Here is a 144179-nt window from a genome sequence, read left to right as displayed (position 1 = left end):
TCCCACGAAAAATAACGTCAACGCTTTGTTCAAGTATATGAGAAAACTACAGACAATCATAGAGCATCACAGAGCAAGCACGTTTTGCGTCTTCTTTGAATAGTGTATTTCTTTGATCGACAAAAGAAAATTTATCGCGAGATTTCGAATGAAATATCACGCGTTACCGGTAGTTGACTGTCTCATGCTCATGATTCATTATTTTAGTATTTCCTTCATAGCTATATCGCTTCACAGTTTCCCGAGAGAGATGTACACATAACTATTTAACCAGTGATTTTGACAGTATTAAAAATGTGTTCCCTCTTAAATGCAAAACTAACTGATGATTTTAAAGACCATCCGTACATTTGAAATGTGAAGTCATTAAAGATTAGCATAACATGGGAAATGTTAAAGAGTCACTGTTAATTGAGAAACGAATGACAAAAATGTATTTTAGGCGAGTAACTTTTATACAAACATTTAAACAAAACGAAGTAACTGGTCGAGCGTAAGTGAGAAAAATATAAACTAGTGATCAAAATGGCGGCAAAAATCTTACGTTTCGAAGTTTTCGTCCGAACATTTGAAAGGTTAGTACATTTACCATAGTATTCGAGATTATTTTAATGCGAAGGATGATTTACTAATATCCACGTAACCTCTGTATAAATCCTGTACATGTATTATCATTTATTAAATAGTTATTGTAGACTTTATACCCAAGTGCCCAGTTGTTTACGATTGACACGGCTCATTGTATGTGCATGTTAGGGCTTGTGTCAATTTTTCTTAGCAATTTCCATGGCAATGTGGACGCATGAACCATCAAAGTTTACCTTGCATGAACACCAGGATGCTTCCAATAGGCAATCGCAATATATGCATCAAAATTAAAAAATAGCCCCCTTTTTAATTACTGATGAGCATGTAGTAACACACTTTCTGTAGCTAGTAAGTTAGTAAAAAAGCACACTTAGAATTTTCATTTTACACATTTTTTTTAATTTTCTGGACAGAGATTAATACATACATGTTTTGTTTCAGATTCCTTCAAGCATGCATAATTGTCAACGCAGATAAGCAGGATGATGATGGTCCTGTTCGCCAAGACTGTGTGTGTGCATAAAAGTAATTATTATCCCAGGTAAGTGTGTACTACAATTACATCCAGCAATTATTCTGAACACATTATTATAAGATTATAAAACATATGCTCCAGTCTGTACTGATAAGGAATATATAATTAATTGTGTATTGTACAAACTAGTTCATTTTAAAATGAACAAAAACATTAAATAAACCAATATATTGAAGCTTTATCTACTGTCATTTCAACAAACATATGTTATGCTAAAATCTACTATTATCTTTCTATTTACTAATTGTATTTTTGTTATTAGTATTATTCATTATTCACATGTTTGCCTTTTTACATGTACACAACAGTTGTATAAAAACAATCAAAGAAAGTCAAAGCACGTAAGTTAAAATATTTTTTCTGCGAGATGCGAAGCAATGTACAAATTACTTGAACACCATCGCAGGACACGGACGGTGTTGTTATGCAGCAAGTTAAATATTACAACCGTAGTGACAGACAGGGACGCAGCATATATCGCGATTTCCTGTTGGAGGCACCCTGGTGTTCATGTTAGGTAAACAATAATGGTTCTTGAGTCCATCTTTCAATGAAAATTGCTCAGAAAACATTATATATGACCTTAAATGCGTATACAATGAGCCGTGTCAATCGTAAACCATCAGACATTTGCGTATTAAGACTTCAATAACTTTTTTAATATAAATAATGCATCAGCACTTGCTGAAATAATTCGGCTGTGGATCATGCTACTCAGAGCTCTTACCGGGACTACGACAGAAGACCACTGCCCTCCCAGCCCAACCCCCACCCCTACAAGGGCCGACTACAAGGCAAGGTCAAAGAAGCATTGCGTCCTATGCGTCATATGCAACCGCTACGAGCACGCACCAGTCAGTCTAAGGTCAGCAACCATCTACCCCATTGACGTCGCATGCACGAAATACCACGATCATTGACCAGCAGAGTAACGAAGGAAACGGAAGTAACAACGGTAATGATAACCTTTTTGAATATCTTCGTTCTATGAAGCAGGGCTTATTAATGCAAAACAACAATGTTTCCGCTGAAATAAACTCAATGAACTCTAAATTTGACTCACTCCTGTCCAGTATTAACGATATTAAAACTGACTGTGACATTCTTAGGCAAGAAAATACATCACTTCGTGAACATGTTGCGAAATTGGAAATTAAACTAGACCAGTAGGAAAACAACTCTCGTCGAAATAATCTTCGTTTTAATGGAATTCATGGCAGTGTAAATGAAGATTGGTCTTTGACAGAGAACAAACTAAGGTCATTTCTCAAATCTGAATTGCAATTGGGCGATCAAGCGGAACAAATTGAAATCGACAGAGCACACCGAATTAAATCCAGGGACGATCAAAAATCTACTATAATTGCGCGGTTTGTTCGCTATAAAGATTGTCAAATGAACCTCTTAAAAGCAAACGATGTATTAAAATCAAGAAGAGACTTTTCTGTGCAACAAGACTATTCGGAACGTATCCGTAGGCACCGGAAAATACTAGGTGATCGCATGATTCAAGAACGCAGAAAAGGAAATTATTTCTCGATACGCTACGATAAACAATCATAAACAATTGCATGTACAAATCTGATGAGTTTACACAGCTGATAGTAAACATTGGTCAACGCCGTCCTACAACTCAGTATAGCGATCGTGGGAATACACATGACAGAAGTAGACGATTGGATAACGACATGCGCGGGAACAACGACGTAGACCCCCACTAATCAGCGCCTCTCAAGAACACGTGGAAAGTGACAGCTACATTGACACATAGGGATTAGGCCGAGGCTATTTACAGTATAGCACGCCCTTTGAAGATATAAATATCATCTCGTGGAACGTAAACGGTTAACACAAGTTTGTTGACAATTGTGAAGTGAAAGCATTTCTCTACAATTATAATATAATTGCACTAAATGAAACATGGAGTAAATTAACGGAGAATTTAACGAATTTTTAGAGTCTTACATCCACTTTGATTCTGTAAGAAATAAGAAAAATACATCTATAAGGAATAGTGGAGGTATTAGCGTGTACATTAAAAGCTTTCTTGCTAAACGGATCAATTTTCGTCGTATATTTGATACATTTGATAATTGCATTGTTTTATACTTTGAATTTTCAGCCTTTTTTAAGTGTGAAGATATTATTATGTATTTTACCTATATTTCACCAGAAGGATCATGATATGGAACAAAAGGATGGTATTATAAATATGCTCTCACACTTAGAATGTATTAGAACATAATATTTTGACACTACACTTTTTATTGCAGGAGATATGAACAGCAGATGTAAAGATTACTTAGATTTGATACCTGATGATAAATTGTTTCATATTTTTGGTAATGTTGAATACGAAGGTAGCTATTTTGATTTACCTCGTTCTAACAGAGATAATCTTCGTGCAAATAATTTTGGCAAGTCTTTAGTCAATCTATATTGTATTTTTGATGTTCACTTTCTAAATGGGCGATTTTCTAGTGATATTGATGGTCATTTTACCTGTATCTCAAATGATGGCGCCAGTGTGGTGGATTACATGTTAGCGTCTTCCGGTTTATTTTATTACATAAAGGATTTTGGTGTGATCGATCGAGATGAATCTGACCATTTCCCAATCTCATGTTTGCTTAAGCTCAACCAACTACCTAACCCAACACCTGTTAATATTATGACAGGGAATCTTTTACCTATTAAAAGATTTAAATGGAAACAGGATAAACTTACACAATTTAAGGATGATTTTAAACACTTACTGCCAACCATATATGACTTACTGCGAGAATGCATTTCTCACGATGTTAGTTCAGCAGTTGAAACCATAACCTCTTTGTACTATAACGCAGCTCAGTGTATGCTGGTCAAACATTTTAGTAAATACACCTTTTCCAAGCCGCCGTGGTGGAATTCGATATGTGATACCCTCAAGCAGACAAAATATAAAGCATTAAGAAAATTTCGAGAAACAAATTCTCCTCTTGACCTACGGACATATAAAGATCAGCGAAATGATTTCAAAAATTATTGCCGATCCTCGGTTAATAAATTTAAGGAATCCAACAGAAATTTATTATTTGACACCAGAAACGATCCCTGCTCCTGCTGGAAAGTTCTTAAAAAGGTAAAACAATTGCGACTTTAGATGATAGTATTTCACCGTCTGAATGGTATCAGTACTTTTCCAGACTTTTGCATGATGGAAATGCTACTAATGTAGACCCATGTACTGATAATTCACATAACCTCGCTGATCTTACAGCCATTGTCTTAAATGAACCAATCACAATTGAGGAGATTCAAAGGTCTATTTCTACCTTATCTTTTGGGAAAAGTAGCGGTATTGATGGAATACCAGCAGAATTTTTCAAATATACCACGAATGACATATCTCCTATCTTGATACTTCTATTTAATCAGATATTAGAAAACGGTGGTATCCCTTTATCTTGGGGTTCAAGTGTCATAACTCTTATTCACAAATCACGGTCCGACAAACATTCCTGGCAATTACAGAGGTATATCTATTTCTACCACATTATACAAAATATTGTCTGGCATTATAAATAATCGATTGTCAAATTGGGCTGAAGATAACAACACGATGGATGAATCACAATCTGGTTTTCGAAAGGGCTATTCAGCTGTCGATAATATTTTCTGTTTACATGCAATGGTACAAAAATACCTATCTAAGAGAGGTGGTCGTTTAAACTGCATCTACGTAGATTTTCGTACGGCATTTGATACAATCAATCATAGCAAGTTATTTATCTCCTTAGAGAAGAAAGGTGTGCATGGTAACTTTCATCGAATCCTTAATGCTCTCTATGCAAATCTCAAGTCATGTATCAAAATTCAGAACCATATCGCTGTTTTTTCCCCGTGTAACATCGGAACCAGAGCTCCAGATAAGAGGCGTATCTGCGTATTTACGCATTGAAAAAATAAAAAAACGCATTAAAAATCGGCCCAGTACGTAACGAAACGCAATACAAATATTGGTACGTATTTTAAATCGCGTAACCGGTTTAACCAATAATCCAGTTGAGTTTTTATTGTAAGTTAACCTTTGAATCAAAAGTAAGTCAATCAAAATACGCTTGCAATAAAATTGCGGCCCATCATGTTTGTGGATCAAAAAAGGGACGTTTTAAGCGACCATTTACTTTGTCAGTTTTCCACGGAAATGGAACATACCCCCTCAATATTCCTAAATACCCTTTATGGCTGAAACAAAGGAGTAAAATACGCTTTAACAATAATATCAGGGGGTGAAATACCCTTTAGACTAAATCCTTATCTGGAGCTCTGATCGGAACGCGTCAAGGTGACAAATCAAGTTCGACCATTTTTAATCTATTCATTGATGAATTATCTGCCCTTTTACGCAACAGGTGAAGTACTGGTATATTTATTACTGACGATATCCGAGACATTCTTTGTTTGATGTTTGCAGACGATGTGGCCGAATGTGCTGACACTCTATAACGTCTCTATAACGCTCAAAATCAACGAAAATTTCGTTAAGTATTTCGTAAAATACAGTTAACACCTTAACAATCAGTGTTCCTTAAAGCAATAGCCAAAATTTCAACGCTAGATGTGGTATGATTACATAGATTTTTGTAGATACAAAATGCTCGTTTTTATTTATTTGTGGCCACAATTAATTCCCGCGAATATATCTATTCATACGACACACCAACACCATTTTAGTGTTCATGTGTCGTATGAATAGATATGCAAAACACTAATAAAAACGAGCATTTTGTATCTACAAACATCTATTTTACCAGACCACATCTGACGTTGAAATTTCGGCAATTGCCACAAGGAACACTGATTTTTAATTGGTTAAGTTTATTTTGCGAACAATTGTACGAAATTTTCGTGGATTTTGAATAGTAATGTTACTTTAAAGGGATCTTTTCACGCTTTGGTAAATTGACAAAATTGAAAAAAGTTGTTTCAGATTCGCACATTTTCGTTTTAGTTATGATATTTGTGAGGAAACAGTAATACTGAACATTTACCATGGTCTAATATAGCCATTATATGCATCTTTTGACGATTTTAAAACCTAAAATTATAAAGCGTTGCAACGCGAAACGATTGAATAATTTGGAGAGTTCTGTTTTTGTCGTTAAATTTTGTGAAACTACGAAGATTGCTTATATAAGGTATAAAATACGTCAAGTATGTGTACTCGGCGGAATAGCTCAGTAGGCTAAAGCGCTTTTACTTCAGGACTCTGGCAGGACTCCAGGGGTCACTGGTTCGAAACCTGCTCCGGGCAATGTTCTTTTCCTTTTTTAAATTTTATTCTTGATTTTTTACTGGAGCTTTTACGATCCAATGTTTACATTTATCAATATAAAGCATTTAATGAATAAGTTAAAAAATGCCAAAATCTGTGAAAAGGCCCCTTATTATTGTCCAATTGTGTTATGAATCTGGAATGGAAATTTATTTGGACAAAACTGAGATAACCGTTTTTCGCTCTGCGCAAATACGAACACTGGTTTTATCGTGGAAATAAAATCAAAGTATCTTCTGTTTATAAATATTTAGGTTTTTTGCTAACATCAGGTCTCTCATGGTCGTCTGCCCACTCAAAACTAGTATCACAAGCTCAAAGAGCTCTATTTTCGATCAAAACATTTCAAAAACCTTTTGGCTATTTTTCAACTCCAGACTCATTTAAGAAAAATTGATTCTATGGTGAAGCCAATTCTTTGTTATGCGTCCCAAATTTGGGGCTATGAATACGTTGATTCTATTGAAACTGTTCAAAACAAATATTGCAAAAATATGCTACATGTTGCAAAAACCACAAACACGTGTATGGTTCTAGGGGACTGTGGTAGATTACCTTTATGGACGACATACTTTATCAATTGTATTCGATACTGATGTACTTTATTAACCATGCCATCACACAGATATCCAAAACAATGTTACAATATGTTAAAATCGCTTGACGATGAAGGCAGAAAATGTTGGGTAACCAATGTTAAAACTCTCTTATACAAATACGGCTTTGGGTTCATATGGATAAGTCAAGATGTCGGAAACATTAACAGCTTTATTAGAATATTAAGACAGCGTGTTATCGACTGCTGTACGCAAGACTGGCACGCTTCTGTTGAAAATTCGAGTAGATGTTATCAATATAGGCACTTTAAAAGTCTTTTAAATGTTGAGAAATACTTGTCATTAAATATTTATTTCAAATACCGTGCAGCCATTTCCAGATTTAAATTATCAAATCAAAAATTAAATATTGAACTCGGTAGACGTAGTGGTATATTGAAAGAAAACCGTATATGTAGTTATTGCCTACAAAATTTAAACACGTTAGTTATTGATTGTGAATTTCATGCCTTTTTTAAATGTCATAAATATGATGATGTTAGAAATTCATATTTGTTTAACTGGTATACACATGGTACTGATCCTCAAGATTTCTATGTACTGATGTCTTCTCAGGATGCTGATATTGTTAGGAAAATCTCTCTTTATGTGTACCACTTGATGTTATTGATATCTCATGAACATTGAAGTTTGACACAACTTAAACTCTTACAACTGTATTAATGACATGTTTTTTGGGCCGGAGGCCTTTATGTACAAATAAAGAATTCTCTCTCTCACTTGCGAGTAAAGACTTTAATAGCTTTTTAAATACTTATAATGCATCAGCATTTGCGCATAAAGACTTCAATAACTTTTATAAATATTGATAATGCATATACACGATATATACTGAGGTTAAATGGATATCAGAAGGTCAGCATGTGCGTATGGATAATGTCGAATAATTATGGTAAATGTACTTACCTTTCAAAAGTTCCGACAAAAACATCGAAAAATCAGCCGTTGGCCGCCATTTTGAACACCGATTTGTATTTTGCTCACTAACGTTCCACAAGTTACTTGCGTGCGATCCATCCCCTGTATAAACAAGCATCACTATTAACCCATTTATGCCTAGCGTCTAGTAAAAAGGCATTGGCAAACAGCGTAGACCCAGATGAGACGACGCATGATGCGGCGTCTCATCAGGGTCTGCGCTTTTTGCTTACAGGAATTTCTGTAAGAAATATTCTAAATATAGAAATAAATATACTAGACATCCCTAATTTTGGAAATAAATTTATCCAATTTAAAAGAATGGGAGAGTACACTATGCATAAATGGGTTAATATGATGAAGGGGTATATATATATATATATATATATATATATATATATATATATATATATATATATATATATATATATATATATATATATATATATATATATATATATATATAAAGCCATAATATCACGTTTGGAGATCGTATTAAAGTCCTTCGAGTATACCCAGGTAACACCAGTTTCGCACGTTGGGCGATGAAAATTGTGCGAGCATTCCGACTGAGCAAAGAGAGCAGACTCACGACCTCCCTCCTACCTTGATCAAGTTCATACCGTGACATATTGAGTTTCAAACGAACATTTCCGCCAATATTTAAATACAATATCATACTATTATTACAAAAAATCACGAGCATAATTGATTAGGATATTGTTTGTTACAAATAGCTTTCTTTTAAGAGCTTCCTTTGGCCTTCATAGAAACATTTTTATAATAAAAAAATTAATCACGACTTGTGCGAACATTAAACACAAAACGTGCATCGATATACTTGTTAATGTTTAACTTGAAATAACGCGGACATTGATAACAATAGTAATTAAAAAGCCTGTGCTTAAATTAAGTATGTCTGGTTTGTGTAAGTATAAAAAAACATTTCAATACCATGTACGTATTTTCTACGCTTTATGTGCTTTTGTAAATACAATTATTGCATCTTTCATAACTTTAGGCCAACATTTTTTATTGTTTGTTTTACGGGAGCGACCGAGCCCATTTTTCGACAAATACAAATAAAAATAAAAGTCACTTTCGTTTTTTTTTATTTACATTTCACCCGCCGACCTGGTATTTTATCCAAAACAAAAAAAATTGCGCAGTTTGCCGAGTTTCATTGGCTATTGCAGCCAATTTCACACGCTATTAGCCAATCGGTGAGTACTTAATAAATGATTTTTATATTGCATTTCGGAAATGGCGGATATAAACATCATTCAGACAAACGGAGCGTATTTCAAATTCAAATTAATTAAAACGGAACTGAAACTATCTCAATAAGAAAAGGAAATCTTCTGAACACCATTGTAGACATCATTCCCATATTAATATGTGATACAAATTTAAAAATAACTAGCATTTTTGCAGACGATGCAGAGGTGTCACCATCGATAACATTCGATGTGTTGAAAAGTTTTGGGTAGGTTAATAAACATGCATATTTATTAAAATTAAGATCCTGTAATATTTGTATTGATAAACATAAACATCCCGAAAATGTCCAAGAAGTACTATGTTTCTTTATGATGAACATGAGTACTGGACCACATGTACTTGCATCAATTCGAAGAAGAGAGTGTATATTGTTTTGCACATGTCGCGGTCGGTCCGTCGGTCGGTCCGTCCGTCCACCAAATGGTTTCAGGATGATATCTCAAGAATGCTTAGGCCTAGGATCATGAAACTTCATAGGTACATTGATCATGACTGGCAGATGACCCCTATCCTATTGATTTTAAGGTCACTAGGTCAAGGTCACGGTCAAGGCCACGATATGGGGCATATGTCTCCCACCGCGGAACACTTGTTATATTTGTATTTCAAATTTTGTAATTTAGATGTTACGAATTCAGAGATGTTTCTACAAGTCCCTCTTAGTCTCCATTATATTGTCCGGCGGCGAAACCTGCACGCTTCACGCTTCACGCTTCACGCTGACGCAGAGCTCAGGATACAAGCTTTTGGACATAAGTTTCTACGAAGACTCCTCTATTTTCAAACATAGAGCATATATATATATATATATATATATATATATATATCCGTCCGTACAAAACAAAGCTTTTCACAATTTCGACAACACAAGTAAATGTATTGCAATAAGTATTTTACAATTAATATGAATTTTAATTGACAATTTTAATTTATATTGTGAGCACCCGAGTGCATTCTTTTAGACGGTACACTGATGTTTACTTACACTTTTGAACAATGTCATGTATTAAATATAAGGGAAACAAGATAAGTCAAGTTTAATACCCAATGTAATGATTTCAACGAACTTGGTACAGGACCACCATACGATGTGTCATTTATTGCACCTCTCGATCTTGTTGTACAAAAAAACTGCTTTAGCCGTGTTGCTATATTACCAGTAGTCAATATGAATCACGTGACCTCTAGGGCGTAGACATTTCGTTTAACTGTCAATAATAAACACCAAAATATTGACGTACTGGCACTGGTGGATTAAGATATATTTTAATACTTTTATTTGTATTGCCATTTTTGCTCAGGAACCTAAAAACGCAATCAATTGCATTAATTCGAAAAACCTTAAAATACAGGCACTTAATAAAGTTGTAAGAAGCAGGCTTTTACGTTACAATGCTACCCATGAGCAATATGAGCTAGAGTGAGATAAAACACTCTGTGTTTTCCAGTGATGCAAATATCTCAATCTTAATTCATTATATTGTAATTTCTCATGTCAAAGAGATTCAGGTCTATCCCAATAAAATGTGAGGTATTACAAAAATAATAACACTAACGTAACCCGACCTATTTCATATCGTTGATATATTGAACGAATAAGATACTTTACAACATTTGTTTCAAAGCAAGTCTGATAATTCCCTTGAAACGTTTGAAAATATTTTCCTTGGTTTTTAATCAACGGAATTGAATTTAATAATTATATATAACGTCCCACTGCGGCAAATGCTTTTCATGCTCCATCCATATTTATTGATTACATAACCGACTTTTATAAACCAGCAAACATTGGCTGGAATAGGATTTTGTTATCTCTAAATAAGCCGCTAGAACACAACATGTTTGTGATAACAAAAATATTAACTATCGTTGAGTGACCCGAATCGACGCTGCCCTAATTCGACGCATTTTTTGTTTTGCCTCTGTTTGATACATAAGCGACATCCGTTGACGTCATACAATAGCACATGATACTCTACGCACAATTTACTATAGTTATTGTTTGTTATGTGGAAAATAGCTGATTAAAAGGTAAGATATGGTTGATCGTTTTGCAATTGATGGATTTTTATTTAATTTACTTAATTCAAAACTTTTGAACACTTTACACCCAATTGTCTTTGTTAATAAGACCGTGGGTTAATGCGTCAGTTTCGTCTGCAAAAGTTCACTATTTTATTCATAAGTCGCGTGACTGCCATTTGACAAAACATCGTATAAATAGATTTATTTTCACTATGAAAAAGGTGTACGCGTAAACTTTGATTTGAAGTCCGGATATGTTTTTGGTTATGCTGTAATACACTTTTAACAATATGTAGCAAGTGTTTATGTTGGTAATTGCATATAATGTTGATTACTAATTTTCATTTAATTGATTATAAGTGCAGGTTCCACAAAAGAAGTACAGGTTATATTCACATATCTTCCATAAACACAGGTTATGACAGGGTTGCTGACACATGCCCCTATTAAAACCACTGCCAGACAGTATGGCATCACACAATTAAAAATCTTATTTGATTTAATTAATTTCAGTTTCATATTACTTTTACAGCAATTACAAATTTAAGCACAACAACCATGAGTTAATATTTTATTCATTCAGTCTCCACAGGAGTGATATTTACATTGAAATCATGTAACCAATCAGATGCGTCGTTTTAGGGCATTCTCAACAGATATGGCCGCCGTTACATAGACTTGGGTCATTTCGTTTTTCAACGAATTTTTGTTGATAACACAATCAATTGAATTTAAAATGTGTAAATAAAAGGTACATGTGTAATGAAATAACAAAATTAATTACATAAATCCCTATATTGAGCAACAAAACCTCAACATACTGCTTGTATGCGTCGAAATTGGGCACTCGAGGATACATCCACATGTGAAAAACACGCATGTCTTAGATGTAGGACCCTTATATCCCCCACCTGTACGCAGACTATTGTGTTATTTCATTAGCCAATACATTCCTGTCGAATCAAAATGTATTATATTTTTATAAAAATATAAATCAACCAAGACTTCATGTCTTATGATTTGATTAACATTGGCGACTCTTCCTAAACCAGCATTATCGCGCTCTTAACAAAAGTATCAAGATCGCTTCGATATCGATGTGCTTTAAATAGTTCCTTCAAGCAACCAGTCTTTGCAAATTGAACGTGACAACATTTAGTGTTTTAGAACTACGAATTCTAACGCATGTAATGATGAAATAGTGACTCAGCCAGCAAAACCAAATCTTGAATATTATCAGCGAAAACATATAAATGAATATTTTATGGCGCCTTCATATAACCCAAGTTTTGGCTTATATTTTTTTATCTAATGAGATGTTCAAAAGCATTCTCATCAGCATTCCGTTTTGAAACGATACTTACCGACTTACCGACTTATATCATATCCTTACAATTAGCGATAGAACATTTATTGAAACTTTTTTAACAACTTATGTAATTCAATACTGATCATATGTCATGCCTTTATATATATGTTACAATGTTTGATCATGTATACTCATGGACTGTATGTCTATTGTACATATGGAATAAACTATTAAAAATATATATATATCAATTTTTTTACGGTGGTTAAGAGAATCACATTTATAGAAGCACATCAATTAAAAATATGTTCTCCCTTAAATAATTAAGAAATGTTTATGTTCAACATTGATGTTTGCAATTAGCATATTCGCCTATTATCTTTTCAAAGATATCGCTTGTAGTGTGTATCCCTGTTACAAAACTTTATCAGAGGATCTACATTACCTCAGTGCAACTTATTTATCTTAGTATGTTTTTAAAACAGTTCATATGTGTAGTTTCTTAAAACGTGGAATACAAACTACAAAACTTACAGAAACAACTTCGAACAACAATTAAACATATATTAAATATCTTGAATTAACCAACATATCATCGTAGAAACACGAATGTAAAATCAAACCGAACCCACAATCGCACAAGATGTACGCCGGTCTGTTCGAGTTAGTTTTGTTTTGTTGAGTCATTGTTTTTTTTTTTTTTTTTTTAATAATTCGTTCAATTATTGCTCAAAATAAAAGCTGTCAATGGACTGAAAATTTCTGTCTTTAGCTATGTTTTTTATTATATTAGGCTCATACAAATCGAAGTTAACATATGGTTCTTTTGGTGTATAGAACAGTGGCAAATTAACATAAATCTACATAGAAAAAGCTGTTAACACGCTATATTTTACAAGAAATATACATCATATGTTTAAACAAATATATGGCGCAAACATTTAGACATAAGCTAAGTCTCTTGATATTTATAAACAAAAGCGCTTACATTACTGTTGGGTCAAACATAACTAAAATCAACGAATATATGCTAATATTATGCCACGGCCGTTAATCACGCGCGCCATCTCTTTTTTGAAATGCATTAATAAATGAGCTAATGCAATTTCCGATATGGCGCTCAGGCCCGGATATTTTGAAATGTCGTGGATAATTTTACTGGGTGATGAGATTTTATGGGGGTTTATTCAACATATTTCGCATAATTTTTAAAATCAGAAACATAGAAACCACAACCCATTTGGAAACGTGAGAACCTTATAAGTTGTGACATGGAACAATTCGTAAAAGCAAATCGTAAACCACAATTTGTAAACACGAACATGTCCTAACAAACGCTAAATCTTAGATTAATAAGCAATCAAACGTAATAATGAAGCAAACAATTAAACTTTTGAAACGAAATAAGGGAAGATATGTTGTTTTTTTCTATACTTAACATAACTATGAAACGATTTAACCTAGGATCAGCGCAAAGCAATGATGGTTTACACCGGATAAAAGCGAGCTTAATCTCACGCTTACTACAGAACTAAACTAAAAATGATACCTGCATTTTAAACGAACTTAAAGGAACACAGAAAATGAAAGCATGATGACGTTTAGCGCGAGTAAAATATTACCCATTTTAGTGCCCTAGTGCCATGCGTATTACGTATTGAACATATATTGAAGCTATGGGATATGGTAGTAGATCTAATTAGTATACAAAGAACCGTGATCCCTCGATACAATATATTAAATTTTCAAGTAAGGGAAGTATCGGGTGTAAGAAAGATCGTACATATTATTGACACAGTATTTCTATATTACTTACAGCCTTAAATATTGATTTATAACAACATTCAATACCTTAAACTTAAGGCATCCCCAATCCATTTCTTATATATCAAACAGCGATGGACAGTTAGTTTCGATGCATATTGCAACGGCAAGCACGGTTAGAATGTTTTTTCATACGTTTTATTGATTTATGGTATCGAGGTCCGTGAGCTTTGCAGGAAAATGCCCGTTACTCCGTGAAGATTTCAGTGTTAGATCCGGCCTGATCGATGTCAAGTGGGTCACGCGAGTTGTGTATCGTGTTATTTCTTGAAATTTGACCCAGTATTTGTAAAAATTGCAATACATATACATTTCCAGAAAGGAAATTCATTAATGCGTTGAATAAGACCAAAATCGTGAAAATCGCTGCAAAATTGATGAAGTAATGGCTGTTCAAAGCGATGTACCCTGTTTTCGTGTGATTTCACTTATTAATATCATAGACACACGCTAACCACATGTGTTTTGTATCTCGCCTTTTCTTTTCTGTCTTGTTGTTAGTCGTGCTTGCGCGTTTTTACGAAATGGTGCCTATTTTCATGTTCAGTTTTTGATTTGTTCAAATTGTTTCTCGCACGTTTGAACGTTTTCTTTGTTAAATAATTAGTAATGTCAAACCATTTGGTATTTTCTGTAAGGAAGGTTTGGTATTGCTTAACAAGACACGAATTGAAAACAATTTGAGTCTTTTTTCGTGCATTCTGGTTAATTGTTTTGTTGCTTTTGATACATTTAGAAAGAGAAATGAATGACCGCATGATCGGACAAATGTCCAGGCGAGAATTTCAATGTCACTTATATCAGCATCGTTACCGTTTATGATTAAGTCATCTGTTATGAAAAACTCAAGCAACGTGTTTATGAAAATGTTAACTGGTTTTCTTGTGCATTGTTTAGACGACCATTTATGTGGTTTGTAGATTTACATAAGTTGTTGTTTTTTGCCATTCCGTTCAATGACTTTCTGTGGGTTATTTCGTGTTATCGATATAACATAGTTTGTATTTTCTGTGTTTGTAAGTTTTAGAGAGTCACTGTATTTTTTGAATTCTATGATATCTGTTAAATTACCTGGTCTAGCATTAAGATCACCAGTGATAAATAATTATTCCTTTGTCTGTTTCATAAATGTATTAAACAAATTATACATTTAAGCTTCTGTATTAACATGTGGAGTATGTGTATGACATAAATGTCAGATTCTATGGCACTAAAATACTGTTTAGCTTAACTCAGACTATTCCATTTGATTTCTTTCTACTATTGATATATTGTCTGATAATTCGTTTTGGAAGTATATTGCCAGCTTGCCGCTGTGGTGACCTTTTATGACTCAGAAACGCTTATTGCCAGGTAAATGTAAACAGTTGTATCCATCAATTTCAATGTTTATCTGTTGTTTGCTGTTGGTTCAGACTCTATGTCCTATCATCATTATATCATTGTAAAAGCAAGACAATAGTTTAAAACATGGTTTCACATGCATTCGAAGCCGAGACATCTAGAAGCAACACCTAACTTGCTTCACCATTAAGGCTCTTGATAATATCTGCTTTTATTATAGAATTCGAGTAATACGTTTCGTTTCCAAACTATCTTCATAAATAAGCCGATTACAATTGTTGACTATCGGTAAACAATGATACATTTGTGACATTGGTCTATGTCAAGAAGGTAATTTTGCGTGTTTGAATGTAATGCCAACATTCATTTTGAACCCATGACATTTGTTTTTAATTTTCGATTTCGCAAAATGGCGACAACCCCCTCTAATCAGAATGCGTAAAAACTAAACAAAATATTAACATACTATGAAACTTGGAACAGTCGAATGACACTATCTGCCTATCTGCAGAAATGACAATAAAGTTTATATCAATAATACGAAATGTAACACGATAGAAACTGACAGTATGACAATTACTTTTTTAATGGATCTGAAATTTATTACAAATCAAAACTTGTTAAATCTTAAGTGTTTGCGCAGTATGTGTGTATTTGTCTGAAAAAAAGATGTATTCTAAAGCTGTGTTATCCGTGTTTTATTTTTTGTATTCATGTGGAGAAGTTGTTAATGTGCTTGTATGCCTTTATTAACTAATTTCTATTGATAACCATATAATTGTAATCGTATCATTTGTTTCACGTTATTACTCATTAAATTAAAGAATAGATTGATGTAATGCTGATTGTCTTCGTTTGCATCCATTGTTTTTAAATGTCGAGTTCTTATTAGAATTCGTAATTCGTAAAATTCGCACCATCAGTGCCGAATTCTTCTGAAGCCCAGAAAGTATCTGACATCTTTGTTGATGCTAATGGAAACGTGTCTGTTAATAGTGGTAATTTGGATAGTGTCTCCATTACAATATATATAATTTGCTATGTAAGATTGGAAATACCTTCACTTGAAGTGAAGTGCAGCTGTATGCATGGGTTGCCTTTGGACTTCGATGACCTTAATATTGTATTATTTATGTTTTATAATATCAATATGAAGCCAAATTTGATCATACATCAGAGTGTATAACTGTCGATTTGAATAGGAAACTTAAACAAGTCAAAATAGACGTAATATGCAAATTTATATCGAAATCCATTGCGTGATTATGAATGAGGGTAGGTATAAGCAAAGTGTAATTTCTTGAGATAAGAACGGTAAAACGTCCTAAAAATTCATTTATTATAAAATATATTGTGGTAAATAAATATGTATAATATATACATTTCATCCCACTACAAGTGACAAAAAACGTAATTTAAATTTCTTTTCACTTAACGATTTGTTGTTGCTTTTGCCAATTTGTCCAGATGAGTGCACATATTATTGGAGATCAAAGGCATTATTCGCTTTTAGTGACATTTTTTTCATGCTGTGCCTACTCGCACAATCCACTTTAAAGTGCTTATTAAGCTTATTGTCAAAATATATGTATATTCCATTTACAAAAACTAAGCATTTTGGATATAGTGTCATAGTATAGAAAACACCCAACCAAGTCAAGGGTTAGGTGTATCCAACCAAGTGTAAAAAGTCAACTGGATGGTAGAAAGTATTTTTTTAAATTTGCAATACGTTGTGATATACAATTTACAATTTGGAAATAATAACGAACTTTATTTCTGGAAAAGTACCCATTAGGCACCCACTACCTTAACAATGTTACACATTGCGTGTCATAAGCCTAATTTTTAATTCATTCAGATAAATAAACAAGGAAGCCATTGATGCCAGGAAACAAATGGGCGTCATGTATAAGTTAAGGGGGCCTTTTCACAGATTGTGTCATGTATGGAAGTTTGTCGTTAAATGCTTTATATTGATAAATGTAAACATTGGATCTAAAAAGTAACAGTAAAAAATAACAAGAATAAAGTTAAAGAAAGAAAACAAACTCGCCCTAAACTGGGCTGGAACCACTGACCCCTAAAGTAAAAGTCTATCGCTTACATGTGTATACCATTCGGCCATCCATGCTCATACGATGAGTGGTGTATTTTATACTTTATATAAGTAATCCTCGTAGTAACATATAACGACAAAAACAGAACTCTCCAAATTATTCAATCGTTTCGCGTTGCAAGGCTTTATAATTTTCAGGTTCTGAAATCGTCAGAAGATGCGTATAATGGATATTTTAGAGCATGGTTAATGTTCAGTATTACTGTTTTCTCACAAATATCATAACTCTAACGAAAATTTGCCAATCTGAAACCATTTTTTGTAATTTTGTCAATTTACCAAAACGTGAAAATGCCCTTTAATATTACCAGACCGGTACAACTTTGTTAGGCGTGATAATGGCTTCTTCTCGACATTACACGTATGTCATTAGTCATTTACTAAACATAATGGAATTCGTAACAAGTTTAAAGATATGCAAATGTAAATGTGACAGTTATAGTGAAAGTGACTGATCGATCGTTGTTTTGTTAATACGGTCATTTTATTGAAGAAATCATCTTCTGCTGAAACAAAATACTGTTTGTGATTTATGATCAAGGTTATTTTAGGGAATAATTTTCAAAAAGCGCAATGTTTTGAATGTGTTGGTAAAGAAGTTTGACATCCCTCACGCGACTGAAGAGTAAAGAAGTTTGACATCCCTCACGCGACTGGAGAGAAGTTTGACATCCCTCACGCGACTGAAGAGTTTTCGGAATGAACATTCCAATTGAATTTGGAATTTCTGACACATAAGAACGTGGTAGACATGTGACACATAAGAACGTGGTAGACATTTCTGACACATAAAAACGTGGTAGACATTTCTGACACATAAGAACGTGGTAGACATTTCTGACACATAAGAACGTGGTAGACATGTGACACATGAAACGTGGTAGACATTTCTGACAAATAAGAACGTGGTAGACATTTCTGACACATAAGAACGTGGTAGACATTTCTGACACATAAGAACGTGGTAGACATTTCTGACAAATAAGAACGTGGTAGACATTTCTGACACATAAGAACGTGGTAGACATTTCTGACACATAAGAACGTGGTAGACATTTCTGGCACATAAGAACGGGGTAGACTTTTCTGACACATAAGAACGTGGTGGACATGTGACACATAAGAACGTGGTAGACATGTCTGACACATAAGAACGTGGTAGACATGTCTTACACATAAGAACGTGGTAGACATTTCTGACACATAAGAACGTGGTAGATATTTCTGACACATATAAACGTGGTAAACATGTGACACATAAGAACGTGGTAGACATTTCTGACAAATAAGAACGTGGTAGACATTTCTGACACATAAGAACGTGGTAGACATTTCTGACACATAAGAACGTGGTAGACATGTGACACATAAGAACGTGATTGACATTTCTGACACATAAGAACGTGGTAGACATGTCTGACACATGAGAACGTGGTAGACATTTCTGACACATAAGAACGTGGTAAACATTTTGACAAATAAGAACGTGGTAGACATTTCTGACACATAAGAACGTGGTAGAGATATGACACATAAGAACTTGGTAGACATGTGACATAAGAACGTGGTAGACATGTGACACATAAGAACGTGGTAGACATGTCTGACACATAAGAACGTGGTAGACATGTGACACTAAAGAACGTGGTAGACATGTGACATAAGAACGTGGTAGACATGTGACACATAAGAACGTGGTAGACATGTGACGCATACGAACGTGGTAGATATGTGACACGTAAGAACGTGGTAGACATGTGACACATAAGAACGTGGTAAACATGTGACACATAAGAACGTGGTAGACATGTGACACATAAAAACGTGGTAGACATTCGACACATAAGAACGTGGTAGACATGTGACACATAAGAACATGGTAGACATGTGATATGTAAGAACGTGGTAGATATATCTGACACATAAGAACGTGGTAAACATGTGACACATAAGAACGTAGTAGACATGTGACACATAAGAACGTGGTAGACATGTGACACATAAGAACGTGGTAGACATGTGACACATAAGAACGTGGTAGACATGTGACATAAGAACGTGGTAAAAATGTGACACATAAGAACGTGGTAGACATGTGACACATAAGAACGTGGTAGACATGTGACACATAAGAACGTGGTAGACATGTGACACATAAGAACGTGGAAGACATGTGAAACATAAGAACGTGGTAGACATGTCTGACACATAAGAACGTGGTAGACATGTGACACATAAGAACGTGGTAGACATGTGACACATAAGAACGTGGTAGACATGTGACACATAAGAACGTGGTAGACATGTGACACATAAGAACGTGGTAGACATGTGACACATAAGAACATGGTAGACATGTGACACATAAGAACATGGTAGACATGTGACACATAAGAACGTGGTAGATATGTCTGACACATAAGAACGTGGTAAACATGTGACACATAAGAACGTAGTAAACATGTGACACATAAGAACGTGGTAGACATGTGACACATAAGAACGTGGTAGACATGTGACACATAAGAACGTGGTAGACATGTGACACATAAGAACGTGGTAGACATGTGACACATAAGAACGTGGTAGACATGTGAAACATAAGAACGTGGTAGACATGTCTGACACATAAGAACGTGGTAGACATGTGACACATAAGAACGTGGTAGATATGTCTGACACATAAGAACGTGGTAAACATGTGACACATAAGAACGTAGTAAACATGTGACACATAAGAACGTGGTAGACATGTGACACATAAGAACGTGGTAGACATGTGACACATAAGAACGTGGTAAACATGTGACACATAAGAACGTAGTAAACATGTGACACATAAGAACGTGGTAGACATGTGACACATAAGAACGTGGTAGACATGTGACACATAAGAACGTGGTAGACATGTGACACATAAGAACGTGGTAGACATGTGACACATAAGAACGTGGTAGACATGTTTTCAATCCATGAATTTGATAGACATAGTTTTGGATATGTGAAAACAGTAGTACAAACCTAGTAGATGTAGGTGTACAAGCAACGGACAATGATATTAATCGCTATTGTCGTACGTTCATTTCAGTGGCATATACAATAAAACAAACCAATTCGATGATCTTTCGAAAATTATTTTACAAAATGATCCCTATAGTGAGATATACGACTGTATTAATTACTTAATATAAGTAATTAACAAAAAATATCATTTAATTAAGTTCTTATGTCGTTTTTATCACCAGACGGGCTTATGACCCGGTGGCGGTCCTGAAAAGGCCGACCTTGCGCTGCACTTATAAAACAAACGCAAACTAGTATTAAATGAGTTCATAAATTACTGTATACATTTAGAGCTCCTGAACAATGAAGAAATACATATCACTTAATAATTGAAACATTGCATTTCTTAACGGTACCGTCAACCACGGTGACGAAGAAAAGAAAAGTAAAAAAAACGTATATTTTACAATAATTAGTTTATGTTGATTAAAATATCACGACTGGTATATTACATTACTTGAAAAATTTTGTTTAGTTTTCATATTTTCAGTATATTCGTTAATAAATTTTACTGGTTATAGTATACCAGGTAACTACCAGTTAACTATAAATAACGCTAGTAGATTGATCATCATCGTCACGTGGTAAACCCAGGAATGGAAATTGTGCATGCGTAGTGAATTTTATATATTTTATATATGAAATGATCAATCTACTTGCGTCATTTCGTGTGTGTATATCGTTATGTCACCTATTTTCGCGATGTACTTTCGATTTCATATCGCGAAATTGTATTACCGAATATACTGAAAATATTTATTTTTTACAGGTAATGTAATATACCAGTCGTGATATTTTAATCTATATAAACTTATAATTGTAAAAAAAAAATATTTTTATATATTTTTCGTCATTCGTGGTTGACGGTCCCTTTAAAGCTTTTGAAAACTATAAAACGCTTCTTGAAACATACAATGAGTTCAACATGCAGACCGCATGACTTGCTTCCTTTTCCCTACATAAATGTTGCGATTGGAGAAAAAAAAAATCGCATTAACAATAACTATTTAAAAATGTAAAGAAAGATTGCTATTTGACAAAAATATACTTCTTAAAAATACACACAATTTCAACACCTACCACTTGTGACTAAACAAAATAAACATAATCATTCCATAAACAAAGCCGCACTCGAATGCGCGGTCCAAAACCTTTTTTATTCAGTCTATATAAGCGCTCTGTTAATAGCAATTCTGAGATCCAAATCAATGAGCCTTCGTTGATCAAAACGTACACAAGCCAGTAGGACTCGCGCCCTTGCTTCCTGTCGTAGTTTAAACCTATTTATTTTAGCTCGATTGCATAGAAAGTAATTCCTACTTATTTGAAATGCTCTCGAGTCCGTTTCCTGGGCCTAGAACCAGTACTTGGTGTCTATATGGGAGATCGAAAGAACGCTTCCACAGCGGGGATCGAACCCGTGACCTCCCGGTCGCTAGGCGGACACCATATCCATTACACCACGGCGACCTTCACGGCTTCCTGTCGATGGTTTACACTTACTATTGAATTTGGGGCTATTAACTTATTTTGCATGTCAATCTTTATTTGAAATGCGGTGTCATTTTATTTATTTTTATATCATTTAGACTTGCATCAACTTTAGTTAATACTGTCTAATCTTTATTTATAAATCTTATGGGTCACATGTCTACCACGTTCTTATGTGTCAGACATGTCTACCACGTTCTTATGTGTCACATGTCTATCACGTTCTTATCTCCATACTATTGCTTAAACTTAAAACAAAGTATCGTAACAAAAGCAAGTTGTCATTCATATTACCATAATGCCATCTGTATGGCAAGAGTCACTATTTGCATGTCTAACTATAAGAAAAGTATATTGTTTTCAATATTCCTGACTAATAAATGAACACGTTTGCACGTGAATTATAAAAGGTAATACTATTAAGGTTTCATGTGGGAAAAATATATATGTCTTAGATTAAAATTAATTTGTTTGGTAACCGGTGCGTTTTCTTGAAGAATCTACATGTGTTTTTCGAAGGAGCTATCTATAAGATTTGTTCTCATATTTTCATAACTATTTGGTCATCATGCATTAATTAAAGGCAAAACTGACGTATAAATTATTTTAAAGCCTTTTTAAAGACATGTATTTATTTGTTAAGACATTTCTTGTTGTAAGGAACTAGAGACACAGAGCGCTACACGTTCAAATTAGTTCATTGTCGTGCAATAAAGAAATAAAACGTAATGTTGGTTGAAAACGCCAGATAAAAACTTTGGTCAGTAACGCATCGCGAACATGTCTGAACATTTGCATATTACTAGGTAAGAAATAAGTTGTTTTCACGTTATGCATGCACTGCTTCTCGCTCCGTATGATATTGTCCTCCAAGCATTTCTTCATATCCTCACGCTGAACAGAGTACTATCAATTTACACACAATACGCATTCAGCGAGATTGATCTTGCATCATTAAGTCAATCGGCGATAAATTCGAACGAATCTAATATGAATGCGATGGTGTGCTAATGATCATTATTGTATATGCATACGGTCGTTTCTCCTTCTATCAGACGATCAAAAGCCTGACCCGAGACGGCCGACAACATATCAAATATATTCCAACAAGAAGATTAATATAAATGTATAAGATAGCGCTCAGACCTCGTGAATCAAGAAGGACCATTGATTGCTAGAGCGCTAGCATAGTTCGTGTATGTGACATTTCATATTTATTCAATCGAGAAAAAGTAATTGTTATAGATTATGTCCTGCTGCAGATAAGTTATATTTTGAATGTACTTTATTGAGATGAATATTGAAAATAAAGATAAAAGGTCAGTATCGTCATTTGTCATAGGCAAAGTTTTCTAGAAAACGCTTCCTTGTACAAATCGCCAAAGACCAGATAGTGTAAGAAGTAAACACAATTACTGTAATATATGTGTTTTATACTTAAATTTATCGGTTTCTGGTTTTTGTTCTTTTAATAAGGCGCCGTCTTAAGTTAATCATGAAAAGTACCCCGGGACACAATGTATCCTCGTAGGGGAACATGAAAATACGATCAACGTAAGCAAAAACACAGTCATCTACCCTCATAGAAAACCGAACGATCGGTTCAACGCCACACACACTACATGTTTAACACCTATATTACATATATGAAGCCACGAAACTTTAGCGGACAGCACAGCTACAGATCAGACTGTTCAATTGCTTGAGCTACGCTAGACGAAGCGCAATAAGTTCCTTTTTGGCATGACGCGGCTCTGAAAGTATGTTTTGAATGTGTCAAAAGAAAAATGCGTGTTTATGAAATATTAAAAATAATATATTTCTTTGGTGTAAAATAACTCATCATAAGCCATGTGAGGACATATATTATGTTATCTCCCGTAGTATAACTTGTATTTACGAACATTTACGTGTGAAATATATGTGCACTTAATTACACACATTTCATGCGATTACCAAGTGAAAAAAATCAACAACAATTTAAAACTTTTTTAATGCCATTATTTCAAAACTTATTTATTCTAACTTGTATTGAAGTCGGGATATTATATGTTAGCGTTTCACCAATGGCGATTAAATCTATCAGCTGGCGATTAAAGTCGAAAATGTAAAAGAAAGGGCGATTGGTTGAAAATCGAGGTCTCTCTATAAATGTATCAGTATTCCCTCGTAACCTTCTTCTACGCGAAATCGCATTAAACTCCCCATGGGGTATTATATAACCCACCGAAATGAGAGATAGCATGTCGACGCGCTTATTTAATAGTCAAGCCACATTACACAATAATGTGTGCTGGCAGATGCGTCACGAGAAATGCTCGGTAAACTTTCTAGTCGCCACTGTGATGTTCACCGTCTAAATCGGTATGAAGAATGCTTATGATGGCGGGGTTATTTTTGGCGGCTATTATTTTAACTTCGGTCAATGACGTTAGCGTTTACCGCAGATCGATTAAGTAATTACAGTTAAACGAATACGTAATATAAAGCGGTAATTTATACAGTACATTAAAGACAATGTCGGACTTCATAACCACACCTTTTTACTGTAAACAACAGTTACTAATGAAAGTTAAAAGCAAATGGTTTGCAATTTAAGTATTTTGTGAAAATAATAAACTTTCAAAAAGTTACACGGTAGCAATTGAAATCCAGTACATTTTTTTTCGTCATGTCCATTTATAAAACTGAGAAACACAGTTTTTCTATAGCCACATGATATTATTTGCTGTTTCAAGTCATTTCGTACCCAGCTACAGAGCACACCATTCAATATACATGTACGCTATGTAAAACACGTGTTTTAATAAGAGCGCGAAATTGTTGTTTACGTCTGTCAAATTCCACGCATTAAAAGCGTTCGCGTTGCAACAGACCAAGTGATGTAACTTTATATAGACGTGCAACTCAGTACATGTAGTACTTTTTATGAAAAATTTAAAACGGAGAATTAATGCAAAAAGAATTACATTGCAGTGTAAGAATAAGTGTAGTTTGTGTGATTCCTGTATACAATGACATACTAGTGTTGTAAAACAATGTAAGTTTCCGCGGTAGAAAATTGAAAGGAAATAAACTTAGTGTTTGCATTTTTTGTGGTCGTTCGATTGGCCTTCGTTAAAAAGTCGAACGTCATGTTCTGTGACTGTAATATTACATACATTCAAAGAGCCAACAACTGCAATGCCTTTAGCGCTTTGATTTATTTAAGCGAGCAAAACTTGTAGGAGACAACGTGTCGTTCCTAGATTGCATGCATATATGGAACACACTTGCACTGCATCGGGTTTTATACTTAGAATATCTTTATTTGTTGAGTGGAAAAACAACCTTTCCCTTGCGAGTTTGATAGAAGTATAACGGATTAATGGGTCGTTTTTATACATAACTCTCAGTAGTAAAAACCTGAATTCTTGCTGGAATGATTCACATATGATTGCGCTATTTAGACGCTATATTGATTTATACTGCCTGCTCTTTTCATAGCAATAAATATTAAAATTTGTATTAAGAGACCCTGTCACTTACCTGGAACTCTTTTATTTATCGTAAATAAAATGCGTGTACTGAAATGTAATGTAGAGGGTTATTCAACTTATCGAGCCATTTTCCGCTAGGTAATGGTCAGTTATACTCAACAAAATGTACTAGGTTATATAGTTGTGTTGTTCTATTTTTATCAGAAATACTGAAATGATAGCTTTCCAAAACATGTGTGATAATCAGTGCAACCGTTCTGTTTGCTATGATCTTAGTGCCGAGGGCGAAGACAAGGATTCTATCATCCATAAATGTAATTATTACATTGGCACAATAAAAAAGTATGCAGGCTTTAAGATGATCTTAGCAAATAATTGAAATGTATTCCTCAAACAAACGGAATGTTTCGATGAAAACAAAACGGTAACCCTCAGGGCTGTCGAAGGACATGATATTAATAACGCTTTTGTAGTTCTACATAATCAATACAAATAATTTCTCACCAAAATGAATAAACTATATGAGAAATGTATGTTTCGCCGTATGCGCATGATGCAAAAGCAGTGGGAATCTATGGTCCTGTTTGATCCGGGAGAAATACACTCTGTATTACCGGTATGTTTATGTTTTCCTTGAAATATATTTGTCAACCGTCGGTGTCTAAGGTAAGTTTTTTGATCGTCTGATGGAAGGAGTAACGCCCGCATGCAAATACAAAAAATGATCATTAGAACTCTTAATTAATTCATTCGTATTGATCGAAAAAAAAACACGGAGAAAATACTTATTGTGTATAAATTGATAGCCATTATTTTGAGCATTCTCATACAAAGAAAATGTCAGAGAACAATCGTACGTAGAAAAACAACAACACCCTTGCAGAACAGCACTGATCTTTCTCCTTTTTCATGGGATAGATGAGCTTATTACCTTTGTCAGAATTGTTTTAACCGCTTATAGGAGTAATATTTGTCCTTTGTGTCGAATTTGGGCGAATATAAAACTACAAATATGATTTTAATTTAGTTCTTATTTTTCAAGTAATCGTTTTAATTGCATCCGCATCAAACTGTCATAACCATGTTGTATGTATTGATGCAAACTAATACGCCGTATATGAAACACTTTGGTTATCTCACTTTGGTGAAGAAGAAATTGCCGATAGCAGCGCTTATCAAAGCCCTGCGTCAATAATGTCATATATAATCCGCGTAACGCAAAAAGAACACTTATGCCCGATTCGACCAGCGTAGCTCCAAACTGGCCTACGTTTCCGCGCAGTCTGGTCGAGACTACATTATCCGCTTTTAAAGGGAACTTTTCACGGTTTGGTAAATTGACAAAATTGAAAAAAGTTGTTTCAGATTCGCAAATTTTCGTTTTAGTAATGATATTTGTGAGGAAACAGTATTACTGAACATTTACCATAGTCCAATATAACCATTATATGTATCTTTTGACGATTTGAAAACCTAAAAATTATAAAGCGTTGCAACGCGAAACGATTGAATAATTTGGAGAGTTCTGTTGTTGTCGTTTAAATTTACGAAACTACGAAGATTGCTTATATAATGTGTAAAATACTTGAACAGTGTATACCCGGCGGAATAGCCGAGAGGGCTAATACGTTTTACTTCAGACTTACTCCAGGACTCCGGGGGTCACTGGTACCGACTACTTTTTTTTCCTTTTTTTAATTTCATCTTTTTTTTACTGGAGCTTTTAAGATCAAATGTTTACATTTATCAATATAAAGCATTTAATGACAAACTTCAAAATATGCCAAAATCTGTGAAAAGGCCCCTTTAAATAACGCAATGAATCGTGGTCTCATAATCGACCAATAAAGCTACTTACCAGGCTGAGGGATTGTGCGGGCTGGTCTGGAGCTATGCTAGCCGCATATGTCATTATGTCCATTTTCGTATGACACGGCCAGGATGGAATTTTCTGTATACTCAATTAAAGATCGTTCGAGTATATTTGATTTATTTGATTGCACCCAACATGATCTATATGTTTTGCTATCTGTTGTATAGATGTGCGATATTTAGACACCTCTGCGCAAACATATATCAAAAGCGGCATCCCAGTGGGAACATCGGCGTCATTCCGATAACACGGTGATGCGATTTGAAAATAAATTGCTTTCCCGCTGATCGCAGTCGGTTTTATAATATAACTATATCAATATCAATGATATGTTCGTGTGTTACAATGGTAATCCCCAATTGTTGTAATATAACAATGTGCGACAGAGGTAATGTGGGTATCCGTCGTCATAACTTACAGTATCTGATGTGACTGAATACGGTGTAACGTTAGAACACTACCATACATTAGATTGCCCTGTAAAGTTTGAATTGTTATATTAGGTATAATGCATTATAACTACTACAAAAATTTGTAAATGCCTTATCACGCGGCTTTGGAGAGGAATGACTCATGGATTTAATGGATGATGCGACCATATTAAGCACGTTATTCTTTTTCATATGAAGAAATTAATCGTAAACCAGCATCTAAGTTCAATAGACATTAACATTCTTGCCTTGGATGTGTTTGTTGTCAGTTGCAGTCAATGTTCTATGTCACAACAAATAATTCGACACGTGCTTTATACCTTTAAATATATTATAATGTTTTTAAAACACATGGACAAAAAGTGTACTGCATACATCCTTCTATTGATTATCAGAATAAATTCGTTTGGACTTGTGTAACATTCATGATAAAAAAATATTCCAAAATGATCATTGTTAAATTTCATATCGTTAGTTACTTCACACTTTGTTGTTGCTTTTACTGGTACATGTGTTACCTATTTATGAAACAGTATTTACTAAACGCAGCTAAAATGAATCATTTTGTATAATTTAAACTATCACTGATTATATTAAATATGCTTAAGCAGTCAAAGAGTCAAGTACGTGGTTGAATATTGTTGGACTATGGAAGAACACGATTTCCAAAATCGTATAGTAAGACATTCATCAAAATCGACAAATTAAAGTTTAGAGATGCGTAGTTCAAACATGCAAAAGAGACATCGGGTCTCCTTACAATTCCATGCAGCGTTGACGGGCGATACCATTTCAGACATGTTATAAATCACGTTTTGAATGTAGAAGGGCTGGATTAATCGAATACGAAAAGAGCGTTTCCCTGGAGAGTTTGAATGAAATACTGCAGATTATTAGGTCATTTAACGAACATCACTCATTCAGAATGTGTTTGTGATAAAAAGGCTTGTTTTTCTTCAAAGGTTCCTCTAAGATTGTATTTGGGCGTTTTATTATGTTTACTGATATTTTTTACTACACTTGCGTCACTTATGATATATACATATTTATCGGATCATAAACATTAAAATTACACGCTAAGATATGCAGAGGAAAATGCACCAGTAAACAGTTCGCATGTTCCTCGAAATAGACTGAAATAGACTAAAATGGTAAATTGAAAAAATTATTTAAAAAATGTTTCAGATTCGCAAATTATCATTGTAGTTATGATATGTGTGAGGAAACAATAATGCTGAACATTTATCATGCTCTAAAACACGCTGGGTATGCGGATACTTTGATAGCACGTCGATACCAGATAACAACAAAAGCCACGCACGAGAGGTAGGTTCATCAGGGTTTTTCAAGTTATATCATAAAGATTAGTTTTTTAGACAAGGCGTATGGTCGAGTTTATAAATGGTGTATCCTTTTCTATTGCAAAGAAAAAAATCACGGAAGAAAGGTAGATTTTTTCCACAAAAAATAGAAAATTCGGTCGGAAGACAGCATTTACTGGAGAAACAGTAAACATTTCAACAAAATAAAACTACTTAGAAAAATTGCAAGAAATTGTTTGATATCCCAGCATGTAGAGTAATCACTGTGCTTCAAATACTGAAATTTTGATAGTATTCAATGAAATATAAACGAAGATAGAGCATGTTTTAATAGGTGGTATTCATGAAGATGCGGATACTTTGATTCCCGATATACGGCACTTCGGATAACAGAGACTTTCAACAAATTGGGCACTCTGATAACCGAGTTTCACATATTCTTACCAAACATTTTTAAGTGCGAATCAATTTGCATTGTCAAGCCCGACACATTGGGAATCTATGCATAACGTAATTACATACACATGTAAATTACAACCAATGGCGTTATTCGTTGTCAAAAATCATATTACTTTTAATTTATATAATTAATATTATAAGTGCAAATTTTAAATAAGATTCAAAGGCTTATTTCTGAAGTAATATATTTCAAGTGACCACCGAGAATAATTGTCTAAGTAATCAAATAGTTTTTAGTGGTACGTTGAGATTGAGAGAATTGAAAATACAACGGATCATGTGGATCAACACGACTGTGTTCAATTGAACTTATAGCAGGACTCTAGATAAGAGGAGCAAGGGCCTAAAAGCGGCCAATACTATGGAACGCCATTACTGACTTCATATGACTGTTGTTGTTGTTTGCAGTACATTAATCATTATTTTCAGTGGAATATACATTATGCTTTGTGCAATTTTCTTTACGTTCGGTACATTCGTCAGTGTATGCAGAAGTTAAAGCATTTCGCGAAGTAGTAACAATATTTTGTTATGTCCAAACTTCTTGACGTTCTATACATTCAACATTATGTGTAGTAGTTCTATCATTATGCGCTGCACAAACGTCTTTACGTTCGGTACATTCGTCATTACGTGCAGCAGTTACATAATTGTGTGCAGTAGTAACAACATTACGTGCTGTGCAAACTTCTTTCCGTTCGGTACATTTGTCATGACTCATTATGTGTAGTAGTATTATCATTATGGGCTGTGCAAACGTCTTTACGTTCGGTACATTCGTCATTACGTGCAGCAGTTACATCATTAAGTGCAGTAGTAACAACATTTCGTACTGTGCAAACTTCTTTCCGTTCGGTACATTCGTCATTATGTGTAGTAGTTTTATCATTATGCGCTGTGCAAACGTCTTAACGTTCGGTACATTCGTCATTACGTGCAGCAGTTACATCATTATGTGCAGTAGTAACAACATTACGTGCTGTGCAAACTTCTTTACGTTCGGTACATTCAACATTATGTGTAGTAGTTTTATCATTATGCCCTGTGCAAACGTCTTTCCGTTCGGTACATTCGTCATTACGTGCAGCAGTTACATCATTATGTGCAGTTGTTCTGTTGTTGTTGCTATATTTTGTGATACTAAGAGGATTGCTTATATAAAGTATAAAATACACCACTAATTGTTTGAGCACGGATGGCCGAGTTGTCGAAGCGATAAGCGTTTACTGCAGATGTCAGTGGTTCGAGCCCAGCTGATGTTTATTTTGATCATTTTTTCTAGTTTTTTTTGTGATCTACTAGTGTACATTTATCAATTCAAATAATTTAATGACATGATTCAATACATGCCAAAATCTGCGAAAATGCTCCCTAAAGGCAAACTCATCGATTATGTCATCTAAAATGTGTAATCATTGCATTCGCACAAGAAAATAAATATTCAAACGATGATTTTCCCAAAACCTGAAAGGAAGAGAGGGATTGAGGGATTGAGGGAGGGTGGGAGGGAGGGAGGGAGGGAGGGAGGGAGGGAGGGAGGGAGGGAGGGAGGGAGGGAGGGAGGGAGGGAGGGAGGGAGGGAGGACAGACAGACAGACAGACAGACAGACAGACAGACAGACAGACAGACAGACAGCAGACAGACAGACAGACAGAAAGACAGATGAATCAATGAATTATAGATGTACAAAGTTGAGTCCGACAACGAACGAATACCGTAATATATCTAAGTATTCGGACACATTGAAATTAGTAATTGTGTTCGTGTCCGAAAATTTAGATGCGAGCAATATTCACACATGTATGGTTTTCTACCGATATACATGGTTATTTACCCTATTGCGCGAATGTAATGGTCCATTGCCCTCAGGCATGCATCTGCCAAGTTGTAGGACCTTGATCCGGTTTTAAAAATGTATGCTAAAAGTGCCACAAGATAATCGAAAACAGGGCCGAAGTCTGTAGAATAGCGCTGTAAAATATACTGTCCGAAAATTTTGAGACATTAATTATGTATGCAAATCCGTATGTCCGAAAATTAAGAGGCATTAACAATAATTATTTTTGCGAAAAAGGTGTCCGAAAACTTGGAGTGCCTGAAATGTTTTTACGGTAGTTCGTTTTGCAGATCTTTCAGACCATCTGACACAGAAAGGCAGATAATATCCAAGCGTAAATAGACTTAATACGCCCATGTATGTTCTTTAGCGGTTCCTATCTAGGTCGTAGAGCAATCATCGTTCTTCTTGAGATAAGAAGATAAATACTAAGGCAGACGAGCACCAATGGGAAGTTCTGTCGACATCTGAATAGGTAATTAAACCACGACTGGGCCTCCTAATAATGTGCCTAATAAAGGGTCGGTTGACACTGGTGTTTTCTTCCAGATCCAAAAACCTATATTGCCGAGAACTATCGCAAACGGTACATCGACGTAGTTATTGTGATGCCCAAGACTATACGGGCTAACTGTTCGACTCGGGGAGATAATGGATCCCCCAAAAAAGTTATATAGGGGTTACTTACTAGCTGTTTTTCAAGATAGAGAGGCGAACCTGTCGATACAGTGTGGTCCCCGTTTAAACTGAAAAAGTTTTGAGTTAAAACCCACTGATATGCGTGATTGACTCTTGAAAAAAGTCTGTCTTCCCCCTCCCCTTTGTCGCATAGTCGTTAGATTTACAACGCCTTGTGCTATTTGCTGCAAAGGCGTGACTCGTATCGCTTTCAGTGGAAGCAATTCAATACGTGGCGAATATGGCAAGTCGGTATCATTCTAATATTGCCAATTGATCCGTATAATAACGTGTGATGAAATATACAACAGCAAAGTGTAATAACGTGTGATGAAATATACAACAGCAAAGTGATACGTTAATTAAGTCCTATTTTATATCCGTTCCAATGTCATTATCCCCACGCTTTTAAAGGCGCGGGGATATTGTATTGATCTTGGCTTTCTGTCCGTCTGTCCTGGATACTATCTCCTCCTACACACATGGTAGCTATGAGCATGTGTGCAACGGTGAGCCAATTGGAATTTTGATCTGATCCCTTTGTCAAAAATTATGTGTAAATAAATGGGTAAAATGGGTAAAAAAAATCATTTTACTAACAACATGCGACGCAAGTGATAATAACTTTTGACCGAGGGGTCAGATCAAAATTCCAAATAGGCAGCTTGATTCCCGTCCTCTTTCAAATTTATCGAGAGGTCCACGGGTATTACTTCCCCGTAAACCCATTTTTTATCGTACCCAAAATTGTGTGTATCCAATTTTTTTGGTACCCATTTTTATTCGTACGCAATTTTTTTCGCACCCAATTATTTTTTTTGAACCCCAGTTTCTTTGTAACCCCAAATTTGTGTTCGTACCCAAAAATTTTCGTACCCAATTTGTTTCGGACCGAAATTTTTATTCGAACCCAATTTTGTTTGGTACCGAAATTTTGTTTCGTACCCATATTTTGTTCGTACCCAAATTTTTTTCGTATCCAATTTTGTGTTCGTACTAAAAAAATTCGATCCCAAATTTGTTTCGTACCCAACTTTTTTCCGTACCAAATTTTTGTTCGTACCCATTTTTTTCGTACCAAACTTTTTTCGTCATCAAATTATTTTTTTTTTTTTTTTTTTTTTATTCAATATCATACATACAATGTAAACATGTATATGAGCATACAACACAGTGATTGTACAAAGCAATAAAGTTCAGACATGTTATACAAGATATGCTAATATATATATATTTTTTAGAGAGAAAAGAAAAGAACAACAGAGACATAGTTATGAACAATGATGAGTTGTATAAAGTCGGAGGAAAGCATACTGGACTTGTGTGTTTTGTTGTATATTCACAATGATCTTGTCTGATTGAGAAAAAAAAAATAAACAAAACTATTTTAGAGGGGTAAACTAACATTAGAGTGAAATGTATATTAGTGGACAAAACATTATGAGAATTTAATCCGATTCCATTTTTGTTCAAAGATTTGTAATGTGTCATTACTGAGGGCTATTTCTTTCTCAATCTGGATTTTTAGTTTAAGACTATGGACAAAACAATTAAAATTTGGTACTTGTTTTTTGTACTTCATGTTTAAGATAAAATATTTCATCAATATTACCATAAAATTCACAATATTATTACAGTCTATTGATTTCAATGAGTTAATTCCGAAACTTACATCTAAGAAAGATAGTTTAATGTTTAGTTGATGTTGTTCAAGAAAAGATATTAATTGATTCCAAATAGGCTGGATGTGTTTGCACTCCCAAAAAGATGTTCTATAGTTTCAATGTTTTCACTGCAGAAGTCACACAGATTTGAGTTAGATAATTTGCATTTATAGAGATATTTATTTGTAGCTATAATTCTATGGATGTATTTATATTGAAAATTTCTCAGTGTGCTTTCAATTGTTGCTTTATATGGCATGGTAAATATGTGTTTCCAATTTAGTTCATTTTCTCCAAAAAGGACTTGCCATTTATTTTTGATTTTGGAGTTTTCTGTAGGGTTTTTAATTTGTAGTGTGTAAAATATTTTATTTGTTTTGTTTTTTCTTCCAAGTATGTTTTCTACAAATGTTGTTTGAGTACATGGTGTATTATTTGTATTGATTTCAGATTTAATAAGTATGGGTATGCTTTTGATTAGTGTGTAGTACTTCAGAAAATTATTTGAAGGTATTCCGTATATGTAGCATATATTATCAAAAGAGTAGAAATCCTTAATTCTGTAGTCATATAATTGGTCGACATATTTAATGCTTCGTTCAAACCAGTCTTTATAGAAAAACGTCTTATTGTTTGACGTTATGTCTTTATTATTCCATATTATTGTTTTACTGCTGGTTTGGGTTTCTAAATTATGAGTGACATCACTCCACGCTGATAGAACATCAGACAGAAATATGTTTTCGTTCGCAATTTCATGTAAGATAGTATTGCTGATGTTACATTCAAAGAGTAAGGAGTCACCATATTTTTTTAGGATTTTCTGGTAGAATAATTTCCATTTACTCGTATTGGTACTATCTAGGTATCTTTTAACCCAGCTGCATTTGATTGCATTCAAGAATGAGTCAATGTTCGTTAATTGGATACCTCCATTTTCTACAGATTGAATTAGCTGAGTTCTTTTTATTTTATCAGGCTTACCGTCCCATATGAAATTAAATATTGCTGATTTTATATCGTTAATAACATCAATTGGTGGATTTGGGAGAACTGTAAATACATATATTAACTTAGGAAGTGCAAACGTTTTCAATACTGTGTTTTTTCCAATAAGTGTAAGTTTACGATGATGCCATGATTTTAAGCAGTTTTTAAAATTCTGTAATTTAGGTAGTATGTTTTTTAGAACTGTATCCTTTTCATTATTTGTGAAAGTAATTCCTAACGTTGTGGCTTCATCGGATGTCCAATTAAATTTCATTTCTTTATTATATTGAACATTACTTTGTTTTAATTTACCTACTCGTAGCACAGTACATTTACTTTTGTTTAGTTTAAGACCCGATGTCATTCCGTAAAGGGTTAGCGTCTCTATAAGGTTATGGAAAGAATCGTAATTGTCATTTAAAAAATAAGTTGCATCGTCAGCAAATAGGGATTGTTTGATTTCTTCGTCAGGTTCTAGTGATATGCCTTTTATGTGTTTATTTGATTGGATGTGATGTGATAGATACTCGATGCAAATAATAAATAGGGATGATGAGAGTGGACATCCTTGTCGAACCCCTCGTTCGATATTAAAACTGTTTGAAAAGAAGCCATTGTTAATGATTATACTGTTAATATCGGTATAGAATAGTTTGACCCATTGTATGAGACTTTCACCAAAGTTCATATTTTCTAAGCAAGAGAACATAAATGAATGATCAAGCGAATCGAATGCCTTTTCAAAGTCTGCAAAGAATATTAGACCAGGATTATTTGAATTGTTGAAATAGTTTATGCATTCTTGGATAAGACGAACGTTTTCACCAATGTAACGTCCTTTTATGAAACCAGATTGAGATTTTGAAATGATTGATGGTAATATTTTTTTTATTCTGTTTGCTATACTTTTAGTTGCAATTTTATAATCATTGTTAAGTAAACTTATCGGGCGCCAGTTTGATAATGATTCTAAGTTTTTTCCAGGTTTTGGAATAAGTGATATAATACCTTGTTTTTGTAGCGTAGTTAAGTTTTCGTTGTTAAATGAATAGTTTAGTGAATTAATTAGATGTGTTTTTATATCATTCCAGAATATTTTATAAAATTCGATTGTGATGCCATCAGATCCTGGGCTTTTGTTATTCTGCATTTCTTTTAGGGCTAATCCACATTCATATTCATTAAGCAATCCGTCGCACAGTTGTTTTTCCTCCTGGTTTAAAGCGTGATGTGTATTTTTAAAAAGGGTGTTATTTTCAACATTTTTTCTTTTATAGAGGGTTTCGAAAAATAAACGTTGTTCTTCTAGTATTTGAGTTCTGTTTGTTATATCTTTGCCATTGACTACTAATTTGTGTACAGTTTTTTGTTCACTTCTACGTTTTTCAATGTTTGCGAAATATTTTGTATTTTTTTCATTGTGTTCAACATGCTGTGCACGCGCTCTTAGTATTATTCCATTGAGATGTGTATGATAGATTCCATCTAATATTTGTTTTTTTAATGTTATTTCATTTTCAATGTCGGTGGTATCATTTGTGTTTGTTTGATGCAATTGTTTTTCAAGTGTTTCAATGGTTTTGATGGTGTCAGTTTCAAGTTTGTGTGTTTCTTTTTGTTTAAATGATGTGTATCTAATTGTTGTGTTACGTATATTTCCTTTAATTACTTCCCATAAGGTGTTTGGGTTTGCATCTTTATTATTTTGAACTGTATTTAATATTTCCTGTTTTATTTGTGTTTGATAGTGTGCATCTAATAAAATGCTGTTGTTAATTTTAAAGTATCCTGGGCCTCTTTCAGGTTGTATATTGTGGAGTTTAAGTTCAACTAGAGAGTGGTCAGTCATAAATCCTGGTTTTATGTTACATGTGTCAATAATGTTGCAAAGAGATTCAGATATTAAAAAATAGTCTAATCTACAAAATATTGTTGGTTTTGTGTTTGAGTGCCAGGTGAATTTGCTTTCGTTTGGGTATACTGTACGCCAGATATCTATCATATTGTAGGTTATAATTATGTTATTTAAAATGTTTCTATTTTTAGTATGAGTATAAAGGTTTCCATTCTTTTTATCCAATAATGGGTTCAGGACAGTATTAAAATCACCACCGATTATAATATTTTTATCTTGGTTATTAATTATAAAGGATTGTAATGTTTCGTAAAATGTGGAATCGTCTATGTTAGGGCCGTAGACGTTGATTAGTGTTATTTGTGTTTCGTGTATTTTGATATCTATACTTGCTTGTCTACCAATTATTATTTCCTTAAAGTTATCGACTGTGACCCCTATATTATTTTTTATCAGAAAGGCAATGCCTTGTTTATTAGTATGTTCTCCACTGAGATAGATTTCTCCGTCCCATTCATCTTTTAAGGTTTGTGCTAAAGTAGGTGTCAAATGACATTCTTGTAAAAGGCATATACTATATTTTTTTTCGTCTAACCATTTGAAGATTTTTATTCGTTTGTCTTTATTGTTTAATCCTTTAACATTTAAAGTACATAATTTAATCATTTAAGTGGGTGGAGGGTGATGTGAATGGTAATTTGTATGTGCTTGTCCAGTAAGTTTCTATTTTAAAATATGTCCAGTTGCTCTCTATAATAAGACATAAGATGTTCATACAAACAAATAAAAATAGGAAACAAAAATAAGGGATACAAAGGAATGAATATTCCATATAAATGAATAAGAAAAAAGAAATAATCACAAAAAGAGAGAAAAAATCAAATAAACGACTTGTCAGCAATAAAGACAAAAAAGCGCACTTCCGTACACTGGAAATACGCAAGTTAATTAAGATTGTGATCTGAGAGACAAAAACGTATATGTATAAAACCGAAGATTGGTGTTTTAATTTAATACTAATAAAACAATAAAAACTATTACATTGTGTATGAGGGGTCTTTCGGTGCGTATGTTTTCGTGTTTGTGCTTGCGGGTGTGTGCGCGCGTTATGACACGCGTGAAATGCGCGTGTGATGTGCATGTACATGTAAAAGGGTGTGCGCTCGGGTTCGTGCGCGTGTGTGTGTACGTGTATGTGCGTGTGTGTGTATGAACGTGTTTGCTTTTAGTTTGTGTGTGTGCGTGTGTGTGTGTGTGTGCAAGTCATACATAAATGAACAACGCAAAAGCTTAACAGTTACAAATTATACACATTTAAACAACAAAAAGGGAACACATATAGACACGTAAAGAAAACGTTCTAAGTACTCATGCATATTTTTTTGTAAAGCATATACCCATCAAAAATACACCTTCAAGTTTCATAAGGAAAAAACTACAATTCTTGAAAAATACGGAAGATGTAATAACAGGCAAAGCCATCGATAGCATTTTAAGCATTATTGAGCATTTAAACATAAAAATGAAAGCGAAATTAGTTTAAGCGCTCTATGCTTTTATATGGAAAAAAAAACCTCTCCAAATAAAGAAGGGAAAAATAGAGCAAAAAGTTAGTTTCCAAGCATAATGGTATGCAGTTACACTATTTTTTTAATCAAGTTGAAAATATCCCATTTAGAAAGAGTATTTGTTAAAAAAATGTGTTTGATGCAATGTTAGTAGAGTTGAATATCTATAAATGTGTATGCGTGTGTATGCTTGTGTGTATGCGTATGTGTATTCGTGCGTATGCTTGTATGTATGCGTGTGTGTGTGTGTGTGTGTGCGTGTGCTTGTGTGTGTGATTGCGCGCTTATGTATGCGTGCGTATGTATGTGTGCGCGCGTGTGTGTGCGTGCGTGCGTGCGTGTATGCGTACGTGAGTGCTTGTTTGTGTTCGGTTTGTGTGTGTGCAAGCCATATATAATTGAAAAAAAGCAAAACAACAAACAGTTACAAAATATACACATTTAAACAGCAAAAAGGGAACAAAAAGGGACGCGCAAAAGGTATCCGCACGTGTGTGTGCGCGTGCGTGCATGTGTGTGTGCATGTTTGAGTGTGTGCGTGTGCTGGTTTTACTCTGCGTGCGCGCGAGCGTGTGAGTTATGGGCATGCGTACGTGTATATGTTTGTGCGTTTTTGCGTGTTGGTTTTTGCGTGTGTGTATGTTGTTATAATTATTAAGCGTTGATTACAATAATAACTAAATAAATATGGCTATTGTAATTACAAAATATTGTTAATATCAAGAGACACATGCTCTATAAGAAAAACAAATGATTTGTATGGTAAAGCTGTAAAATAACAGATGTACACAGGTACTTTTTCACATCCGTCTCTTTGTCGATCCAAATATACGAAAACGAAATGTGCTTAGATCGACTGACGGATACTCACGCGTTTATTAAATAAAGGGAGACTTGTTAGAAGTTATCTACGTTTGGAATGTAAATCTCATATTTTAATCAGTCTGTATCCGGCCGTCAGTTAATCTAGTTCCGAAAAAAAGATGAACTAGACTAACCACCGGATGTGTTAATACCCTGTTTACATATATAAAGTATACTCCCTCTTAAGTGGGTTTGCTTTTTCTCTGCGATACGTTCATTGCGGGAATGTGTACATTTTTAAATTTTATGGCAATGTTTTGAATGAGGTAACAACATACGAATATATACACAATTCCCATTTCAAATAGATAAATTAAGTTATACAGTAAATTGCACGCAGTTTTTGGGGATATGAATAAATCTTAACAAGTTTAATAGGTACGTGTTTTATGATATCCGATGGTTGTTAAGAATGTGATTATTAGTTTGTGACAAAAATTTATAGCTGTCTATAGGTAATGGTTCGTGCGCCAAGTAAATGTGTGTTTGTGTAAGTGTACGGATGCATGCGCGCGTGTGTGTGCCTGCGTACTTACATGCGTGCGTCTATATGGTAGCATGCGTCTGTGTGGTGTGTGTGTATTTGTGTGTGTTACAAATTACATTTAACTTACAAAAACACAGCTACATGTGATATCACAAAAACATACTTTCTAAAGGGAAAATACACATTGGGTTCTACAGGGTATCTATAGAAAGAGAGTGTTTAATGTCCGGGTCCAGAGTTATCGCCCCTATTTTATTGATTGTGTTCTGTTGGTCGATCTTGAGCTGCTGCCATTTGACACTTTTCGGGCGTAAGTTGTATTGTTTGTCGCATGCTTTTTGTTTGGCCATGCCTTTGCCAGCCAGAGTTTGTATTTATCAAATGTCACTAGCTCGTTACGGTCTTGTCCCCGATAGCGTACGAAAAGTTTCCCGTCGCGGGACCAGGCCTTCTCCACCAACTCAGGTTCTTTGAGACGTAATGAAGCCAGAACTTCTGCATTCATCTTTGTCAGGTCTTCATTAATGAAGATGCCAGTATTCTTTAGACGATTGGCACGCTTCATTATTTCGATTTTCGTTTGGCGTCTGACGAGTTTTACAATGACTGGCCTGCATTTATTTTCTACATATTTTCCGAGGCGATGGGCAATATCGATATCTTTGGTCTCGAGTTGCATGCCTAGCTTGTCATTTAACATTAAGACCGTTTCGTCGGCCACGGCCATTGACGACTGTTGGTCCGAATCATTGGAGAGGCCAGTAATACGAATGCTGTTTCTCCGGCCATATTGTTCAAGATCATTTTGACCGGATGTTTGGCTGCACTCTGTATCGTATTATTTTTTGGCATAATTATTTCGTACCTAAAATTTTCGTACCCAAAATTTTCGTTCCCACATACACAATGGTGGTGATGTAGATAAACTTTAATTGATGCTTTTATATCCATCCTCTTCAAAAGCATCGTCACACAAGTACTGTCAGTACTTTGATTTTTATTTGACATTGATTATCCCCAAATTGGAGCGGGGGGATTATGTGGTTATCTCCGCCGTCTGTCCGTCCGACCTGGCCACTATCTCCTCCAACACTAGTAGCACTAGAACCTTGAAACTTAAACACATGTCAGCTATGAGCATATGTGTGACAGTGCACTATTTGGAATTTTGATCTGACCCCTTGGTCAAAAGTTATGGGGGTTGGGATGGGGCCGGGTCAGACATTTTCACTCATTAAAAAAAATACATTGTACATTAACTTCTTCATTTCTACACCGATTCACTTCTTATTGATACTAAACTTCTCTTATGACAATACGGTCAATCTCAACTATGCATGGCCCCACTACAAACCCTGGGGCGTCCCGCCCACATATACCACATATACCACGCCCACCCAACATTTTGTTTTAACATAACTTCTTCATTTATTCACCAATTGAATTCAAATAAATACTGAACATCTCTTATGAAAACACGGTCTATCTCAACCATCCATGTCCACATTACCCAATCCGGGGCCCAACCAACAGAGGTCTTGCCCACTCAAAATTGCCTTTTAATATAACATCTATGCGGCGTGGGGATACGCGTCGGCCTCTGCCACGCCATTTCTAGTTATGTATTGTAAATATATCCAAATATAAAACAATTCTTTATTCACAAATTCATCCGTGTTTACGTGCAAAAAGAAACAATCGTATTCCGTAAATGACTATTTTACTGGACGCTTTCTCTGTCCGTTCACGTCCCGCTCCTCTAAATAACCAGTCTAGAGTGTCCATCTAAATCCATGCGCAGGGTTTTCTAACAAAACATGCACATATATACTAAGAGCTACCTGATCATCAACACATATATTCGTATTCAAATAATGGTTGGTCAATATACCTTCGCCCTCGCACTTGCTTACTGTTGATGGCTTATTCGCTATTTTGCTGACTAAATCTGCACTCTGATACTTAATCATTTTGGCGTCTTTTATTTGGACTTATTATTTTGGCATCTGTTGTGTTTAACAGCCTTAGGAGAATGTTTGTTTTACCTAAGAGGTATTTTAGTCGTATAAGGTATGCTTATTTGCACTCGTGTTACAAATCACTTTGGTATCTGTTACAATTAACATTGTTGGTCTGAAACGTAATAATATATGCAAACGTTATAACATGCGCTCATGAATATTTGCGTTTTCTCTGGTATACATATTTTCAACATGCTTCTATAGGCTTTACGTGACACCTTGAAATGCTATATGCTAAGTGTTTGAATGCATTGTTTAGCATTGCCTTTCTGATAAAAAATAATATAGGGGTCACAGTCGATAACTTTAAGGAAATAATAATTGGCAGACAAGCAAGTATAGATATCAAAATACACGAAACACAAATAACATTAATCAACGTCTACGGCCCTAACATAGACGATTCCACATTTTACGAAACATTACAATCCTTTATAATTAATAACCAAGATAAAAATATTATAATCGGTGGTGATTTCAATACTGTCCTGAACCCATTAATAGATAAAAAGAATGGAAACCTTTATACTCATACTAAAAATAGAAACATCTTAAATAACATAATTGAAAACTACAATATGATAGATATCTGGCGTACAGTATACCCAAACGAAAGCAAATTCACCTGGCACTCAAACACAAAACCAACAATATTTTGTAGATTAGACTATTTTTTAATATCTGAATCTCTCTGCAACATTATTGACACATGTAAAATAAAACCAGGATTTATGACTGACCACTCTCTAGTTGAACTTAAACTGCACAATATACAACCTGAAAGAGGCCCAGGATACTTTAAAATTAACAACAGCATCTTATTAGATACACAATATCAAACGTAAATAAAACAGGAAATATTAAATACAGTTCATAATCATAAAGATGCAAACCCAAATACCTTATGGGAAGTAATTAAAGGAAATATACGTAACACAACAATTAGATACACATCATTTAAACAAAAAGAAACACACAAACTTGATACTGAAACCATAAAAAACATTGAAACACTTGAAAAACAATTGCATCAAACAAACACAAATGATACCACCGACATTGAAAATGAAATAACATTAAAAAAACAAATATTAGATGGAATCTATCATACACATCTCAATGGAATAATACTAAGAGCGCGTGCACAGCATGTTGAACATAATGAAAAAAATACAAAATATTTCGCAAACATTGAAAAACGTAGAAGTGAACAAAAAACTGTACACAAATTAGTAGTCAATGGCAAAGATATAACAAACAGAACTCAAATACTAGAAGAACAACGTTCATTTTTCGAAACCCTCTATAAACGAAAAAAAGTTGAAAATAACACCCTTTTTAAAAATACACACCACGCTTTAAACCAGGAGGAAAAACAACTGTGCGACGGATTGCTTAATGAATATGAATGTGGATAAGCCCTAAAAGAAATGCAAAATAACAAAAGCCCAGGATCTGATGGCATCACAATCGAATTTTATAAAATATTCTGGAATGATATAAAAACACATCTTATTAATTCACTTAACTATTCATTTAACAACGAAAACTTAACTACGCTACAAAAACAAGGTATTATATCACTTATTCCAAAACCAGGAAAAAACTTAGAATCCTTATCAAACTGGCGCCCGATTAGTTTACTAAACAATGATTATAAAATTGCAACTAAAAGTATAGCAAACAGAATAAAAAAAATATTACCATCAATCATTTCAAAATCTCAATCTGGTGTCATAAAAGGACGTTACATTGGTGAAAACGTTCGTCTTATCCAAGAATGCATAAACTATTTCAACAATTCAAATAGTCCTGGTCTAATATTCTTTGCATACTTTGAAAAGGCATTCGATTCGCTTGATCATTCATTTATGTTCTCTTGCTTAAAAAATATGAACTTTGGTGAAAGTCTCATTCAATGGGTCAAACTATTCTATACCGATATTAACAGTATAATCATCAACAATGGCTTCTTTTCAAACAGTTTTAACATCGAACGAGGGGTTCGACAAGGATGTCCACTCTCATCATCGCTATTTATTATTTGCATCGAGTATCTATCACATCACATCCAATCAAATAAACACATAAAAGGCATATCACTAGAACTTGACGAAGAAATCAAACAATCCCTATTTGCTGACGATGCAACTTATTTTTTAAATAACAATTACGATTCTTTCCATAACTTATAGAGTCGCTAACCCTTTACGGACTGACATCGGGTCTTAAACTAAACCAAAGTAAATGTACTGTGCTACGAGTAGGTAAATTAAAACAAAGTAATGTTCAATATAAAAAAGGAATGAAATTTAATTGGACATCCGATGAAGCCACAACGTTTAGGAATTACATTCACAAATAATGAAAAGGATACAGTTCTTAAAAACATACTACCTAAATTACAGAATTTTAAAAACTGCTTAAAATCATGGCATCATCGTAAACTTACACTAATCGGAAAAAACACAGTATTGAAAACGTTTCAATCCTAAATTAATATATGTATTAACAGCTCTCCCAAATCCACCAAATGATGTTATTAACGATATAAAATCAGCAATATTTAATTTCATATGGGACGGTAAGCCTGATAAAATAAAAAGAACTCAGTTAATTCAATCTATAGAAAATGGAGGTATCCAATTAACGAACATTGACTCATTCTTGAATGCAGTCAAATGCAGCTGGGTTAAACGATACCTAGATAATACCAATACGAGTAAATGGAAATTATTCTACCAGAAAATCCTAAAAAAATATGGTGACTCCGTACTCTTTGAATGTAACATCAGCAATACTATCTTACACGAAATTGCAAATGAAAACATATTTCTGTCTGATGTTCTATCAGCGTGGAGTGATGTCACTCATAACTTAGAAACCCAAACCAGCAGTAAAACAATTTTATGGAATAATAAAGACATAACTTCAAACAATAAGACGTTTTTCTATAAAGATTGGTTTGAACGAAGCATTAAATATGTCGACCAATTATATGACTACAGAATTAAGGATTTCTACTCTTTTGATAATATATGCTACATATACGGAATGCCTTCAAATAATTTTCTGAAGTACTACACACTAATCAAATGCATACCCATACATATTAAATCTGAAATCAATACAAATAATACACCATGTACTCAAACAACATTTGTAGAAAACATACTTGGAAGAAAAAACAAAACAAATAAAATATTTTACACACTACAAATTCAAAACCCTACAGAAAACTCCAAAATCCAAAATAAATGGCAAGTCCTTTTTGGAGAAAATGAACTTAATTGGAAACACATATTTACCATGCCATATAAAGCAACTATTGAAAGCACACTGAGAAATTTTCAATATAAATACATACATAGAATTATAGCTACAAATAAATATCTCTTTAAATGCAAATTATCTAACTCAAATCTGTGTGACTTCTGCAGTGAAAACATTGAAACTATAGAACATCTTTTTTGGGAGTGCAAACACATCCAGCCTATTTGCAATCAATTAATATCCTTTCTTGAACAACATCAACTAAACGTTAAACTATCTTTCTTAAATGTAAGTTTCGGAATTAACTCATTGAAATCAATAGACTGTAATAATATTGTGAATTTTATGGTTATATTGATGAAATATTTTATCTTAAACATGAAGTACAAAAAACAAGTACCAACTTTTAATTGTTTTGTCCATAGTCTTAAACTAAAAATCCAGATTGAGAAAGAAATAGCCCTCAGTAATGACACATTACATATCTTTGAACAAAAATGGAATCGGATTAAATTCTCATAATGTTTTGTCCACTTATATACTTTTCACTCTAATGTTAGTTTATCTATCTAAAATAGTTATGTTTATTTATTTTTTTATTTTTTTAAATCTGACAAGATCATTGTGAATATACAACAAAACACACAAGTCCAGTATGCTTTCTTCCGACTTTATACAACTCATCATTTTTCATAACTATCCCTCTGTTGTTCTTTTCTTTTCTCTCTTATAAAAAAATATCTATATTAGCATATCTTGTATAACATGTCTGAACTCTATTGCTTTGTACAATCACTATGTTGTATGATCATGTACATGTTTACATTATATGTATGATATTGAATAAAAAAAATAGCATTGAATGCTTCTACGAATAGTGCCTTCACAATCGAGTCTTGATCCACAACATATACACAAATACCATTCATCATGTCAACAGCGTTAATGTGTCTGACGATATTCACATATTTATTCCTTGATGAAAATTCTTTAAAGATAAAAGACCAACCTATACCGATAACGATTCGCGGAAGTTTTAAATTCTCTGCGACTCATCATGGTTTCAAATTCTTTTTGCGAAAACAATATCCCAAACCAGTATGGGAAGCTTATGCTGCAAGCTGAACGTCAGCTTGACTGTTAACTACTAAAACATTACATTGTACAATGTAAAATACATTGTATATTGTTTGGATTTTAAAGGTAAGTAAACCCTTTCACGTATCCTATTTAACCAATGTTCAGAAGTACGTAAATGTTCCCAGCCATCAAAAAGCTAAGCTTACAACGTTTTGATAGCTTATCTCTATATGCAGGCAAATGAAACTTTGGCCCCTTTACATTGAAATCGTCCCTTGAACCATTAATCAAATGAGAAAACAGAGTGTGGCATTTTTTATCTGATTGATCAAATAAAAATTACATATGCGAACAAATATAATCAATATTCGAACATATGTGAAGGGACACGAGAGGCGTAGCCTAGGTTGGAGCCGCAATGCGTCCATGAAAAACCTCTACTCTTGTGGTTAACTTATATTATTCGGTGAGACGGGGACCGGCGCGAAAGCGCCTAGATTAAAAGAGGCTGCAAACAAGGAGATCACCTCCCATGTTATATTTGTATCTTCTGCGCTGAAGCTTTGTCACTTGTGTTGAAATATTACAAAAATATAAATGGTATAACAATACGTGGAATTGCACATTAATTGTCTCAGTCTGCGGACGATAGGACTATTTAATTACGTGTTACCGAACAATCGTTAAATGAAACAGTAACTGCTATACACGATTTTTCAAATATTTCAGGTCTTTATTTTAATTTCCAGTCTTGTAATTAAATGTGTTGGAAAAAAATCGAACATATCTTTTTACACTTGTACCACGATGCAGCCACACCCGAAGGTGTTCCGAAAGAATCGGAGCGTCGTTGATTAATGATTTCAATGCAAACATGTCAATGAAGTCAAACAAAACCACACGGAAGTTTAAGTTGAAATCTTAGTAACGTTTTAGACCTTAAAAGGAAACACGTGTTATGAAACAAATGCGATTGAGTTTTAAGAATACAATTAAGATAAACCTGTTTATGTTCGTTATAGTTTTATATAATCAAGAATATGTTTAATGATATGATTTTTATAACAACGTGATTAATGATGAAGAAATCATTTGATTGCGAACCATATCTTCAATTATTAAGATTGTTTTTCCGTAATTCACGTGCCTTGTCGTTACAATAATTCAACACAAAATATTTGTGTAGCCTAAGGGATGTTGTATGAATGTGCAATTTAGGCTATATTGGTCAATCTAGGCTCGGATACTACTTACATGTACCCCGGGTACGGTAAATATACTAAAACGTACCCGAATTTCAATCCCGCCCAAAATCCGATGTCATAAAACGATTACCGTAATAACAAAACAAACTTCTATTAAAAAAAACCTGCATCAACATGCTTTTTGAGTATGAGTTTCGATAATATAGAGGCCTTTAAACAGAAAAATGGACATACATATGAACATAAATAATAATAATAAACGACCGATTTAGCTTTAAAATTCCCGGGCTCGTTTTAGTTTATTTACCGGGGTACATGTAAGTGTACTTACAAAAGTATACCCGGGTACATGAAATAAGTACACGAGCCGTCAATGACCTATCGAGCACAATTTAGAGAACCATAACTCGTCTTATAATTTTTTCTTCGCTTCAATTTACATATTATATTTATTTTGTTATATGTTTCGTTTTTTATTGGAATATCCGAACAAGCATACATAAACATTGCGAAAACGTTGTTACAGTAGACTATACTGTAAACTAATTTAAATGAAACTAAACTGCCTTCACTTCGATTATATTTTTTTAAATACACACAATGATTAACTGCTAGCAACTCATGTATACCATTTATTAGCTTTATACATAATAATAGGTAAAGTTAGAAATGTTAACGTTGTATTTCCAAATAAAACTGTATTATCAATAACTAATAACATTGCGCGGTCTATTGAACGTTTCATATCATTACTGTATTTATTTCTCTTAGTGGTACTATATGCGCACCTGCCAATTACCTCCCTTTATCAATCTTCTATTCGTTGCTAGGACGCTTCGTTGCAGTGTTTATTTAATCATATTGATTTAAGACTTTGTATTTAAGTTTGTCAAGTCAGAACACGTGGTATACCGGTTTGTAAACACGAATACGAAAGTGGTAAGCCTCGCAGGTACTCGTCTTTTGCTTTGTTCTTTTATTCGACTATGCCTTTGTTTATTGACTTTTAAATACTGATTTTCTTAATTTAAAGTTTGAACATTAAATTTTAAAACAGATCATAACATATGATTCGACTTCAGCGCATCTATTTCTCTGTTGAAAACGACACATTTTTGTACTGTTATTCAACAAGAATGTTCCAGAGAATTATGCCATTACATATGTTGCTGATGACGTCTTTATTTAAGAAATTAGATCTATAAGATACAATATAGAATACATCTTTTAAAGGTAAACCTCTATTTAATCTGTTAATGTGGTCCCAGGCAGTAACTATTCTGTTTTAGCATGTAAAATCTGTTTTCTTTTTTCCTTTTTGTATTTATATATTGATACAGAGCTCCAGATAAGGTTTTGTGAAATTCTTAAATTACTACCAGATTTTCAAAAAGAATTCTTAACTCTGAAATTTTATTCTTAACGTTACTACAAAGTTTTGAAAAATAATTCTTTCTTTTTTTAATTGACCTAAAAATAAATAATAATGGTTATTTTCATGCAAAAAAATCAAAATACCAAACTAGCAACTTTATTTATACGAGTTCAACAGTGTCTTTTCAGTATTATACAATTTTATTTTTCAAATACCTTCATATGCCCAAACTGTGCTTAGATTGTATGCCTAAGATGATTTTTTTTACATATTTCACAATTAAAACGGGTCTTTCCTTCAATCTTTTCAACGATTAGCCACGGGACTTGTCCCTTCCACTCGTTCAATGTTTTTTTTTGTGTTTAAGTTTGGACCCGTCGTGTCGCGTTTTTGTTTAGCTTTTCCGACTGTATCGGCAACTGAACATACAACATCGTTTAAGATCTTTTCTATAATGTCTTTCTAAACATTTAACTTCGGCTCACTTTGCGCACAATATGTTAAAAGTGTGTTTTTGGACGCTTTGCAGTTTTTTTAGGACGCTCTCTGGGCGCCGCCATTGTGTTTTGACAGATAGACTGTATACGGAAAAAATGCGCTTTGTAAAACAAACCCGATAACCATTCTATATAAGCACCGCAAAGATCTTTAATACGCGAAAAGAACTCAATAAAAATCGATAGGAACCGATGTAAAAATAATATTTGTAACTTGATTTTGTAATTCTAAATGGTACGACAAGATTTTAAAATAAATACGTAACGGACTTGAAAATAATTCGTAATTACGAAAATACGACCCTTATCTGGAGCTCTGATTGATAGGTAGAATTATGAAATAAGATTTCTTTCCTTCGTTATTTAAAATGTACCTTTTATATTTTCTGATTACATGACATAAAGAATTAGAGGAAAGTAACCTTGTTTAAACTAAACACTCCCAACAGTTTTTTTTAATGCAGAACAGACCAAAATGGGTTGAATTATTGGATGAATGGATAGTTTTTGCATATTTCTTACAAAATACAGTCGAAAAACACCTGTTTTAACAGTTTTGTTTTACACATTGTAGATCTAGCAGTTATTGTCCAAACTGAATACCCTAAAAAATATTTGAATAAAACTCTTGTCTTATGATAAACAAATACCATAATTACTCAAGTTTTTGGATACTCCAAGTTTTCAGACAACCCCATTTTTGGCCAAAATAGTTTTTTTTCGTGACTTTATTTTCAGACATGCACGTTTCCATCTATCATTAATGACTCTAAATATTCAGACAGTATATTTTACAGCTCTAATTTACCAGATTTAGGCACTGTTTATTTGCTTACCTTGTGACTCATGGGGTTTTACAAACGGATTAAGGTCATAAAACCTTGGAGACGCATGCCTGAGGGCAATGGACCATTACATTTGCGTAATTGGGTAAATAACCATGTATACCAGTAAAAACATTTGCTTTCCCGAACAGCATTTTAAATAATATCTTCCTGTTAAAGTTTTTACTTTTTTGTTCTGTATTATTTCAGGCAATAGTAAGCAAAGCTGTGAAGTTGTTTTTATTTTAAAGTAGAAACACTATTACGCAATGATTTATTGCTTTTATTTTAATATAATTATACTTTTTGACATTTAATATTTGTCTCTAAATTTTCGGACACCAGAAATTTTTAAATATTTTCCATATCTAAATTTTTGGATAGGAATTTTTAAAAATTATTTTTAAGTGTCTGAAAACTTAGAGTAATTAAGGTAATATCTTTTAAAAAGATATTCTGCTTATATCCTCAATCTGAAATAAAATTAAAAAAAAAATGTTTTTAATTATTCAATTCATAAAAAAAAGTTTACTTGTTTTGTTTTTTCTTACTTGTATGTGGCATATCCACTGCATGAAATGAGTGTTATTACGTGCTTGTAAATTCAAACCACACAATAGTGTTCTTAGATACAAATATATACTACGGGAGATCACATCATGTGTCCTCACATGACTAATTATGAGTATATTTCATCACCATCAAACTATTTTATATGTAAATAATTGATTAACATGCAGTTTTCTTTCAATGCATTCAAATCACACTTTTAGAGTCACTTCAAGCAACAATGGGTCTTATGGCATTTTGGTCAACGTAATTCAATCCGAGGTATCTTACAAGCTTGAAAAAGCTTGCATCCAAAAAAGCTTGCGCAAGCTTGCAGAATTTTGTATAAAATTACTTGCAAGCTAAATTTGCCACAAGCTTGTACAAATTAAAATTAACCTTTGCGAGCTTGCAGCAAGCATTCATTTTGGTTTGGGACACACTCTAGATCCTTACATGATGCAGTCTCAGGCCCCAAAGGACCATAAAAGCTTTGTAAAACAAGCGTGCTGGGACACGGTCCTCCCGATACTCATATACTGAAGCTTCGGGTGTGGACATTATAAAGTGAACGTGTGCAATGGTTTTCTTTGAAATTATCCGTCAAAACCCAATGAAGCACATTATTAAAAAACAAGAAGTTTTTAAGATGATGAAATCTGTAATTGATTATTTGATGAAAACCATTATGTTTTTTTCCATTCAAAGTATATCTTCTGTTGCCTCACGATGCCTTTAATAGAAGAAATCTTTGAGGTGCAAAAGCCAGTTGTTGAAGTGGTTGATGAAAAGGACACCTATGATGAAAAGAATGGTAAATTATGATGAGCAATCTAAACGGACATCAGATAATATATACTGATTCAAATTTTAATTAACTGCAAATTAAACTTATGTTACTTTTAATCTTTTTTGTGTGTTTGTTACACAAAAGCATTATGGTAAAAAAATGCAAAAATTGCAACAATAAAATTTTTAAAAAAGCGCATAATATTGTTGTTATCATGTCATGTAATAGAACACAATTTAATATTCTCTTAAACTCTCAAAATTCTCTTCACAAAATTTGTCTTAACTTTTTGAACTGAAAGGAACCAACATAAACTAATGTTTATTACTATTTTAGAAAGTGGTTTTGAAGACATGCCTGCTCTAGAAGAACTTGAGATACAAACAGAGGATGTTACAAGTGGAGAAAGGGACATAGTTTTAGTGAAAACAGATCCTAACAAAAATGAAACAAATTTTGTTGACAAAAATAACAAAATTGATGAGGCTTTAAATGAAAAAGAAAAGGAAGATGATAAATACTTTAGGTAAGATTATAGGAAATGAATCCCTGCCATGAAATATGTATCCAGTGTATTTAAATGTATTGATTTTAACAAGAGCAACAGTATGGTGCATGTTGCCTGATTGAAACATCGTCCTTGTTAAAAAGAGATTACATTACATGAAAACTAGTCTGGTGTCATAACGATAATTTTGTTTAATTGCAGATTGTCAAAGAAGTTTCTCCGCCAGCATTGCAAGGATATGAAACTCTACACAACCCCATATTTAAACGATGTATTATATTTACATTACAAAGGTAAATATATCAAATCCAATTATTTTCATTAAGAAATCTCTGTCAAATTGTCCGCTATTCAAAAATACCTTTTAAACCCCATATAGTTGTTTACAAAAGTATTTTTACAGGAGAGATATCATTGTGAAATTAATTTGTGCAACAGAATTAAGAAGGTTCTTATCATCACTTCCTGAGATGCAATTGATCTTCTTAATTTCCATTTTATTTAAGGTATACACAGAATAGAGAGCCTGGAAGAGTACACTGGTCTTAAATGCATTTGGCTGGAATGCAATGGCATTCAGAGAATTGAGAATCTGGAGAATCAGACGGAGCTGCGCTGCTTGTACCTGCAGCAAAACTTGATTCCTAAAATTGAAAACCTTCAAGCACTTGTACATCTAGATACCCTCAATGTGAGCAACAATCTCATCTCCAGGATTGAAAATATATGTAAGTGGCTTTTAAAATTAGGACTTGTGTTCTTTTATGTATACCTTTCATACCTATTTTGAATTATTTCAGGTTAGGGATACTGGTAACTGAGTGAGCTTATATTGTATCATATTACCTTACAGCTGTGCTGATAATATACTTAATATTTTGATAACACAATATATTCATTATTGAGTAATTACTCTAAAGTGGCTAACAGTTCTTATAATGTATGGAGATATTTGTTAAGGTTCTTGCTCTGAAAAATATATTCATCAGTTAATTTAAGTGAAATGAAGAAAAACTAAAATATGAAATTTTATATTGATATAATTTGTTTGTTTTTAACTAATTTAATCTGTGAAACAGCACTGCTGTTGACTAAACCTCTAAAAAGTCTTTACTTCTTCCGCATTTGATTGCAGCGTGCATTCCCCACCTGCACAACCTGCAGATTTCCCACTGTAGACTGTCCACAGTGGACGACCTGGCTCACCTGGCCGACTGCAGGGAGCTCAGCTGTGTCGATCTCTCACATAACAAAATCACTGACCCAGCCATTGTGGATGTTTTTGAAAAAATGGAGAATTTGGTATGAATGTTTTACCTGTTACTAAAAAGGTGTTTTAAACTTCAAGATACAGTGTAAACTTGTTCAAATAAAAAAAAAATCAAATACACTTTCTGCTGTAAAGGACTAGATGCAAGGTTTTGTGGTCTCAATTTGTCAAAGGTTTTAGAGTAGCTTCTTTGTGCAGGCTGGGCTGAAGCTATGCAAGCAACATATAGCCCATTTGCCTGAAAATTAAAATACTGGAGGCATTTTTCTTATGATTTATTTTTGTGTGATTTGTTATATATGACATTCCTTGTTCTTTTTGCTGATGTTATGAATATGTATTGACCTGAGATCTATCTCCATTCAGAGGGTACTCAATCTGATGGGCAATGAGGTGATACGCAACATCACCAACTACAGGAAGACATTGATTTTGAGACTGGTGTGTAGCCATGCAGCATCTTTGGAAGAACTTTGATAAACTGTATATTTGAAATTCTTAAAGTTGGTAATATACAGAGTAGGGTGACCCATCCATAATGAAAAAAAAATGTTAAGGTATTTATCTTCCACCAACACGCCATTTAATGATGTGCCACTCACAAACTCAGTTGCCAAAATATTTCAAATAAATTAATATTTAGATTCTGCTCAACACATTTTAGAGTTCAGTAAACCATTTTTTTACAATTTGTATAAATTTTCTTACCAAATACGTATTTTACAACTGTTGTCATAGTGTCATGTGACCTAAACAAACGCATTACACAAGCAGACATTTTGTTTGTGAACATTGCTATTTTTTTATTTTAGTCAATTTGTTTTCTTTTAGCATCATATGAGTCTTGTTCTGTGAAAATTGTGCAAAAATGCATGTGCGAAAAGTGTTGTCCCAGATTAGCTTGTGCAGTCCGCACAGGCTTATCAGGTACGACACTTTCCGCTTAAATTAGATTTTCGGTAAAATGGGACTTCCTTTAAACGAAAAATATCATTAAAGCGGAAAGTGTCGTCCCTGATTTGCCTGTACTGACTGCACAGGCGAATCTGGGACGACAGACACATATTATAAACTATGTTCAATTAAGCACCTGACATCTGTCTAAACAATTACCGGGTATTTAGAAAAACCTCCAGTACCTGGATGATCGGCCAGTGTTTCCTAAGGACAGGGCCTGTGCAGAAGCCTGGTATGTGGCATGTTTATTTCATTAGGAACATTATTTTTGTCATTGTATCATATTTATAATATCTTGATGATCAATTGTTTCATTTTTAATATCTATAATAATCATTTTGTAATTTTATTTATATTTTTATATCCTAGCATCCAAAGATTATGGAGGTTTACTGTATTCAATATGTTGTTTGGTTGGTCTGTCAGGCTGCACATGCTGTTACGCTCTGTCTCAAACTAGCATATTGGTTTTCTGTTTAGTAACAGCAGGGCTATCAATCTATCAAATCTGCCCCCGAATTTCGGCAGTCCCCCACTTTTTAAATAGAAATATGTGTCTCATGATTATTATATCTCAATTCTATTTCAATTTAATCTTTTCAAACATGCTAAATTATGAAAAATGCAATTAATATAGTGCAAACATGTACAAATGAAATAATGAGAGAGTAAGTAAAAAATTCCCCCAAAAAAGAGAAACGCTTTGAACAGGAAACTTGATTGTTTATACTATGTAGAATAGCAAAATGTTGTTTTCGTTTATTTGCAATATTTTTTGTAGGGTTAAGATCTCTGGACCCTAGGCAAATTTTGCATCATTATACATTTTTGTCCCCTACCAGTGAAACCGGAGGGGACTTAAAGTTTGCACTCCGTCTGTCAGTCAGTCTGTCACACTTTTCTGGATCCTGTGATAACTTTAAAAGTTCTTCATATTTTTTCATGAAACTTGAACCATGGATAGATGGTAATATGGAGATTATGCACATCATTTCATTTTGTTCCTACGTCAAAAATTCTGGTTGCTATGGCAACAAATATATATAAAAAAATACTGACAATTGTGGAGTTTCACCGGTAGGGGACCATTTTGCTTGGCAATCTCTTGTTACAATCTTTTGAGTCCCTCTGAGTGTTCTGTGTATAAACAAACAACTTTACATATATGTTTGTATATACTATGTTTAAGTGAAATACCTTATTTTAGCATGTTTTGTAATATTAATATGAGTTAAGTTTACTTTAACTAAGGCAAATTTTTTAGACCTATCATCATTTTTTAAGTACAATTTTTATCATCAAGTAGTCTCTCAGTTTTCGATGTATCAACATAAACCTTAATAGATAATATTATGTTTTTACCATGTTGAAGCGCAGGAAGTTATTATGGCTTATGTCACAATATTATTTGCAAAGTTAAGTGCCATTGAGCAACAGCAAATTAACTTGACGCAAGATTTTCATCTGCTTGAAATGAGCCATTGCTGGGGTTAATTTCCTCTTAAACGTCTCTACTAGTTATTGCAGAAAAGTTATTATGTTTTGATTGCAATGGTAATATTCCATTTAGATTGAAAATGATTGTCAAGTGGAATAAGGTCTCAAATGTTCGCAATTAAGTATGCAAAAGACATCGTTATACATAAATGCTAATCATTTTTATTATCTAATGATTTGACACATTGGTATCCTTTAGTATGCTGGAGTTACTAATTAAGATCTTGTGTTTATTAGGGCGAAGGGAGGCCTTGAGGAGGAGCGTGCAGAAAGACAGCGCTGGGTGGACGCAGAGAGGAAAAAGATAATGGACAGCGTGCATGGTGAGTTGGTACCCAGCTTGGAGCATGAGAATCATAGTTGGTACCCAGCCTGGAGCAGAAATATCTGGTTACATGTGTAGTACACAGTCTGGTACTCACAGACGGTACCGAGTAGGAAGATGTGGAATCATAGTTTGTACCCACTCTGGAGCATGCAAAGCACAAGATGGAGCTGTAGAATCATACTTTTTAGCATTTATTTATTGTAACGTTTTCCATTATTTGCATGTATTCAAGAAGACAGTTAAAGATGGAAGAACTTTCTATCAAGGAGGCTTCATGCCTAACCTTTTTCATTTGCTGTCACCCTTAGCTCAGATTTCCACAAATTCTGCGAATTCTGCAACTTTTCCACACATCTTTTTCTGCAATCTGTGCGGAAAAGATGCGGAGTATTGGACATGGAGATCCACATCAAGTATTTTTTTGTTTGGCGTTTAATGGGAAAAGTTATTCTTCTGCAGATGCAGAACTTCTGCTGAAAATCAGCGCATTTGCTAAATTCCACAAGTTGAATAAACCTTTAAGATAAGCTTTTAAACACATACAACAAAAATGTTTATACTATACATTAAAAAATTTCATTTCATAGACATGCACTTTTTTTTAACACACTGTCGTTACACACAACAAAAAAAAAATTCACTCTTTCACAAGGGCGTTTTTATGCCCCCAAAGGAGGGCATATAGTGATCGGTCCGTCTGTCCGTCCTTCCGTCACACTTTGCGTTTAGGTTTCTAAAAATGCTCATAATCTTCTATGTTGCTTCAGATGTTATCTTCATATTTGGTATGCACGTGTATATGGACAAGGCCTTTCCATACGCACAAAAATTTGGACCCCTTTGACCTTGACTTTAAATTTAGGGTCTGCGTTTAGGTTTTGAAATCTGCGTTAAAGTTTCGAAAAATTCTCATCACTTCTATGTCGCTTCAGATGTAACCTTCATATTTGGTATGCATGTGTATATGGACAAGGCCTTTCAATACCCACACAAATTTTGACCCCTTTGACCTTGACTTTGAACTTAGGGTCCGCGTTTAGGTTTCAAAATCTGCATTTAGGTTTTGAAAAATGCTCATAACTTTTATGTCGCTTTAGATGTAACCATCATATTTGGTATGCATGTGTATATGAACAAGACCTATCCATAGGCACACACATTTTAACCCCTTTGACCTTGACTTTGAACTAAGGGTCCCCGTTTAGGTTTCGAAATCTGCGTTTAGATTTAGAAATTGCTCATAACTTCTATGTCGCTTCAGATGTATCCTTCATTTTTGGTATGCATGTGTATATGGACAAGGCCTTTTAATACGCACACAAATTTTGACCCCTTTTACCGTGACCTTGAACATAGGGTTTGCGTTTAGGTTTCAAAATCTGCGTTTATGTTTCGAAAAATGCTCATAACTTCTATCAAAGCGTTTTTCAAGGGCATATGTCATCCTATGGTTACAGCTCTTGTTTCAACTACTTTCTTGCATAGGGATTCCTCAGTATTACATCATTTTTGAGGTCAGCCATTCCCCCCATTGGTTCTTGCCTTGATATTAAATTGTTATGCAGCTTCATAGAAAGTTGCTAATTCCAATATTACGCTCTGTTAAAGGGATCTTTTCACGCTTTGGTAAATTGACAAAATTGAAAAAATTTGTTTCAGATTCGCAAATTTTCGTTTTAGTTGTGATATTTGTGAGGAAACAGTAATACTGAACATTTACCATGGTCTAATATAGCCATTATATGCATCTTTTGACGATTTTAAAACCTAAAAATTATAAAGCGTTGCAACGCGAAACGATTGAATAATTTGGAGAGTTCTGTTTTTGTCGTTAAATTTTGTGAAACTACGAAGATTGCTTATATAAGGTATAAAATACTTCAAGTATATGTACTCGGCGGAATAGCGTAGTAGGCTAAAGCGTTTTTACTTCAGGACTCTGGCAGGACTCCAGGGGTCACTGGTTCGAAACCTGGTCCGGGCAATGTTCTTTTCCTTTTTTAAATTTTATTCTTGATTTTTTACTGGAGCTTTTACGATCCAATGTTTACATTTATCGATATAAAGCATTTAATGAATAAGTTAAAAAATGCCAAAATCTGTGAAAAGGCCCCTTTAAACCATTAAGTTAAAAGTTCTTTCTCATGGTGTAACAAACATTTGATATGTGTAAAATTTTACCCCACAAAAGCAACAAAGTGCAATATTCCATCTGCAAATCTAAAAAAATAGGTTCAGAAAAAGTTTTAGTCAAATATCGGCTTTTAATTTTTCTAAGTATAAATCTCGGAACAATGAAAAAGTCAAGTGTCCAAATATCCGTAACTGAAAAAATGGAAGTGTCATTAGTCAGTACGTTCTCGGCATTTAAGATATTTATCTGAAAGTCGCAAACTCTTTTTGGTTAAAAATTGAGCTTTCCGCAACTTTTCCGCAATTTTTTCCACATTTTCTCAATTTTTGGAAATGCAATCCTTAAATTTGAACGGGGGGTCACTGTTTAAGTTCATTTTTGGAATCCTGCTCAAAATGTACTGATAGTGAAGTGTTATATTATTAAAGTAGTTAAGAAAGTTTAGAAAACACCTGAAAATGTCTGGAAATAACAAAAAACAGTAACCTCAAAATAATTTTATTGTGAAAACTGTTAGATGGTTGCAAACTTTGAAAACCAAGTAAGTTTTGTAATGTTGCATTTTACTGTTGACCTTCTGAATTTTGGTCAGCTTTGTCAGACTGACCAACAATCTTTTGCCATTCCTGTCTGGAACAGTAGGTCATGGTTGGAAATCATTAGGGTTCTGTGACATACCAATATTAAGATGTTTTCGGACCCGAGGTATTGTTATAGCCAGCTTGTCATCCACCGTCCGACGTCTGCCGTCCGCCGACCGGGTCATGCTAAAACCTTAACATTTTGGCTCTAAAATGAAAGTGCTTCCAACCTACAACTTTGAAACTTCATATGTAGCTGCACCTTGATATATAAAACTACCGGTATATAGGCTCTAAAATCAAAGTGCTTCCACCAACAACTTTGATTTTTCATATGTAGATGCACCTTGATGAGTTCTACACGCCACACCCATTTTTGGGTCACTAGGTCAAAGGTCAAGGTCACTGTGACCTCTAATATAAAACTTTAACATAGGCTCTAAAATCAAAGTGCTTCCACCTACAACTTAGATTTTTCATATGTAGATGCACCTTGATGAGCTCTACACGCCACACCCATTTTTGGGTCACTAGGTCAAAGGTCAAGGTCACTGTGACCTCTAATATAAAACTTTAACATAGGCTCTAAAATCTAAGTGCTTCCACCTACAACTTTGAAACTTATATGTAGATGAAATAAAATGAAAGTTTTGTATCTACAGATGCATAGTCTCTCAGATGAGTTCTTCTCGCCACTTACCCTTTGCCCTTTTCTTCTGACAAGCTTTCATTTATTCAAAACTGCACCGACAGCCAAGCGTTGGCACCCGCTATGCGTTGCTCTTGGCTTGTTTAACTTTCATAATGCCTTGTTTTTTAAGAAGATGTTCTACAAATAAAACATCAATTCTTCAATTTTCTGAAGAATTTAATTGGACAAAAAGTCCGTTCTTCGGAAAAAACTAATGTTGGCTTTAATTTTGCACTGGTGGAAATTTTTGTCATAGCTCATTTATCAGGACAACATTGTCTTAGATGCTTTTAACATGCAAATTAACTTATAAGTGGTATAATGAAAAATTAACCAGGAAAAATGGTGTTCAAGTTGTTAGCTTAAATCTTAATGCATGTGTCAAACTACCATGCTGTGGATTGACATTTTTTATAATAGTCAATGTAAAGTAAAAGCAATTTGTTTGCGAATTAAACAGTATGGATTTAGATCAAATCATTAAGTTCAGCTAATGCAAATAATTTTCTCATTCAATAATTCATATGATAGGAATTGTTTTTAAGCATTTAAAAATCAGTGAATTTCTAGTAATTTGAAAAGGTTGAAATTTGATGAGGATTGTCAGATTGACAGATTTGCAGCATTTTTCCTGGTTCATTTTTAGCGCATCTATTTTTTGAAAAAAAATTATGAGCTATTGGCATCACCTTGGCGTCGGCGTCTGCATTGGCGTCCGGTTAAGTTTTGTGTTTAGCTATTGCTTTCATACTTGCAACACTTACTAACTATCATAAGGGGACTGTGTAGGCAAAGTTATGTAACTCTGACTGGCATTTTGACAGAATTATGTGCCCTTTTTATACTTAGAAAATTGAAAATTTGGTTAAGTTTTGTGTTTAGGTCCATTTTGTTCCTTAAGTATCAAAGCTATTGCTTTCATACTTGCAACACTTACTAACTATCAAAAGGGGACTGTGCAGGCAAAGTTATGTAACTCTGACTGGCATTTTGACAGAATTATGTGCCCTTTTTATACATAGAAAATTGAAAATTTTGTGAAGTTTTGTGTTAAGGTCTACTTTATTCTTAAAGTATCAAAGCTATTGCTTTCATACTTACTAAACTAACTATCTTAAGGGGACTGTGCAGGCAAAGTTGCATAACTCTGGTTGTCATTTTGACGGAATAATGGCCCCTTTTTTACTTAGCAACTTTGAATATATGGTTAAATTTTGTGTTTAGATCCACTTTACTTCTAAAGTGTCAAGGCTATTGCTTTCAAACTTCAAATACTTTCATGTAATCATGAGGGTACTGTACCTGGCAAGTTGAATTTTACCTTGACCTTTGAATGTCCTTGACTATCAAGGTCAAATTATTAAATTTTGCTAAAATTGCCATAACTTCTGTATTTATGATTAGATTTGATTGATACTTTGACATAACAACTCTTACCTGACATACCACAATTGACTCCACCCAAACCATCCCCCACGCAAAGACCCCCCACCCCAGATTCCCCCCCCCCCCCCAGATTCCCCCACCCCACCCCAATTTTTGTTTTTCATTTTTTTTAAAGATTATCTAATAAATGACTGCACCCTCAAACTATACCCCCCCCCCCCACCGCCCCCCCCCCCCCCCACAATTTTTTTTCTTTTTTTTTTTAAACATGGTTAAAAAAAATAAAAAAAATATTATTTTATTTTTGAAATACCGTCCAACCATCCCACCCAAGAATACCCCCCCCCCCCCCCAAAAAAAAAAAATAAAATTGGGAAGATAATGTAATAAATGACCACACACCCACACTATACACCCCTCTCCACCCCACCCCTCCCTCCTTTGTGATTGAAGTATTGAGATAGGTCCCTTCACCTTTAAAAGAAAAATAGATGAGAGGTCTGCACCCGCAAGGCGGTGCTCTTGTTTCATATATAAAGATTTGATTTGCACAATCAAAGAGTTTTACACAATGTGAAATCATTTAACTTCATAAGGAATACATTAATTTAATAATCTCATGAAATAACCCGTGAGTCAAAGACAAAAATAATTACATCTTTTCTGCTACTCAGAAGTAATTTTTAGTAGGGTCCCTTTTTTCAAGCTTTTTTAGTAGCACAATATAAATTTTAAGTCACTACTTCTTCCGATAATTAACAAATTTCCGCATTCGAGGCAAGATCTCTGAATTCAATGATACAAATTCCCATAAAATAGGTTGTTCTACTCCAAATTATTTTCCACAGGTGTTTGCCCTTTCATTCTATTGAATAAAACTTTTTCTCAGAAAATGTATGATTCAGCATAAATCTTATGAATAAACGAATTAAATTTTAAATAATGTTTATATCTAGCTTTCCAATTTAGCAGATATCTGCATGTTGCCAGACTGTTATGCACAAGTATTTTTGTTTTTTTTTCCTTCAATTATTAAAAAAAGGGAAATTTTCAAAGGGATTTTTTCCACACATAATTTTAATAACTTATGATCCAAATGTATTATGTTGTATGCATTATTCTTATAGGCTTAACATATTCATAATGTAAATTTGGTCAATTCCCATGTTTTGGTGTGTAGTTACTGCCCTTTCATTCAACAAATAATGCTTCAAGATCTAAAATTCTCATTTGCAATTTTTAAGCAGCTTCCTTAATAACAAGGGTTCAATATGCCCAGGTCATTGACCTTTCATTATTAATTTGCTTAATTTGCTCTCCCATATATTACTATTAGCACATTGATTGAACATAAAACCCCATTATCTGAGGTAGCATCCATCTTTTCCACTGATATTCTTGTTTTTGTGTCTTAACATAGATTATTATGGACCAATTTACTTCCATGCATGATTGGGTTCTTTTTTAATCTGAAAGTAGCTTTGTCATGAAATACTTATTTTTGTTCTGAGTATAATCAGCTGACCATAATCCTTTACAGGAAAAAAAAGATTTATTTTTTTTGGCATTTTTAGTTATTCAGTGTTAATTTATTCATTTACTTTATTTCCTTCGAGTGTAAAGGCGTAGCAAACATTGGTATATGAACATTGCATCCAGTGTGGATTATTATTCAACTCTGGCGGCAGAATTAAAAAAAAACAAGTAGAAATTTCCTTGCCACTAACACGATCCATTTTACGATATATTTCAAACTTTATGGCGATGATACTATTTTAATACAAGGTTGCGTGCAGACCTAAAAATATGGTCACCTATTGATTTTGACCTGCTCTTTGATGATATGAATAATGCATTACATGCTTCTAATGGCATTTCCTGTTATGAAGGCGGAAGACCTTTTATGAATGATGTTGCAAACTCATTAACTGTTCATTACTTGCTAAATGCCCATATAACATGCTACTTTCAGACCACAGTCATGAATCAGAGGTGTTATCATCATCGTTGACCCTGCCATTATATAGTTTGATGCACTTATGAAGTGTAATTTAGTTGCAATTCACCAGACATAAGGCAAAGTGTTTGTTAGCATTAACAGATTTTTTTTGTAGATACGTGTACCACTTTCAAAGAAGGTATTCTGTTCACTAGCTATGGATGGATTTATGGCATATACTCATTCATGAATACAATCAAAACTAACATTAAAAGAGCAACCTTTGTTTACAAACTGAAGTCATCATTTTTTGCCCTGATTCCTGCAAGAAGCATCAAACACATACAAAAACTTAAAAAAAGGCACTGAATAGGAAACTAAACTATAGGCATGAAATTGATTTCCTTTTTTTATTGAGATGATTTTATGAAGAGTTGCACATTTCCAACCAATTCTTGGTTGAAAACTGGCAACATATATGAATGTGGTGGGCAAAAGTTCAAAATATGGGCATAATTAGATTATGGATTGACTCAAATGAAAGGCTGGATTTCAAATTGCGAAGGAAACTTAGATTATGGGCTTAATTGAAATAACTGTTATCACACCTGGCCAATATTACAAAGTTAACTCATTAAAGGGGCGTATTTTCAGCTGTATGAATGCAAATACATTGGTATCTGTGACAGCATTGTTAAAGTCCAAGATATTAATGCTGTGCTATAGACATTTTTCCTCCCAAATTCTATGAACAGTGTCCTTTCTGCTTCAAAAATAGCAGTATTTCAGGGTATCTGGTCTTTAGAAGGCATGCCCAAATCTCCTGAACATTAAGTGGCAGTATATTTAAGGTATCTTGTCTACATAAGGTGTTCCAATTCTTCAAAACAAATGGCAGGGATCTTAGGAATATTTTAAAGCCATGTTTTCTAAAAAAATCGGGAGCACTCCAGGATAACTGATCTACAAAAGGAGTTCCAATTCAACCAAACAAATGGCAAGGACCTTAGGCATATTTTGAAGCCATGCTGATGGGTACCTGATCTACATATAGCGTTCCAATTCCACCAAACAAGGGCCGAGAGTCTAATGCATTTTTTTAAAGCATTTTTAGCTCGGCTGTTTTCGGAGAAAACCCGAGGTATTGTCATAGCCAGCTCGTCGTCCATTGTCCGACGTCAACCGTCCGCCATAGGCGTCGTGCTTAAACCTTAACATTGGCTCTAAAATCAAAGTGCTTCCACCTACAACTTTGAAACTTCATATGTAGATGCACCTTAATGAGTTCTACACGCCACACCCATTTTTGGGTCGCTAGGTCAAAGATCAAGGTCACTATGACCTCTAATATAAAACTTTAACATAGGCTCTAAAATCAAAGTGCTTCCACCTACAACTTTGAAACTTGATGAGTTCTACACGCCACACCCATTTTTGGGTCACTCGGTCAAAGTCACTGTGACCTCAAATATAAAACTTGAAAGGCTCTATAAAGGTTAGAAATTAAATTATTATGCATATAAACTGGTCTAATTTTTACCGGATTTCAGTTTCCTGTGCATAAAAAATGCTCATAACACAGCTTAAGTGCAACGTTGTCAAGACTTATGGAAGATATACCTGTTTCATAATATGTAGAAATGTTTACAACTTTGCAACTAACGTGATGTGTAGCCTCAAAGCGTTTACGTGTGCTAAAAATAGCCGAAAGAAAATGTAATTTGAATTCTGTTTTTAACAATTTTTTACCAGCAGAAAGTTACTTATTAGATCACTACAAACGTTTTAACCATTTAGAAGAGACCAACTTTGTGAGTTACTGGAAAACGTGGAAAATCAAAGATATATTTTTGGTGACCTGAGTGACTTTCACTTTCCGAGTAAACAGCGATGTAAATAAACTGATTGTTTGTAAACACAATTGACTTGGAGGACATTATATTTTGAGCTCAAACAAGTTGCATTGCTTATTTTTGTATGGTAATGTCCAATTGCATATGCATATACATATTGTTTTTTTGATAACCTTTATAAATAAAATATGAAAAACAATAATTAAAAACTGGTAAATAATTACGGATCGTGACCTTTATAGAGCCTTTAACATAGCCTCTACAATAAAAGTGCTTCCACCTACAACTTTTAAACTTCATATTTACATTCACCTTCCTCTTTTCTACACGCCACACCCATTTTTAGCTTGGCTGTTTTCGGAAAAACCCGAGGAATTGACATAGCCAGCTCATCGTCTGCGGTCCGCCGTAGGCGTCGTGCTAAAACCTTAACATTGGCTCTAAAATCAAAGTGCTTCCACCTACAACTTTGAAACTTCATAAGTAGATGCATCTTTATGAGTCCTACACGCTACACCCAATTTGTGGGTCACTAGGTCAAAGGTCAAGGTCAACGTGACTTCTAAAAAAAAAAAAAAAAAATTCTGACAAGCTTTCGCAGCCGAGCGTTGGCACCCGTTATGCTCTTGTTAAAATTGCCACAATTTCCTCTCATCTTTGCTGATTTATTTTTTTAGATGACCCAATGCATATTTTTTAAGCAATTTTGTATCGTTCGCATTCACCACATCTTTAGTTAAATTATATGTAGAGGACCTGATGAATTCATTGACGTTATTTTATAATTTTTCCACTTTGTCTTCCTATCATTCCAGCTATGAGCAGCAAGCGTCAGGAAAACATGGCAAAGCGCATACAGAAAGAGCTGGATGAGAAGGGACAGGGGGAGGAGGTGGACCCGGATACCATCGACTGGCTCTACGGTTCCTACAAGACCAAGGCACAGGTACAGATTGAGGCACAGAAACAACAGGAGGCTGGGGACCAGCAAGAGGACTCGGTAATTTAGTTGTAATAAGCAATACGATGTCTTCTACAAGTTCCAATGGGAATTTTTTTATTCTACTTTTTTAGCTTTCCTGAGCACAATATGCTTGTGGCAGGCTTTTTGTTCACCTTTGTCTCCCATTTTTTGTCCGTCTTGTGTCATCAAAATTTATCTTGTAAACACGCAAGAGGACACATTTATTTCCTAATCTTCATGAAACTTGCATATACCATTTAGCCCAATTATACCTTGATTAAGTTTAAAACAGGGTCATTTGTGGTATAACACTTGGTTACAAAGTCAAATGTTAAAAACGGCTTATCAACAGCCTGTGAACACTGTAGAGGCCATGTGCACATTTTATAACAAAATTATAATGAAACTTGATCACAATATTTGTCTCAACAATCAAATATCATCTGAGTTCGAAAATGGTTTTCGTACATTGAAAAATATGACCACTAGGGGCAGTTTTCCTTATATAGAAATAGTGAAACTGATAAAACTCTAAATGTCATATTTTTGCCCAAGAAGAAAAATTATATCATCAAAATTATACTGTTTGTATTTTCATAATTAATTATCACTATTGTCAAATAAAAAAGGGTTGCTAATGTTATTTTTTAATGCTCATTATATTGGCCTTCTATACCAACTGCCCATAAGGTTTCTCACATTGCAAGGGACTTGTGTTGCAGGAGATGCCAGAGTTGGAGGATGTTGAGGTAACAGAACACAAAGAGGAACAGGCCACAAGGCTCACCATTGTCGATGCTACTGTTGAAGACACCGAGGAGCCAGAGACAGAGGACATTCCATTGATCAAACCAAAAAATAAAGAGAATGATGAAGGAATTTTCTCAACAAAAAGTAAATAATTGTTTGTTTCATCATTTTTGTGTGATCTTATTTATTTATGTTGAGGACCTAGTGCTCATTTTGAAGCTTAACATGATAGGTTTCTTTTATTACGAAAAGAAAAATATATATTTGGGGATCTGAGAATATAAAATATAAAAAATAACTGTTATTTAATGAATTGCTGTTTATAAAAATATGTCACATTTACAGTATTGTTCACAAAAGGTAGTACAAATTTAGATAATACAAATAAACAAAATCTTTGCAAATTACTTACCAAGCATATGATGTAATCAAGAACTTTTTTCTTCTTTTTTAGAAACCTCAAAAGATGAAAGCTCTCATATCTTCATTACAGAAATGACAGGTTTGTTTATTATTCAATATTTTATGTCATTGTCTTGAACTAAAATTCAATGTAAGAACTTTTTTATTTGACTTTTTGTGTAAATTTCCATTAGTTGATTCCTTTGCCTGTATACTAAAAGTACTTCATTGAATATTATACATGTATGTATTTCAGATGACCAGTCAATAGAGACAATTAGCATGCCAGCATCAAGCAGGACTGAAAAGGTACATAGTATAAATTCCTATAAAATTTAAAATATATGTACTACTTCATCTACATACACGCTAGATACACATATTTACTATAATATCTTAGACCTTTTTTATGTTCTTTTTTTTAAATTAAAGCCATGCTCTGATGAAATTTTGAACTTGTGACTAATGTATCTTGTTGTTCCAGCCCACATTTAAGCCAAGGATAGAGGTACTTGGGGATGATGACAACCTTGATTCTGACACAGAAGACAGCAGTGATGATGAGGAAGCACAGGAACGCTGGCAGGCAAGTTCTGTAAAAGAGGTTGCAAAGGATGAAGCTGATATTGTAAAAACAAAGAAACTGATTGAAGAAATTAGTGATGAAACGTCTGATCCTAAAGGAAACCCAGGTGACCTTTCCACATCAAATGATCTCTTGGATAGTATGGGTCAACTCTTCAATGCTCCAGGATCTCGGCAGCTAAACAAGGCATTTGAAGAAGAGGAAAGGAAGTATGCAGTGATGACAAAAGAGGAGAAGATTCAGGACTTGGCAGAGAACATGGGCTCATCAAGGGGTCAAAAAGGGGAGAGCATAGATGTTTGGAGCCCAGATGATGATTTGGATTGAATTCTGTGGTATTATGAGCATTAAAAGAATTATGCTTTAGGATATTTTTAACCATTATTGGATGGAATAGAGTATAATTAAATATTTATTCTTCTCATATAGGCACTTGAAGATGAAATTTGGATGGATTAAATACACATCGTTAAAAAACAAGGATATTAAGATGGCAATAAAACAATGTTTTGTTAAATATTAATTCAAGGAATTATATGAAAGTCATTACAGTTTATCTTTAAAAAATGCATGTGAATCATCAATGGCACTATTTTTGTATTTAAAACTGCCAAAATATTTGCCTTTAGTCAGTCATGTTGCATCTTCATGTTCTGTTTCAAGTTGGCATATTAAATATGCAATGTCTTTGACATTTTCATAAGTTATCATCAAAATTAATTAGCAATTTATTTGTAAATAGTGTCTGCATTTGTCAAAATTAAATATTTATTTATGTTTTACTGCAGTTCATGTTTCATTTAAATGAGAAAGATATTGTTGAATGTTCACATTTTTACAAAGAAAAAGCTGAACTTAAGTTTCAAACTGTATTAAGTTGCGAGCTAAAAACACTCAAAATTGATGAATACTTTGTACACTATTTCTAAAAATAAAGTTAACACATTAAGTATCAATGTTTCTTATAGCAATAGACAAAATTTCAACGCTAGATGTGGTCTGGTAACATAAATTTAACAAGATACAAAATGATCTTTTTTGTTGGACAATATATTTACCTCATGTTCATGTACCTGTGTCGTAAGAATAGTTATATTTGCATGAAATTAAAATGGAATATATTGTGCAACAACAAAAAAACGAGCATTTTGTATCTTGTTATTTCTATGTTACCATACTACATCTTGCATTATAATTGTGGCTGTTGCTATAAGGAACACTGATTTTTATATGTATTATCTTTATTTTATTAAATCTTTTGGGAAATATTCGTTGATTTTGAGCATGTATGTTTCGTAAAATAATTTGGAAGGATATTTTAAATTGTGATACAAATACCTCAACATCATACTTTTTTACTGTTTCTGTTCAGTCTTATAGCAATATGTCTAATTGATGTTTGGTGCCGAAGTTGTGAAATGTTTTGAGTAAAAAAAATGACAAACAGCTTCTAATGTCTTTTTAGCTCACCTGAGCGATAGCTCGGGGTGAGCTATTGTGATCACTCAGTGTCCGGCGTCCGTCCATCCGTCTGTCTGTCTGTAAACAATTTGTAAACATCTTCTTCTACTAAACCATTGAGCCAATTTCAACTAAATTTCATGTGGAGCATCCCTAGGTCATGGGACAAAAGAATTGTTAAAAAAAATTTGATCACATAACCAAGATGGCCGCCACGACCATATATGGTAAAAACCTTAAAAAATCTTCTTGTCAGAAACCGCTCATCAGATTTTCAAAAAATTTCACAGGGATGACCTTTGAGGGCTCCCCTGAAAAAGTTGTTCAAAGAAATTTGATTCGTCAAAAAACATGGCCGCAGGAGCTCGTTGAACTTTGCATGTTTATACGTTTTTGCCTATTTTGTGAAAACTTTCAAAAATCTTCCACATTTTTTGTCCGATCCTTTCCAAATTTGCACAGTGTCTTTATCTCAATGAGGACACGAACCCTACAAAAAATGAGCATTATTGGTCCATGAAGTACAGAATTACCTCCCCTTGAATTGAGAAAATGGTGTTTATGCAATAAAGTCTAAATTTTTCATCCAATTCTTTTCAAACTTGTAAGGATTTAGCATGGTTCAAACAAGGGAAACAACTACAGTTTATGCATGTTCTTTTTATTACAGATTTGCCTCCCTTTAATTCATTCAAAATCTCATTTTACAGCAGAGATTCCAAATCTGACCTGTAAATGAGCCCCATATTTACTGCCAGTGCTAGGTTACCTTTTCCCATTTGATCATTCTTAAGTATTGGTCTTGTAATGCTGCTACTGCTTCTGCTACTGCTACTGCTACTACTACTACTACTACTACTACTACTACTACTACTACTACTACTACTACTTCTACTACTAATACTACTACTATTCTACTACTACTACTACTACTACTACTACTACTACTACTTCTACTACTACTACTACTACTACTACTTCTACTACTACTACTAGTACTACTACTACTAGTACCACCACCACCACCACCACCACCACCACCACTTCTACTATTACTACTTCTACTACTACTGCCACTACTACTACTACTTTTACCACTACTACTACTACTACTTCTACTACTACTACTACTACTACTACTACTTCTACTACTACTACTACTACTACTACTACTACTACTACAACTACTACTACTACTACTACTACTACTACTACTACACCACCACCACCATTCACAGTGACAAAAAACGTATTCACACAATGGCTGCTACTACAACTTATAGCCCATATAGGGGGGCATGCATGTTTTACAAACAGCCCTTGTTTCTATGGGATTTTAACCACAACTGTTCATGTTTATCTCCGACACATATTTTTAGGTCACCTGTCATGAAGTGACACGGTGAATTTATGTGATCGTGTGATTTCCGGCGTCCGTTGTGCGTGCCTGCATGTGTCCGTGCGTCCGTCCGTCAACAATTTGTTTGTGTAGACAGTTGAGGTCACAGTTTGCATCCAATCTTGATGAAATTTGGTCAAAATGTTTATCTTGATGAAATCCGGTTTGGGATTGTATTTGGGTCATCTGGGGTCAAAAACAAGGTCACTAGGTCAAATAATAGAACAACCTTCTGTAGACAATAGAGGTCACAGTTTTCATCCAATCTTTATGAAATTTGGTCAGAATGTTTATCTTGATGAAATCTGGGTTGGGATTTTATTTGGGTCATCTGGGGTCTAAAACTAAGTCACTAGGTCAAATAATAGAAAAACCTTGTGTAGACATTAGAGATCACAGTTTTCATCCAACCTTTATGAAATTTGGTCAGAATTCTTGATGAAATCTGGGTGGGATTGTATTTGGGTCATCTGGGGTAAAAATCTAGGTCAAATAAATAGAAAAACCTTGTGTTGACAATAGAGGTCACAGTTTTCATCCAATATTTATGAACTGTGTTCAGAATGTTTATCTTGATGAAATCTGGATTGGGATTGTATTTGGGTCATCTAGAGTCAGGAACTAGGTCACTAGGTCAAATCATAGAAAAACATTGTGTAGACAATAGAGGTCATAGTTTTCATCTGATCTTAATGAGTCAGGTGAGCGATTCAGGGCCATCATGGCCCTCTTGTTTATTATACATCACATCTTAATACATTTGTATTCTTATTCTTAATTCCTTTGGTTTCTTGCACAAAAGGCAATACCGGGTGATCAGGAAGGTTTTCACAAATACAACATTTAGTCAGAACTAACACATATATTTGTTTATCTTAAGTATAGTCCAGTATGCATTAAGTATCAAAGTATCCAATTATCCAATCTGAAATGCAAATCATTTACATTGATTTACATTATGGATTTTCTTCAATGACATTCACATTATTCTACTGCACAGTAACACTTAATATGCTCCAACACTTTCAAGCTGCCATTTTTTATCTTGACTTACAAATCAATATTGTATTCTATCCGAAATTTCTGACTGCAAAAAAGCTTTTGAATTGTTACTGAAGAGTACTCCATAAGAAGTGTATGGACACATTATGTAGACCTCTTCAGAAAGGAATGTCATAATTGAATTAAATATTGAGTAATCGCTTTTATACTATCGCTCAAGACAAGAATAATGATAGTCTTTTCGTATGTATGGGTGCTTAACATAAGAATAATAAGAAAGGGCAACTCTATAAAAAGTGATGAAAATGTATGGTCTTTTTATGCTGCATGTCTGCAAGCAATAATATGATTTTATCATCAAATCCTTAAATACTTATATATGCTGTGCGCATAACAAGAGGGCCAAAGGCTCTCATTGTTTTGTCATGAGAAGCTCGCCAGAGACCCTAAGATACTCAACTGTTTGAAACATTTACTGTTCATTAGATTTCATATTGACTTAAGAGTTATAACGGAAATTGCCATCCAAACAATGTGTTTTTTAAACCTATATCATTTAACCCACAGTAATTTAATGTTTTTAGGGAATGTTATGATGAGACAGTAAAAGATCTGCCTTCTTGAGTTTTAAAGTGGTTTTACAGTCTGCACAGGCATATTTGAGCCTACACTTAAAAGGAAATCTCTTCCAAACTTAAATTCTGTTTTGGTGTAAAAGGTTGTCCCAAAGAAGATACTGAACTGTATGCACTTGCAGTAACCTGCGTTACCAAGAGCAGGACACATATTTAATACCATGCAGTTATATTCTAAATCCTGTCAATACTAATAACATTCTGCAAGTCACAAGAAAATTAAACAAATAGAACTAAAAAATGCAAACAATGGTAATGTTCCTTTTATTTTTCCCTTTCTCTGAATATTCTGTTCAAACTAAAAAATGCAAACAATGGTAATGTTCCTTTTATTTTTCCCTTTCTCTGAATATTCTGTTCATCAATACATGTTGTTGTATTTTGAGTCACTTTTAAACTAAGGGAGTCATGCTCCACACATGAAAACAAACACAACTAGCAGACCTTTTCTAGTTGTTTGGCGCTGTTGATGATGAAATCAGCGCAAGAGTTAAAGATCCAACCAAAGTATATTTTGGTAGAACATGTGTGCACATATCCAGAAAACACTTAAAAACGCTTATATTTTCATGGTTTCTATTCTGTACATATTTAAAACTATACTCAGGGATATCTGAACAATTAAAAATTGCATTCTAAATAATAACTTCACAAAAAGCATGAATATTCATCACAGAAACAATCTTGATTACAAAGTTAACAAGGTTAAACATTTCAAAAAGTATTTATTAACAATAAGTCTAACACTATCTACAACACATATTTATGTAGAATAAATGAAGAAAATTTGGAATGCTTAAATATTGTTTCAGTTAATTATGTTGCGAAGTGTTTTGTATCACCAAGCATGAACTGCATGTAGCTTAAACTAGATATGTCCCTTTTGGACATATTTTATTTCAAATGTAAAATTCGCCTTTGGAATCAATCCTCTCCCCGCAAATAACTGACCCAATACATCGGTCTGTTTGACTAGATTATACAAAGTATTAGCGGACGTTCTATTAAACTATTTATGTATCAAAGAAATCAAGAGAAGACATAAACTTTATACTGGTAAGAATTGCTATAGTAATATTTATCCAATTCAATACTGTTAAAAAAATGTATTATAAAGTGACCAGTCACAGCAAATTTATCAAAAGAAAAATAAAGGCTATAATAGAACAACTGATTGTAAACTGCTTTGAAATGTCTAAAAATCCAGAATTATAAACACAATTGAATCTCTGTATTCAACAGATAAATTTGAAATGTAATTAACTTAATTTCCTTCTTAAAAACTCCTGTCTATATAAACATATCAAACTTATATATTGACAATGCTTCCTCTGGGGGCATATGTGTTTATATTATACTAAAAACTTGAAAATGCTGATGTAAAATATGTTATTACAGCATTTTATATTTATTTACAGTAATAAATACATGCCTAAGCTGGTAAAATATAATGCCAAACACTATAACAGCAATATAAAATGGTTTGTTATGTACAAACGCCTCTTGTTTAAATAATTAATGTAGTCATATTAACTGAATTAAATGTTCATAAGTAACAATTTAAAATGGACGTCCATGCAGTAAATCTGTTGACATCCAATTAAAACTATGGGATTTTTTCCTTAAGTGTTTGCTATATTCACAGATATGTACCAAAAATGTCTTTTCCTTGTACTAGAAAATCTGCAGTATGTAATTATTTAAGCTTATATTGTCATTTCTCAAAAGTGATGTTATATTTATTTATTTCTGAATAACAATACAAAAATGTGGAAAAGTACACAATGTATACAACTGTACCACCATGAAAATGCATTGACACCTAATAGATACATATTCAGTCCTAATGTCATGTTTTTCAACGCCGCATTGCTGTTGAGTCCACCAGCTCTAGGTCTATTTTATAGAACACGTATGGATAGTAGTCTACTCCCATTCCCATTAGTCCGGGGATTTCAACATTACCAGCCTGAAAGCAAATACATTTTTAATTGAGATGCATTACACAAAAACAAACATTATCAAAAAATAATGAAGAATAATGTCTGCCTATAAAGTGAGTGAATGTCTTTCAACCTTGCACTGGTAAATGTGTAAGCCGTTAACTTAAAGTTACATATGTAAACAAGTTTTGCTTACAAGTAAAGAAACAAGAATAACAGCTTGAATGTGTATATTTCCAAGTTAATGAGGTCCTTCCTGGCCAGAGGCTGCATTATGTTAAGACCAAGATTGTGTCCCATCAATCCTATCTAATTTTCTTACTAGACTCAAGAAAGTTGGGATGAATTTTGAGTTATAGCTAAAATTTCCAGCTATTTAGTTTTTTTACTGAAAATTATATTCAATTACGATGTGGTTGATGATGTGGTTGATGATGGGGGAAGCCAGAGTACCTGCAGGAAACCCACCTGTAAGGTATGGTAACCACCTACCATTCCATTGCTTTTCTTAATATGGACTATATTCTTTTGCAATAGTGTACCTAAATTTATCAGACTTTTCATGTTTACCAGTTTAATTATTTAAATATATTTGAAAACAATTAATTCACACACTGAACTGTTTTCATTTATATATACAATACTTGTTAATCCACGCTAAAACACAATTTATCACTTCAGATTACCCAAACCTAAACATTAAATGGGATAAGCATATAAAGAAGAAAAGCGTAAATATAATCAACAATTCAATTTAAACATGACCAGCATCATGCCGAAATGGATCGTTAGCCATTTCAAGGAAAATAATACAATAAAATATTAGCCGTATCATGCAAAATTGGATCTTAAGGCATGTGCCGACAGCGTAGCTCAAGACCAGCCTTCACATTTGCATAATCTAGTCTGGAGCTAACCTGCATGACTAAGCAGCCGACAGCGTAGCTTCTGACCAGACTGCACAATGTAACAGTCCTGTCTCGAGATACGCAGGCAGCACATGGCATAAGATCCACTTTAGCATGACTTGGCAAATGTTTTATTACATTATTGTCCAAGGAAATATTTAAGTTAAGTCAACATGTAACTCACATCCATGCCTGCCATGGCAGTGTTGTCAAGGTGCTCATACAGTCTGTTCAGTTCCTCTCGTAGTCGTCTATGATTCTTCTTTTGCGGCAACAGCAGCATTGCTTGGAAATTCACTGGTAGACCATATCTGTAATCAAACATGCATTAATTATTGGAAGAAATTATTCCCACGAGTGATATAACATTATAAATGCTGTACTTACGAATACAGTAAAACCAATATTATATCAAAAACAGTTATACATAATATTTGGGTTAAAACTGAAATCTGTTTCAATATGGGCCGTGCTCTGTGAAAAAGGGGTTTAATGCATGTGCGTAAAGTGTCTGCACAGGCTAATCAGGGACGACCCATTCTGAGTAAACAAGATTTTTGCTAGAAGAGATCTTTAAATGACAAAATACCATAGCGGAAAGAGTCATCCCTGATTAGTCTGTGCAGACTGCACAGGCTAATCTGGGATGGCAATAAACGCACATGCATTAAACTCCTTTTTCACGGAGCATGGCTGATATGTTTTATTCGCCATTTGACTCTTTCCCACATACCTTAGAACACTTTCCACAAACACTCGGAGAGCTTTCGTATGGACCCAAGCAGTGAAGCATTCTCCGAAGTTCACCTTCAGCCATTTGACAAGTGGACCCTGAAACAGGTGTGGCGTAAACAAATCACCTACAGACAAAATATTTGCAGATGTAACACCAGCACTCTCTATACAATAAGTGAAACACTAAGTATCAGAGAAATTGGATTGCATATGCAAAACTGAAAACTAAGTAATAAAACTTCATACTTCAACCAGTTATACGATTTTGTGTTGTTCAAAACATGGAAAAAACAATATACTGCAATGAAATTCTCATGATGCCGTGCCCCCAAACTAACCAAAGGAAGCAGTGATTTATTGACTCATTTGATAGAACTCAAAAGTAGATCCATTTCATTTTTAAAATGAGGTTAGGTGATGTGGGAGTGTTGCGAAGAACATCCATAAAAGTATTAAAGCTTCCAGCCCGCAGTACAGACAATCCTATGATCCTATGATCAATAAATAAACCTGCATGATATTGGTTATTACATGACCCACAGCTCTTACAGTACTTTAGAATTGGCAGATTAAAGCGTTATCATAGTGTACATCCGCTTCTATCAAATAAAAAGCATTTAATGAATTCACACAGTGGATTGAACACAAGTGAAACATGAAACACAGCAATACAAGTTAAAACAAGAGCTGTCACCATAGGATGACTTATGCCCCCTATAAACGCTTGATAGAAGTTATGAGCTTTTTTCGAAACCAAAATGCGGACCCTAAGTTCAAGGTCAAGGTCACAGGGGTCAAAATTTGTGTGCGTATGGAAAGGCCTCATCCATATACACATGCATGCCAAATATGAAATTGCTATCTGAAGCAACATTGAAGTTATGAGCATTTTTTAAAACCTAAACGCAAAGTGTGACGGACAGACGGAGAGACAGACGGACAGACAGTCCAATCACTATATGCCCTCCTTCAGGGGCATAAAAAAGAAATATACACAATAGATTAATAAAATATGTGCCTCACAAGAATATTCAGTGACAACAAATAATGTCTAAGGCTGAGTTAGCTTTTTTAAGCACACCTTTCAGCAATGCACTTGCCATAAATTTCTTTATGGAATGTTATTATTCTATGATAATTATAAAGGTTATATTATCAATATCTATAGTCTTTAGCAAATTTTGAGTTTTAAGCGTAAAAAGTGCCAGAGATATTAATTGCGTAGCTTTGAAGGATTTAAGGCCATAGTAGACAATTATATTGAATAGGAGATACCTGCCTTTTTAAAACCTTTATAAATGCCATACTTATATATATCTGGATATACTCAGTAAGAAATATTGTAAGTTTCAATACTTGTTTTATTGAATGGAACATATCTGGGTGTGTCTAAACATGTTCTATTTCGTTTTTAATTGTCATATTAAATATTATATGAAAATCTACAGACGAAATAAAGTTTTTGATTTTAACTAAAACTGGTCTGGAATTATTTATTAGCGAATCTCTGTAAGATTTCAGGCAAACTGTTTTAATTACAAGTATGTAGTCAATTTTATGTGTTTTTTATTTATCGCCCTCAAGCTAATAAAAAAAACACTCTAGCCAGAAATGAATTTTGCGATTTTAAATGAACAAGTATCAGAACTATTTATAAGCAAAACTGTGTGAAATACCAGTCTTTTTGTTTTTTAAAAGTACATATCAGCTTTTGCTTATAACTCTATTTGAAACTATCATTTAAATAACGATTTACAGGTAATATCACAGTCCATAGCCTGAAATAAATCTTGATTGTTTTCTCAATATTTACAAAACTGATTTTTTAATAAAACATCTGCCATAGAGGCAATAACTAATTCGCTGCATGAAAGGCAATGTGGATTAAAAGCATTTATGGGTATGCCCATGACACCACATGTCTGCCCATGTGTAGATACTGTTATTCAGATCAGATATAAAGCATCACCTTCAAATAACATGCAAAGTGACAATCAAGTCTTAATTCATGCCGAGTTGTATTACTCTTAAAAGGATGCAGATGAACCTTATTTCTATTAATCACATTAAAAAACGAACTACAATTTTATGATCAAATCGATAAAAAAAACTATTTAAATTTTCAAATATATTTGATAAAACCTTTTCCTTTCCCTCTTTTGTTCGTCAGTACTGTAATGGCAGTGTGTGCAAACATTCAGGGCGGTCATCAGGGAATTATTAATTTCTGGGATTGTCTATTGATGTACAAAATTTGGGTTAACCATAAAGTCCAAAATTAGGTCCATGTCAAATTCAAAATGAGGTAAGGTGATGTGGAAGTGTTGAAAGTGTTCAATAACATCATCTCGCAAGCATTAAAGTTTTGTAGAAAGAATTATTGACGTTTTCCCAAACATGTCTCACTGCATTATTCCCAACATCTGTAGACACTGAGGGTTGAACAAGAGCACCGCATAGAAGGTGCCAACGCTCGGCTGCAGGTGCAGTTTCGAATAAATGAAAGCTTATAGTGACCTTGACCTTTGACCTAGTGACCCAAAAATGGGAATGGTGTGTAAAACTCATCAAGGTGCAGCTGCATATGAAGTTTCAAAGTTGTAGTTGGAAGCACTTTGATTTTAGAGCCAAAGTTAAGGTTTTAGCACGACGCTGATGGCAGACACTGTATGGTGAGCTGGCTAGGACAATACCTTGGGTTTTCTCCGAAAACAACTGAGCTCAAAAACTATATCTGGATGGCGAGCTGGCTATGACAATACCTCGGGTCTTCTCCGAAAACAGCCGAGCTCAAAAACTATATCTTGATGGCGAGCTGGCTATGACAATACCTCGGGTCTTCTCCGAAAACAGCAGAGCTCAAAAACTATATCTGGATGGCGAGCTGGCTATGACAATACCTCGGGTCTTCTCCGAAAACAGCCGAGCTCAATAAACTATATCTGGATGGCGAGCTGGCTATGACAATACCTCGGGTCTTCTCCGAAAACAGCCGAGCTAAAAAACTATATCTGGATGGCGAGCTGGCTATGACAATACCTCGGGTCTTCTCCGAAAACTGCCGAGCTAAAAAACTATATCTGGATGGTGAGCTGGCTATGACAATACCTCAGGTTTTCTCCGAAAACAGCCGAGCTAAAAAACTATATCTAATAATTGAAGATGATCTTGTTATATATTTTAAAGCCATTATAATGACTAGCTGATAAATTATAAACAACAGGTCTATCATCACCCTAAATCGCTTGTCCGTAAACAAAGTGCGAGTCTAAAAAGATCAAAGCAGGTTGTTTTTTTCACATTGTACACTTAGAAAGACAGTTTAACAGAAGGTTAAGATACATTTTGACCACATTGTCATTTTTCTACTATATTGTTATAAGGGAATCAAGTTACTTAAAGGACAGGGCCAAATGTTAACCTCACAGGCATTTAGTTAAATTTAAGCAGGTTTTACTAAATACATACAAAGGAAACAAGAAACCAAGGGCCGGGCCAATTTTGACCTCAGGGGCATGATCTTAAAAAAAGCTAGAGGAACAAAAAAAAATTACAACATAAAAAGCAAATTATTACTCTTAAGATTTCGTAGATTGATAGACGACGTTTGTTAATGCTATTTTGCAATGAAAGGCTATGTAAATCATTTGAGCAACAGGGCTTGGCCACTTTTAATCCCCAAGGCAGGGATCATATTTTTTTCGGTTTTGTCGGTCGTAGACCAATCGGGGTCATGAAAGACCAATTAAAAATCCTAAACAGTCGGTCCGATTCTGTCCTGACATTCGTAAAAAATTATGTAAAGTCTACAAGTTCCCAATAAAATTCCCTATTCAAGCTCTGTCTGGCTTAAACTTACCATCGCTTAATCCCTTTATTGCCCCCCAATTAACAACCCGCTTCTGCTACTCGAGTGCACCAGTGTTGTTTTTGACACCTTATCAGCGATTTATCGGCAATTACTGATTTTATCAGGCATTCACACCACGAAAGATGTATCATACAGAAATAAACACCAATGACACTATTATCATGTGTTTTATACCACCTAAGGTTATAGAACCTGTCAAAACACCGATTTTGTACATAAAACAAATTGGATGCTGACCAATACGCATTGATGTTTCACATAAATTAACTTTCGTTTCCGACTGATTGTCAGAAAATAATTTGTAACATATTGCATCTCAATCTAAATTTAGAATTAATTGACGATTGGTTGAATAAAAAAAGTGCTCCATGTGATCACATCGCGTCACACGATTTACATATGTTCAAGGGGATATCCCTGTACCGATTGGATGTCAAATCGAGGCATACAGGGAAACCCTATAATTCAGTTTATGGGAGTGTGTTTACTTCCAGAGAATAATGAACGCTGTGTTCACGAAGCACGTATCGTCAAAATTGGGCAGAAAATTAGAGTTTTTGTAAGTAATATACTTACTAAAGTAAAGGTGGACTGATTGATCGTTTTAGGTGTCCTGCTTTTTGGTCAAATTTCCCGACAATTTTTTATTGTATGTCCCGATTTGGACCTGAACAATTCTGGCATGTATGGATTTCGGATGTATTTTTTCGAATACTCCCCCCCCCCATTTTAAAACAAGACCGATTGATGTGGGAAAATATGATCCCTGCCCCAAGGTATACTTCTTTAGAACAAACATAGAAAAGGACCACTAAATTTTTTACTGCTGAACCATGTAGTTTCAGAAAATTAGGTTTATAAGTTTTCTTTCTTTTTTAAGCCCTGATAAAACTTTTAATGCAGCGGGTCAGAAGATTATTAGAGGATTATCCGAAGATAAATCCTGGTGAGTTCCATCGAAATTTGCCAAACTGTTTAATAAGAAATGTCTTTTAAAGCAAGTTGTTGACAACATAAGCCCTTTTTGCTCAAGTAATTAATAAAATGTTAAATAAATCAACACAACACAATTGGTCATAGGAATAATTTCCCTAAACATTATACAAACTAGTAAAACTCACAAACTGTTTCTTCTTATCGGCATCTAGCTTTTTTATTTCATTCTTGCCAGCCTCCAGTTCATCAGCATTGTATGTGAAGTCTCGAACTACAAACCTGCAACAATTCCTTGACTTTCATTGCTTGGTTTTATTGATTAAATCTACAAGCATTCATTTGTCATGTTTGGATACAAGAGTTTATACAAATAGTATATTGGGTAATTTAATTTCATCTCATATTTAATCCAATTCATTTTCAATACTACCCGTACGTTAAAACTAGAAAATGTAAGATAAGGGAACACAGAACAAGGCAGGACATTTAAGGAGATTTAAATAGGTCAAGTGTTTGTTTCAAGCAAATCTTAAAACCAAGTAGCATACACTGAAGTGTTTAAACATCACAGAAGTTTAGTCAAACCTTAGAAATAGTCAATTAGTAAAACCGGTCAATCTTATATGAAGCCCAATGTGTTCACTTAATTGGCTTCTCTTAAAGTTATAAAAAATGTTTTAAAAAACTGATCAAATAATCTGTCAGTTTATTCACAAAGCAAAGAAAATGAAGATGAAAAATAACATAACGCCCAAAATATACCTTCAACCAAAAGGATTATTTATATACTGCCAGACCATTTTTCTCTGTATTCTGTGTATTACATTCAGACACTTGGAACGAAATTGCATTTATTTCCATAATATATGTAATCAGTTATTATCAGTATTTCAGCGCAAGTAATATTTTTATTTGTGAATTAAGGTTTCCCATTAAATATAAAGGCAATTTTAATTAGAGATCAGCCATACACAGGAAGTATGCATTTCTAATTGAAAACTGATTTGATCATATCAACAGATTTGCAACATTCTTCTGTATATCATGAAAAACAGAGGAACAAGGGGAGGAGAAACAAAAACCATGCTATTATTCTATAAACAAACTCCCCAAACATTAATACTAAAATTCACAAATAATTTGCAAAATATATCGTAACTGAAGTATATCCATAATAATTCACTGTTCCTAATATCAATAGCCAACATTCCAATGCTAGATGAGGTAAGGTAACATAGATTTAACAAGATACAAAATGTTTGGTTTTTATTTTTGTGTGACAACATATTCCATGTACATTTCCTGCCAGGATATCTGAACATTTACAAGCGAATGCGAGACTGGCTTCCGGCAACATCCGCAGACTAACGTTTTCATGAATGCTTCCAAAGCTGCCCGAAGCCAATTACTTTCAATAGTAAATTTTGGTAGAGCGTAGTCGGATAAAAAATAAAAATGAGCATTTTCATATCACATTTAATCTATGTTACCAGATCACATCTTGCTTAGAAATTTTGTCTTTTGCTATAAGGAACATAAAAGTTTCATGTGTTAACTCTATTTTTCGAAATATTGTGCATTGTTTGTAAAATTTGTTGATTTTGAGTGTTTATAGGCTTTTAAATGAGGCCATTCTACATACTTGTTTTCACGACATTTCTGTCTGAATTCGTCCTCCACTCTTCTAAACATTGTGACAGTGCACAGGCAGTTCTCCTCATCTTCATAAATAGTACTGAAAGAACAAATAAAATTTATATTAATTAGTTTTTAATGTATGTATGTATGTAACACAAAATTTATTACACAATCACTGTTTCTAAAAACACTAAAAGATATAATGCATAAAAAAACATAAAAACACTTTTCCATACCAGTAACTGCATGAAGTTGATTATATTTTGATATTCCTACTCTTGAGATTAAGCATACAGATAACTTTTGTAAGCAGGTCTTACTTTGAGGAGCGTGGTACAATCATGTCAGTCAGGCTTTCGTACTTGCCCTTCCAATCATGGAGAAAAGACCTGCAAAAATATAGGGCTTGCAAGACATCATTTACTTATCATGGAGAAAAGACCTGCAAAAATATAGTGCTTGCAACACATCATTTACTTATGGTGAATTCAAGAACAAAAACAAACATACGAATAAGACCTGCTACCAATGCACATGCACAGGCAGTAAAACATCTGAGACATTTTCTGTAATAAAGCTTTTGGACACTAAAAAGCAAAAATACTTATCGTTCTCAACTCTTGTTTGTTTTTGGACATCTAGATTGTCGCTTACAAAGACAAATTCCAGAAGTGAGCGGACCGTTATGCATTATTTGGGTAAGTTGATATGTTAACCAGTTACCATTTAATAAAAAACCCGATAGCTTAAAGAGTATGTGTTTGAAACGATTGCAGTAGGTCAATAATCAGTTTAAAATGTTTGTTTTGTATTATTTTTGGTATGTCACGTATTACCAATGATGATATTCCCATTTCTTTCCAAAAAGTTTTTTTTCTTATTTTTTTCTTATTGAATGACATTTTTCAATTCTGTCTGGTTCAAAAGATGTGTGTTATAAATAGGTTGTAAATATATTGCGCCATATTTGAAGATATTGCGCCATATTTGAAGATATTGAACATAGCAATTAAAATACAATTAACAAAATCATTATTTCCACACTTTGTTTTAGTTTAATAATATAAAGTCTATACTACAGTACAATGTATATCAAATGATAACCATCATGTACAAAAATGTATTGTATAACAATGCGTATTATGTTCCATTGTCAGTAAATTTTTGGCTTATTTTTTGTGTACCTCAATTTTTGGACACAACTCAAAATACATTTTTTGTCAGTGAATGAAAACTAAGACTAATTATGGCAAGTTAGTATTCAGAGGGCAAAAGTCAAATGGAATTTTTAGTAACAAGCTTTTATATAAAAAGCCAAACAATACTTTTTAAAACCAAAATATATTGAAATTATGCACAGCAACAAAATTTACAATTGAAATTGAAAGGTGACAAGCAGGCTTGTCACAGTGGAGATTAGTTTCAATATAAAGAAGTAAAACTCCAGCTGCTGGAGCAGTATTGAATTTTCATTAAAAACAATTAGTTGGTCCTTTATTTAAGGCAAGTGACTGATTGCCCAAACAGTACAAAACAGCACAATACAGAACAATACAAACCAACATAAACACAAAATATGAATAAAGCTGGGGTCACCGCCTTGAAACGGTCAATGCAAAGCATTGGGGGTTTAAACCTGGTTATAGAGAGCTCAACCTCACACTTGGCCCAGCAATATTCATAATACATTTAAGTGTGGATAAAATTTAACGTCATAGCATTGTAACTCAAATTAAACAATAATAAAAGGGAATTAAAACGCATTCAATTTAATTACTATTTAATTACTCAATTGCATTGAAGATACAAGAGTAACAGAGTTACAACTTTTTGACGAACGATAAAAAAAAACTATTAACAATTGTCAACTACATTCCTTCTTTATAGAAAAAGATTTGAGAATATAGCATCATGACTTACTTTTGAACAACAACCAGAAGCGTAACGAGGTATTCAGAGTCCAGTACAAAGTGCTCCTTTTTTACAATGTCACCCAGGTAACGAGTGATCAGGTTGCCACTGGAAAGACAAGGCACATGTTACAATTTAACATATATTTCAAAATTAAAATAAACTCATATTAAATGAATCTGACAAAAACGTGTTTAGGTGCTTCTTATGTGTGACAAACTCAGCTTGTGAATTATTTGTGTTTCACGTGACAGGCTAAAACACTTTCAAATAAAACAGATAACACAATGTGTGAAGGCAATTTTTAAGTGAAAACCTCGGGAAATTATAATTATTTCCACTATCAGATGCCTCAATGTAAGTGAGTTCCAGAAAGCAAAGTTAAGTTGTAAATAAATATTAATAATCACGCTGTTGGCAACTATTTATTTATATAAATCTTGATGACATCTTACGTAGCCTTCCTCTCCAAGTTCTGTAGACTGCCTTTCAAGTTGTTGTAGGCTGTGGACTTCACCCTTAGGTCGGCCTCAATCTGGGACACTTGCTGAATGGAATTTTACAGGTTAATTAACATTAACCAATACAATAAAGTGAGATCTCTTTTCTGTTAAATATTATATGAGCCTAGTTCTGGTAAAACTGGGCATAATGCATGCGCGTAAGTGTCGTCCCGGACTGCACAGGCTAATCATGGACGACACTTTCTGCTTTAATGACATTTTTTGTTTAAATGAAGTCGCTTCTTAGAAAAAATCTGATTTAGGCGGAAAGTGTCGTCCCTGATTAGCCTGTGCAGACTGCACAGGCTAATCTGGGACTGCACTTCACGCACATGCATTATGCCCAGTTTTTTCACAACACGACTCATATTAACTGTGAATGTCACTTACAAGCATGTCTACATGACATGAAGTATGAATAATGCATTTCATCCTGAGGTATTCAACCAACCCGAAACAAATGCTTTGCCAAATTACTGTCCTAATATCTTTTTGTCAAGATAATCTCTGGGGAAAAAAAACATGTGTATATACTTAAATGATGAGTTTACAAAACCTTCGCCACTTTCACTTAATGTCATAATAATTTGGCTTGCTATTGATTTAAAAAATATTTGAAAAAAGTGACAGAAAAGTCCCTAACAACTTTATCTCTTTTCATTTAAATAATAAATAATATATTAATAGTGAGTGTCGCTAAAACATGTCTTCATAAAATGAAGCCAAGTATGAATACAATTATGAATGTGGATATAAAGTTTTCAATACAAACATATCAATTTATATGCTTAAAGAATAAGTTAGGAAAACCCACAACACTTTACATAAAATATCATGTACATGTAGAAATAGAAATTTGGACTTGAATGATCTGTTTTATCATGTTTTTTCAAATAGGTGACGGGTGTTCGCTTTCATACTTTTCTAATGCAACACATCAAACTTGAATACCTCAGTTAGCAGTAAAGAATTTTATTTAAAATTGTACATACATGTATAATCATTTAACTTAATTCCGTAACATTTCACAATGAAATCATTAATCTTTGAAATCAGTAGCACTTTGAGTAGTTATGGTTTTTATTTTATTTTTTAATTTTTGCATGTGGAAATGGTGAGTCACGATATACATGTAATTCGTATTTTATTTCAATTTCATGATTCTAGGTGGATTCTAGAAAAACATTAAATGAATTAATCAAAAACAATATGGCTCGTGTGAAAATGAGGGACACAACCGCAAAATTGGCATGTTGCAGGCCGGTCGTCTTTAAGATTTCCATTTCCACATGCAAAAAGAAGCAACCATACTTAGCCTATCTGCTCAAGCGTCTGACTTTCAAAGAATAGTTTTATCTTGAGCTTGCACATGTACAATTTCAAATCAAAATCTTGACTCAAAACTGAGATATAAAGTTTGAAAAGACCGCGAGTGTATATCATCTAGACTTCTCACCTTTGAGATTATTTCTGTGATGTTTCTCAAAGATTGTTTGATTGGGTACTTAGCTAGGTCCCATTGAAAACGAGTCAGGTATGTGTTCAAGTCCACTGAAAAACAAAAAAACGAGAAGTTTGTCAATTTTTTAAGCTCATAATCAAAGAGCCATCAGTGCAAATATTATAATTTATCAAATATTTCAGTTTGACTGAATATTTCCTTAATCGACAAAGTCTCTTATATGTATATAAGGGACATTTTCACCTTATTGTAAATTGACAAAATTGTTTCAGATTCAAAAAATTTCGTTGTAGTTATGATATCTGTGAGGAAACAGTTATACTGATCATTTACCATGCTCTAAAATATTCATTAAATGCATATTTTGACAATTTAAAAACCTGAAAATTATAATGCGTTGTTACGCGAAACGATTGAATAATTTGGAGAGTTCTGTTGTTGTTGTTACATTTAGTGACACTATACATGTATAAAGTATTAAATACATCATTTACTGTATGAGCACAGATGGCTGAGTGGTCTAAGCATTAGACCTTTACTTCAGGGGTGAGTGGTTGAGCCAAGTTGAGGGTAACTTTTTTTTCTTAAATTTTATTCTTATTTTTTACTGTAGCTTTTTAGATCCAATGTTTACATTTATCAATATTAAATATGTAATGAAAAACTTTAATACATGCCAAAATCTGTAAAATGGTCCCTTTAAGTCTAAGTGTAAGTACTGAAAAACTGTCAAGCTGTACAAAAAGCATAATTCACTGTTATCATATTTCAACCAAAAAATACTCAATTTTTAACTCATTTGTTTAAGAAAGTGTACAAATTCTGACCTCCATTGGCGATAAGGTTTTCCTGAAGCTTGTCCCTCTGATCATCTAAAACCTCTCCCAAGTACCCAGCCACTTTCTTTGTTATGCTGCAGAGTATGGAAGTATTTATTGAAACCATAGTAACGAATAAGTCTTGCTCTGGAAAAACAGGGCTTTACGTGTGTGAGTAGTCTTGTCCAAGATAAGCCTGTGTGTGAGTAGTCTTGTCCAAGATAAGCCTGTGTGTGAGTAGTCTTGTCCAAGATAAGCCTGTGTGTGAGTAGTCTTGTCCAAGATAAGCCTGTGTGTGAGAAGTCTTGTCCAAGATAAGCCTGTGTGTGAGTAGTCTTGTCCAAGATAAGCCTGTGTGTGAGTAGTCTTGTCCATTTAAGCCTGTGTGTGAGTAGTCTTGTCCAAGATAAGCCTGTGAGTGAGTAGTCTTGTCAAAGATAAGCCTGTGTGTGAGTAGTCTTGTCCAAGATAAGCATGTGTGTAAGTAGTCTTGTCCAAGATAAGCCTGTGTGTGAGTAGTCTTGTCCAAGATAAGCCTGTGTGTGAGTAGTCTTGTCCAACATTAGCCTGTGTGTGAGTAGTCTTGTCCAACATAAGCCTGTGTGTGAGTAGTCTTGTCCAACATTAGCCTGTGTGTGAGTAGTCTTGTCAAACATAAGCCTGTGTGTGAGTAGTCTTGTCCAAGATAAGCCTGTGTGTGAGTAGTCTTGTCCAAGATAAGCCTGTGTGTGAGTAGTCTTGTCCAAGATAAGCCTGTGTGTGAGTAGTCTTGTCCAAGATAAACCTTTGTGTGAGTAGTCTTGTCCAAGACAAGCCTTTGTGTGAGTAGTCTTGTCCAAGATAAGCCTGTGAACTACCTCCAGGCTAATCAGGTACAATTCCGCCTCAACTGTATTTTTCGCAAAGAAGAGACTTTTTTCAACATACAATAACATTAAAGTTAGTGGAAAGTGTTGTCTCAGAGTAGCCTCTATGGACTGCACAAGCTAATCTGGGACGACATTTTACTCACATGCTCAAAGCCTGTTTTTCACCAAGCTAGGCTAAAATCTAAAAAAAATACAAACAAGAGATGTGTTTGTCAGAAACACAATGCCCCCAACTGCGCCGCTTTGATTTATTATTAATTTTTTTAATTATATCCCTTTAAAAAATATTACTTTCCTTGTAAAAATGATCTGTAACTGCCAAATGATATATAGAAATTATCTCCCTTTAAAACTTGTTACTTCCCTTGGATTGTTTTTTTTTACCTTTGACCTTGAAGGATGACCTTGACCTTGAACTTTCACCACTCAAAATGTTCAGCTCCATGAGATACACATGCATGCCAAATATCAAGTTGCTATCTTCAATATTGCAAAAGTTATGGCCAACGTTAAAGTTTTCGGACGGACGGACAGACAGTTCAAATGCTATATGCCACCCTACCGGGGGCATAAAAATATACAAGTTATAATGCTTACTTGTAGTCTTTTCAACAGAATTATACATGTATTAAACCAAACTGTTCAAATAACATGTTCTTGTACAAAATGCATTTACATTATATTTTAAGAAAAAAAATCTGCATGTACATGTATTTTATGAAAACATTATGTTCCAAAACAACATGGGACATGCTTAATTAAAGCTTGTTTACCACAAAGGAAGGAATAAGCTGTTACCTCTCACAATATATATCAAGTTTTCCAAGGTCATCTGACAGCCCAACCAAAGTGTCTAAAGTTCCAACCTTAAAAGAATGCAAAGACTTGTTAAAATATTGTTCCTTCAATTTGCAACACATATAATTACAATCATGTTAACCATTCAACAAGTTCAAAAATATTAATTCTTATTATATTGATGACATGGAATGTTTAAGAAAAATAATTTCTACACAAACCCCAATACAATTACAATAGAGGCACTTCAATTTGACCATTTCACACAGAGCTACCTTGAGGTCTGGGAGACTGAATTTGTAGTTTGTAGACAGGACATTGTTTTTAGCTGTAGCATTGTTGAGCTTGTCAAATGTTTGTTGACAAGTCTTGTCTCCGGGGGCAGATATCAACCAGAACTCGGCCATCTTTGAGCATTCAATCTACCAATAAGTGCTAAAAGATAAAAAGAAATGAATTCTACTAAAACAATTTGCATTATTACATTTAACAAACTGTTTCAACATTTTTAACAGTATTTCAGTGATATCACAGCCAACTGATATGACTGAAATACTGTTTATAATGTTGAAAACAAGAGCTGTCTCCATCAGAAGACATATGCCCCCAAAAAACGCTTTTTCCAAACCTAAACGAAGATTTCGAAGCTTAAACGCGGACCCTAAGTTCAAGGTCAAGGTCAAAGTTGTGAGCGTATGGAAAGGCCTTGTCCTTATACACATGCATACTAAATATGATGGTTACATCTGAAGCGACATAGAAGTTATGAGCATTTTCCCAGCGGAAACGCAGTTTTTTTATAATTCAAGGGCCGTAACTCAGAAGTGCCTGGGTAAATTTGGCTGATTATTGAACTTAACCTAGATTCTATTGCTTTACACATATTTATGAAGTTTGGTGAAGATCCAATGACAATTGCTTAAGTTATTGAGCGGAAACGAGAAACAAGAGGGCGTGAGAGGTTTCCGATTTTATTTTTTTTGCTGTCAAACGATATGCACAATTTGTTTTATGTGCGTAACGCCTACAATTTTTCGGACTGTCGTTTTCGGATACATAATTTTTCGTCGATTATAATTGAATTTCTTAGTTCTTTAAAGAAGAAATAGAATGAAGAATACAGATGGGGTTATGCAGACGGTGTGGTTTATCATATTTCTAATTGTATTCACATGAAATTGCAATTGGAAAGACTATAAAAGATAACAAATAATTATAAAGAAAGCATATGCTAAATGTCATATTTCAAACATAAATATTTATCTGGTCTGACAGTTTTATTCAGCTTATGTTATCTACTGCTTCATAAACATATTATCTTTGAAATACTTTAGTCTGTATAATATGATATTATCATCAAAATGGATTGAATATAGAGCTAGTAAAACTTTAGTTATTTATCTGTCGTGTCTATTATTACTTGGTTAATTAGAACTGCTGGAAAAATTAAGATACACAAAAGAAATAAAATTATGTGTACTACAGTGGCATACTTCAATAATGTGATAAACAAATGTGTGTTGTAACGCCCTACATGCAAACCATTGTGTCCAAATCTCTCCACCTCTCCCTAGAGTCTCCTCACTTCTCCCTAAATCAGTGTCCAGGGAGAAGTCACTTCTCTCTAAAATTTGAGCCCAGCGTGAGCCCTGATGAAGATTGGGCATCAAATGTGACTTCTACAGTGTTCACAAGGATTTTCTTTTTTTGACCTAGTGACCTAGTTTTTGACCCAGCATGACCCAGTTTCGAACTCAGTCGAGGTATCAATGTTCTGACCAAGTTTCATGAAGATCGGACAATAAATGTGGCCTCAAAGTGTTCACAAGGCAAAATGTTGACGCCGGATACCGGACAAAAGACAATCACAAAAGCTCATCATGAGCACGTTGTGCTCAGGTGAGCTAAAAAACTCCATTTTTCGATGATTCAAGGGCTGCAACTCAGGAGTGTCTTGATCAATTTGGCTGATTATCAAACTTGACCTAGATCTTATGACCTTACACATTTTGATGAAGTGTTGAGAAAATCCTATGACATTTGCTCATTGAGTTATTGAGCGGAAACAAGAAAAAACACAATTTGTTCGATGATTCAAGGGCCGTAACTCAAAAGTGTCTGGGTCATATTGACAGATTATCGAGCTTGACCTAGATGCTATTGCTTTACACATTTTCATGGAGTGTGGCGAAGATCTGATGACAATTGCTTGAGTAATTGAGCTGAAACGAGAAAAAACCCAATTTTACGATGATTCAAGGGCCGTAACTCAGGAGTGTCTGGGTCTATTTGGCCTATTATCGAACTTGACCTAGATGTTATTGCCTTACACATTTTCATAAAGTTTGGTGAAGATCTGATGACAATTGCTAAAATTATTGAGCGGAAACTAATCCGGACAGACAGACGGACGGACTAACTCACAGACGGTGCGACTTTAATATGCCCCCAGAACCTATGTTCTGGGGGCATAAAAATAACTAAACGAACCAAAACAAACTACAACACTTGTGATTTTCGGCAAAGACTAAAGTACTCTTTTATTTACTTGCCACTCAGTGTTTTAATTCTCTGTTTCTGAAATAGAGCCGGGGCTCTTTTGTATGGGACAAGTGGCATTGTTTTGAATTGAAAATAAGAAATACAAGGTTTTTTTTTCTTTCTAACAAATAATTATCTAAAATTGCATTGTGAATAAATGTGTTTGCAATAATATATTTTAATTTATTAAGGTTCAAGTTAACCAACTATTTTACCAGGAATATCTAGTTACTATTTTATTACCAATCAAATGAATAACCTTATACTTAAAACAGCTCCGTGATATTTTTATAAAAATGTTATCGAATTTCCATATATTTCGATAGCTTTTGAAACAATTATTGTCATGTGCTCATCACACAAGATCAATGGAAGTCTAAAATTAGCTCTCAGCATGATGCAAAGTTTAAATCAAGTGCCTTTTTATGATGTTTACCAGAACTGAGATACATGTACTGCAACTTAGTTATAACAGGACATTATTAAGAGGGCAGGGGTTTTCCTATTTAAAAATGGCCCTAAAACAGACCCGAGCCCAGAGCAAACAGACCCGATCCCAAACTGTAAATGTAAAACAAGAGGGCCAAGATGGCCCTAGTTCGCTCACCTGAGAGGAGTTGGTTCATTCAATCTTTACCAAACGTTAAACTTGACATAGATATTGTCCAGACAAACATCCTGGTCAAGTTTCATCATTGATGAACCAAAACTCTGCTGTATGGAGTGTTTTTGTTTTTGTAAGATTTGACCTGGTGACCTATATTTTGAGTTGACCCACCATGACCAAACATCAAACTTTGCTTACAAAAATAAAATTATGACCAAGATTAATAAAATCTGAAACAAATTTGTGATCTGTAGAGTGTTTACAAGGATTTTGCATAATACAAGAGGGCCAAGATGGCCCTAGTTCGCTCACCTGAGAGGAGTCGGTTCATTCAATCTTTACCAAACGTCAAACTTGTCCAGACAAACATCCTGGTCTAGTTTCATCATTATTGAACCAAAAATCTGGCATATGGAGTGATTTTGTTTTTGTAAGATTTGACCTGGTGACCTATATTTTGAGTTGACCCCCCTTACCAAACATCAAACTTTGCTTACACAAATAAATATTATGACCAAGATTCATAAAATCTGAAACAAAATTGTGACCTCTAGAGTGTTTACAAGGATTTTGTATAATGAAAATTTGGACAATCTAAGGGCAATAATTATGGCATTTATTATGTGATATATACAAAACCAATCTTTTCACCAAGTTTCATGATGATTTGGCAAAAAATGTGAATTCTAGAGTGTTCACAAGCTTTTTTACTATATAAATATAAGAAAACTGCTCCCCCCCCCCTGCAGCCATGTTATTCAACTGACCGGAACCATTTTCAAACTCAGCTCTCATATCAAGGAAACAAATGTTCTGACCAAATTTCATGAAAATTGGGCCAAAAATGTGACTTCTAGAGTGTTCACATGTTTTCACTATACAGTCGAAACTGACCTAACAGCCACCTGAATTTACCGGTCACCTGCAGACAACGGTCAGTCTTGAATCCCCCCGACGAAAAACACTCTATATTACACCTGAATTTAACGGCCACCTGTCCATAACGGCCAACTGCCACTATATTCAACTCCGAAATTCATGTTTGAACTGAAATCAACGGTCACGCGTCAGTCGTCTCGAATCGCAAAAATTAAAAACACATCATTTGTCCGTCTATTTTGCGGTTAAAGCGCTTGATAGCGGTAATTTCCTTTGATATTATAAAAGCGACCCGCTGCGAGTAAACAAATAATAAGGTGTTGAGAAGGTTTGTTTTCCAGGGATAATTGTGGGGGTTTCTTTAACAGAAAATATGTCAGAGTTTTTGACATGTTTAAAGTAATAACCGCTAATTATATGACCGCTAATTAGTACATTGTACTTACAACATTTAGTATCGATTTTAAAATAACATTTTCGGATCATTCTTTAAAAGAGCTTTCTAGCGTTCACAACACTTTTAAAAGCAATCGGAATAATTAATCACGGAATAACAATAAGTGGTAAACTTAAGTTCCTAACATTAGAGGAGCGAGTCAAGTGTTTGAAACTATTTGCATCTGGAAAAAGTTCGCGTGTAATAGCAAGTGAGCTCTGTGTTGGACGTTCGCAAGTATAGAGTGTGCTTAAGCGTAAGCAAGAAATTATGGAGAAGTATGAATCGAATGCAAATGTGAGTTTCAAGCGTTGTATTTTGTATGAGGTTGTTGACTTAAAAATGCTTTTTGTGTGATGTTTGCGTACGAATAAATTTTAACAAACGTTTTGCGTCTTTTTCTTTAGACTTGTACGGACGTGACGTCAACGGCACATCACAAGTTTTATTTACTGAATGATCGAGATGCATGAGTAAACAATTACACTAGCGTTGATAAATTCATTGCTTTAGTTTAATAACAATATGAAATTAAATCGATATATAAGATGTTATTATGTATTATTCAATGTACGTAAATTCTGTTATCATGCTTAGTTAACACTGTATGCAAACGACTGGGTGGGGTAACAAGGTAGCACTACTACCAACTGACAAACCATCTAAAAATTGTGATCCGAATTCAACGGTCACCTGTGGACAGCCGTCACTTTGGCCATTTCCCTTGACTGACCGCTGAATTCAGGTTTGACTGTATTCATAGAGAGAAAAATGCCCCACCCACTGGCGGCCATTTTTTTCACTGATCTGAACCATTTTCAAACTCGTCCGAGATATCAATAAAACCAATGTTTTGACCAACTTTCATGATGATTGGGCAAAAATTGTGACTTCTAGAGTGTTTACAAGGTTTCTCTATAGACAAATAAGGAAAACTGCCCCCCCTCCGGCAGCCATGTTATTCAACTGACCGGAACCATTTTCAAACTCAACTCTCATATCAAGGAAGCAAATGTTCTGACCAAATTTAATGAAAATTGGGCCAAAAATGTGACTTCTAGAGTGTTCACATGTTTTCACTTTATACATATAGAGAAAAATGCCCCGCCCACTGGCGGCCATGTTTTTCACTGATCTGGACCATTTTCGAACTTGTCCGAGATATCAATAAAACCAATGTTTTGACCAACTTTCATGATGATTGGGCAAAAATTGTGACTTCTAGAGTGTTGACAAGGTTTCTCTATAAGGAAAACTGCCCCCCCCCCCTGGCAGCCATGTTATTCAACTGACCAGAACTATTTTCAAACTCAACTCTCATATCAAGGAAACAAATGTTCTGACCAAATTTCATTATAACAGGGCCAAAAATGTGACTTCTAGAATGTTCACATGTTTTCACTATATACATATAGAGAAAAATGCTCCGCCCACTAGCGGCAGGGCCCTCAATCCATTTTTGGGGAAGCGGGTCGCTACCCATAGCAGGGGGAATTTTCGCGGCATTTTCCTTTTTGGGGGATTTTTTTCTTACTCTCTAATTATTACATTTGTACATGTTTGCACCATATCCATTGCTTTTTTCATAATTAAGTATGTTTGACAAGATTTAATTAAAATAGAATTGAGATATAATAATCATGAGACACATCTATCTATTAATTAAAAAAAAAAAAAATTTTAGGGAGAATTTTTCCCCCAAAAAGGGGAAACAAGTATACTTTTCAGGTGGGGGAATGCGGCCGAATTTCGGCCATGAATTTGACAGATTGAGGGCCCTGGGCTAGGCGTCCACCAATCTAGACCATTTTCGAACTCGTCCGAGATATCAATAAAACCAATGTTTTGACCAACTTTCATGATGATTGGGCAAAAATTGTGACTTCTAGAGTGTTTACAAGGTTTCTCTATAACCAAATAAGGAAAAATGCCCCGCCCACTTGTGGCCATGTTTTTCAACGGACCGGAACCACTTTTGAACTCAACCAACATATCATTAAGACAAACATTTTGACAAAGTTACATGAAGATTGGGCATGAAATGTGACTTCTACAGTGTTTACAAGTTTTTTTTACCTACATGTAGTGACCTAATTTTTGACCCGGCACGACCCAGTTTCGAACTCGACCGAGATTTCATTGGGATAAAGCTTCTGACCAAGTTTCATGAAGATCAGACAAGAAATATGGCCTCTAGAGTGTTTACGAACAAATGTGGACGGACGGACGACGGACAAAGACCAAACACAAAAGCTCACCTGAGCAATCAGGTGAGCTAAAAATCAATTAACACAAAAAAGTGACTTTATAAAGAAACGTCTAATGATTATTACATTTCAATTTTATTGCATAAACATCTAACAAAGCATATAACTGAATTATCATGAAGAGTTATATTAGTTTACATTTTTTACAAACATGGCTAGGAATTGTAAATTAAAAATATTCCATTATTTTCACTAAAATTTTTCCAAACTTTGCCATTTTGTTGATTTAAAAAACCATAACGTTATATTCATTGATTACTTTGTTCATTGTAGTATGAATGCAAACTATTGTTCAAGATTTGATTAAAGATAAAGGAGAACATTTAAAGCAAGAACACCATGATGGCCTAGTTCCTAACATAATAATTGGCGTCGCTCTGGAGAGCGGCGACTAGTATGTAATGCTTTTTTCCCCGTTTATGGGAGGAGAAGTTATTTTACGGATTAATGTACATGTATATATTTTTGTTTTAAGAATATCTTGCATAGTGGTGATTTTTTGTGTAAATTAGCGTAAATAAGTACTGCATTTGTGCCTATTACATTTATTACAACATTTATTGCCAATAATGCAAAGCTAATTGTTTTAATTAATAACTGATCACAGGGGAAAGATCACAGGGACTGTGCAAATACGTGAAACTTTCTGGTTTTGTATAAAAACAAAACATAATCAAAATATATTTATTTTGTGGTTTTTCTAATTTGCTTAATTAGTGGAGAATCAATGTAGTACGATATTTGACGACCTATCGCGCAAGCAAGTTTATTGGAAGGCGTAGTGGTATGAAAACGTACAATGTATTAGTTTATTAATAGACATATAATAACGATGGCTATACACAACTTCACCAAATAGCAGTACATAAATGATATCAGCCGGAATAGCTCAGTTGGGAGAGCGTAAGACTGAAGTTGTTTACGCAACAATCATCTAAAGGCCCCGGTTCAATCCCCGGTTCCGGCACGAACGGAACAGTTCGGCGGCTGACTTTTTTTTTCAGTCAGCCTCAGGTTAATAAATATAATAAAGCTTTATTTCATGTAGACATTTTAAAATCGATTTAACTACAAATGGACATTTTTATCAAAATTAATGGATGCAACGTGGTGACAACGTTAAATACAATTTCTTACATCACTTAAATATCTTATAAAAAAATACACGTGTAAACCAATATAAATTCAATGAACTATGAAATATTTGGGGGTTACAACACAAAATCATAGATAATGGTTATTTGGGGGTTATAACACAACATCATAAATAATGGTTATTTGGGCGTTATAACACAAAATTATAGATAATGGTTATACCAGTATCTTTTTCTATTTTGTTTAAAATAATCAGCCAATATATTAATATTTACAGTAGAAAAAAAATCATTCTGTGTCACTTCATTGAGTGCCTTTTACACTGAAATTCCCGACGCCCTTTGATGCTTTGTATCAATACTTATCTTGTTATAACCTGCAACACAGTACTGAAGGAATATTAATTTGCATCTGGAAACCATCTTCATATATCAGATTAATGATTTTAAAGACAAACTTATCCAACTTATCATATTGGTTTATTGCCCTTTAATGAATAAAGTCCTTCAATTATATAAACTGTGGTAGAGACAAAAACAACACCACTTTCTGTCTTTTTTTGCACTGTTAATAAGGTTAAACAGCACTAATATTTAATTAAACAGGAATAAACAAAGATCTGACATACCATTCAAATAACAATCAATAACGTATAAATAACAATTTAAATATACCGAATTTAAGCCATCAATATACGGAATTTAAGACATCAGATAAAATGAATATAAAAGTAATTTTCAAGTACTGTCTAATTTTTTTGTTAAAACAAACAATAAAACTATACAAATTCAAATATTGTTAGAGTCTGATTGTAACGACATTAAATTACCAAAAATTGATTAATTTATACTGGAAGCGAGATATGTTTTCTGTCAGATTTGACAAGTAGGCGCTAATGCAATTCCGTTAGTTAACTTGACCCGCTCAGTAGTTTCAATGTAATTACATGTAGGTATGAGCATACATCTTAATATTAAATGAACAAATATCAATTTGAGTGGTTGTAATCCAGTGCTCCAGCTAGAAAGGCGCCTCCCCCTGCCATTTCGGACACCGCCCTTCCCTTTTATTGATAAAAAAAATAAACAAGAGCACAGCATAACAGGTGCCAACACTCGACTGCAGATGCAGTTTTGAATACCAGTTAATGAAAGCTTGTCAAAATATTTTTTTTAGAGGTCACAGTGGCCTGTAGAACTCATCAAGGTGCATCTACATAATGAAGTTTCAAAGTTGCAGGTGGAAGCACTTTGATTTTAGAGACAAATGTCAAGGTTTTAGCACAACGCAGACGGCGGACGCCGAGCTGACGATGACAATACCTCTGTTTTCTCACAAAACAGCCGAGCTAAAAATTATTCCTTATTGTAGACATTTTATTTGCATGGTTTATAAAAATGAGAATAATATATTCTAACAATTTTTTATAACATAAAAATTAATCTGCAACAGGGAGCATTCCAGATAAGCCCGCGGCCAAAAGTGCCCTTTTGACAAAATACTGTGTGTTGCAAGTGCCCTATCAACAAAATAGCCCCCCTATGCATTTTTCAAATCATAGCAGGAGCACTGTAATAGCAATTTTAATCATATTCAATTACATCATCATGAACTTGATCCCAGCAATGAAACCAAATGATTTAACATTTATATTTTGTAGCGTGTATGGCCTGTATAAAAAGGTCCTATATTTTTCCAAGTTTACAGGACTTACTTTTCGGTAAAAAATTGACTAGTTTGGATTTGACTACAACCTATAACAAGAGATGTGTTGTCAGAAACACAATGCCCCCTATTGCGCCGCTTTGAAATAAAATTTCAATATATCATATATCAGGTTTAGAAATTATCTCCCTTTTAAAGCTTATTACTTCCATTTGATTGTATTTTTTTTACTTTCGTCCTTGAAGGATGACATTGACCTTTCACCACTCAAAATGTGCAGTTTTATGTGATACACAAGCATGCCAAATATCAAGTTGCTATCTTTAATATTGCAAAAGTTATGGCCAATGTGGGTGAAGTGGGCGATTTTTTCGCCCAATTAATCTTCACTTCGCACATTAATTTCATGAAGGCGAAGTGACTTCTCCTCCTTTTAATGATTTACTTTGTGCCAGACATTGACCGATTAAATCAATTTGATGTGGAGAACTGGACACAGGAGGATTCTAAGCCATAAGTTGCCCCATTTACAGGTCATGCAAAGTTGAACATTTAAAAGAACAGTCTGGAGCTATTACACTTCTTGAAATTGTTAATAGATGATGCCTTGATTAATTGCCTTCTGCTGGCTACCAATAACTATGATTCAGTAATGTTAAATTGCCCATTAAAACAATTCTAAGGAATGATCAAATGGGAAGATGTAATCTAGCACTGGCAATAAATATGGGGCTCATTTACAGGTCAGATTTGGAATCTTTGCTGTAAAATGAGATTTTAATGACTTTTTAATTTTAAACAAATATTTGTAACAAAATATGAATTTGATTTAGTGTTTAATTGCTTAAAATTAACAAGGAAGTAAAAAGATTCTGAACATTACTGGCTTGTTACAATTGAAGTTTATTTGATACACCTGTTCAGGAAAAAAGTAATTAAAAGTACAATCATAATCAACAATCAATGAGAAATAAGGAAAATGTTGGTTTATACACTTAACATGTCTTATTGTATAAAATAAGTGAAGAGTTGATTGAAAGCTGAACAGAAACCACATATCCGTTAAGTTGCTGCAAAATATAAGTAAGACTAAGATTTATGACGCAAATGTACCATTTCTCCCAAAACTGTTACCAAAACTGGAAGTCACTTGGACGTCAGAAAATCCGCATGTATGCTGTTTTCTAATACACAGGACATACAAAGCACAACAGTTAATATGGTCGTACACTCTGTTAACTGCCCTTAATCGCCGTAAAAGGGACATGGAGTAATAGGTCACTGATTAGAGATATAGAGTACAGTCCACACGTTTTCCCCAATTTCCCTCGCTACTTCGCGGGCACGCTAATGGAGGAAGATTAAGAAAGTCCCGCGATACGTGGAGTTTGCATGATTGGGGTCTCGGAGGTTAACGATAGGAAAATTGATAAGCTGACGCGGCCCTCAGCATTAGGCAATGCGGAGGAAACTCTGTGTTTAACGAAACAACGATCAATTTAACATTTATTCGGCATGCTTCTATTTTAAGATTTGATAAATAAGCGCCCAATCAGGAAAAGAACGAGGTAGTTCAAAGAAACTTAGTAAATTAAAAACGCACATGGAGTTTATGGCAAAGTTATTGTTTTATTGTGAAAAATCGACTGAAAATCGCCATCTGTCATAACTGACATTTGGACGTCGAGAATTACACATTTCAATTTTTCAGGTCATACATGTATTTGGGAAACTTTAAGCTGTTTTGGACATTCTTGGTGGATTTTCATCATATAAAGGTGTTTAATCATAGATGGATGCTTCCTTCTGGCAACTACAACGACATATGACGTGTGCATTGTTTGATCCTTCATGCTGTTGCATTGTGTCATTCAATACACCTGTGAAATCATTGTTGGATACCTTTCCTCTTTTTATATATATCATACAATTCCCTTATTTTGAGAATAACCTAATTTCGATCACTTTGTTTACATTAAGAACGCGGCTCTCGTGATGACGTCACACGCATTGTTTAACTAACAATACTACGCTTGAAAATAATTACAGACACGACTAAAATAAGGAAACAACCAGTTAAATTGTATTAAAAATCTTACTTCAACTAAAATAATCCAAACGTATGCCTATTTCGTGCATTTTTTCAGTACTCTAAGTCCAGGGTTCGCTAAAACCGTCGGTCCGTCGGTCCTGACCGGCAAATTTTTCTCAGGACCGACAAGTGATTTAAGATAATCGGTCCGACTGACCGACACAATCGACCAAGAATGGTTTTAAAAAGATCACTCAAATTGTATAATGTGCTATTGGATTAATAGAAGGTAAATGCTTTTTGTTCAACTTGTGTCAAAATCCTTTTTTTCTTACCTTCATTTTGATGTTTAAAGTTGGATTAGAATTGACTATCACATCCGAGTTCAAAATCAATGGTCTAAACAAATGTTAAAAAAAGCAATGAGTGCGTCCGCCATTTTGTTTGTTCCATTTAATTTCTCCACAGCAAAAACCGCATGAAAACTTGTTTCAACAGGCATTTGTGAGCATTTCTGTTAAATAGTTTCATTATCATATTGTTCTAGGAAGGATATATTTTAATTTACATACCAACAATTTCTGAAATCAAAATTAGATTTTTCACCCGATGTACTATATTTCGGATATTTTAAAATTCGGACATAGGGATATTTATGTGTTGATTTGTTGTTGATAGTTTGTAGCAATATGTTTTGTGTTATTTAAGACAACACGAATGAATGGTGGTAACTATCATGGGCCTTTCTATCAAGAAATAGGTGTGAAATACATTCATTTAATTGAACCTGGAAATCAACCACCTCAGCTAAGAGAAAATATTTTAACAATAGGTGTTGTTTTAGACCTTGTGAATTGGCTAATAAACAGAAATTGAAGTCATCCAAAGTAGTGTGAATGGGTGTGTGCATTTTAGTCAAACTTGATTGGATGTCACCCTAACTTTTCAAGAACACGGATTTGTAGAGCTGTGGATGCTTAGAAACAGTTTGACAAAAAGAAGTTTAAAAAGTATGCCTTTGGTTTATATGTGATTTATTATTAATATAATAATTGTTTAATTATATCAACATTGGACATGTTTTTATTGTATTTTAATGTGATCAAAACCAATAAACATCTAATAGGTACTTCTTTTGTTGTGATTTGCTGTTATAGTTTAGTCAGACAGTGGGACTGACAGAAACTGTTTCGGACTGACAAAAATTTCAAGTCTGTCAGTCCGAATGACTGACAGATTTTTCAAGTTTTGGCGAACCCTGTAAGTCTTCATTCAACTTGCACATAAATTGCAGACCACTGCCCTAGTTTAAACACTTTCATGTATTTGATTTATTTGAATGAAAATTCTTTAATTGTTTTACGTTTCCCTGAAAATGTTGCAGGGAACGATCTGTGCACGCACATCGGAAAATAGGTTACATGGCGATATACACACGTTCAGTGGGCAAACCCTGTCCCGATTGGATGATAATTTTATCAAATCTTTTAATTGTAACATATAGATGCCACAGTTTTATTTGAACAAATTGCTAAAGTTATTTCTTTTTCAATTCTTGAGCACTTTTTCGTGTCAATGTTGCTCAAAAGAAGATCGACCGATAAAACAGAAACTTGTTAAACGCAGGGGTTTTTATCTGATTTTGGGGAAAGGGCCTGGCCTTTTTTAGGGGAAAAAAATCGCGTAAAATGCCGGATTTTGGGGGAAAAAATCACACGAAACGCTGGGTTTTGGGGAAAATAAGGAAAGTCTTAAATAATCAATTCAACATATTTTGCTGTTTTTAAAACAAAATCAAGGCAACAGATAATTTAATTATGCAATATGTTATATTTTCTACACTGGATCGGGTTAACTTATGTATTTAAAGTTTAAAAAAAATAAAAAAATTGAGGGGAAAGGGCCGATTTTCGGCGGGTCCCAAAGAAGGAAAAAAAGCCCTGAAACAGTAAACAGAAGTAATGAAAAAAGTTATATTAATCTTTCATTTTCTCTAAATTTTTTCAGTGATTCGAATTTTCGAAGTTTTGTTGACCTCCTGCCTATTTCAATCGAGTACTCTTGCTTTTTGGCTGTGACCTCTCGACTCAAGGTAAACAACGCGAGTAGTGTATGTCATTTGCGGGTGTGTATGGAACTATCAGCTTTGCGTGGTTAAACACGCTGTAAATAAACAATTTTGACATGGGTTTAACGGGAATGAAATAAATCTTGAAAGGTAAATTGTTTATTGCGGCATTGTTTGAATTAATTTAGAAACTATTTTAGTTGTTTCCTTAACCGCTCAACTCAAGTAATTGGAGGATATAAGGACCAAGTACCTAACTGTACCTGTGTATCCAGCGATCAACTCATACGGTAGGTTACTAAAATATTCATTGAAATAAAATAGGACCGTCCAACTGTATTATCTGTGACGTCCAAAATTAAAGGTTTGGAAGTCAGAACTTTTCAGAACCAAGAACCAAGGGATTTTTCAGACGTCAGCCTTACTTGAAATTTGACATGATCGGAGACGATGAATTGATTTCAGAAAATCTGTGAAAAACATTTGTATCAGAAGTATATATTTATTTAAAACTAAATTAGTTTTTTCAATATAAGATCTTACCGCTTATATCCGACAACGGTTTGCAATTTAATTAAATCGCTTGCTGATTATTATTGCGGAAAAGTCAATACGACATTTTGTCTCTCACGTGATCTTGTGACTTCCGTCAAGCATTCGTATTCATATCCGGTCGAACTAAAACATATTTTATTATTAAAAGTCTTCGTTCGACCACTAGGTTTTTAAGAAAAATACATATCTTATGTTCATTTGCATTTTATCAGCAAATCAAACTTATATAATATGAAAATCGACATAAATCAGGTATTTGATTCTGATCGAAAAAGTCGTGGTACGTTAGTACTTCCGGTAAACCGTACTTCCGGAGGTTACTTACAACTATGGATTTTGCAACGTTTCCTGAGTTGTGCTCTGAAGAAGTCAAATTACTATGCGCTAAGATTTGCATTTTAAATGTTCGTGATAGGAATCTAATCAGTAAATGAATCAATTGCGCTCAACATGTTGTTTTTTGGTCAAATAAGACTTCAAGTCCGGTTTGACTAAAATACGTTTACGTTCTCTTAAATTAAAAAAGTTTTTCTTCCTACAAAAGTATTAATTTCTGTTTAATTGACAATTTTCCAGTACGGTTATTGTTCTGTCTTTCAAAAGTATGAAATTAAGATAATATGATTAAAGGAGCTACCTTATTTACGGGCAAAGCTTTTAAGTTTTTTTGATAACCATGTATTTTTAATAAATATATGGACATGATTGTGTTCAAAAAGTTATAATTGGTGCAATAATTAAGTAATGCACATTAAAAAATCAATCTTAAAACGAGTTACATATTCCTAGTTTAAAGATCTAGCATCTTATATTTTTTTGTTTTCTAGCAACGGGAATTTAAAGCTGGTTCGGTGGCTGTGGTATAATGGATGGGGTGTCTGCTAACTGGCTTAGTCACTGGGAGGTCTCTGTATTGATCCCATTCTTGAGCATTCTTGAAATAACCCGTTAAGACATACAAAGGCGTACCATTTGGGTTGAAAGTCAAGAAGACCTACTAGGTAAAAAGAGAAATGTACATCGAAGTACAACACTTGTACGTCGACATACAAATATAAAATACACTTTAAAGTATATGTTTGTACGTCAAAGTACAATTTGTACTTCGATATACATGTTTGTACTTCGACGTACACATTTTCTGAACAGCCAATCAAAACACTTGTCTATTGAGCCGCTTTTCCTTCTGATTTATTCATAATAAATGTTTAAAATCTTTTTTTTTAATTAAGGACAAAATGAATAAAAATATCAGAATGGGAAAAAACACATAGAAGTTTCAAGTATTTAAGCCATTGAAAAAGATTATATACAAATTTGAAGAAGATTCAATTGTTACCTTTTTAAAATTAAAATTATTCAGCATATTGTGAGTATTTATTCATGCGGGGCGGAGTATCACGACCGTCCAGCGCATTACTGTGTAGGAAATTCCCAACGGTAACCAAACAGTTACCAAACATTAACGGAATAAATAATGTATAATAACCTCCCCGTTGGTCGTATTTTGTAATAACCATAACTTGCATAAGTCAGAGGTTACTTCAGCCACACCAGGTCAATAAATACGCACAATATCTATGAGTAAGCGGTCGATAGTCGCATAATTTGGTATAAATCAAATATCTCTAAAAGCAACAGATGTAAGGTATTTTCTGCTTGGCTAACACTCAAGGGTCGGTGAAAATTGTACGTCAAAGTACATTTCTCGTTCTACCTAGTAGGTCTTGTAGACTTTCGACGTCATGATACGTCATACATGTATAGCCACTAAGTACTGGTCCTACCCAGGAAACAGTTTGTTTCATCAAATGTCTCAATCAACTTGACAGCTTGCTAAAGCAGTTGCATTTAGCATACAGTACACTGATTTAACATAATCAAAATCATGTGATGTGTCAAATCAATTTTGATTGACAAATTTGACAGGATTATTTTTAATCCAATAAGTTTGAGACTGTCAAATAACACACAATACGTATTGAAAGCCATACCTGGAGCTTTCGTCTGTATACCACTGACTTCATCAGAAGAATGATTTCTTCTGTTGGGAAACGTTAACACCGCTAATTGTCTTCTTATTTATTATCAATGTATAATTATGTGTAACAGCATAACAACATACTTGTTTCTCAATTAAAATATTTAATAAATACAGGTATCTGGCAGGATTCTAATTTTCTTTCGCAAACTATTGTTAAATAGTTTAAATTTTGTCGCCACTAAAAAACTAGCCATTTTGTAGCAATTCTTAAATCACAGTTTAAATTGCATACTCTTAGCTCTATAGTTTGAATGCAAATATTAGAATGCATCATGTTATATCATCCATATTTTTTTATTTAAACATTCAAATAACACATAACACAGTACATATATAAAAAGGTATGTGGTATTGTGTGGAGATACAAAACACTTCACATCATTTATTTGCACATAAAATAATAGTTACAAAATAAGTAATACTAAAACACTGTCATCAACCTACAGTACACGAATATTTACGTATATGAAATTACAAAGTGGTGTTATTTTATTACCTTTTACAAAATTAACAATGCTCGTTTTGTACTAGCCATAAAACATTTATCATGGATTAACAAGTAACAACCAATTTATTAATTAAGGTAGCGCACCTCTAATGATTTCCCGCGATTTCTTCGAAGGTTGAAGAGCCTACTATTAGGTGCCGTAGCCTAGTGGTTAAGGCGATAGACTATAAATCTTTTGGGATATTCCCGCGCAGGTTCGAATCCTGCCGACGACGTATACTTTTTTGCGACGCGTTTTATTTATTTTCTAACTTAATTTGATTTAATATGGCATATAAGCTATATTTATTGTTAAATATGTTGCAATTTTTATGCACATTCATCAATTATTAAAATTAAAACAACGTTATGGCGAAATTGGGTGATTTAGTGTTGAAAATACGAACCATGCATGTTGCATTTTTATTTTTATTTCAAAAAGTAAACGGTAAATCTGTCTAGTTCTTGGTATTTTTGCTGTATGTAGTGTTTCTATAAAAACTAAGTTTAAAATATGACTTAAATGATACTATTTTGAATTTTATGACACTTTGTTTTTAACCGACCCAATTTTTACTTGGCTGAAATCACTTACATTTCATGGCGCTCTTCCATAGATAAAAATTTGTAAAAAATAAATTTCTGTAAAAGAATACTTATTTCATCTTGTTTAAACTTTAAACACCTTTACAGCATCTGTACACACCAACTGCATGCCCATATTTGGAAACTTGAATGAATTATGGAACTTTTATATACCCCAGGGGTGAAAATAAACTGGACAAAAGCCGAGCGTGGGGGTGGTTTTGAAAAAATCGGTATATTTTTTTAAAAAGCATGGAAAGCCTACCTACAAATTTGCATGTAGTTCAGTGAAATGATGCTGATTAAGAAAATAATTAATTAGATTATATTTGGATATGTGCCCATTAGAGGTGCGCTACCTTAAACAATATAAAGGAAATCATATTAATTGCATTATGCATTTACTAAACAAGCTATTTGGTACTGTTTAGAATTACACTTTCTTACTAAAAATGATCACAACAGGTAATTAGTGCTTTTACATACTTGTGGTAAGTTTTGTATTACTAGTTTGACATTTATTGGCAGACACTTGTTGATATACAGACTAAATTTGCATGGGAACTTTCATATTTTTTCAGCATAATTGCATTCAAATTGTTAATTTAACAACCCTTTGACATTGTTTGCACATCTGATCTTATTATACCATAGCTGATTTTTGTTTATAGATAGACAGATATAGACTTTTCAAAGTTCTATAAAAGTTCACACATGTTCCATCCAAGTAAACCAACAGAACCAATAAAGATCACCACAGATAATAACTGGGTGTATAGCTTGGAAACTTTGATAATTCAGGAATCCCTCCTTTGTTGATTTCTGTAAACCAACACTGTCAGTTTTGCTGGATAGAATGGCTTGTGTGATGCCCAGCTCTTGCCTTGGCAGAACAGCTTCTAAAGACGGAAAACCAACAATCTGATCAATAATGCAGACAATTTATAAATGTCTTGTTTTTTGTTGACTTCGAATCTGGAAGATTTTTTACGTAAAATTGTGATAAGAAAATCCAAAGGTGTCGGATTTTGTGGTTTTAGGCCTAAACTTATTATAGTGATATGTAACCTTTCGGGATATCGGTAAAGTGCGAGCAGACGAGGTGTAAAAACGTTAAACATTAAAGCTAAAAGACTGAAAAGTTAGATAGGAATATCTTTAAATTTTGTGAATAAATGTGTTTCTAATGGATAACAACGACAACTTACCAGAATATTGCTCATGGTCACACGTACAACTTCTTTCTGAGAGCGAATGAAAAATGCGTCACGAATTCTGACAAATAAACAATAGGGTGTCGTTATTGAAATACCGCGATAATACTGGAAGAATAGAGATGCCAACTATATTGTTTAAAGCAAATATTTTTTTTAACAAGCGTTTGTGATTTGTCAGGATAATAATAACAATAAGATATCGAATAGATCAAAGCAAATAAATTCGACAGAAATCTGATATTCGGCAATATATTTAAGACGGGCTATGTTTACGTAAATTGTGTTTGGTAAAGACTGTCACTATATGTAGTGAACCAGTCTTCGGCTTATACCCACTGAAGTTGAGTATTCAGGGGAGATAATTGAGTAATGTCTTAATTATGAAACGGTTGCGAATAAAAACAAATAATGCGAGAATATTTAGTGCGATTCGCTACACAATTATGATGTCATTAATATAATTTTTCCTGAGTTATGTATTTACATGTGATTTAGCATATGTCAAAGTGTTTTTTATTTGTTCAAGGTCATAAATAGCATCGCGAAAATATATGTCGCGTGGCAAATTTTTTTGAGACGCATCCCTATATGGTATTCTTATGTAATTTTATGATCTTAATTTCCATATGTATGAACGGTCAACGCCCGCTTCGCGGGCTTTTGCCCGTATTAATTAAATACATAATACTACATCTGGAGTTTTCTGTTCCTTAATCACATGTGTCAAGTATAATGGTATTCTGCACTAAAAATCAAAGTTTCCGAGAAATTTAAACAACACTTCAGCTTTCCCAAATATTCCGGGATGATAACTCTATAGCTTTTAATGCCCATATTTCTGAATACTTTTTTACAAATTGCCCTCTAACTTATTTAATTATTGATGGAGACTTATTGGAAATATATATTTATAAATAAGTAAATGATTTACGCATTTAAAATATTAAACAGGGTGTAAGAAATGGATTAGAAAATATATAAGCACTCAAGTGTTGTAATGGCACTGCTGAAATACAGCACAACAGCTGCCTTTCCTCAAATGTTATTTTGAAAAGAATTTATAGCGTTACCTCAGAAGTATAATTAGCTCGTGTATTAATGCATCTGAAAAAGAGGTTGCGCCCGTTATTAACGGCCATGAAGAAGTCCAGCGGAACGGCTGTAGGTTGTAGGGTATATTTTGAAAATTTTTACAGCTGATATTCAGTTTCTTTCACAATTCAATCACTATTTATTTTGCAAAAATCAATATCGGGCATACTATTGGCAGTTCTAGTAAAATTAAAAAAATCAATGTTCCTTAAAGCAAACGCAAAAATTTCAACGCTAGATGTTGTAACGTAACATAGATTAAACGAGACACAAAATGCTCGTTTTTATTTTTATGTGTGGCAATTTTTATTGACGAGCGAACGCAAAATGCTGAAGCAGCGTCGGAAGCTCGCCGGGCCGTAGCATTCATGAGCGGATTTTTTATGTGTTCATTTCAAACTTTTTTTTCTAACAATCAGTGAACAACAAGTTTAAATGAGAATTTTTCAAACAAACCATGGATATAAATCAGAAAGCAATACTAATTTTGTGAAAGGTAAGGTCACTGTCCTGGTAGCCACAAGTCTAAAGTGTCTTATAAAAACCCGTGAAAACGCATCTTGTGGTTATGTGTCGTTAATTGAACATTCTTAAATTAGTGCTGATCAAATTGTTAAAGTAAATCGTTTGCGAGCATAGTTTATATGGATAAATAAATTTAATGGTTAAAGTAACGGAGTTCACTCCTACAAATACTGCTAAATTTGTATCTGTTAATGTGAATGTGACGTAAAAAAGGTTTAAGAAATACGTCTTGTTATAACGTTCAACAATATTTTTGTTTGTGTTTCTTTTTAAAGAGATTTGCCAACCTGTCAAGCTTATCGTGTGGTATTAAATCGGTCGATAATTATATTATAATTACCTTCCCTCTGACTTGACATCCATTACCTCCCCTGTTGCTACACGCGGTAAAATGCTTAAAAATCTTTTTAATGTGATACAGAAAGATAAATATTGTCAGGGTTTGCTTATACGGTTGCCAGCAAAAATCCCAGGGGCGAGTGCTTTTTGAAAATAGTTAGCCGTTTTGGCAGTTATCAGATAATGATAACAGTTAATGATCTGCTCATGAAACGACACATTATTGGACAGTTCGTTAATAGGAACAAAACTTAATGAAACGTTTCATAACGTGTCCATTTACATGGAACATGATTAATTAACGGTTCATGTACTCATAAACCCACTATTTTCAAAGGGATTTGACCCACGGGGGTTGTCTGTGTCACCATTGGCGCGTAACTGAGTGATTTGATTATTATTATTTATCTGTACAGCAGAGTAAATATTTAGGGAGAAGAATCCTAATCCTAAGTTCTAATCCTATTCAAACACGTCCATTGCATAAATGTTACATGTAGTGCTATGTAATAACAAATTGTATTGTTTGAAAAAAATATGTTTAAACTAAATATTTGCTGAATTTCACGAAGATAGTCAGGTATTTTGTTACGCCTCTGCAGTTGCAGCTTTTTATAAACATCAGTGTGTTTGTTAAAGGGGCCTTTTCACGTTTGGGTAAATTGACAAAATTGATAAAAATGTTTCAGATTCGCAAATTTTTGTTTTAGTTATGATATTTGTTAGGAAACAGTAATACTGGACATTTACCATGCTCTAAAATAGCCATTATATGCATCTGTTGAGTATTTAAAAACCAAAAAATTATAAAGCATTGCAACGCGAAACATATTAATAATTTGGAGAGTTATGATGTTGTCGTTATACTTTGTGAAACTACAAGGATTGCTTATATAAAGTATAAAATACGTCTAGTATTGTATCCGGAAGGATGGTCGAGTGGTCTAAGTGGTAGACATTTTACTTCAGGACTCCAGGGGTCAGTGGTTCGAGCCCTGCTGAGGGTTACCTTTTTTTTCTTTTTTTAATTTTATTCTTGTTTTTTTTTTACTGGAGCTTTTTTATCCAATGTTAACATTTATCAATATAAAGCATTTAATGACAAACTTCAAAACATTCCAAAATCTGTGAAAAGGCGCCTTTAATATAATGCAAGGATATTACTTTTTAAAATAATTAAAAACAATCAAGTACATTGGAAAACATTACCAAGAAAAATATCTTGAATTATTTAAATGTGTTTGTTTGTCTGTATATGTGTGTGTGTTTTATGTATTAATTAGAAAGCATACTAATTGTCAACTATTAATTGCCGATCATCAGCAATCTTCAATCTTGCCTTAAATTGATTTTCTGTATATTCAGTTCAGTTCCTCAAATATCCTTCTGCATGTTAAATAGTAAAAATAATATGACAGGCCAATCATCAATAGGAATTCAAATATAGAAGATAGGGCAAAGTTTCGTTATCGAACTCATTACTATTGTGTATGAATAAATTGGATTATTTATTTTATAATAAACATTATTTTTATTATGTTTTTTTAAAGACATAAAATGTAGTAGAACATTACAAGATTGTTGAGTATAAAACATAACGTGAGGCAGATAAATATTTCTTTCTTAGCCCACAACACGAAACTTGATCAATAAGCATGAGGCTTACATGACAAAAAGGGTAACTCAAACTAAGGAAATGATCTACCTAGAATTCAGGGTTAATGCAGCCTACATTTCGATATTAAAGACACCCGACTATTGGACAATTTTTGAGTGCATGTAGGGACGGCAACATGCCTGCTTGTATATAAGCAAGCGCGGAGTCCGTGTCGTTTTTAAAGAGTTCGTAAGGATTTAACTGACAGACTGAGCTCATTACACAATTTGTATTGGAATACTCGGTCAAACATTTTCAATAATGTCAATTTATCCTCACGGACGAAACAATATTTTTTTTCAAAGGTGTATAACTATTATTATATTCGTAAACTTGTGCTTTCATGTCAACTCAGATACATGTAACAGTCAAGACCAGAAATGCGAATTCTTCCTGGAAATCAGCCCATGGCTTCCGATGCGACTCGGTTTCATGGCGAAAGTCTACATCAACTCCACCGACCGGAAGCTGTTCACGTACGGGGATACTACCGGCGCGACGGTGGACCCCGGACGCGTCATTCTCGCCGACGGCTCAGACCATGACCGCGTCCTATTTACCGTAAACAAGACACTCCCAGGACCGGAACTGGTTGTGTTTCAAGGTCAGGAGGTCAAGGTTCGCGTGAAAAACAGCCTGGTTGGGACCGAGACGAGCATCCACTGGCACGGACTGGAGATGCGGGGAACGCCGTGGATGGACGGAGCGGCCTTCGTGACGCAGTGCCCGATCCTTCCCGGCCAAACGTTTACGTACAAGTTTAAGGTCCCGAGGGCGGGAACGTTCTTTTACCACGCCCACAGCGGTATGCAGGTATGAGCTTCATTTAATTTTCCTTTTTTCGGATGTTCAATTTGTCCACGCATCCTTTAAAACATAACGCGTCTCTTTGTTAACACATTTTTGCGTTGTTGGTGAATATTTAATATTCCTACGGAAATGATTATGACCGCAAGATCTTACACTTTATTCGGACAGTGAATAAGCATATGCGAATATTAAATTGTATGACTTAGATTTAATAGGTGACCTTTGCGCGTTTTTTGTCAAAAGGAAGCGTTATTTTTCCATCTTGCAAAGCTCCACCAGACGACTATATGCATTTATTTATTTCAATGAGCTTTAAGTATTAAAGGGGCCTTTTCACAGATTTTGGCATTTTTTTAACTTATTCATTAAATGCTTTATATTGATAAATGTAAACATTGGATCGTAAAAGCTCCAGTAAAAAATCAAGAATAAAATTAAAAAAAGGAAAAGAACATTGCCCGGAGCAGGTTTCGAACCAGTGACCCCTGGAGTCCTGCCAGAGTCCTGAAGTAAAAACGCTTTAACCTACTGAGCTATTCCGCCGGGTACACATAATTCACGTATTTTATACGTTATATAAGCAATTTTCGTAGTTTCACAAAATTTAACGACAAAAACAAAACTCTCCAAATTATTCAATCGTTTCGCGTTGCAACGCTTTATAATTTTTAGGTTTTAAAATCGTCAAAAGATGCATATAATGGCTATATTAGAGCATGGTAAATGTTCAGTATTACTGTTTCCTCACAAATATCATAACCAAAACGAAAATTTGCGAATCTGAAACAACTTTTTTCAATTTTGTCAATTTACCAAAGCGTGAAAAGATCCCTTTAAACGAGCTTGCATTTTCGTAAATGTTAGCCCAAAATTAGCCTGTTCAGTCAAAACAAATACATTAACACCTGTTTTCCCAGAGCGAGGCTCAAAGTAGTATATGTGTCATTATGACTATTGCTGATGAAATATGAATATATCACAATTATATCTTTATTGATAAACGATGCTGATTACAATTAATAAAAATATATTAAATTATTATTATTATTATTATTATTATTACGTGTATTTTTATTATTATTGTTGATTTTGTTATTGTTTTTATATTTTGACATGTATTATTATTATTATTATTATTATTATTATTATTATTTTGTTATTGCGGCGTATTCACATATGTGATTAACTGTTAATAATTTAACACCTACTGGTTCAAAACTTAAATTTACGTTTCCTTATAGACAATATATTGTTTAAAATAAAATAACCACTATGTTACTGACTCTCTTATCGAAAATTTTCACATAACAACCAACTTCCCACAGGATTTACTATGATTTAACGTATATTCTTCTGTGTGTTTGTTGTTTGTGTAATTCTCTTATAAATAAGCTAATATAATATTACAAACTCTTATTGTTTTGTAACCCGTGAAAATAAATAAAGTACTGTTCTGCTCTGTCCTGTTCGGATAAAATATAATATAAACATTTTTTATTTCAACTTTGTGTAAAAAGACCCCCGTTGAAATGGCGCTAACGTGTGCAATAAACATGAACTGTTATTTACTATTTGCTAACACACGCGCATATACCGTAATTACTCCAAGTTTTCGGACACTCTAAGTTTTTAGACACCCCATTTATTAGCCAAAATAATTATTTTTCATGACTCTTCGGACATACGGGTTTTCGGCCATAATTAGTGACTCCAATTTTTTCGGACAGTATATTTTACAGCGCCATTTTACTAGATTTCTGCCCTGTTTTCGCTTATCTGGAACCCTTCGATCATGGAGTGTAACGGCCGGATTAAGGTCATACAACCTTGCAAAATGTTGTGTGTTCATGTGGAATGCTGTAATTTGGAATAACCGAAGACAAATGATTAAAGATTTCAATAGCATGTTGTTCATATTTGTCTTCGGTCTAAACCCTCAGGCCTGTGTAATTAGAGTTTGACTGAGAAAGTGGTGAATTGTGTTTGATTTGTGACCACATTCTAACGGATTTCTTTAAAAGTAAGCAGCTAGGAAGGTAGGGATTACGTTTACAAAGTCTTTTTAACTTAGGCTCTCAAAGAACATACTCAAAACTGCTAAAGTCAATACGTAAAATATAAAGAATAAGGAAATACTTACACTCCGCTTTTAACCGACATTTATCTACTAGCTCATCTGATGGATGAACCACAGACGTTGCGTTAGTCGATTGAACGGTGTGGACATGTCCTCTACCTGATTTACGCATACTGTGTGAATCGAGTCCATCGGGAAAACATGTTGCGACATTAGATTTAATTGTGTTCGTAATATATTACTGCCACTAAAACGTCTTCTGAAGGTTTTAATGAATAGTAAGCGGTCAAAGGCAAGTACTCATGATGTATAATCTTGTATACTCCAAGATGGCACAATCATCAAACAATTGGTAACATAGATACCTGTTTAAATAATGACGGGTTTCCATGTATTGTCAGTATTGATTCATCCAAACAGGTAGTTATTGGAAAAAATCTTCCTTTCAAGTGAAGAGGTCTATCGTGAAAGAAAACAATTCAATAAAAAGTAAAAATCATAGTATTTGATGTGTTCTCAATTAGTCTAATTGTTAGATAGAAATTATGTGCACACGATGTAGCGAGAAGCTGGAGCAAAAAAAAAAGTGAATGTTCATTAGAGAGCTTCCTTTCTATCGATTCAAACCCAGCAAGTTTTACCTCATGAGCTGATGAGACACCTTCATGAACATCGTTTCTATCCGTTGACACTGACGCTTGTCAGTTTCGATTTGATTGCTCCTGGGTTGCAAACCGGCCATGTCCGAATGAAACCCGCTTGAAGCTCGGAGCTTCAACCTCTGCTCCTACCACCCTCATTTCTTCACTACGACCTCCACTCCACAGCTACTACACACATCCCTCTACTACAACCACCTCATTGATTACACCCACATCCCTCCACTTATACCTCCACTCCACAGCTACTATCCACATCCTTCCACTACTACCTCCACCGCATTGCTAACACCCACATCCATCCGCTAATACATCCATGAAACAGATATAAACCATATCCCTATGCTAATACCTTCACTACACAGCTACCACCCACATCATTCCGCTAATACCTCCATTCCACAGCTACCATCCATATCACTCAGCTAATACCTCCACTACACAGCTACCACCCACATCACTCCGCCAATACATCCACTCCACAGATAACACCCATATCTATCTGCTAATACCTCCACTCGACAGCTACCACCCAATCCCTCCGCTTATACTTCCATTACACAGATACCACCCACATCCCTTTACTACTGTTGGGAATTTGTACATGTAACGACGCTTTCGCGCCCTTGCGCGGAACGTCACGCGACGTTTACGTCATATCTGTGAGTACGCTGTTTTGATACATTGAGATTTGAAATAGATTCAGAACAAGACACACCGCTTTCTTCCTTGTATACGATCACAAGACAACTACCACCTCAACCAAAGCTACCACCCACATCCCTCCGCTAATACCTCCACTTCACAGCTACCACCCACATCCCTCCACTAGTACCTACACCAACAGCTACCACTAACATCCCTTCATTACTAACCTTACTCCGCCTCCTTGCTAACTCCCACATCCTTACAGCACCACCTCTACCTAATTGCTACCACACACATCCCTCCACTACTACCTCGACCCACAGCTACCACCGACATCCCTGCACTACTACATCAACATAATTGCTAGCATACACATCCTTCCACTACTACCTCCACCCACAGCTACCACCCACATCTTTCTACTACTTCCACCACCCAAAGCTACACCCCACATCCCTCCCACTACTACATCCACCCCACATCTACCACCCACATCCTCCCACTACTACCTCCACCCACAGCTACAACCCACATCCCTCCACTACTAGTTCCATCGTATAGCTAACACCCGCATCCATCCACTCATACCTATATCAAAAAGATACCACTATCCCTGCACTAATACCTTCCCCACAGCTACCACGCACATCGCTCTACTACTACCTCCACCCACAGCTACCACCCGCATCCCTCTACTACTTCCTCCACCAACAGCTACCAAACACATTCCTCCACTACTACCTTCACCCCACAGCTACCACCAACATCCTTGCGCTACTACCATCGACGTATAGCTAACACCCACACTCTTCCGCTAATACCCCCATCAAAAAGCTACCACCCACATCCCTTCACTACTACCTCCCCCACAGCTACCACCAACATCCATACACTACTACCACCACCGTATAGCTAGCACCCACAACCCTCCGTTAATAACTCCATCAAAAAGCTACCCACAACATCCCTACACTACTACCTCCCCACAGCTACCACCCACATCCCTCCACTACTAACTCCACCCCCTTGCTAACTCCCATATCCCTACAGCACCACCTCTACATTACTGCTACCAGCCACATCCCTCCACTACTACCTCGACCCACATCAACCACCCACATCCATGCACTACTACATCAACATAATTGCTAACATCCAAATCGTTCCACTACTACCTCCACCCACAGCTACCACCCACAACTTTCTACTACTACTACCACCCACAGCTACCCCCACATCCCTTCACTACTACCTCCACCCCACAGCTACCACCCACATCCACCCACTTCTACCTCCACCCACAGCTACAACCCACATCCCTCAACAACTATCTCAACCGTATAGATAACACCCGCATCCATCCGTTAAAACCTTCATCAAAAAGATACCTTCATCCCTACACTACTACCCCCCCCCACAGCTACCATCCACATCCCTCTACTTCTACCTCAACCCACAGCTACCACCCGCATCCCTCTACTACTACCTCCACCCCAAAGCTACCACCCACATCCCTACACTACTCCATACACCCCACAGCTACCACCCACATCCCTACATTACTACCATCAACGTATAGCTAACACAACACCCTTCCGCTAATACCCCCATTAAAAAGCTACCAACTTGATCCCTTCACTACTACCTCCCCCACAGCTACCACCCACATCCCTCTACTACTACCTCCGGATACAGCTTCTACACATATCTCTTCACTACTACCTTCACCCACAGCTACCATCCGCATCCCTCTACGACTATCTCCACCAACAGCTAGCACACACATCCCTCCACTACTGCCTCCACTCACAGGTACCACCTACATCCCTACACCCTACACTACCACCACCACCATATAGCTAACACCCACACTCCTTCCGCAAATACCTCCATCGAGAAGCTACCCGAAACATCTCTTCACTTCTACCTCCCCCACAGCTACCATCCTAATCCACCCACAGCTATCATCCGCATCCCTCTAGTACCACCTCCACCAACAGCTACCACACACATCTCTCCACAACTACCTCCACCCCACAGCTACTACCTACATCTACACTACTACCACCACCGTATAGCCAACACTCACACCCCTCCGCTAATACCTCCACCAACAGCTACCACATATTCCTCCACTACTACCTCCACCTAACAGCTACCACCCACATTCCTACACTACTACCACCACCGTATAGCTAACACCCACACCCTTCCGCTAATACATCCATCAAAAAGGTAACACCCATAGCCCTTCACTACTTCCTCCCCCACAGCTACCACCCACATCCCTCCACTACTAAATTCACCAAACAGCTACCACCCACATCCCTCCACTATTACCACCACCGTGTAGCTAACACACACATCCCTCCGCTAATACCTCCATCAATCAGCTACCACTCACATCCATCCACTACTACCACCACCGTATAGCTAACAGCCGCATCCATCCGTTAATAACTCCATCAAAAAGATACAACCTACATCCTTCTACTACTACCTCCAACCCACAGCTACTACCCACATCTCTCCACCACTACCTCCCCCACGGCTACTACCTCCATCCCTCTCTTACTACCTCCATCCACAGCTACCACCCACATCACTCCACTACTACCTCCACCGTATAGCTAACTGTCGCATCCATACGCTAATACCTCCATCAAACAGCTACCACCCACATCCCTACACTACTACCTCCCCCACAGCTTCCATCCACATCCCTCTACTTCTTACTCCACCCAGAGCTACCACCCACAACCTTCACTTCTACATCCAGCAAACAGCTACCTACCGACATCCCTCCACTACTACCCCCACCCACAGCTACCACCCACATCCCTCTATTACTACCTCCACCCACAGCTACCACCCACATCCATAAACTACTACCTACCACACGGCTACAACCATCATCCATAAACGACTACCTTACCCAAAGCTACGACCCACATTCCTCTACTGCTACACCCACATCCCTCCGCTATTACCTCCATCAAACAGCTACCACCCACATCCCTACACTACTACCTACACCGTAAAGCTATCATCCACATACCTCCGCTAATACCTCCATCAAACAGATACCACCCACATCCCTCAACTGCTACCTCCACCCCAGAGCTACCACCCACATCCCTCCATTACTACCTCCACTCCACAGCTACCATCAACATCCATACAAACTTCTTCCAACCCACAACTACTATCCACATCCCCTTTACTGCTACCTCCACCCCAGAGCTACCACCCACATAACTCTACTACTACCTCCACCCCACAGCTACCACCCACATCCATACACTACTTCTTCCAACCCACAGCTACTACCACATCCCTCTACTGCTACCTCCACTCCACAGCTACCACCCACATCCCTCTACATCTACCTCCACTCCACAGCTTCCACCCACATCCATACACTACTACCTACCCCACTGCTACCACCAACTTCCCTCTACTGCTACCTCCATCCACAGCTACCACACACATCCCTCTACTATTATTTCCACCCCACAGCTATCACCCACATCCCTCCAATTCTACCTCCACCCCTCATCTACCATCCACATCTCTCCACTACTACATGTACCACTATGTTTAGCTAGCACCCACATCCCTCCGCTAATACCTCCATCAAACAGCTACCACACACATCCGTCTACTATTCTTCCACCCCACAGCTACCACCCAAATCACTCCACCTATACCACCACCGTATAGCTAACACCCACATCCCTCCGCTAATACCTCATTCAAACAGCTTTTACCCACATTCCTCTACTTGTACCTCCACCTACACCCCTCCACTTCTACATTCAGCAAACAGCTACCACCCACATCCCTCAAACTACTACCCCCACCCACAGCTGCCTTCCACATCCCTCTACTACTACCTCCACTCCACAGCTACCACCCACATCCATACACTACTACCTCCCACACAGCTACCACCCACATCCCTCCACTACTACCTCCACCCCACAGCTACCACCCACATCCCTCTACTACTATTTCCACCCCACAGCTATCACCCACATCCCTCCACCCCACAGCTACCACCAACATCCATACACTACTTCTTCCGTTCAACAGCTACCACCCACATACCTCTACTACTACCTCCACTCCAAAGCTACCACCCACGTCTCTCTACTTCTACATCCACCCCACAACTGCCATCATTTGAAAACAAAAACAACCTAAACACAACCTAGACGAACACAAATATGGATACCAGATATAAAAAACAAGTTAATCACATTTATTCAAAGGAAGAAACCTTTCTCTTTTTGTTTCTAGATAAGCATGGGAGTGTACGGCGCTCTGATAGTGAAAAAGAAAGACGAGGTCGAAGCCGCCGAACACGTCGTGATGATCCAGGACTATAACAACCGCTTCACGTTTCTAGACCTTCACACTCAGGGACTCTACGGGATCTTTTACCCCGGGGGAGCAAACTTTTTTCCCGTGCGACAAATTGACGGCACCATTTCCTCAGTCATGGAAATGACGTCATCATTGATCAACGGACGTGGGCGCATTATGAATGGTGCAAATGACGTCACGCTGACGCCTTTAACAGTGTTTACTGTCGTCACCGGAACAGTGTATAGGTTAAGAATCATCAATACTGCGACCATTCTCCAGTACGTCTTCTCTATCGACGGCCACAAGCTGACGGTTTTGTCAGTTGACGGTAATGACGTCAAGCCGTTCGAGACTGATCGAGTCGTACTTCATACTGGGGAGAGGTGTGACGTCACCATACAAGCGAACCAACCCGTTAAAAATTATTGGGTGAGAGCGGAAACGTTGCGAATTGAAAGGCAAAATCACGTGTATGCCATTTTGAGATATTCTGGAGCAAACATCGAAGATCCGACAACCGTACCGACGACGTGCACGATAGAGAATCCTTGCACCGTGTTTAACTGCCCATTTCTCACATTCCCTGGATGGTCATGCAAATCGATGGATAGCGTGGAGACCCCTTCCGCTGACCCTGTACCTACAGCGGATGATGGCCCATTTAAGGAATTCTTTGTCAACACGGGCTTCATGTTTTACGGAGGGAAGATGGTAGGACAAATGAACGGCGTTAACAACATAATGCCAAAAGTGTCCGCGCTGACGCAACCTAATGACGTCACTGGGACCTGTGACCAGTTTAGTGATTGCGGCGCGGAGAAAATGTGCACATGCACACATGTAATCAGCGTCAATATGGGCGACGTCGTTCAACTGAACTTCCTGAACAACGGACTATTTGCGATAGCGCATCACTCTGTGCATACGCATGGCTACATTTTTCGGTTACTCAAAATCGGAAATCGTCTATCAAATGCATCGTGGACGAGTCCCAATGACGTGAATTTGGGGGATAACGAGGATGTAGACTGCCGGAGCGCACAGCGTGCGACTGCTGTCTGCAACAACGCAACATGGGCTAATCCATCATGGCGGAACGGTAACATCCCCGGGATCAAAATGGACCACGCCGTGTGGAAGGATACAGTCACAGTTCCCGCGGGAGGCTATGCGGTTATACGGTTCAAGGCCGACAACCATGGACTGTGGATGGTTCACTGTCACATGGAGTTGCACAGCACGGCCATGGGTCTGGTGGCACTATTTAAATAGGATGACATAAACTTTTGTTTTAATAATAGTTACGATACCAAGAGACATTTAGGGTATTCATGATATATGCAGAAAACAAATAACTAAACAAAAATATATGACACAATGTTCAGAGTCAAAGTGAATTCAGGTGGGTTATCGTCCTTTGGTTGCTCGAGTAGTTTGGTTATTTTTTTGTTTGTCAATTCACTACATCACCTAGCCAAACGCAACATGACATGACCAATTTAACATTTACAGCGCGTAGGTATTCACACATGCACATATTTCTTTTAATTTAACTCAATCATATTAAAAATAAATGCCTAGTCCTTTATGTGTCGCGGTTAGATTTGACCAAAACACTGGGTCACGTATAGTTGAATTGTCAGTCAAATATACGTGTCCGTTTTTCAACCAATCAAAAATTTGTGGAGTAAACTTGTTATCCTCACCGAATGGACAAACATAAAGACGAAAAAAGGCCACTCTTTCTTTAATTATTGATAGGTTACGTGACCTCTTATATGCGATGTCAAAACTGGTTATGGGATTTAATGCCCTTAACCATCTCATTGTAAAAAAATGAAAAAGCCTTGAAAATTTGTTTACACGGGCTAGAGAGACCCTAATATTGCGTGTGCTGACCCTTTCTTGTTTTTGGTATTTCATGTTGATTTTTTAATCAAATTTGCTGAAATCCAAATTAAATAAATTAAATATAACGTTTGCGATAATTTTTACTAAATTCGATCATATTCGCTAAATAAGTTACGCATTAAAAACATACCTAAAAATAAACATGGATTGCGACGAACTCTGAGTGTAATTGCATATTCTTATACATGTGGAAAAATTGATAAAAGAGTTTAAGTAACATATTCATTAAGCGCTGTTAAAGAAAACAAATGACATTTTCTTGTTGGCTTCATTTTGCAATATATATGATCGTTAATCATGTATGATGAAGTATATATTTTGTTTATATTTTGCATTTTTATATGGTTATGCTCGACATCAATGATAAAGATTATTTTCATTTAAAAAAAATAGCATTTAATATATCTTTTTCAAATGAGTGTAAGTAACGAAAACATTCGATGGGTAATATCAACAAAGGAAATCAAGCTTATTTATAAATGGTAAATATTCATTTTCGTTTAAATGATGAAAGAAAAAGCGTTTTTTACCAGAAAACAAATCATGCGGAGTATCACCACCTGATATGAAATATTTGTGAACATTTTACACATTTCCATTTCTGTGATTATTTGTTTGGTGACCAAGAAACAAACACACACGCACACACATATATATATATATATATATATATATATATATATATATATATATATATATATATATATATATACTAATATTCTTAATTTGAAAACATACTTATTTATTTATTTCCAGGAATGGCCTTCCTACTGAACGTGTCGTCACACTTGGCCCCGGCTCCCCCGCCTGGATTTCCGCAGTGTAGCGAATTTACGTATTCGTCCGAAACCGCAAGCGGGAGTGACGTCATTAAAATCACGTTGATTCCCGTCATATTGTTTTCTTTTTCAGCGCAATAAGTGCAAAGTGTTGCTGCTCACCTTAATGTTATTGCATAATGTTCTTTTCTTGACAAGTAAGCTTCAGAGGAATAAAAATACATTTTAATAACATGCATTACTATAAATCAGAACAGTATGACGTTTGAAAATGATAGTGTTGTCAACGCGAGACATGCACATATGGTGTGCTGATATCTGTATGCAAATTCGTGTTGTGCCAAATAACGATTGGTATTTGGCATACGATCGCTTACGCGTCGTTATTAACTAAGAATGACGTCGTGATAAGCAGTTTCAATTAAACTGACATAAAAACTGAAACTATAAATAACGTTAAAATGGCTGCCGCAGATCGGCTAAATTTTGCAGATTTTGTTGTTTTCAGAACAGACGGCAATATTCATGAAATTGGTAAAACAATATATTAATAATTCATACTTTTTAATTACCCCTGACTTGTTTTCATGGTACTAGTATGTAGCAACATTTGTACGCGTTTGAACGTCTTATATATTCGTTATACGGAATGATTGTAAACATTGAAACAGAAGCACAGATAACGTAACATTGGGTAATGTCTGGCGTACCTCTCAAATAGAAATAACGCATCAAATAATTCGATGCACATATTTTATTTATTCTGCGGTTACGTGTTACCGGTTTGAAATAAATATGTTACAACAAGGTTCCTGCAAAAGAACTGCTAATACTTGCACAAGGTACCACAATTTACGAGTAATTTCCTACACGTATCATATAAATGTTTTAGGAATTGCTTATTCTGTTAATATTATCTACATTAAACAAACGTGCAAGCAATAACTATATTTTATTTGCGAATATTGTAAGTATGTTGTCTGTTTCAGTGCACAAACCTAGGGAATCCTTCGTATGCATATTAAATTTCGCACTTACTTTAACTTTAATGCAAGGAAAATTTCGGGTATATTTCGGATCTTCGCCCCGAGAAATTTCACAGACGAACTTTGTATGTTCGTGTATATGAAATGTATGAAGAGCAAGATGCGATATGTACTTTACCCTCCGTTTTGTATATTTATATATACTGTTGACTGTGAATACCATGCGGTTTTTTTCAATGTAGTAAATATGACGTTGTCCGTTGAGAATTTCTATATAAATATATAGTATATGGGTGGCAATACTGTACATGACTTTTATAATCTAATCTGAGGAGCAAAACAGATAATGAAACACTATTGAAATTATGTTTGTATCATCTTTTGAACAAAATTTATTAAGCTCATATATTTTAAATATAACATAAAAACAATGTAATACGTTGATATATATTATAAGTAAGATGGTGTGTTCGCACTTACAAACATGTGTTATCTTTTATGTCAAATATGTGTAGTTTGGACCAATGACCTGTATTTACTTAATAAACTGAGTTGAGTTGAGTTGTTGCAATAATAGAGTAAGCAAGGGCATTATAAACACTGGTGTTAATAACTGATTTTAATGTATCTTCAAAGAAACATGGAAAATGAAATTTAATTAAAAAGTATAAAAAAAGTCACGAAGGGAAGGAATATAATACATTAAAAAACTATTTTTGATGTACAAAAATATGACCATATATTCAGTTCAATACGGACATATTCTGTAAACACTGATATTAACAGTTAGTGAAACAAATTTGTCATTTGATGTATCTATAACTATTGATACACGACATTATTCTTTTGTTTACACATTGTTCATGCATGGCAAAAAATAATATTGTCATAAGACTCACGGTATGACGTCACCTTGTGAAAACAGGGTTTCATACATTTACAATAAGAGCCAGGCACTATTCTGTGAAATACTGCATATGGTTATCTGATGTAATGGGTACTTAATATTGTATTTGACAAACTAAATAAAAAACGAAAACTTTCTATGTCTTCAATCAGTGTTTTGTTTTTCAATGGTTGATTAAAGTGTCATCTCAGATTATGTTAAAATATTGAAAGTTTATCGAAATGTTAACAAAATCGGAACATCATCTAGAGTTCTTCCCTTCGTGAAAAAACATATACAAAAGTGGACATAATTTCGTATAGCGAGTATAATTTGCATCGACTCATCATTAATATAGAATTATTTTGTACAAGTTGTATATATTCATAAGTTAAATGGGCTTTTTCACAGATTTTGGCATGTATTGATGTTTGTCATTAAATGCTTTATATTGATAAATGTAAACATTGGATCTAAAAAGCGCAGGTAAAAAATCAAGAATAAAATTAAAGATAAGAAAAAAAGTAACCTTTAACAGAGGGAGTCCTGGAGTAAAAGTTAACCATTTAACTTTATGTGACAAAGAAAACTTGTTATTTCCAAGAAAACTGTTAAATCATTCTCAACAACATGGTTTATGTGACTTAGTAAAGAAGACTGCAAATATTTTTTTCTGTTATCAGGAAATTAAAAGAGATAATACAGTAGACTTTATTTTACGAACAAAGATCAAAAGCCAGAAGTTTGCAAGAAGCGCAGAGTTTTCTTCTGGCTGTTTGTATCACGCGACGTTGTCCGGCTCTCTGAAAAAGAACCTTAACATTTAATGTGTATGCTGTATTTAAAAAAAAACTATAAAAAACGTTCTCTGTTGCTCGACATTCATCCATTTAGTCCGGCAGAAAATATTTCCGACATTGAGGCGTGTAGTAAATATTAGTGTTTTTTGTGAGAGGACATGTTACTGATGAAGAATCCTAATGATGCCAGGCTTGTATCTTTCTTTTTTTTTGAGAAATCCAAGATGTCGCCGTTTTCAGCATTTTAACGGTATATAATGATGACTATATCCATTATTTTTTATCTTTTCTGCCTAAAATATAATAATTTTATGATGTTTAATGTTTTAGAAGTGAATTAATGGAAATAAAATTCCAAATTATACGCAAGTTGGCTGCCAATATGGACGCTGATGCAAATACTTGCATTTAAAATTCCAATCCACCACATTTGATCGGAATTGCATGCTATAGAAACATAACAAACTGTAAATCTGAATGGCATTATGTAAAGACCCTTCAATATTATTCACTACAATCCCTCAAATGTATTATTTTATCTATACATGAAGAGATTACATATAAGGAAACTAAGAAACCATAATAAAATACAAATGTACTCCGTAATACACTAGATGCTCACATCAAATGCACATATTCGTTAAGCACAAATGATTTACACCCGTTTGATTTACATCGGGTAAGATTGGACTACACAAAAAAATAGTAATAACTTTTAATTATGTTCATAATGCATTAAATGTTAGTTTACCCAAGTGACTTCCATTTGATAAGTGAAGCGTGTTTAAAGATTAGTTACTTCCCTTGTTATCGCTTGCACCACTATTATAGTTTCAGTCGTAATATATTTAAGTCGAAAAAAAACATATAGCTGAATGTTTCTTCAGCTTATCCAGTAAATGAGGTGTCAAAGGTAGGTAGGAATTGAGGGATTTCAAGGACCAGAGAAAGCAAAAATTCCAGTAGAAAAGGAACAAAAACAGGTTTTGCCACTGAAACGTCTGGCCAAAATGTTTGTGTCCGCGAATCATTCTTAGCAAACTGGATTTCTTTAAGATACACTAACCACATAGTCATGTCCTATTATTTGCCACATATAATATATATATATATATATATATATATATATATATATATATATATATATATATATATATATATATATATATATATATATATATATATATATATATATATATGTGAAACCTGCAGACCCAGACAGTATAATCATCACATTATGGTCAGAATTTCAATGTCTTTACAGGTGATCTACAACTATTTAAAATTGCAGTCAATATTATCTGGGAATTCCCATATCAGTTTCAGGATGTTATACATGTACTACGTCTCGGTTGTATGCACTTCCTGGTGAGTTTTGTGGGCTCATGAGGACGCTTATGGCAATTAGTAGGGTGAAAGAGCTGTTTGAGTCAACATTTGCTGAAGTCTCCCAACTCCTAAATAGGAAGAAATATCCACAGAATCGCGGGCATTACGAATAATGACAAATTAATGGTTGCGCAAGGTATTCGCTGAAAATAATTTTCAGACATCTGATGATCTAGAAATGTATTTTAACAATATATTATACGTCTAAATTGTGGGTTGATTGTTTGAGTTAGGCAGTATTTCTTTCGATAATATATGTTCGAGCAGAAAGAGAAAGTGATTTTCCGCTGCACTTGGCCGCAGTTAATCTCATGATACCATATTTCTTTGCCCCTGCACACCCTAACTACGCAAGATGCGGCCTATATTGCCAAAGGTCAATGTAGAAAATGCATGAAAGCGCACAATTCAAGTTCTTAAAGGGTGAGCATGTAATGAGACATTTTGCGGGGGTATGGAATGCCATATGGATCGAAATGTTCATAGTTCTAAACGACATTTATGAGATATGGCCATGGCACGAAGGGAATTATAGGTTCAACACTCTATCTGAAACTCTAAAAGTTTTGATGTTAACGTACTTGAAAACACATGCTTGTTGGTTTTCGATTCACTATATCTTTCTTCTCTTAAAATTTTGAATAATTACCATTTTATGTTTGATTCTTAAATATTTATCACCTAAGCTGGTTTATTGGTAATTATATTTTACAGTACTGTCCCTTTAATTTTTTTATTTTTTATTTTACAGTAATGCCCCTGGATTTTTTTCACGTCATCGTGTCATCGCTTCTCAATTACGTCATACGATACTCTTTCACTTTCTTGGCTACATTGATTTTGTTTTGACGTCATCGCTTCTATATTTTTTCATACGACACACTTTCACTGTTGTAATCTACATGCATAGGTCATTGAGTTTATAGCGTTCAATTTTTTTTTCTTACTGACAGGCGTTTCTAGTTAGATTTATTTTTTAGCAGTCACATAAACAGCCAAACTATGTAACATGGATCTGTTACACCCATTATTGCTGCTTCTTCCTGTATGATCTCAAATATTTACTTTATGATGCTATATTCCTAAATCTTTTTCATAACTACGCAAGATGCGTAATGTCTCATTACATGCTCACCCTTTAAAAAGAAGTAATGTAGTTGACACTTACTCGTAGTTTCATTTCACCGTTCCTCAAAAAGTTGTAACTCTGTTGCTCTGGTCTCTTTCCTACCATTGAGTAATTAAATGGTAATTAAATTGAATGCGTTTTAATTCCTTTTTATTATTGTTTAATTTGAGTTGCAATGCCATGAGGTTAAATTTTATTTACACCTAAATGTATCATTAATATTGCTGTGCCAAGTATGGGGTTGAGCGCTCTTAAACCGGTTTAAACCCCTAATACTTTGCAATGACCGTTCCAAGGCGATGACCCCAGCTTTATTCTTATAAGTGTTTATGTTGTTTTGTATTGTGCTGTTGTGTACTGTTTGGGCAATTGGTCACTTGCCTTAAATTAAGGACCAACTAATTGTATATAATAAATGAGAATTCAATACTGCTCCAGAAGCGGGAGTTTCACTTCTTCTTATTGGAATTTGAGCCTGTATATTTGCAGCAATATGGTAGAAGATCTGAGAGAAATCAGAAATGCCAATTTAGTGGACACTGATAAACAAAAAATGCAAAAAAAGCTGGGGAGGATTAATGCAGATGCTAATGATAAAGCAAGTATTTGGAGAAATTTTACAGAATGATCCGTTTTATCCAAGCATGTATCCACCCAATCTAGTGAACATTATGACTGGAACAATAGCACCAACGTATTATGTTGATTAAGCAATATATATTGGTAAAAGACATGTTATTGAACTCATTGCCGGACAATTTTTATGGGTCAATATCTACATAGATTGAAACACAGGTTGTGTCTAGCAAGCACATTAGGGTTTCAGACACCTGAGTGTATGACATCAATCAGATTTAATCAATAGTGATTGGCTTACACGCGAGTTCTAGGGAAATTGACATTAACCATATACTAAACCATGAATTGGTTCCACTATATACTGCTATGTTTACTGTAACAGAGGAACTTAGAATATGAAAACCCAAATCGGTGCTAAAGAATCATTTAAAAGTAGACGTGTCTGACCTGCACATTGAAAGCCAGATCAAATGTTCAGAAATATATGGATCTGCTATCCTGTATGTCATTCTCTGGCCCTTAGACGGAAATGCATGCATGACTCTATTGACAACTTATATAAGACATAAACAAATCTGAATAAAGGTGATGTCTACTTCGTGTTTGACCGATACATAGAGTTCAGCACAAACAGTGTGGCAAGGTCAGATAGACAATCCGATGTCTCAAGGGTGTACAAACTAACGGGTGACATGGCATCACCACCACAGAATGTTATACTATGTGTCACTGAGAACAAACAACAGCTGATCTCCGTGATTTTTAATGCTTTATGCACGGATAAAGAATTTCACCTCTTGTGCACTCAAACGCACAAGTTGGTCGTTACAGGAGAATGATACGCCCACTGAAATATATGAAGGTGTCCTAATCAAATCGAGCTGAATAAAAACAATACGAAGAAGCTTATGTTATTATGATAAGGCAAATGGTTGATGCTGTAGAAGCAGAACACACTTGCATTTCTGTGTGGCAGCTGATGATACAGACGTGTTTGTTTTGTCTCTAGATGCGACACTGTGGCTGGATATTTTGGTATCGGTAAGGATACAGTTATTAAGATGCTGAAGGCATGTAATTCCATCAAACTGTTAGGCGATATGACAGCATGTATGAAAGAAGTTGTGAAGGAAGCGACCAGATTTGTATCAGCATGCTATGGAATGACTGATACAGAGCGTCTATTACGATACAAAACCTTTGGACAGCCATGGTAGGCAGGTCGGGTAAGGCTATGCGATCGCGTACAAGCTTGCCGCCAACCAAGGAAGCATTCTATAAAAATGTAAAACGTATTCTCATACAGGCGTGTATATGCAAACATGCATTAGATGCAGACACCCCCAGATCTGAATCCATGGTTGGCGAAAGGACGAGGCCTTTAAAGGGGCCTTTTCACAGATTTTGGCATTTTTTAACTTATTCATTAAATGCTTTATATTGATAAATGTAAACATTGGATCGTAAAAGCTCCAGTAAAAAATCAAGAATAAAATTTACAAAAGGAAAAGAACATTGTCCAGAGCAGGTTTCGAACCAGTGACCCCTGGAGTCCTGCCAGAGTCCTGAAGTAAAAGCGCTCTAGCCTACTGAGCTATTCCGCCGAGTACACATTCTTGACGTATTTTATACCTTATATAAGCAATCTTCGTAGTTTCACAAAATTTAACGACAAAAACAGAACTCTCCAAATTATTCAATCGTTTCGCGTTGCAACGCTTTATAATTTTTAGGTTTTAAAATCGTCAAAAGATGCATATGATGGCTATATTAGACCATGGTAAATGTTCAGTATTACTGTTTCCTCACAAATATCATAACTAAAACGAAAATGTGCGAATCTGAAACAACTTTTTTCAATTTTGTCAATTTACCAAAGCGTGAAAAGATCCCTTTAAAAACATCCTTTTACCGATTACACTAGAACATCAAATGTTGCTTTAGCTATTATCAATTGTGCTTAAGCAACATTTATTGATAAAATGTGGGTGTACAAGCGATAACCCATGTACAACATTTTGTGCTCATGTAATCAAGTGTGACTACCATGTAATATTTTTTGCGCTTGTTAAAAAAATCAGGTTGATATAATACATTGTAACAATTATCAGACAAAACATACCCGTTAGATAACTTACTTTGTCAATGAGAAAGGAAAGATGGAGAATTATAGCTTATTGCGTTGTGTTATTGTTGGTATCAAAGACAATCAAGGGAACTAAACATATATTTGCATTAGAAAATCACTAAATGCTGGACAACAACTCATAACATGAGCTAAACTAGCATACTTACTACTTTATACCATGATGTTTGAAAACTGTGAACGTTTCATGACCTTAATGACCAATCGTTGAATAATACATAAAGTGATGTTTCAATTTATATATAATGTGCTTTATGACATATATTACATCGGTGTATTTTCATAACACGAATCACACCTTCGACGAAGTTGCTGTTACTGTACACACTGATAATATATAACTTTTCTCCAATGGATTAGGTCGATATGTTCTTGCTATACTATACTCTGCATTTGTATTACAAAAATTCATGTTATGTAATTTCCATATTTAATATTCTTATGAGAAAATTAGGATATGATCTTGGTTTTAAATAGGCGCACTCTTTGAGTAGCCATCTTGATCTGGCAGCCATTTTCGACGCCATTTTCATTTGTTTTTATTACAAACATTTGCACTTTTTTATTTATATTGAACATTTATAACAATCTCAAAATGACAGTATAAAACATAGAATATTGCATATCTATATGATTTAACAAAAAATACTAAAAACGGCCGCCATCTTGGACGCCATCTTGAATTTCTCACAATCCCCTAAGATATGAGCCCGGCATCATTATGATTCTTCATCAGTAACATGTCGCCTAACAAAAAAACAACACTTTAACATGTACTTATACACCTCAATGTCGGGTTTGGTGAAAAATTGCCACTTTTCTGGCGGACTAATTTGTCAAGGTTAATATCAATACGAATGATAATTTCGCATCGCATAAAAACGGGTTTACCTTTTGTTTTTCTGGCGGTAAAATTTAAACATTAAAATATGCGTGCGTCACACTTTGAATGATGGTTCAATTAAAATGGTTAATTATATCGCGGTGTCCTGATAAGAATGAATGAGAACATATCAAAGTAAATTATACGTTACAGTATACTAAATACTTTTTGTGTTCAATGCTATACCCTCTAAAAATGAAACGTCATGGGCACTTGCCATGGCTTTATTTTTGAATATTTCTGTGTGCATGTGGTAGGAAAAATATTGTTGTATACTACAAATTCAGTGTTTTGCTTTTAGGTTGGAGACTACATGAGGTTTTGACAGATGGCGGGAAACCCTCATCAACTGGAGATAAGCCGGTAAAAGATGGCCTTAAAACAGTGACCGTTTATTCGCGTCGAGTTCTTTCTTACATACTGCCTGACCTATCTGCAAAAGTTTGACTTTATTTTTCGTTGCAGTTATTGCATTGAATGTGTTAAGGGAAATCTTTTAGTATATTGTGACCTCAACCACACTCTGGATAATCAGGCGATTTATTCCATGAGATTCCGTAGATTATCGATTAATCTGAACACATCGGACAGTGCACTCTGGATCAGCAGACGATTTATTTCATAAATCAATCTCTGGGTTAATAGTCGCCATCTTTCGAACTACTTTCAAAAGTACAACAACAACAATAACAGTAGAAGACAATTTAATTGCGAAAAGTTGAAAAAATGAGTACATTTGTCACGGTTGATGAGTGGAATAGTGTTATTTTCAACTGTGTATGAAGCATGTGAACTGGTAGTGGAATAACCGAATTGTTGGTGGAAATGGAATTTAGAAATATATCTAGTAATTCATCATCGTGTAGAATTATCATCAGCATTATTTCTGTGGAACCTTGCACTATTCAAAATACAAGTGTTTCATAGATATGGTGCTTTTGACATAGTTCACTAACCATCAAGACTAAAATGATTCATGCACACAGGTAAAGTAAATAATTGAATTTGTGCAGAATGTTTATTTTTTACAAATTATTATTTAATTTGACCAATTTATTTTAGATTGATTGCACTGAAACTCAAAGTCTAAAGCTTAGTAAGACACTTAAGCCAGTTTTCTGAGAAGAAACAATACTTGTTCAGAGTATAGCAGGCTCATGCGGCCTCTGGTTTATTTATTTGGCCTCGGCCTTTATCCTGGGTCGCTTTGATTTCAGGTGTTTAGCCCCCATATCAACAAGGCTCTTGACCCTATATGTAGTTATTTATATTGTTTAAAGATTTTGAGAACCCTCACTCGGTGCCAGTGGGGATAAAACAGGGACCTTCTTATAGCTAGAAGAATGCATCAAATATGCCAGCAACACTTTATAATCAATAACTTTATAATTGATGATTCTGTTCTTATAACTACATTACTAATTTACCAAAACAATGTGAAACACATTTTTATGCCCCCAAAGGAGGGCATATAGTGATCGCACTGTCCGTCTGTCTATCCGTCACACTTTGCATTTAGGTTTTGAAAAATGCTCATAACTTCTATGTCGCTTCAGATGTAACATTCATATTTGGTATGCATGTGTATATGGACAAGGCCTTCCCATACACACACAAATTTTGACCCCTTTGACCTTGAACTTAGGGTCGGCGTTTAGGTTTTGAAAAATGCTCATAACTTCTATGAAAGCGGTTATCGGGGGCATATGTCATCCTACGGAGACAGCTCTTGTTTTTGCTACTGTCCTCTGCACAAACCATGATATATCTGCATATATGCATCCAACCAAATCAGTAAAACTATTTGGCACTTTTCAGTAAACTTATTGCATGTTAACTTTTCAACAATATATATATATATATACATGTATATATAATTATATATAACAGATCTTGAAAAAAACACACATCAAACTTCAAATTGTATTAGTAAATTATAGGCTTTAATTGGTATTGTGACATTGACACCACTCATGCATGATACTATACAATTATACAACTATGGAACACATTATTTATGAGAAATTCCAATACATCAACATATCGTCTCAGATTTAAGGCAGATAATCTAGTGCTTTTTTGCTGCCATTTTTACTATTACACATATTTTCATTTTATGTTATGATGCATTGATTTTGTTTCTAAATTAACCAAGCAATCATGTTAAACTTTTGAAGAAAGGTGTTGTCTGATAAATATAGAAAATATAATCACTACAAAGTGAACAAAATTCAGTTGAATACTGTGACCAACAAAGATTTGCCAAAGAGCAATTCAGATCATGATTTAAATTAAATACAAGTAATATGAAAGTCTGCCTATTGGATCCCAGTTAAGACTTATTTGTCAAATCTGCACATTAATTTTCCCTTAGCCATGTAGAATTGGGGACTAAATACCATCAAGTCATGTAAAAAGGAGCAGGGTATAGCACGCTGCTATTGATCTCTTGAGCTTTCACATGAATTTTACGGGCAATTTTTATACAACAAATGATATTATATAGTGTAATGATAAAGCATTATGAGCACAAATTATACCTCTTACTAGTGGTGCAAAAATCATTTAAGTGTCACATTTCAAAAGAAAATTTATATAAAAAGGTATTATTAATTGTTAAAACGTTATAAAAGGTTATTTCAATTCACTAAAGCATTTAATTACAAGAACAAGTGCATTTTATGTCCATTACAATACATGTAACAGTATTGGCATTGTATTTATCTGCATTTGATGTGCATTTAATACACTTAAAAATGCAGACAAGACACACTTCTAACAGAAACAAATGTATTTTTTTCTGCATTTTTCCAGCATTAATACTCTTCAAGTGTATTTTTTATCATCCCAAATACACTTTACAAGGAAAAAGGTATGTTAAAATGCATTTTTAGTTTGTTTTAAGTATATTTTCAAATGCATTAAGACACTCTTTTCTTTTGCAAAAAATGATGAACAAAAACTTGAAAATATTTAATATACTAAAGTGTAGTAATTATTAAAGTTTTGTATGAGCATCAAAAACAGTGTCAAATTCATACCAGTGCCTATTTAGTAGCAGTAGGCCTTATATGGTTTACTTGTGGTAGAAATAATGCATTTTGTATAATACAACATACATAAATTAAAAAATATAGCTGCCCATACAGTTCAATACAATGTTCAATTAACTACACTGTGCAAAGTTGAAATATGACATCAAGCTTGGAATAATCTTTTCAATAATGAATAATATGCTGTTTTAATTTATAAGTGAAATAAACACTTGCATATAAAAACTGATTTTACATCAAAACTAAATGTTTAATTTGATTTTTAGCTCCACTGGCCAAAGGTCCTGTGTCCATCGTGCATCCATGCATAAACTTTTCCTTTAAACATCTTCTCCTAAACTACTGGTCCAATTCTGATGAAATTTCTTAGGAATGTTCCTGGGGTGAACCTCTTTCAAATTTGTTCAAATTATGCCCCTGTGTCAAATTTGACTCTGCCCTGGGGGTCACAAAATTGAAAATTTGCTTAAATAAGGCCTATTTTGTGAAAACTTTCAAAATCTCCCGTCCATAACCATTGGGCCTAGGGCTATCAAATTTGGTATGTAGACACATCTAATAGTCCTCTACCAAATTTGTTCAAATTATACCCCTGGGGTCAAATTTGACCCTGCCCCGGGGGTCACAAAATTGAACATATGCTTATATAGGGTATATTTTGTGAAAACTTTACAAATCTTCTCGTCCATAACCATTGGGCCTAGGGCTACCAAATTTGGTATGTAGTGGCATCTTATAATCCTCTACCAAGTTTGTTCAAATTATGCCCCTGGGGTCAAGTTTGACCCTGCCCCGAGGGTCACAAAATTGAACATATGCTTATATAAGGCCTATTTTGTGAAAACTTCAAAATAATTCTTGTCCATAACAATCCGGCGTAGGGCTATCAAATTTGGTATATAGTGACATCTAATAGTCCTCTACCAAATTTGTTCAAATTTAATCCCTTGGGTCAAATTTGACCCTGCCCCGGGGGTCACAAAATTGAACATATGCTTATATAATGCCTATTTTGTGATAACTTAAAAAAAAATCTTGTCCATAACCATTAGGCCTAGGGCTACACAATTTGGTATGTAGTGACATTGTATAGTCCTCTACTTAGTATGTTCAAATTATGCCCCAGGGGTCAAATTTGACCCTGCCCCGGGGGCCACAAAATCAATTATATGCTTATATAGTGCCTATTTTGTGAATATTTAAAAACTCTTCTTGTCCTTAACCATAAGGCATAGGGCTACCAAATTTGGTATGTAGTGACATGTTATAGTTCTCTACCAAGTTTGTTCAAATTATGCCCCTTGGGTCAAATTTGACCCTGCACGGGGTCACAAAACTGAACATACACTTATATGGGGCCTATTTTGTGAAAACTTTAAAAATCTTGTTGTCCATAACCATTGGGCCTAGGGCTACCAAATTTGGTATGTAGTGACATCTAATAAACCTCTACCAAATTTGTTCAAATAATGCCTCTGGGGTCAACTTTGACCCTGCCCCAGGGGGTCACAAAATTGAATAAACGCTTTTAAAGCGCCTATTTTGTGAAATCTTTAAAAATCTTCTTGTCAAAAACCATTTGGACTATGGCTACCAAATTTGGTATGCAGTAACATCTTATAGTCCTCTACCAAGTTTGTTCAAATTATGCCCTTTGGGTCAAATTTGATCCTGACCTGCATGTCACAAAATTGAACATTATATACGCTTATATCTTGCTTATTTTGTGAAAACTTTAAAAATATTCTTGTCCTTAACTCTAGGACCTAGGGCTACCACATTTTGTATGTAGTGAGATATAGTAGTCCTCTACAAAATTTGCTCAAATTATGCCCCTGGGGTTAAATTTGACCCAGCCCAGAAGGTCACAAAAGTGTACATGTGCTTAAATAGGGCCTATATTTAAGTATTTGCACATGCAGAGAAATTTGTTTCAGCCTTTTTTCAGCAGTGGAGCGATACAGGGCCATCATGGCCCTCTTGTTTAAATACTCAAAAAATGAAACCGGTTTCATGCTTGCATGAACACAGTTTATAAATGCTGTCAGAATTATAAAATATGCAATTACTATAAATACAAATGCCAGGGAAAAGTGCTTTTTGTACTAAAAAATTCGAATGAAAATTACAATAATACATTCTGAATACTTTAGTATGTAATTAACAGTTTTGTCTGAGAAAATCACTAAATTTATATATTTATTCAAATTCACATAAATCATTTTTCAAAAACACATAATTACTTCAAATCCTTCCACACAATACTGAAAAAAATGCACAGTTTCTGATTGTTATTGATTCTTTATTAATTTATACATGTACCATTTTTTAATCTTGATGCATCCTCAATTGTATAATGCACATCTTAATCTGTTTTAACAATTATAATATAAAGATTAAGGCTGACTCAGTAAAATAATAATCCATGATTTCTGCAGTACTTGCAGACAAACTAGGAATACTGCTGTGATATTATCTATCTATCTAATAGGATATAAATTTGGCTTCAATAGAAAAAAAATCAAAGCATACACATGTATAAAATGTGTATGTATATATTAGTTAAACTTAAATTGATTGGCCATCGATAAAAAGATATTATAATATATGTATATATATATATATATATATATATATATATATATATATATATATATATATATATATATATATATATATATATATATATCCTTGTAAAACTAAAAATTAAATATGTATGTTTCTATTACATCATTTAGGACTTTTATTTTCAGACAAAGTAGAATGAAGCTTAAAACAGTATCCAATTGTAACAGTCAATTTTGAGAAAATCAACCTTATAATTATTTTCTGTGTTGGCCAATGTCATAATTGGTATAAAATGTATATTGAACTGGAAGTTTTCTTTATTTTAAATGATAACATTTGCTTGGTCAGCCATAATTGTCACAATCAAGTGGTCTTTTTACACTGTAGTTTTCTCACTGACTATGGGTTTGTTCCGAGAATGAGCCACACAAAGTATCGTTGGGGAGATGAGTTGTCAATTTTATGTTTATCAGTCTTTCATAATCCAGTAAACCTGTAAAAAGGGAATTTGTAACTAATAATCACACAATATACACAATTAAAATTGTATGCATTTAGATTTATTTAGTACTGCACATTAACCATTTTCCAAAAATATGTAGCAACATTACATTATATAATGCTGCAATACTAAAGTAATTTACTAATTAAAGGTCGCTGATGTGTAATGGATGTGGTGTCCACCTAATGATCTGGAGGTCACTGGTTTGATCCCCAGTGTGTGAGCATTCTTAAGAAATCTCCAAGAGACACCCAAGTACTGGTTCTAGGCCCAGGAAACGAACTCAAGAACATTTCACATACATGTACGTAGTTAGTACTTTAAATTTAATCGAACTAAAAATGGGTTAAAACTAACAACTGAAACCCTTATTAAAACATTTTATTTTGAATCAAGCAAATGTGCAAATTCATTAAAAACAATGAGTAAAATTTAAAAATTCTACTTTAAAGTAATCATGATTATTGAGATCATTTTCAGAATATTTAATGATGATAATGATACAATTATATATTCCCTAAATGATAAAAATAAAACATGTCATGTTAATTTATGAAAAAAACGTTTTAATTTTATCAATATCATGTTAATTACAACTAGATACAGGCAATTAGATCAGAAACGTGCATTAATTATATTAATGAACAACCCAGACATTTGACATTTGTAGTGATTTATGGTCACTATTTGATTAACGTTCTATACATGACCTGTCATAAAAGGTATTTTTTTAGCCAGTACTACAATCGGCAATGATAGTCTGTATTGCATACATATTTCAACGTCTATTATCGATTCGCTTCCTCAAACTGAACAAATATTTAATGTTTACATCGCGAAACGTAATGCATCCAGTTTCACTTTCGGTTTGGTTGGTTTTGTAAACACCGTAATTTTATCTTAAAAATTGGATGATAGGGTGATTAAATAAAAATGGAAAAGTAAATCACTTGGATAATAGGTCAAAATGCAACACAAATGAACGTTAATAGTGCTATTTATATCAAAGTTTCGGTAAAAAGTTTGGCGCTAGTTCAACGCGCATCGTATACAGCCTCATAACAATAGACTGACAACCTTTTGGGTAGTAAAGTAGTAATACAAGGCAATATGGCGACCGTTAGCCACGAGGCCTATCTTACGGAGGAATCCGAGATAGCCGATGTATCACGATTGGTACCTAACTACCAGCCATCTTGGCTTTGATACACCCAACGCGTGATCCGCCTGCGCATAAAAATAGTGATGCAATACATAGAGGGTAAACGCATTATTACCATTCCAAATCATTTTCTTATTATTTTTTTATGCAAAAACAAGCAATTGAATTATATATAATTACATAATAAATGATAAGTTGACTTTAACGGTAAACGGTATATTGCATGGTATTGTTTACATTTCAGAGTTAAAATGGATTTCAAGTCTGATCTAGAATATGCGACGAGCAAGCTGAAGATAGAGTTTAGTTTTAGCGACTACCAATTGAAAGCCCTAAAGAGTCTTTATGATTTGAAAGATACGATCGCAGTTCTCCTAACTGGCTCAGGAAAAAGCATTATTTTTCAGGTAGTAAGATGTTTTCGCGATCTTTACCACGATTGTTATATTGTGTTGAATGACAATAAGCAATTTGCTAATTCCACACCTAGCGACTTTTCATAAATATATCTGACTGTTTATTATTCATAGATTTCTGAGTAACTATGGACACATTTCTTGTTTAAAGAATGAAAAAAGTTGAATTTTCTGATTGCATTTTCCAGTTCATTCAAAAACCGTGGTTATAAAATAAATTAAATATGGATTACTGGAATTACGACAGAACAACATCATTTTTGTAATGTGTCTTGTTTTTACAGGGGTTCAGATTTCTGCAAAGCGTTCAACAGACTTGGAGACCTGACATGTTTGTTTCCCAAAATACCTCACTTGGCACTTACAGCGACAGCAACACCAAATGCTATAGAAAACCTTATTGAAAGCCTCCAATTCAAGAACACCACAAAAGTATTAGCCAACCCTGACTGCCCTAATATTTCTATCTATCCATCTATACTGTCTAACTCCCCTTGCGGGTATTATTGACAGGTGCGCAGTCAGTGCAAGATAAAAGTGTTAAAAGTGAATAAGTGAGAAAGATAAAAGTATTAATCATGCATGGTGAAGTGATTTAAGGTTAAAGCTGATAAAAAACATGTCTCTCGGAGTTCAAGGGGCAGATGGGGAAAGCAGGGACCGTTTAAACCCTTCAAGATCAGGATGTAATACTGTAGTGGCAGGGAGGTTGTTTCACATCACAATAGAACTTGGGAAAAATGAAAACTTATAATAATTTGCAGTGGTATGGATCGGTCTGAAAGAGAGGGGGTGCATGTGACGAGTGAATCTGGTGGGTCGCTCGATATACGACGGCAGCGGCACGGCTAACAATTGAACAATTTTGAAAAAGATTATTAATTAAGTGTCATTTCGTCTGTCTTGTAGGGTCTGCCAACCAAGTTCCTGTTGCATGGAGGTGACACTGTCACATGGAGAATAATTATGCTTAACCCAGCGGACTGCTCGACGCTTTACTTTTTCAATTTTTTGTATATTTTGTAAAGTGTGAGGACTCGATACGGAAGAAGCATATTCAACCTGTGGTCTAACTATTGTCTTGTATGCCAGCTGGCGAATGTTGGAATTTCTTGTCTGTATGTTCCTGTGTAGAAAACCAAGAGATTTATTAGCGTTATTTGTAATTCTATTTATATGGGTGTTCCAGGAGGTTTATTGTTTGGGGAAAAATAAGAAAGAATGCCAAATATTCACAAATATGAAAAGTATGATATGATAATGCATGAAGAGCTGCCTGAATTAAAAAAGCAACATATTGAGTTTATAGTCACCATAAATTATGTACTGTGATAATTTGGAATCTCTAGGCTATTGCTTTTAACTAGTTTGCTATGAACTAGGAAAACATGCATATTGTCCTGAATCCAGTACACAACCAGAAGATTGAATTGTAGCACAATTTCTCAAAAACTACAAGGACAGAATGAAAGCTCACATTATTTCTGAGCTTAGAAAGAAAAATCCAAAAGTTTGTTTAGTGCTTGAAACAGTTGCCTTAGTTATGGGTCTAAACGCGCCTTCGATTGCAAGAGTTATTCATATGCAACCACCTACAACACTTGAAAAGTACATGCAAGAAATCTGTAGAGCAGGTTGCAACGGTAAACCTGCAAGTGCCTTGACTGTGTTATTATAACAACGGTGACATTTTGAAAAACAGGAAAGGAATGGACATTGAAATGTTCTCATACATTCAAAACAATTCCACATGCTTGCGCTTACATTTGGTTAATCATTTTGGCTACAGTAACAGCAGTGTCTTGTTTTCAGGGAACCAAAATAGTTGTTGTAGTAGTTGTATGGCTGGTTAAATGACTGAGAGATGCCAATTAGAACCATTTTCACTCTGAACCATGAAAGAATTTATTCACAACTATGTTTAAAGTACTTGTTTGTTTTTATTCACCATTACATACATTATATAAACATGCAATTTAAAGTATATATTAAGAACAGGGACTATACAAACAGGTATGTATAGGTCCCTGCTAGAATTGGGCAACATCTTTCAATCAAGTACATGCTATGTTTTATCCTTAAACATGACACAGTTGCATGACCTTTCACATTTGATCAATCCAAAATTAATTAACTTGAAATCGAATAAGAAATACCGATGTTTCCTGGTCACATTTTGTGAAAATAGTCTAAAAAAGATGTATTTTAATGCGAAAGACGATGTCATGTTAAGTGGAGTATTTAAAAACTATAACAAATTTGACGGATTTTACATTTTAATGTTGTTTTTTTGCAATCAGGTCAATATCAAGGTGTTTATAGTGTATTCTTAATGTTTATGTTGGGTACTTATCAGTTCTGATTATGATGACTTCCTTAATGCATACATATGTGTTACACTATGTGTAGTCCAACTAATTTAGGTAAAAAGTGGACAATGTTATTCCATTTTGCATCTATCAATATCGATACTTCTTTATCCATTGCAAGAAAATAAATGCCTGGTAAAAACATGACATTTATATTTAATATCTTTGCAATTTTATATTGCATATTATATAAGAAATGCTATTATCACTCTATATGTATATTGAAAATCGTTACAATAACAATAAACAGCTCTATGCAACTGGATTTGCTTGTTTTACTCATAAATGTAGCACTATATTTTAACATTTTTCTGATAATATTTTTAATATATACTGGTATGTGCTTCTAGAATGATTAAATATAATATAAAAATTAACATCTCTTAAAGAACAGTTTTATAGTGCTTTCTTTCTGTATTATTTAAGTTTTAACTACCATACTTTTTGGGCTTAAATGAACATAACCATCAAAGCGCAATGTATGTCTATATTGTTCCAATGAATCAATAAATGCAAATGATAAATATAAATGTTACTTATTCACAATTATCACAGAAATCATTACTAACAAAAATATACACCGGCAATTGTGTGTAAGATTAAATACAGGACTTACATCATCAAGAAACTCACAAATGTTGAAATGATATTCACTTTGTGTTAAAAACTTCAATGATTAAAATTTCCAGTATCCGAGATCATACTTAGATTTAAATGTTTCAAAAGTACATAAAAAAATAAGTTTTTTTTACAAAGGAACACATTTTAATGTTTATCCCATAAACGTAATTAATACCTTTAAATTTTGTGAGTACCTGGGCTGGTTTTCTAGAATCTTCTAACATAAATCTAAAACTAAATTTGACTTAGATGGACATTTTATATCAATTTACTGTGCCAAATTCAACAATTTATGATCTCAAAATGAAAAATTTACTTCACTGCATAGAATATTATTTACAGTTGCACAAACAATGCCAGAATCATGTACATTGATATGAAAAGAATTGGTGATTTTCTTAGACAAAACTGTTAATTACATATTCAGAATGTATAATTGTAATATTCATTCGTTTTTTAGTACCAAAGCGCGTTTCTCTTACATTATTATTTATAGTAATTGCATATTTTATCATTTTGACTGCATTTATAAACTGTATCATTTTTTGAGTATTTACAAAATCAAATTTAACAATTAGTTTTGATGTAAAATCAGTTTTTATATGCAAGTGTCTATTTCACTTTCAAATTATAACCGCATATTATACATTATTGAAAAGATTATTCCAAGCTTGATGTCATATTCCAACTTTGCATTGTGTATTAAATTGAACATTGTATTGAACTGTATGGGAAGCTATATTGATTAAGTAATGTATCTATCTATCTATATATACTGTCTAACCCCCATTTCGGGTATTATCGACAGGTGTGTTGTATTATACAAAATGCATTATTTCTACCACAAGTATACCATATAAGGCCTAATGCTACTAATTAGGTACTGTATAAATTGTATTCACTATTATTTATATTAAATTCAAGTTTTAAAGGCTTCATCTCCATTCGTTAGATACTGATGGGAAGCAAACAGCATAAAACCAGAACAGACTGTGAGTTACTCGCAAGCTGTTCTGGTTTTATGTTGTTTTCACATAGCAATTTCCACTTTAGCTCTGAGTGGGTAAGGGTTAACATACTGATTTCCTAGTAAAGTGTAATTGTGATGATAAAAATTACACTAGAAGATTATTAATGCTGGAAAATGCTGAACAAATACATTCTTTCTGTTAAAAGTGTGTCTTGTCTCCATTTTTAAGTGTATTGAACGCACACTAAATGCAGAAAAATACAATGCAATTACTGTTGCATGAAATGTGCATTAAATGCACTTTTTCTTTTAATTATATGCTTAAGTGAATTAAAATCATCTTTAAATAACCTTTTATTCCCCCGGATCGAATGATCGGGGAGCATATTGTTTTTGGCCTGTCTGTCTGTTGTGTGTGTCTGTCGAAAACCTTAACCTTGGTCATAAATTTTGCAATATTGAAGATAGCATCTTGATATTTGGCATGCATGTGTATCTCATGGAGCTGCAACTTTTGAGTGGTGAAAAGTCAAGGTCATTCTTCAAAGTCAAAGGTAAAATACACTATATGATATCATTCGTATGAATCATGTGTTATGCATGAAAACAAATCTGCTACTTCTGTTTTGTTGTATGAAAATTACCCATAAAATTCATTTGAAAGCTCAAGAGATAAATAAAAGCATGCTACACCCTACTCCTTTTAACATGACTTGATGGTAATTAGTTCCCAATTCTATATGGCCAAGGGCAAATTTGCAGATTTTACAAGTCTGAACTGGGATCCAAGAGGCAAAGTCTTTTCTTATACTTGTATTTAATTTAATTTAAGATCTAATCAAAATTTTGCTCTTTGGCAAATTTTAGTTTGTCACAGTATTCAACTGAAGTTTTTTCACTTTGTAGTTATTGTATTTTATAATTTTAATATCAGATAACATCTCTCTTCAAAAGTTTTACATGATAATATATTGCTTGGTGAATTCAGAAACAAGATCAATGCATCATAACATAAAATAATAAAAATATGTAAAAATGGCAGTTAAAAAAACAATAGATTATCTGCCTTAAATCTGAGATGATATGGTGATGTATTGGAATTTCTCTTGAAGATAATGTGTCCCGTAATTGTATAATTGAATAGTCACATCATGAGTGGTGTCATAATACAATTTAAAGCCTATAATTTACTAAAATTTACTATAATTAAGTGACAGTATAACTGATTTGGTTGTATGCACATGCAGATATATCATGTTTTGTGCCGAGGACAGTGGCAAACAAGAGCACCGCATAGCGGATGCCAATGCTCGGCTGCGGGTGAAGTTTTGAATAAATGAAAGCTTTTCAGAAGAATATTAGAGGTCACAGTGACCCTGACCTTTGTCCTAGTGACCCAAAAATGGGTGTGGCATGTAGAACTCATCAAGGTGCAGCTTCATAAGAAGTTTCAATGTTTTAGGTGGAAGCACTGAGATTTTAGAGCCAATGTTAAGGTTTAAGCAAGCCGGACAACGAGCTGTACATACACAGTGTGTTAAGGCTTGATAAGCATTATAATTCAAATAAATTATATGTTTGTCATATTTTAAATTTAAGTTTAATGTATGAAATTTTCTATGGAGCATACTCTTATTTCTTATTATTGTTATTTAAAGTAATAAGAATATTACTTATATCTTTTGTTCTTTTCTTACATTTGTACAGATTCAGCATTAATAACACATTGTTTTTGTACTAGTCTTGTGAGACCTATATTAATTAAGAAATCCTGCTCAGTGCTGGAAAATCAAGAATCTGCTTTACCAACCAACATAATTATATATTTAAAGAAAAAGTGTGAATAAAGTAAAGTAAATAATAACTGTCAAACATGATTGTGTTACCTTGCCACTTACCTATATTGAAAGGCTTTTATTACTTTAGTTTTTTGCCAAGTTTTTTTTTATTGAGTCACAGTAAGAAAATATTGATACAGGGAAACACCTACATGCAAGTCAACTTTTAAATTAAAAATGTATATCACTTTTAAAAAGTTAATGTTACATTACTTCAAATTGCAATCAATTTAAACTAAAATTTACAA

At 34.5% G+C, this 144179-nt stretch overlaps 3 protein-coding genes, 2 long non-coding RNA genes and 1 other non-coding gene across 7 annotated transcripts; 4 read left to right on the top strand and 2 right to left on the bottom strand.

Annotated features, from left to right (window-relative positions):
• Positions 1 to 48331: 48331 nt before the first annotated feature.
• On the top strand, positions 48332 to 68179 carry LOC127866928 (dynein axonemal assembly factor 1-like). Of its 2 annotated transcripts, none has more exons than XM_052407792.1 (14): positions 48332 to 48457; positions 51472 to 51577; positions 51890 to 52079; positions 52263 to 52354; positions 52568 to 52789; positions 53197 to 53363; positions 53698 to 53772; positions 54456 to 54520; positions 56023 to 56108; positions 65513 to 65697; positions 66384 to 66555; positions 66866 to 66913; positions 67070 to 67122; positions 67298 to 68179. In XM_052407792.1, the coding sequence occupies exons 2-14, from the start codon at positions 51493 to 51495 to the stop codon at positions 67724 to 67726; spliced, it is 1869 nt and encodes a 622-aa protein (XP_052263752.1). In that variant the 5' UTR covers positions 48332 to 48457; positions 51472 to 51492; the 3' UTR covers positions 67727 to 68179. The 2 variants fall into 2 exon arrangements, with proteins under 2 accessions (XP_052263752.1, XP_052263751.1); XM_052407791.1 differs by having other exon boundaries at positions 48334 to 48470.
• A 3965-nt stretch (positions 68180 to 72144) lies between these two features.
• On the bottom strand, positions 72145 to 102721 carry LOC127866929 (V-type proton ATPase subunit C 1-A-like). The gene is made up of 13 exons (XM_052407793.1): positions 102422 to 102721; positions 88564 to 88723; positions 88289 to 88356; positions 86631 to 86716; positions 85798 to 85892; positions 84294 to 84385; positions 83848 to 83946; positions 82248 to 82316; positions 81932 to 82024; positions 80475 to 80568; positions 75481 to 75578; positions 74932 to 75058; positions 72145 to 73865 (listed from the first exon to the last, which is right to left on the bottom strand). Exons 2-13 carry the CDS (start codon positions 88693 to 88695, stop codon positions 73755 to 73757), a joined length of 1164 nt encoding a protein of 387 aa, XP_052263753.1. The 5' UTR covers positions 88696 to 88723; positions 102422 to 102721; the 3' UTR covers positions 72145 to 73754.
• Positions 102722 to 105118: 2397 nt separating this feature from the next.
• Positions 105119 to 105200, top strand: Trnay-aua (transfer RNA tyrosine (anticodon AUA)). The gene has a single exon. It is a non-coding gene; the product is annotated as a tRNA-Tyr (tRNA).
• A 5611-nt stretch (positions 105201 to 110811) lies between these two features.
• LOC127869708 (uncharacterized) lies at positions 110812 to 120216 on the top strand. Its single transcript, XM_052412363.1, has 2 exons — positions 110812 to 111192; positions 118876 to 120216. The coding sequence occupies exons 1-2, from the start codon at positions 110812 to 110814 to the stop codon at positions 120214 to 120216; spliced, it is 1722 nt and encodes a 573-aa protein (XP_052268323.1).
• Positions 120217 to 131119: 10903 nt separating this feature from the next.
• On the bottom strand, positions 131120 to 137781 carry LOC127866925 (uncharacterized). Its single transcript, XR_008043164.1, has 2 exons — positions 137266 to 137781; positions 131120 to 136546 (listed from the first exon to the last, which is right to left on the bottom strand). It is a non-coding gene; the product is annotated as an uncharacterized LOC127866925 (long non-coding RNA).
• Positions 137767 to 140765, top strand: LOC127866926 (uncharacterized). Its single transcript, XR_008043165.1, has 3 exons — positions 137767 to 137816; positions 137962 to 138124; positions 138418 to 140765. It is a non-coding gene; the product is annotated as an uncharacterized LOC127866926 (long non-coding RNA).
• The last annotated feature ends 3414 nt before the right edge of the window (positions 140766 to 144179 follow it).

Source organism: Dreissena polymorpha, chromosome 2 (genome assembly GCF_020536995.1).
Source record: "Dreissena polymorpha isolate Duluth1 chromosome 2, UMN_Dpol_1.0, whole genome shotgun sequence".
NCBI lineage: Eukaryota > Metazoa > Mollusca > Bivalvia > Myida > Dreissenidae > Dreissena > Dreissena polymorpha.
This window is presented reverse-complemented; position numbering and strand designations above follow the sequence as displayed.

Coding starts and splice junctions, on each gene's coding strand:
- LOC127866928 (XM_052407792.1), top strand. CDS start 51,493: ATGCCTTTAATAGAAGAAATCTTTGAGGTGCAAAAGCCAGTTGTTGAA. Junction 54,521..56,022: donor AGGGCCTGTGCAGAAGCCTG/GTATGTGGCATG, acceptor TGTGTTTATTAG/GGCGAAGGGAGGCCTTGAGG. Junction 56,109..65,512: donor GATAATGGACAGCGTGCATG/GTGAGTTGGTAC, acceptor CTATCATTCCAG/CTATGAGCAGCAAGCGTCAG.
- LOC127866929 (XM_052407793.1), bottom strand. CDS start 88,695: ATGGCCGAGTTCTGGTTGATATCTGCCCCCGGAGACAAGACTTGTCAA. Junction 84,386..85,797: donor TCACAGAAATAATCTCAAAG/GTGAGAAGTCTA, acceptor AATTCCATTCAG/CAAGTGTCCCAGATTGAGGC. Junction 73,866..74,931: donor CTGCCATGGCAGGCATGGAT/GTGAGTTACATG, acceptor ATTTGCTTTCAG/GCTGGTAATGTTGAAATCCC.
- LOC127869708 (XM_052412363.1), top strand. CDS start 110,812: ATGGCGAAAGTCTACATCAACTCCACCGACCGGAAGCTGTTCACGTAC. Junction 111,193..118,875: donor ACGCCCACAGCGGTATGCAG/GTATGAGCTTCA, acceptor TTTTGTTTCTAG/ATAAGCATGGGAGTGTACGG.